The 144,179-nt window shown below is 40.4% G+C and overlaps 2 protein-coding genes and 3 long non-coding RNA genes across 12 annotated transcripts; all 5 read right to left on the bottom strand.

Moving 5' to 3' along the window:
• Positions 1-33,501: 33,501 nt before the first annotated feature.
• On the bottom strand, positions 33,502-85,164 carry LOC131693050 (zinc finger BED domain-containing protein 6-like). 6 transcript variants are annotated; one of them, XR_009306140.1, is made up of 9 exons: positions 85,028-85,164; positions 83,042-84,762; positions 82,631-82,981; positions 82,177-82,562; positions 81,807-82,106; positions 80,314-81,047; positions 80,053-80,245; positions 66,632-80,002; positions 66,436-66,574 (listed from the first exon to the last, which is right to left on the bottom strand). XR_009306140.1 is itself a non-coding variant. In XM_058980531.1 (7 exons), the coding sequence occupies exons 4-7, from the start codon at positions 82,087-82,089 to the stop codon at positions 33,626-33,628; spliced, it is 1,224 nt and encodes a 407-aa protein (XP_058836514.1). In that variant the 5' UTR covers positions 82,090-82,106; positions 82,177-82,562; positions 82,631-84,762; positions 85,028-85,164; the 3' UTR covers positions 33,502-33,625. The 6 variants fall into 6 exon arrangements, 2 of the variants coding, with proteins under 2 accessions (XP_058836514.1, XP_058836513.1); XR_009306141.1 differs by having other exon boundaries at positions 82,631-83,873; positions 83,926-84,762; XR_009306142.1 differs by having other exon boundaries at positions 66,632-67,346; positions 82,631-84,762.
• LOC131693052 (microtubule-associated protein Jupiter) lies at positions 62,440-63,273 on the bottom strand. 3 transcript variants are annotated; one of them, XM_058980534.1, is made up of 2 exons: positions 63,119-63,273; positions 62,440-63,030 (listed from the first exon to the last, which is right to left on the bottom strand). In XM_058980534.1, the coding sequence occupies exon 2, from the start codon at positions 63,015-63,017 to the stop codon at positions 62,670-62,672; it is 348 nt and encodes a 115-aa protein (XP_058836517.1). In that variant the 5' UTR covers positions 63,018-63,030; positions 63,119-63,273; the 3' UTR covers positions 62,440-62,669. The 3 variants fall into 3 exon arrangements, with proteins under 3 accessions (XP_058836517.1, XP_058836518.1, XP_058836519.1); XM_058980535.1 differs by having other exon boundaries at positions 63,156-63,219; XM_058980536.1 differs by lacking the exon at positions 63,119-63,273 and adding an exon at positions 63,096-63,114.
• A 15,031-nt stretch (positions 85,165-100,195) lies between the features above and the next one.
• On the bottom strand, positions 100,196-101,224 carry LOC131693055 (uncharacterized). The gene is made up of 3 exons (XR_009306146.1): positions 100,897-101,224; positions 100,582-100,832; positions 100,196-100,528 (listed from the first exon to the last, which is right to left on the bottom strand). It is a non-coding gene; the product is annotated as an uncharacterized LOC131693055 (long non-coding RNA).
• Positions 101,225-101,228: 4 nt separating this feature from the next.
• LOC131693060 (uncharacterized) lies at positions 101,229-102,046 on the bottom strand. Its single transcript, XR_009306150.1, has 4 exons — positions 102,006-102,046; positions 101,631-101,953; positions 101,403-101,571; positions 101,229-101,252 (listed from the first exon to the last, which is right to left on the bottom strand). It is a non-coding gene; the product is annotated as an uncharacterized LOC131693060 (long non-coding RNA).
• A 9-nt stretch (positions 102,047-102,055) lies between these two features.
• On the bottom strand, positions 102,056-102,706 carry LOC131693058 (uncharacterized). Its single transcript, XR_009306148.1, has 3 exons — positions 102,634-102,706; positions 102,261-102,563; positions 102,056-102,170 (listed from the first exon to the last, which is right to left on the bottom strand). It is a non-coding gene; the product is annotated as an uncharacterized LOC131693058 (long non-coding RNA).
• Positions 102,707-144,179: the final 41,473 nt, after the last annotated feature.

The following is a 144,179-nucleotide window of genomic DNA, read 5'->3' as shown; positions in this document are numbered from 1 at the left end:
TGAGGCTCTTAACGCCAACCGTGACTGGGGCACTTTTACACGGCCTTCGTTGCCAACCAGCTCCCTGTCAAGGACGACGTCTCTGTACAGCCAGCATCGCTGCCATGAAAGGCAAAACATTGATTTTGAACCGAATGATTAGAAGCTGTATTTAGTTACAAAATGTCGATTAAATTAAATTATTAAATCATCCCACAAGATGCAAAACGTCGTGTGGAATGCTTGAATATCGAGCATAGTGCCGAACATAATTCTTTGTTTGGGGCTTTATAGCTATAACGCCCCATATATGTCGGTCGCTGTCAAACTCCATATGATGGTATAGGGTTGCCAGGAGGCTGTTGCCAACTGCTTGCGGGGAGCCTTTCCTCCGGTGAACTTACGAGCGGTTTGTTTGGTACAGGCCATGTAGCGAAAAATGCTGATCTGCTACTTCTCTGATGCTGGTAGTAGGACGACGGTCAAACGCTCGTTTGCGTGCCTTCATTCATAAAAGTTCAACAATATTTTCAAAGAATGTTGCAAATTGTCAACTTGATAATTCCAAAAATACTCCAAATAAACTATGAATGTGTTAAAGTCGACAAAATCGCATAGAAATTGCTTATTCCAGAGCAGAATTTACCGGTCTAAAGTGTATTCTACTTCACTCCGGTTATGTCTCTGACATTACCCACTCATCTTTTTTTTACCTAATGATCTAAAAAGTACGCTTTCATTACCAACAATCACCGTAGTGTTATGTTTTTGCCAAACTTATTGCGCATCACTCATACATGGCGTTAAAAGAAAGCTTTACATTTTTCACATTTTAAAACGGTTTTGTCGGTTTAATTAGCTGTAGTATTTCACTTCCCCGGCTAAGTCCCCAGAATACTAAAGCACCAGCTATCATAGCTGGAAAATGTCATGGTTATGACCAGTCATCTGGAGACTGGTCGCATGTTTGCTCGTGACATGCACAAGTTGCGGATACTTGCGACATGTGACACAAGCGCGTGTACTATGACACGATACATTTTCCCCGTGACATGTCAAAAAATTTGTACATGTTTCAAAACAAAACTGGTTTGTCAAGCGACTGTACATTTACTGAACTGTGACATGTATGTTCGTTTGCGAACGGTCGCGACAATAGAAAAACAGGTTTGCTTGTTATGTGACATGTCGACAAAGAACCGGTATTGAAAATGGGTGAAATATTGAATACCGTACTTTGGCGGATAATTGGAAATATAGAAAATGAGATAATTGTATTTCTTTCAACATTTCACAAATAAATATTGTTTGTTATTGCGAGTTGGGAGGTGTTGAAATTCAATAGTTTTAGACATTTTAGATAGTTTTAGACATTTTAAACGCACATTAGGAAGTAAATACGTCAAAATCGAAAAATGTCAACTTTTCACAGATAAACATTGTTTGTTATTGCGAGTTACGAGGTGTTGAAAATCAATAGTTTTAGACATTTTAAACGCACATTGGGAAGTAAATGCGTCGAAATCGAAAATTTTTCAACATTTCGCAAATAAACATTGTTTGTTATTACTAGTTACGAGGTGTTGAAAATCAATAGTTTCGGACATTTTAAATAGTGGTATGCGACGCGCCGCGAATATCAGTTAAAAATCGGGGCGCGCCGGGCCGGCCTGCTTACTATTTTTACCTGCAACCGTCGGCACGGCCCGGCGCGGCGGCGCTGGGCACACCTCTAATTTTAAACGCATTTTTAAATTTCCATTTTGTCGAAATTACTTTCCGTTGTGCATTTCAAATGTTCAAAACTTTTGATTTTCAAGACCTAATAACTCGAAAAAACAAGCAACATTCATCTGTAAAAAGTAAAAAGTGAATTTTGCGATTTTGACGCATTTACTTCCCCATGTGCGTTTAAAATGTTCAAAGCTAGTGATTTTCATATCCTAGTACAGTGGGATTCCGTTTTTGGCAACGATTTAATTTTTGCAGTTGTTAAAACCGGAACCGTGCCAAAAAATGAACCTTATTTTTAAAGTTTAGATTTTCAATTTACGACTTCAAAAATGTTTCAAGGATTTTTAATCATATGTGAAATGGAATTAGATGAAAGGAAAAAAAGATGGGTGGGTAATGTCAGAGACATAACCGGAGTGAAGTAGAATACACTTTAGACCGGTAAATTCTCCTCTAGAATAAGCAATTTCTATGCGATTTTGTCGACTTTAGCAAAATTCTTTGAAAATATTGTTGAACTTTTATGAATGAAGGCACGAAAACGAGCGTTTGACCGTCGTCCTACTACCAGCATCAGAGAAGTAGCAGATCAGCATTTTTCGCTACATGCCCTGTACCAAACAAACCGCTCGTAAGTCCACCGGAGGAAAGGCTCCCCGCAAGCAGTTGGCAACGAAGGCCGTGTAAAAGTGCCCCAGTCATCGCTACCGAACAGAAACTGTCGCCCTGCGAAAAATTTACAGCTATCAGAAATCGAGCGAGCCTAAATTGTGACCCAAAATAAACCACAAACCAACAAGTTCTTTTCAGGACCAGCCAATTATAAAGTACTATTATTATAAATGAAATTTTCCATTGCCTTACAACCTCCCTCCCCCTTTGCACCCGGCTTGAATTACTATCTATCTTGATGATGCTGTGCGGCGGGGGCACTAGTTTTTATTATAGTGGAAAATTTAGGTTTGCGCGTTTTTCCCAAAAGTTTTTTAGCTGTGCTGTTTTCAAGGAAGTTGTAGTTGAATTCAAAATAAAATAGTTTATTTCTATAGTCAGAGATGGACCTTCCAACGAAAACTAGTCTGGCTCGCTTGGAATCGAATTGTACGGACCAACCACTGCTTTCACAAAATCTGTTATTTTCAGTAATTTTACATTCTACACAACTAGTCACAACTATTTCCAATCAGCGCAAAAATCGAAGGTTTTCATTCAGTACAACAGCAGATTTTCACTTTTAGAAAAACAGGCAACATTCTGGCCGAAAATTTTGAAACGGTGCACCTATATCGAAACGTTAGAAAACGTTCGATTTTTGTAAATTGAATCATTACACTAACCTGTCTACAAATCACACAAATAACTTTTTTATTTTGTGCCATTCTACTTGAAAGCGACGATATTGTTCACAAGTGGCTCACTTACCATCCAACGCTCTTGGCAAGCCACTTTCTGATACTTGTAATAACAAAACTTCAATTCGATTCTTTGTCGATAAATTGATGGCCCTGAAAAGGGCCATTTGTTTGGGCAGTTTTCGGAATTTACTTGGAGCTGGTGTATATGGTAACAGTTTTGGTGCCATCTGAGACGGCGTTCTTGACCAACTCTTCTGACAGCAGCAAACGGACGGCAGGTTGAATTTTGCGGGAGATGCTGCAAACGAACTGCTGCATGCCGATGCTGGAAACGAACTGAGCGTGAGCAACAGCATGCTGAGTTTTTATACCTGACTACAGCACAATGTAAGCTCGTCCTTTTTTGTGTTGTCCTCAATATGTTCTTCGAAGCTCCACCCCTTCGTTGGTCGACCACATATTTTTGATAAAGAACAAAATTGAAATTGTGTTTCCAATACGGAGATTATCGAACACTCAGGGTAAAGAGAGTAATGTAATACGGCACCTTGGTAAAATGTTTGAGAATTGAAACCTTTTTTGAATGCGCCTCCTAGTAAAAATGTTTTCCACTTCACTTCAGTTTGTTTCTGACCATATTTGCAATTTGCGTACTGAAACAAATCGTAGGGTTTGACCCAAATTGCTCTCCAGGGAGAAACAGTCCATGAAACAGAAAATGCAAACTTATTCTTTGAAATGAGTTTGGTGGCCCTGAACAGGACCTTTTTTATAATGATACAAGTGAGTTCTACCTTTTCAACTTCCAAATCCATACAATGTGCGTCCCTGCCGCTTCAGAGTATAGACGACATTCATTGAGATTTTGCACTTGGCGTGTTCAGTATAGGTCACGGCATCTCGGATGACATTTTCCTGCACACCATCAGCATTCGTAGATTAAATCGGAAATGCATTTTACACCACCACGATGAGCCAGACGCCGAATGGTGGATTAGGTGATTCCCTGGATTTTATCACGAAGAACCTTGCGATGACGCTTGGTAGGGAACGCAAACATGATACCGCTCATTGTACCGTCTGGACGAGCATGTTGCTCGTGTGGTAAGCGAGCACCCACTGATACAAAACAAGCTCACGTGACCTGTATATATAACATTCTCGTATGTAATGAAACGCTTACATGCTCCTTTTTGACGGCTCTGCGTGGGATATGCTGGTAAATTGCGCATTTTCCTCGCTGTTTCCGAAGGATTTTCTAAAAATCCTTGTTTTGGTTTATTTAATATATAATTCCGAAATTAAATACGAAATACGTGCACAAATTTCCGATCAGATAGTGCAAAAATATTGCGATTTCGTCCAGTAGAATGGAAGATATTCGCATTTCAAACCTAGGAAAATTTCTCAACTGAAATTTTTGAAACGGGACCCCATATTGAAACGTTAGAAATATTCTACTTCAAAATAAGAAAATTCAATTTTATTCATATGTTTATCAAATTCAGTCTTCGCAAAGAGATCACCTTCCATACAAAAGTCGGTCAAAACCTCAAAAGGGATCCGAATTTGATGAAAACTTCACATTGGTGTAATTTCACGTCGCTGAATTCATATTTGGTGTTAATTTATTATTTCTTTTCACCAGAAAATTTTAGCACCTAGGGAGGTTTGCAAATTCAACATTTACGAATATAAAGTGCACTATATCTGAAAATTCATTTTCAAAGAACTTGGTTTAGTGAATTTTCAGCAGAATACACTGTTTTCAATTGTTGATAATGCTAAGAGATATTTATAAATTATATTGCGAACCCGGGGTAATCAAACACTACCATGCGTCTCCTTCAGACACATCATGAAAAATCACCATTTCGGGGCAGAAAGTACAGCCACTTGAATATTATAATTTTAATTTAATGCACGATTTATTATTAGTTCTGAGTGCGAAAAGACCTTATAGCGACTAAATCGAATGCTAAATATAAGTCCAGTAAATAACCTTACTAATGAAATCAGTTCGACCCTAATCGTAATCTTAACTAAAAAGATATATTCTTTTAAATAACAAAGGTTGGAACACATTTTTTCAGAATTGATCATCTATTTCACCTTTGAAGTTCTGTAAAATATCTATCTTTTGTCCTCAAGACATAATATTTTGAAAAGACTATTCAACTAGAGGTGTGCGCCACGCCGCCGATTTCAGGTAAAGGTCGGCGGCGCGCCAGCGTCAAGCCAATGTGCTTACTATTTTTTCATGCAATCGTCGGCGCGGCGCGGCGTGGCGCACACCTCTATATTCAACCCGTTTACAAACAGAGAAAAAGGTTAAATCAGGAAAAATCCAAAATAAAATTTTGAGGTTTTGTAAGGCTAGGCGACATTGTGCATCGTTCAGTAGAATTCTCACAACCTTCGCGCACTTCTCTAGTACAATATTCGTCATTACGAAGGTATAACATATAATTTAATTCGGATCGCTTTTCTTCGGCTCACTGGACGTCAAAACACATACAATTCACTGCATGGTAGTGTCGATTTCGCTCCTGGGGCTGTGATCTCTTCTTTATGAGATAATATAAGCAACCCGATTTTTCAAGAGCCACCCTACCTCAAATTTTAAAAAAAAATAACCTGTTTTAATCCACCTAGCGGTGCAATTGTGCCTTTCTCAATCATGAACACGTGAATGTTTGCGTTGTTTATATTCATTCAAAGCTTTCAAATGAATATATTACATTTTATTATTATACATGACATGACAAATATACAAGAAAAAAATCACTATTCGAGTTCTAAAATTTTGTAAAAGAAAAAACAGCTACATTAATATTAAATTGAAAAAAGGTGCGAAATCGGCAGTCCCAAAAAGTCGATTTTCATAAAAAAAAATTTTTTCGAGATAACATAAAATCTCGACGTTTCATGCATTTTAAAAATGTTTGGCATCAAAAACACGAATTTGATTTCTGAAATTTCATGGGGCTCCCCCTTTGAAAAAAAAGAGTTCCGGCTTTTATGGGAATTTCATATGTGACCGGATGGATTAGTCTATATTTTCGGACGCATCTAAGCGATCCGTACGAAATTTTATAGACATCTGTGGGGATACTATAGCTATCATTTGGGACTAAGTTTGTGAAAATCGGCCCAACCATTTCCGGGAAACTGACGTGAGTACGTCAATTTTGAACCGCTTTTCCCGGGCACTTCCGGAACCGTCTATGGTGGTCAATGTAGTCAACGAAAGTTTGGTTGGCCGTCGGTGACCTAGAACAGCAAATTTAAGTTGTTTGAGAGACATTTTAGCGAAATTTTTACCTTTTTTGCTTTCATCGGAGTATCGGTTTGAATCGCAATTTGCTATGTGATCGCACGCCACAACCTGTAACTCCGGAACCGGAAGTCAGATCGGGATGAAATAAAATAACCATTTACGAAGGCGAACATTTGAGACTATGTTTGGTTGAATCGGTCTAGCCATCACCGAGAAACCGATGTGACTGTTATTCTGAATTTGGATACTTCCGCCGGGGCTTCCAGAACCGATGATGGTGGCCAATGCACAGTGGTCCGAATCCAGAATTTAGGATGACAAAAACATTTGTGACTAAACTACATGCTCTAGAGATTTCATGTCTTCGGAACAAATAATCTATGTCAATTGAGGCATCTTTTGAGGTGGGTGACATTAGGGTGGTCCTTATTGTTTGTACGATCTGAAAATTATTTTCGAAATTAGAAGAGATAGAACAATAAAATGTTCCGCAAAATTGTAGTACAACCTTTTTCAAGCAACTTTGCTGAGGACGTCATATTTGTAACTTTAATGGTTTTAGTTTTACAGCTATTAAAATGTTGTGTGATAGGGTATCCCTAACAAAATCAGTTTTTTCGTTATAACTTTTTAAATAATTTTTTTCCGTCAATAGCGTCTTCACAAAACTTTTAGAGCTTATTGAGACGAATATTACTTATATAGACATATTTGAGATAGCTCATTTAGTTCAAAAGTTATGTGCATTTTTAGCAAAAAAACACAACCTTTTCAAATGTTGATATCTTAAAATGGAGCAAGTGAAATTGATCTCTTCTTTTTGCATTGATAGTATATTTTATGAAAAAATCTCAGAGGTCATTTTTGTTTAACTCATTTTATTTTAGTTTGAATATTGAGAATATTATTACTATTTGTAGCATTAAAAGTAAAACGGTCAGTGTAACCTAGCAACTATTTTGAAAATAAGATCAGATAGATAAACAAAATCTCAAATAAAACTGCCCAAGTTTGGCAAAGGGCCCACTGAGTTGTTATTTCTAATGTAGCCGTGTATCAATCCATCCGAACAGCGGCGAACGTAGTGTGATGTTTGGCTAGCCATCCTAGTCACACATATTTTAATTTACAGTATCAACTTTGTTAGCTATTTTCGGAAAATTTATGAATAAGAGAAACGAAAGATGTTAAAATCGAGAAACAGATAGGTATTCTAAAGTTAATCATTCGTAAACTTAGAACGGAAAGCTAGAGCTAGGCAGGATCATATGGGCATGATCGAAAGGAAATGTTAAGAATCGGTGGTCAATGACGACGTTTTGAGAAGGAAACACCAAAGTGGCGTGTTGGAAAGACGACAAATCGTTAAAGAAAAGATCGAGCCTTCGAATTAATGAGCCATTACCTAGTGGAGGCAATTCCAATGATGGCAACGCGACAAGAAAAGTTTTTGATGAATGGAGTTTGTGAGATCACGGGTTTGAATGCAGATTTATTGGAACGATTAGGTATCATTCTCGCCGTTATCAATAGCAAAGCAAAAATAAACTCCCAAGTTTTTGCAGGCTATTTCGAAGCAACGAGAATGATTTACGATCACGAGTACGGTTGGTTCCTCTATCTCCAACCCTTCATAAACTTTTGGTACTTGGTTCGTCTATCGTCAAGCATGCTTTTCTTCCTGTTGGTAGCGTAAGTATGTTCCATGTTGATGTCCGAATCTTTTTCAAAAACGAAAATATCAAAAAACCAACACAATACTCTTGTTCAACATTAATTTTTACGTAAGAAACGACTCACTTAATGTTTTTTACGTTGATTAAATGTAATGTACTGAGGACGAAAGACGATTCGTTTCCGCAGAACAACACGCAAAAACATAAACGACATCGTAACTAATACAGCTGCTTCACGGCAACAGCCGAAATGATAGTCGTCAACGATGCTCTCTACCGTGCATCTAATTCACACAACACGAGCTACCTCTGCAATAACATTGCAAAGATACTGCCTATACTTATTGTACACCCGTACCTGTTTGACCCCATTCTACTCTATGTATTTCTATGGATTTCTCGAAACTTGCGGATAGACTTATTCCTCGTTTCTAAAGCCTTTTCACTGAGGCATTAGAAACGAGGAATAAGTCTATCGGCAAGTTTCGAGAAAACCATTCAAGAAAATTTAGCAGCGTTGCCAATATTAACCCTCAAAAAGGCAACCGGGTCTCAGAGGCCCGGCACGTTACAATTTTTTAGTTACAAAAAAATGTGTATGTAGTATAAGCTTGGGATTGGAAATTTTTATAAGTAGCTTTGAAATCTATAACAAAAATAAAGAATTGTGAAATTTTCATCTATGGAGTAATGGGCAGCAATGTTTGAATTTTTTACTTGCACAAAAAGGCAAGCCGGGCCTGGCAGGCCCGGTGTGCATGCAATATTTATTAGGAATACCACGGGTTTTATACATTAATATTTATATGAAAAAAAACATTTTGATGAGTTCATCTTCATATTAGCAGGGATTTTTTTCATGTTTTGATTGATTTTATCTTTTTACCTTTTCTTATAAGAAAAAAATCTTGAAAGTTTGAGCGAATTCTATACATTTCTTGTAAAAATAGCATACGACAATGACGTGTGTCATATTTTTTTGGGTAAATACTTTTATTTCACCCACTGTGGTCTACTTGACAATTATTTGGATGCAACATAACCTAACTCTGTCGTTATTGTCTATTTTTTGTCTATTCTCTGTGTTATAGTTGTCGTAATTATTCAAATTGTAGGATCTAAAAGCAACAAAATATTTAAACGGCTATAAGATGATATGCCCATGTTTTCAATCGTCTCAAAGAATCTGAAATAATGGAAGAAATTCGAGCAAATTCAACAGCAGACGATTCCGAAACTGATTTGCAAAGCGAGGAAGAAGATGTGAATGATATTGCTTCCGACAATGAATCTGATGCAGACTCGGAAGAGAAATCTGAATATGTACTCCGGTTATGCATCAAAAGAAATTAATAGCAACCCAGAAGCATTTATTGGTCGTGTTCAAACGAAATAGAGCTCAGAACCAATCGACAGTCAACGTGATCTTCCGAGTACTCACCTTTTGGAAAAAATTTGATCTTTTTGCATCCATCGCCTTATACGCTGAAATCGGGATTTGCTTATTGTTTGTACTCATCATCCTGTAATTCCGGAACCGGAAGTCGGATCAATTAGTAATTCAACAGCAGCCAATGGGAATGCTGTACCTTTCATTTGAAACCAAGTTTGTAAAAATCGGTAAAGAATTCGCTGAGAAATAGGTATGACATTATCTTAGGAACATGGTAAGTTCCCCCAAGGCATCAAGAACCGCCATAGCTGGCCAATGTGGTCGAAGTGCCTTCGGTGGGTCATTAATGATCTAGACATGCAAAGCCAAGTAATGTTGCACATATTTTAATATATATTGCATCATTTGGACATAATGGTAGTATCAGTTTCTATGGAAATTTGCTGTGTGATTGTACTCTTCAACACGTAACTCCAGAACCGAAAGTCGGATCAATAATAAAATTAATAGCGATCGATGGGAAGGCTGTACCTTTCATTTGAGACAAAATTTGTACAGATCGGTGCAGCCACCTCTGAGAAAAATCGGTGAGATTGTTTGCCACATACATACATCCATACATACAAACACACATACACACACATACAGATATTTTACGATCTCGACGAACTGAGTCGAATGGTATAAGAGATTTGGCCCTGCGGGTCTCGGTTAAAAAGTCGAAATTTCGACCGATTGCATAACCTTTCTATATGAGAACGGCAAAAAGGAGCTTGAATTTAGACGGGCCTGAGAGGCCCGGCTTGCCCTTTAATGTTAGGATTTTAGCTTGCCGTCACAAGGGTTAAAGATGTATTAAAAAAATTGCTGCTTACTTCGGACCCTATGATCTATGATCAAATAATGTTCCAGATTTCTAGATCTTCCGGATGCTACACGGATCTTGATTACTCGTGACAAATTAACAGCATACATGGGCCTTTCGCCGCACTTAAGCAGAGTGCTGGGAAGGTTTTCCGATTCCCAAATGGATTCTACCAAGGCTGTGACTAAAATAATAATTCAGCGGACTCTTCGCCACATTATGACGTAGTGCTGGAAAGGTTTACCGCAGCGCAGGCGGAACGATATACTTCGGAAACAACTCAGTGGGCCCTTCGCCACACGAGAAGTTTTATTTGAGATGTTGTTTATCTATCTGATCTTATTTTCAAAATAGTTGCTAGGTTACACTAACCGTTTTACTTTTAATGCTACAAATAGTAGTAATATTCTCAATATTCAAACTAAAATAAAATGAGTTAAACAAAAATGACCTCTGAGATTTTTTCATAAAATATACTATCAATTGTGATCTTTCGAATGCAAAAAAAAGAGATCAATTTTACTTGCTCCATTTTAAGATATCAACATTTGAAAAGGTTGTGTTTTTTTGCTAAAAATGCTCATAACTTTTGAACTAAATGAGCTATCTCAAATATGTCTATATAAATAATATTCGTCTCAATAAGCTCTAAAAGTTTTGTGAAGACGCTATTGACGGAAAAAAATATTTAAAAAGTTATAACGAAAAAACTGATTTTGTTAGGGATACCCTATCACACAACATTTTAATAGCTGTAAAATTAAAACCATTAAAGTTACAAATATGACGTCCTCAGCAAAGTTGCTTGAAAAAGGTTGTACTACAATTTTGCGGAACACTTCATTGTTCTATCTCTTCTAATTTCGAAAATAATTTTCAGATCGTACAAACAATAAGGACCACCCTAATAGCACCCATCTCAAAATATGCCCCAATTGACACAGATTATTTGTTCCGAAGACATGAAATCTCTAGAACCAGTAGTTTAGTCACAAATGTTTTTGTCATCCTAAATTCTGGATTCGGACCACTGTGCAATGTGGCCAAAAAGACTTTGAATGGATGTTAGTGACCTAATACTACAAATCGAAGCAGTTGTGGTCATGTTTTGGAAAAATTTTCACCTTTATACATTCATTGCAGAATTTATTAAAATCGACATTTTCTGCGTGATCGTGCTCACCACCCTGTAATTCCGGAACCGGAAGTCGGATCCATCAGAAATTCAATAGCAGCCTATGGGAACGTTGTGTCTTTCATTTGAGACTAAGTTTGTCAAAATCGGTTCAGCCAGCTCTGAGAAAAATGAGTGACATTTTTGGTCACATGCACACACACAGAAGTTTGTCAAAATCGGTTCAGCCAGCTCTGAGAAAAATGAGTGACATTTTTGGTCACATGCACATACACACATACACACATACACACATACATACACACGCTCAGACATTTGCCGAACTCGACGAACTGAATCGAATGGTATATGCCACTCGGCCCTCCGGGCCTCCGTTAAAAAGTCAGTTTTCAGAGCAATTGCAATACCTTTCTATTGAGAAAGGCAAAAATTTTACCTTTTTACATTCATCGCAGAATTCGTTAGAATCGAGATTTGCTGCGTGATCGTACGTATCACCCTGTAATTCAGGAACCAGAACTCGGATCCACACAAAATTCAACAGCAGCTGATGGACCTTCCATTTAAAATCAAGTTTGTCAAAATCGGTTCAGAAAATTCCGAGAAACCGATGTGGACAAATCAACAAATTTTGTTTTGTAACCATACTCTTCAACTCGTAATCCGGAAAAAGATGTCGGTTGAAAATGAAATTCAATAGCAACCTATGAGAATAGTATACCTTTCATTTGAATCTTAGTTTGTAAAAATCGGTTCAACCATCTCCGAAAAATCGATGTGGACATTTTGTTAACAAATCCGCACATACACACACATACATACATACATACATACATACATACATACATACATACATACATACATACATACATACATACATACATACATACATACATACATACATACATACATACATACATACATACCCAACCGGAGTGCCAACCGGCACATCAGGATCGACGCCAGTAACATCTTGATTATGGTATACTGGCCATGGCGAACGGCAACGGACAGGACACGGATGACGAAAAGGATGGCGACTTAGGGCTAACAGGCGTGCTGTTCTACTCCCTCAGTAAGGAAGGATGACACCGACTTGAAATGGCGAGTGGGCTAACAGCATGGCTGCCTCCGTTCCAACAAAACCCTGGCAGGTCTCCGGGTACGTTCGAATCTCGCCATCATTTGGTTGGTGGTACTAGGTTCGGTTGAAGCATTCCCGATTTACGCCGATCCGGCTCTGAACACTACTCCCCATGAGAGATGGTGTCAACCCTTGCATGACCTCACTGCTGCTTTTCGGCAGCATAGATAATCATGGGATCACGAGAGGCGACTATGTGCAGCGAGTGGAGATAGCGGCCCGGAGTTGGGACCCAATAAAATAAAATGGAGAAACAACAAGCAACCGATATAAATGGAGCAGGCACGGCAAATCCGTTTGCCAGAGGTGGGTTGGTGAGGTCACCACCACCAATAGTAGCTGAAGTCACCCAGCAAGAGCAGGAGGAGGGGAAGCCGAAGCAACAGCAACAGCAGCAACAAAAACAGCCGGAGCAGAGCGGAAGGAGCTACACCCCACAAACGCCAAAGGTAGTGGTAGCGAGGCACTTGGTGGAGGAGCTCCACAAGTTCGTGGACATGAGAAACAATGTCCACAAAGACATTAAGGAGATGGTCATCAAAATCCGGAAGGCGCTACTGTCTGCCGTGAAAGAGTACGATACGGCAACGCAGAGGGCAGATTCAGCTGAGCGAGCATCCGCGTCGGCTAAGGCTACTATCCTCCTAGCCCCTCCGAAACAGGGTAAGGAGAGGCAGATTGGAGTGGAGAACACGCCAGTTCCCATAACTCCAAAGAGGACAAGATCCTCACCAGGAGAAGAAAGACCAGGCGGGTCAAAGAGGCAGACGCTCGAGGATGCTGTTGCTGCCGAAGAAAAGGACGCCACCTTACAGGGTGAAAGCTGGAGCACCGTTGTAGGTCGGAAGGAGAAAAGCGGGAAACAGCAAAAAAAGAAGGAGGAGCGAAAAGGGGAGCAGAAGAGGAAATCAGAACCCTCGGCTCGTCAGAAGGCGCCTAAGGGAGAAGCCGTGCTCGTCAAAGCAAATGACGAGACTACGTACGCAGCACTGCTCAAAAAGGTCAGAGAGGACCCGGAGCTGAAAGATTTGGGGGAAAACGTGTTAAGAGTCAGGCGTACCCAAAAAAATGAGATGCTCCTCGAGCTTAAGAAGAATACTACGACTAGTAGCTCTGCCTTGCAGGAGACTATAACTAAATCAATGGGCGGAAAGGCAGAAGTTAAAGCCTTAAGCCCGGAGATGGTAATCGTGTGCAAAGACCTCGACGAAATAACGACGGAAGACGAGCTGAGAGGTGCTATGAAGCAGCAGTGCAAACTGGGCGAGGTGCACATGACGATCCGGTTAAGGAAGGGATACGGAGGAACGCAGATAGCGATGATACGTTTACCGGTAACCGCTGCAGACAAGGCACTGGAGGTAGGTAAGGTTACAGTTGGATGGTCGAGATGCCTACTGAGAGCCGCCCCACGAGTAAACAAACAAGCAGAGAAATGCTTCAAATGTTTAGGCTTTGGACATTTAGCAGGGGCTTGCAAAGGCCCGGACAGATCCGGGATGTGCTGGAAATGCGGAGAGACGGGCCATCTTGCGAGAGACTGCACGCAGAGGCCGAAGTGCTTGCTTTGCACCCCAGCGGAAGGGAACGACCATCAGACGGGTGGCTTTAAATGCCCAGCGTACAAGAAGGCGACTGCAGGCCAACGGTGATGGAGATGACCCAGATAAACCTGAATCACTGTGATACCGCACAGCAACTGTTGTGGCAGTCTACGACAGAAACTATGTGCGATGTCGCTTTGATCGCAGAGCCTTATCAAGTCCCCCCTAATAACGGTAACTGGGTGGCGGATAGATCAGGAACCGCAGCGATACAAGTAATGGGAAGATTCCCTATCCAAGAAGTGGTAGAACGTTCCTATGAGGGTTTCGTGATAGCCAAAATCAACGGCATCTTCGTATGTAGCTGTTACGCTCCCCCAAGGTGGACAGTAGAGCAGTTCAGCCTAATGCTGGAGCAGTTAACCGAGCAGTTGATCGATCGGAAGCCGGTAGTCATTGGTGGTGACTTCAACGCCTGGGCTGTGGAATGGGGCAGTAGAGTAACCAACACAAGAGGGTGTATCCTGCAGGAAGCTCTAGCGAAGTTAGACGTACGATTGTGCAATGAAGGCTCTGTTAGTACATTTCGGAGAGACGGGAGGGAGTCCATCATAGACGTCACATTCTGTAGTCCCTCATTGACGGCGAACATGAATTGGAGAGTATGCGAAACGTATACGCATAGTGACCACCAGGAGATTCGCTACCGTATCGGCCAACGGAACCCCGCGGCAGTACAGAGAAGGGTGACCGGCGAACGAAAGTGGAAGATGAAAGCCTTCAACAAAGACCTCTTTGTTGAGGCACTTCGGCCGAACGGCGGGACCGAGAACGTGGATGCGGCTGACCTAACAAGAAGGATTGTGGCGGCTTGTGACGCCACAATGCCGCGAAAACTGGAACCACGCAACAAACGGCGTCCAGCTTACTGGTGGAACGAGACGCTTAGTACGTTACGCGCTGCTTGTCTCAGAGCCAGAAGGCGGGCCCAAAGAGCAAGGTCGGAACCAGATAGAGAAGAGCATAAGGCATCGTTTCGGGAAGCTAGGGCCGCTCTAAAACGGGAGATCAGACTTAGCAAGTCAGAGTGCCACAAGGAGCTATGCCGAGAAGTAGACGCCAATCCCTGGGGTGACGCATACCGAGTCGTGATGGCGAAAATGAAGGGTCCAACGACGCCAGTCGAAATGTGTCCGAGCAAGCTGAAGATAATCGTCGAGGGTCTTTTCCCGAAGCACGATCCAACTATATGGCCACCGTCACCGCACGGCGAGGAAGAAGGAACAAACATGGATCGGCAAGTGACTAACGACGAGCTAGTAGAAGCATCGAAGCGCCTAAAACCAAAGAAAGCCCCTGGTCCGGATGGAATACCAAACGTGGTACTGAAAGCTGCGATCCTGGCATATCCGGACATGTTCAGGATAGTGATGCAGAAGTGCCTAAATGAAGGCAACTTCCCCGAAATGTGGAAGGTCCAGAAGCTGGTGTTGCTGCCGAAGCCAGGGAAGCCACCTGGCGACCCGACCTCGTACAGACCCATATGCCTGCTGGATACACTCGGAAAACTCCTGGAAAGGACCATTCTTAACAGGTTGACGAAATTCACGGAAGGTGAGCGCGGACTGTCCAAGATGCAGTTTGGTTTCCGCAAAGGAGCATCGACAGTGGATGCAATTCGGATAGTGCTCGAGAGTGCCGAGAAGTCATCTAAACAGAAGCGAAGAGGAGATCGATACTGCGCTGTGGTCACGATAGATGTGAAGAACGCGTTCAACAGTGCCAGCTGGGAAGCCATCGCTGCAGCGCTGCATAGAATGAGGGTTCCCGACTATCTGTGCCAGATCCTGAAGAGCTACTTTCAGAGCAGAGTGCTACTGTACGAGACGAGCGAAGGACAGAAGTCATTGCGTGTCACAGCGGGCGTTCCTCAGGGCTCCATTCTCGGTCCAACCCTTTGGAACGGGATGTACGATGGGGTGTTAACGCTGCAGCTGCCTAGGAAAGTGAAAATCGTAGGTTTCGCGGACGACGTGTCACTAACGGTGATGGGTGAGACACTTGAAGAAGTGGAGGTGTCGGTGACGGAGACAATAGACGCGATCGAGAGCTGGATGAACGGGGTTAAGCTGCAAATAGCTCGCCACAAGACGGAGGTGTTGTTGGTCAGTAACTGCAGATCGGTCCAACGGATGCAGATCGACGTCGGAGGGCACGTGATTGCATCGAAACGTGCATTGAAGCAATTGGGAGTTATAATCGACGACCGGTTGAGCTTCAACAACCACGTTGATTACGCCTGTGGAAAGTCGGCGAAGGCAACGAACGCAATAGCGAGAATCATGCCAAACGTCGGCGGTCCGAGAAGCAGCACGAGACGTCTGCTATCTACTGTTTCGTCATCGATACTCCGATATGGGGTTCCTGCCTGGAGTGCTGCGCTGAAAACCAAGCGGAACCGTGAAAAGCTAAACAGGACATTCCGACTGATGGCCGTACGAGTCGCGAGTGCCTACAGAACAATATCGTCGGAGGCAGTATGCGTTATCGCCGGGATGATCCCCATCTGCATTACCCTGGCGGAGGACGTGGAATGCTATCAGCGGAGAAATGCACGTAACGCTAGGAGACAGGTTCGAGCGGACTCGTTGGCTAAATGGCAACAGGAGTGGGACAACGCGGAGAAAGGAAGGTGGACCCACCGACTCATCCCAAATGTATCGGCCTGGGTACATAGGAAGCATGGAGAGGTGAACTTCCATTTGACGCAGTTTTTGTCCGGGCACGGATGCTTCCGGAAGTACTTGCATCGGTTTGGACATGCTTCGTCACCCCTTTGCCCGGGTTGTGCGACCGTGCAGGAGACACCGGAACACGTGGTCTTCGAATGCCCTAGATTCGAAGAAGTTCGTAGGGGTATACCTGGTATGACAGCGGACAATATCGTCGAAGAGATGTGCCGTGACGAACATACCTGGGACGCTGTCAACAGAGTGGTCTCGAGCATACTCTCCGAGTTGCAGAGGAAGTGGCGTAGAGACCAACAAGAAACCGCAAATCGGGTTTCGAGAGAAATTCCGCCGCCGGGGAACTCTCCAACTGTGTAGACTAGGTCCACCGCCGGGGACCAGTTGAGTAGTGCGTGATGTAGCACCGAGTTGGGTCGTCGGGGCGCCTGGGAACCGGACGTCAAGCTTCACCGGAATCGCTGAACCGACCTCGACATCCTTCCGGGTAGCTCGTGAGTAGGCTATATCCACCGCCGGGGATTGGACCGAGTAGACCGCGTCGCAGAGCTAGCAGTGGGTCGTTGGGGCGCCGGTGAACCGGAAGTTACGCTCCAACCGGAATCGCCGGATAGACCTCAGCACCTACTGTATGGCCCGTTGAGTAGGCTAGATCCACCGCCGGGGACTAGATCGAGTAGATCGGGCGAAACGGAACGAGAGGAAGCCAAAGAGCTCATGAAATTGTGGTGCTAAAACAAAAGAAGAATCGGTACCGGGGGAGCCTCCTTCGCCGGGGAACTCTCCGTCGGCGTAAGCTAGATCCACCGCCGGGGACTAGACTGAGTAGACCGCGACGAAATACCACCAGTCGCAGATCGTCGGGGCATCAGCGAACCGGACGCTCTGCTCCACCGGAATCGCCGAACTGACCTCGACATCTGGTTGGTTGGCTCGGTTTCGGGAGAACTTCTCTCGCCGGGGAATTCTCCGTCGGAGTAGGCTAGGTCCATCGTCGGGGACTAGACCGAGTAGTTCGCGAACAAGTCTGGTGCTCAAAGAGCAAACGGCGTTGAATGGTGCGAGAAGGGAGTTGCGGTGCTAACCGGCACAAGCGAGCCGCAGGGCTCAGTGAATTAGACAGTCAGAAGTTTGCCGCTCAGACTGTACTCGTAGGGGAGGAGTACTAAGCCTCGACTCACAGCCAGCTTTCCGACTGCCATGCAGAGCTTGCCAGTCTGTGTGGATGGTAGAGAATTGGTGGTGTGTAGAGGAGTGGGGCTGTAACCCTACGGAAGAAACGAACTAGGAAGTAGTTGAATTAGAGTGCGTGCTATGCACATAAAAACCCCTCCCCGAAGTAATGCCGTAAGGTAGTGCCGGGGAGGAATCAGGTTCTGGGCAAGAGCAGTGGTTTTTAGCGGGTCGGGTGATGGCAGCCCAAACCCGTTCCCTGACAATGGGGTTTTTGTACATTTTTCCTCACTCAGGGTTTTTCTGAAAATTTTTTTACTGCTCTCAAAAAAAAAAAAAAAAAAAACATACATACATACATACATACATACATACATACATACATACATACATACATACATACATACATACATACATACATACATACATACCAGATAAACCTGAATCACTGTGATACCGCACAGCAACTGTTGTGGCAGTCTACGACAGAAACTATGTGCGATGTCGCTTTGATCGCAGAGCCTTATCAAGTCCCCCCTAATAACGGTAACTGGGTGGCGGATAGATCAGGAACCGCAGCGATACAAGTAATGGGAAGATTCCCTATCCAAGAAGTGGTAGAACGTTCCTATGAGGGTTTCGTGATAGCCAAAATCAACGGCATCTTCGTATGTAGCTGTTACGCTCCCCCAAGGTGGACAGTAGAGCAGTTCAGCCTAATGCTGGAGCAGTTAACCGAGCAGTTGATCGATCGGAAGCCGGTAGTCATTGGTGGTGACTTCAACGTGTTATGTGCATCCCTAGCTAAGTACCAACCGATCGACCGACCCAAGTTAAATATCCAAAATATGCTAAGAAAGCAATTGCAACCATATGTTGACAATTGCCACACAACACGATTTTACTCTATTCCTATGACCCACTCGCGACGAGCGGTAAAGGTTTCATATTGCACTACCTACAACTCAACTGACCTACTGGCTAGAACATGTGCGCTCCAGCGGTCTCGCTGACCCAAAGCGTAGGGCTAGAATAAGAATGTAAACACAGAATGTAAATAGGAAAACAGTATAAAAACACTTGCGCTGCGACAAATAAACGATCAGTTGATCAGTTAACTTTAGGCAATCGGAACCTTGAATATTCGGTCCATACTGGTGATTACTTTCGTAACCCACCATAGTATGGATACCGAATTATACCAACGGTATCACAGCCTTCTCCACCCACAAAGCTAACCTGCTACATGGCAGACCGTGACAGGTTAGCTCGCGTCGCGTCGTAGAAAAACCAGTAGTGTGACGAAATGGGAAAAACTTATTCAAAGACCGTAGAACACAAGGGTGATCCACAGGTCAATATTATCAACACATTAGAAGAACAGAGACAGAGAATCATGATAATCATGAGGTGAAACTCTGGATACTAATCGCATTAGTATCATTACTACTATTATTCACGCTTCACCGAGAATATACCCGATGTCTGAAGCGTCACGCTATAGTAGCAGCCAAGTCATTGGCCAAACTCGAGGAAGTTTAGAGCGACGAATTTCAAAAAAGAGACGATGCAGTGTTAGGGAACAGTGGTCCGCAGGGACAAAAAATTAAAAAAAAAAATTCAAAAATCCACCAGCGAGGGAATTTATTTCACGAAGCAGCCATTCAGAAAGGTCTCGATGGACAAATTCTAGGATTCTGCCAATTGAGGACACCAGCCAAATGAAGTTATGTGATCGCCAGCGGGTACAGGAGTGCCTAGACTCGACATACAGCAAGGAACAAACAACCTCACACACACACCTCAGCAGCAGCAGCATAAAGGTAAATGGATGCAGAAGTAATAATAGAAAATAGTATACACGAGCTTATTAAATTAAAAAATAATTTTGAAAAGACTCCATATCGAAAATACAAAAGGCATACGCTTAATAAAAAAACTATTACAACTACAGATTAATTATAAAAACATAACTGACCTACTAGTAGAGTATGAGTCAGAAATTGAGGTAACAAGATTTGAAATTAATATAAAAATTAGCAGGCAGCTCTACAATGAAATAAGCCAAATTATACAATCAAAATTGAGAAATATTAAAGATAACTTTAAATTCAAAGCAGCAGTGAACTGTGTAATATTTTGTGTAAGGTTAAGAAAACGTTATAAAATGACAAGTATTTTAGAAATTATAAAAGTGATTACATCCCTTGTACCGCCTTACGACGGGAAAGGCGACAAATTAGAAAGTATAATTGCTGCACTTAACGCGTGTAAACCCCTTATCACGGAGGCAAATAAACTAGCAGCAATACAAACAATACTTTCGAAACTCGAAGGTAAAGCCCGAGCAGCAGTATCAGATAACGCAAATAGCTTAGACGACATTATAATAAAATTAAAAGAAAAATGCGGAACGAAAATCGAACCAAACACAATAATAGCAAAACTAAACGCAATTAAGCAGCGTGATAGTTTCGAAAAATTTACGGAAGGGATCGAAAAACTTACGCTAGAATTGGAACGCGCCTATATTAACGAAAACGTTCCTTTAGAAACCGCGTCAAAATTAGCCACAAGTGCGGGAATAAAAGCGCTTACAAGTGGTACTAAGCATGAAGACACAAAATTACTGCTAAAGGCAGGACAATTTGACACATTGTCCAAAGCCGTAGAAAAGGCAGCTGAAAATGAAGCCGAAAAGGGTTCACAGAACACAGCTAACGTTTTCCAATATAATAGAAGAAACGATAACAGACCACAAAGAGGACATAATTCTTTTCATAGGAACAATGTCCAAAATACTAATAACAATCGATATTTCAATCGGGAGAATGACAATCGAAATGACAATCGAAATCGAAATGACAATCGAAATTACAACCGTGGACAAAATCGTAATTATTACAGGAACCATGGTCAAAGAAATAATAATTTTTACCAAAATAATTTTAGACCTCAAAGCTACAACAGGAACCGAGGACCTAACGTTTATTACTTGACTCCGGAAAACCAACTGGTCCCTCAACAGGAACCAGTTGGGGGACAAGAAAATTTTCAATACCAAACTGCTCGACAAACCGACAGACAACTACAGCAACACCAATATCAAATAGCAAATATTCAGCATACACAGCAATAAAACATGTTTTCAACATAAGTACTGCCCTATCAAATTTTATAACTTTAGATTCCCAAAATTTTAGCAATGAATGTACATTCCTCATTGACTCAGGAGCAGAAATATCTGTTCTGAAACCTTCAAAATTAAAAAGCACAGAAAAAATCAACAATGATCAAAAATGCTCTATTACAGGCATACATCAACAAGCAATAGATACACTAGGATGTATAGAAAACCCTTTAAATTTAACTACGGATTGTATAGTATCCCATCAGTTTCATATAATTCCAGAAAACTTACCAATACCTACCGACGGAATATTAGGTCGTGATTTCTTAACCAAATTTCATTGCATAATAGACTACGATACATGGACTCTATCAAGTTTTATTAACTCACATCAAATTGAAATTCCTATACAAGACACTATAAATGAAGAGATTTTAATACCACCACGTTGTGAAGTATACAGACAAATTACAATACAAAACTCACACCAAGACTATGTAATACTATCAAAAGAAATTCAACCAGGAGTTTTTTGTGCAAATTCAATTCTCAACACTAGTAATCCTATGATTAAACTCATTAACACTACAAATCATACCGTTAAAATTCGTAGAGATTTCACAGATTTCATTCAACCCTTAGAAAACTATAATATTTTTACGCTTAATCAAGCAGCTCAAACTAACAGAAAAGAAAAATGTATATCAGAACTTAAGTTAGACAATACTCCCACTTTCGCAAAAGAAAAACTTAAAGACTTATGCGCAAAATACAACGATATATTCACTTTGGAAAATGACACCTTAACGCACAACAATTTCTACAAACAAAAGATTAACTTAAATGACCAAACACCCGTATACATAAAAATTATAGAATACCAGAAGTACACAGAACGGAAATTGACAAACATGTTAAGAAAATGTTAGACAATAACATAATACAACCTTCAACATCCCCTTACAATTCCCCAGTATTATTAGTTCCCAAGAAATCTACGAATAACGACAAAAAATGGCGTCTTGTAGTAGATTTCAGACAATTAAACAAAAAAGTAGTTGCAGATAAATTCCCACTACCACGAATTGATGACATACTAGATCAATTAGGCAGAGCTAAATATTTCTCTACGCTCGACTTAATGTCAGGATTTCATCAAATCGAGATAGAAGAAAATTCAAAACATTTTACAGCCTTTTCAACAAATTCAGGACATTTCGAATTCAATAGATTACCATTCGGTCTTAATATCTCACCGAATAGTTTCCAACGCATGATGACGATAGCCCTTAGTGGACTACCGCCAGAAAGCGCATTTTTATATATCGACGACATAATCGTCATTGGTTGTTCCATTAAACACCATTTGAGTAATTTAGAAAAAGTTTTCCAAAATCTAAGACAGTACAACTTAAAATTAAATCCAGCTAAATGTAATTTCTTTTGTGCAGACGTAACTTTCTTAGGACATCATATCTCAGACCAAGGAATACAACCCGACAAGACCAAATACTCAGCAATTTTAAATTATCCTCAACCCCAAAATGCTGATGACGTTAGACGTTTCGTCGCATTTTGCAATTACTATAGAAGATTCATACCATATTTTCGGAAAAAACCGCCCCACTAAACGCCTTACTAATAAAAAATGCTAAGTTTATTTGGACAAATGAATGCATAAATTGTTTCGAAACTCTAAAAAATGAACTTTTATGCCCAAAAATTTTACAATTTCCAGACTTTAAAAAACCATTTATTCTCAGTACAGACGCTTCAAAAATAGCTTGTGGTGCTGTACTCGAACAAGAACATAACGGAATCAGACTACCCATCGCTTACGCAAGCAAAAAATTTACAAAAGGCGAAAGTAACAAATCCACAATAGAACAAGAACTTACTGCAATTCATTGGGCAATACTACATTTTAAACCTTATCTTTACGGATGAAAATTTACCGTCAAAACTGACCATAATCCACTAGTACATTTATTTTCCATGAAAGACCCATCGTCAAAACTGACACGAATGAGACTTGATTTGGAGGAATTTAATTTTGATATCGAACATGTGAAAGGAAAAGACAACGTCGGCGCCGATGCTCTTTCACGTGTGGAAATCAATTCTGAAGACCTTAAAAACATGTCAATCTTGCCAATACAGACAAGATCAAAAACCCGAATTACGACACAAAATCCAGTTAGTGAATCCGTAGAAAATAAGATTGATCAGCTTAAAGCCTACGATTCAATTAACAACATGGACGCTTTTAACTTACCAAAAATCGTTTTTGAACCAATACCTGAACACCTGAATATAACAATCAAAACTAAAAACCTGAAAGGAATTCTTGCTCTAGCGCAATTATTTCAAAATAAAGGAAAAATATATATTGAAGAATGCATTCAAATGATAAATAATATGTCCAATACAATGAAAATGAAGAAAATTGCGATCAGTAAGCTAGATCCAATATTTGATTACGTTTCCCGGGAACAATTTAAAAAAGCATGTAACGAAATACTAGGTGATGTCATAATTATACTGTACACACCAGCAAAAATAATAAAGAACGAAGATGAAATCAATAATTTGATTAAAGAGAACCACGATACCCCTTCGGGATGACACGTAGGTATTAACAAATTACTACAGAAATTAAGACGAAATTATTACTGGACTAATATGAAAGACAGTATCTCTTAATATGTGAAACAATGTATATCATGTAGACAAAATAAACATAAAAATAAGACAAAAGAAGTTTTTGAAAAAACTACAACACCAAACAAACCATTTGAACTTATATCAATCGACACTGTAGGTCCACTAACAAGATCTACTAAAGGAAACCGTTACGCATTGACAATCCAATGTGATTTGTCTAAATATATTATAACCGTACCAATAGCAGATAAACAAGCCATTACTTTAGCCAGAGCATTAGTCGAAAACCTAATATTAATTTACGGATGCCCAAAAACAATAAAAGTGTTTCAACAAATTTGCATAATATTATCAATAAATCAAAAATTTTCCACAGCTTACCATCCAGAAACCATAGGAGCCCTCGAACGAAGTCATCGTTGTTTAAATGAATACCTTAGACAATTCATAAACGAACAACATGATGACTGGGATTCTTGGCTACCATTCTTTACTTTCTTTTACAACACAACACCGCATTCAGAAACAATGTTTACTCCATTCGAACTAATTTTTGGAACTCAAGCAAATTATCCAACAAATTTAAAAGAAAAAACAACTGTTGATCCAATTTACAATTATGAAACATATTATAAGGAATTAAAATATAAATTACAAATAGCAGCCCAGAAAGCAAAAATTTTGTTAGACAAATCTAAAAATAAAACAATAGTGAATCAAGCCACAAAATCAAACCCAATCAATGTTAAAATAGGAGACACAATATGGTTAAAAAGAGAAAACCGTAGAAAACTAGATCCAGTATATTCAGGACCTTTCATCATTATTAGCATACAACAACCAAACGTAACAATCAAACATCAATTATCAAACGAAACGCAAATTGTACATAAAAATAGAATAATTAAGTAATACAGAAAACAGAGACACCTGGAGGAGCCAAACAAATTTAAAATGATTACATTTCACTTTCACTTCATTACATCATTTTTCCAAAAAAGGGAAGGTGTTATGTGCATCCCTAGCTAAGCACCAACCGATCGACCGACCCAAGTTAAATATCCAAAATATGCTAAGAAAGCAATTGCAACCATATGTTGACAATTGCCACACAACACGATTTTACTCTATTCCTATGACCCACTCGCGACGAGCGGTAAAGGTTTCATATTGCACTACCTACAACTCAACTGACCTACTGGCTAGAACATGTGCGCTCCAGCGGTCTCGCTGACCCAAAGCGTAGGGCTAGAATAAGAATGTAAACACAGAATGTAAATAGGAAAACAGTATAAAAACACTTGCGCTGCGACAAATAAACGATCAGTTGATCAGTTAACTTTAGGCAATCGGAACCTTGAATATTCGGTCCATACTGGTGATTACTTTCGTAACCCACCATAGTATGGATACCGAATTATACCAACGGTATCACAGCCTTCTCCACTCACAAAGCTAACCTGCTACAAACGCCTGCGCTGTGGAATGGGGCAGTAGAGTAACCAACACAAGAGGGTGTATCCTGCAGGAAGCTCTAGCGAAGTTAGACGTACGATTGTGCAATGAAGGCTCTGTTAGTACATTTTGGAGAGACGGGAGGGAGTCCATCATAGACGTCACATTCTGTAGTCCCTCATTGACGGCGAACATGGATTGGAGAGTATGCGAAACGTATACGCATAGTGACCACCAGGAGATTCGCTACCGTATCGGCCAACGGAACCCCGCGGCAGTACAGAGAAGGGTGACCGGCGAACGAAAGTGGAAGACGAAAGCCTTCAACAAAGACCTCTTTGTTGAGGCACTTCGGCCGAACGGCGGGATCGAGAACGTGGATGCGGCTGACCTAACAAGAAGGATTGTGGCAGCTTGTGACGCCACAATGCCGCGAAAACTGGAACCACGCAACAAACGGCGTCCAGCTTACTGGTGGAACGAGACGCTTAGTACGTTACGCGCTGCTTGTCTCAGAGCCAGAAGGCGGGCCCAAAGAGCAAGGTCGGAACCAGATAGAGCATAAGGCATCGTTTCGGGAAGCTAGGGCCGCTCTAAAACGGGAGATCAGACTTAGCAAGTCAGAGTGCCACAAGGAGCTATGCCGAGAAGTAGACGCCAATCCCTGGGGTGACGCATACCGAGTCGTGATGGCGAAAATGAAGGGTCCGACGACGCCAGCCGAAATGTGTCCGAGCAAGCTGAAGATAATCGTCGAGGGTCTTTTCCCGAAGCACGATCCAACTATATGGCCACCGTCACCGTACGGCGAGGAAGAAGGAACAAACATGGATCGGCAAGTGACTAACGACGAGCTAGTAGAAGCATCGAAGCGCCTAAAACCAAAGAAAGCCCCTGGTCCGGATGGAATACCAAACGTGGTACTGAAAGCTGCGATCCTGGCATATCCGGACATGTTCAGGATAGTGATGCAGAAGTGCCTAAATGAAGGCAACTTCCCCGAAATGTGGAAGGTCCAGAAGCTGGTGTTGCTGCCGAAGCCAGGGAAGCCACCTGGCGACCCGACCTCGTACAGACCCATATGCCTGCTGGATACACTCGGAAAACTCCTGGAAAGGATCATTCTTAACAGGTTGACGAAATTTACGGAAGGTGAGCGCGGACTGTCCAAGATGCAGTTTGGTTTCCGCAAAGGAGCATCGACAGTGGATGCAATTCGGATAGTGCTCGAGAGTGCCAAGAAGTCTAGATGGAAGGAAGCGAAGAGGAGATCGATACTGCGCTGTGGTCACGATAGATGTGAAGAACGCGTTCAACAGTGCCAGCTGGGAAGCCATCGCTGCAGCGCTGCATAGAATGAGGGTTCCCGACTATCTGTGCCAGATCCTGAAGAGCTACTTTGAGAGCAGAGTGCTACTGTACGAGACGAGCGAAGGACAGAAGTCATTGCGTGTCACAGCGGGCGTTCCTCAGGGATCCATTCTCGGTCCAACCCTTTGGAACGGGATGTACGATGGGGTGTTAACGCTGCAGCTACCTAGGAAAGTGAAAATCGTAGGTTTCGCGGACGACGTGTCACTAACGGTGATGGGTGAGACACTTGAAGAAGTGGAGGTGTCGGTGACGGAGACAATAGACGCGATCGAGAGCTGGATGAACGGGGTCAAGCTGCAAATAGCTCACCACAAGACGGAGGTGTTGTTGGTCAGTAACTGCAGATCGGTCCAACGGATGCAGATCGACGTCGGAGGGCACGTGATTGCATCGAAACGTGCATTGAAGCAATTGGGAGTTATAATCGACGACCGGTTGAGCTTCAACAACCACGTTGATTACGCCTGTGAAAAGTCGGCGAAGGCAACGAACGCAATAGCGAGAATCATGCCAAACGTCGGCGGTCCGAGAAGCAGCACGAGACGTCTGCTATCTACTGTTTCGTCATCGATACTCCGATATGGGGTTCCTGCCTGGAGTGCTGCGCTGAAAACCAAGCGGAACCGTGTAAAGCTAAACAGGACATTCCGATTGATGGCCGTACGAGTCGCGAGTGCCTACAGAACAATATCGTCGGAGGCAGTATGCGTTATCGCCGGGATGATCCCAATCTGCATTACCCTGGCGGAGGACGTGGAATGCTATCAGCGGAGAAATGCACGTAACGCTAGGAGACAGGTTCGAGCGGACTCGTTGGCTAAATGGCAACAGGAGTGGGACAACGCGGAGAAAGGAAGGTGGACCCACCGACTCATCCCAAATGTATCGGCCTGGGTACATAGGAAGCATGGAGAGGTGAACTTCCATTTGACGCAGTTTTTGTCCGGGCACGGATGCTTCCGGAAGTACTTGCATCGGTTTGGACATGCTTCGTCATCCCTTTGCCCGGGTTGTGCGACCGTGCAGGAGACACCGGAACACGTGGTCTTCGAATGCCCTAGATTCGAAGAAGTTCGTAGGGGTATACCTGGCATGACAGCGGACAATATCGTCGAAGAGATGTGCCGTGACGAACATACCTGGGACGCTGTCAACAGAGTGGTCTCGAGCATACTCTCCGAGTTGCAGAGGAAGTGGCGTAGAGACCAACAAGAAACCGCAAATCGGGTTTCGAGAGAAATTCCGCCGCCGGGGAACTCTCCAACTGTGTAGACTAGGTCCACCGCCGGGGACCAGTTGAGTAGTGCGTGATGTAGCACCGAGTTGGGTCGTCGGGGCGCCTGAGAACCGGACGTCAAGCTTCGCCGGAATCGCTGAACCGACCTCGACATCCTTCCGGGTAGCTCGTGAGTAGGCTATATCCACCGCCGGGGATTGGACCGAGTAGACCGCGTCGCAGAGCTAGCAGTGAGTCGTTGGGGCGCCGGTGAACCGGAAGTTACGCTCCAACCGGAATCGCCGGATAGACCTCAGCACCTACTGTATGGCCCGTTGAGTAGGCTAGATCCACCGCCGGGGACTAGATCGAGTAGATCGGGCGAAACGGAACGAGAGGAAGCCAAAGAGCTCATGAAATTGTGGTGCTAAAACAAAAGAAGAATCGGTACCGGGGGAGCCTCCTTCGCCGGGGAACTCTCCGTCGGCGTAAGCTAGATCCACCGCCGGGGACTAGACTGAGTAGACCGCGACGAAATACCACCAGTCGCAGGTCGTCGGGGCATCAGCGAACCGGACGCTCTGCTCCACCGGAATCGCCGAACTGACCTCGACATCTGGTTGGTTGGCTCGGTTTCGGGAGAACTTCTCTCGCCGGGGAATTCTCCGTCGGAGTAGGCTAGGTCCATCGTCGGGGACTAGACCGAGTAGTTCGCGAACAAGTCTGGTGCTCAAAGAGTAAACGGCGTTGAATGGTGCGAGAAGGGAGTTGCGGTGCTAACCGGCACAAGCGAGCCGCAGGGCTCGGTGAAATAGACAGTCAGAAGTTTGCCGCTCAGACTGTACTCGTAGGGGAGGAGTACTAAGCCTCGACTCACAGCCAGCTTTCCGACTGCCATGCAGAGCTTGCCAGTCTGTGTGGATGGTAGAGAATTGGTGGTGTGTAGAGGAGTGGGGCTGTCACCCTACGGAAGAAACGAACTAGTAAGTAGTTGAATTAGAGTGCGTGCTATGCACATAAAAACCCCTCCCCGAAGTAATGCCGTAAGGTAGTGCCGGGGAGGAATCAGGTTCTGGGCAAGAGCAGTGGTTTTTAGCGGGTCGGGTGATGGCAGCCCAAACCCGTTCCCTGACAATGGGGTTTTTGTACATTTTTCCTCACTCAGGGTTTTTCTGAAAATTTTTTTACTGCTCTCAAAAAAAAAACATACATACATACATACATACATACATACATACACACATACATACACACAGATATTTTGCGATCTCGGCGAACTGAGTCGAATGTTATATGAGACTCGGCCCTCCGGTCCTCGGTTAGAAAGTCGGTTTTTGGAGCAATTGCATAACCTTTCTATATGAGAAAGGCAAAAGAATAATATTTAATTAGCTTAATCAGCATGAGTTCAATGTTATCTTCATGTGATTATATTTTGAAATGTTGGTGGAATGGGTTTGAAAGTGGAGGGAATGGGGGGTTAGTAGAGTGGGAGTGGGGGATGCGTCAGAAATCCTTCATCTTATTTCGGTATACGGGGTGGATGAAGGAAATGCGGGCGTGAGGGTGGTCCAAGGGGAGGGGAGTGATGAAGGAGGGAGGTGTAAGGGCAAGGCGAGGGGGGGGGGGGGGTGGGAGAGGCAGTGACACAATACTCAACTGCATATTTTGCCTTTCATTTGAGACTTGGTTTGAGAATTTCGGTTCAGTCATCACCGAAGAACCGATGTGACTTTAATTGTGGAATATGCCCGGAATTCCGGACTTCCGGAATCGTCGATAGTGGACAATATATTCAAAGAATGTTTGATTGACAATCAGTGATCTAGATCTGCGATTAGAAGTAATTTGGTGACCATTTCAATAGTTTTTAGCCTCTGAGGTATTACGATTGTGCCGATTTATATGGGAAATTCCAGTGTATCCTTACTAACACCCCTGTAACTCCGGAAGCAAGAGTCAGAACCGAATGAAATTCAGCAGCAGTCAATGGCATTACTGTATCTTTCATTTGAAATCAAGTTTGTAAAAATCGGTAGAGAATTCGTTGGGGAATGGGTGTGATATTAGCTTAGGAACTTGGCGGGTTCCCCGGGGGCGTCATGAACCGTCATAGGTGGCCAATGTGGTCAAAGCTGCTTTGATTGATCATTAGTGATCCAAACCCGCAAACTAGAGTAATGTTACATCAATTTTAATATGTTTTACATCATTTGAACATCATGGTGGTACCAGTTTATATGGGAATTTGCTGTGTGACCGCCCTCTTCAACCCGTAACTCCGGAACCGGAATTCGGATCAACTAAAAATTCAATAGCAGCTTATGGGAGCGTTATACCTTTCAGATGAAACTAAGTTTGCGAAAATCGGTTCAGCCATCTCTGAGAAAATTGTGTGAGGTTAAATGACACACACACATATACACACACATACATACACACACACAGACATTTGCCGAACTCGACGAACTGAATCGAATGGTATATGTCACTCGGCCCTCCGGGCCTCCGTTAAAAAGTCGGTTTTCAGAGCAATTGCAATACCTTTCTATTGAGAAAGGCAAAAAGGTGCGAAATCGGCAAAGTCCCAAAAAGTCGATTTTTAGAAAAAAAATTTTTTTCGAGATAACATAAAATCTCGACGTTTCATGCATTTTAAAGATGTTTGGCATCAAAATTACGAATTCGATTTCTGAAATTTCATGAGGTCCCCCCTTCGAAAAAAAAATTGAGTTCCAGCTTATATGGGAATTTCATATGTGACCGGACGATTTAGTCTATATTTCCGGACCCATATAAGCGATCCGTGCGAAATTTTATTGACATCTATGGGGATATTATAGCTATCATTTGGGACTAAGTTTGTGAAAATCGGCCCAACCATTTCCGGGAAACTGATGTGAGTTCGTAAATTTTGAAAGATGGCCGCTTTTCCCGGGCACTTCCGGAACCGTCTATGGTGGTCAATGTAGTCAACGAAAGTTTGGTTGGCCGTCGGTGACCTAGAACAGCAAATTTAAGTTGTTTGAGAGACATTTTAGCGAAATTTTTACCTTTTTTGCTTTCATCGTAGTATCGGTTTGAATCACAATTTGCTATGTGATCGCACGCCACAACCTGTAACTCCGGAACCGGAAGTCGGATCGGGATGAAATTAAATAGCCATTTACGGGGACGCAATACCTTTCATTTGAGGCCAAGCTTAGTCGAATCGGTCTAGCCATCTCCGAGAAACCGATGTGACTGTTATTCTGAATTTAGATACTTCCGCCGGGGCTTCCGGAACCGATGATTGTGGCCAATGTGGCCAAATAGACTTTGAATGGATGTTAGTGACCTAATACTACAAATCGAAGCAGTTGTGGTCATATTTTGGAAAAAAATTCACCTTTATACATTCATTGCAGAATTTATTAAAATCGACATTTTCTGCGTGTTCGTACTCATCACCCTGTAATTCCGGAACCGGAAGTCGGATCCATTAGAAATTCAATAGCAGCCTATGGGAACGTTGCACCTTTCATTTGAGACTAAGTTTGTCAAAATCGGTTCAGCCAGCTCTGAGAAAAATGAGTGACATTTTTGGTCACATACACACACACATACGCACATACACACACATACATACATACACACATAGATACACACACAGACATTTGCCGAACTCGACGAACTGAATCGAATGGTATATGTCACTCGGCCCTCCGGGCCTCCGTTAAAAGGTCGCTTTTCAGAGCAATTGCAATACCTTTCTATTGAGAAAGGCAAAAAGGTGCGAAATCGGCAAAGTCCCAAAAAGTCGATTTTTAGAAAAAAAATTTTTTCGAGATAACATAAAATCTCGACGTTTCATGCATTTTAAAGATGTTTGGCATCAAAAATACGAATTCGATTTCTGAAATTTCATGAGGTCCCCCCTTTGAAAAAAAAAAATTTGAGTTCCGGCTTATATGGGAATTTCATATGTGACCGGACGATTTAGTCTATATTTCCGGACCCATATAAGCGATCCGTGCGAAATTTTATTGACATCTATGGGGATATTATAGCAATCATTTGGGACTAAGTTTGTGAAAATCGGCCCAACCATTTTCGGGAAACTGATGTGAGTTCGTAAATTTTGAAAGATGGCCGCTTTTCCCGGGAACTTCCGGAACCGTCTATGGTGGTCAATGTAGTCAACGAAAGTTTGGTTGGCCGTCGGTGACCTAGAACAGCAAATTTAAGTTGTTTGAGAGACATTTTAGCGAAATTTTTACCTTTTTTGCTTTTATCGGAGTATCGGTTTGAATCACAATTTGCTATGTGATCGCACGCCACAACCTGTAACTCCGGAACCGGAAGTCGGATCGGGATGAAATTAAATAGCCATTTACAGGGACGCAATATCTTTCATTTGAGGCCAAGCTTAGTCGAATCGGTCTAGCCATCTCCGAGAAACCGATGTGACTGTTATTCTGAATTTAGATACTTCCGCCGGGGCTTCCGGAACCGATGATGGTGGCCAATGTGGCCAAATAGACTTTGAATGGATGTTAGTGACCTAATACTACAAATCGAAGCAGTTGTGGTCATATTTTGGAAAAAAATTCACCTTTATACATTCATTGCAGAATTTATTAAAATCGACATTTTCTGCGTGTTCGTACTCATCACCCTGTAATTCCGGAACCGGAAGTCGGATCCGTTAGAAATTCAATAGCAGCCTATGGGAACGTTGCACCTTTCATTTGAGACTAAGTTTGTCAAAATCGGTTCAGCCATCTCTGAGAAAAATGAGTGACATTTTTGGTCACATACACACACATACGCACATACACACACATACATACATACACACATAGATACACACACAGACATTTGCCGAACTCGACGAACTGAATCGAATGGTATATGTCACTCGGCCCGCCGGGCCTCCGTTAAAAAGTCGGTTTTCAGAGCAATTGCAATACCTGTCTATTGAGAAAGGCAAAACGCTTTTAATCCACCTAACAGTGTGATGAGACATTTCTTATAACTCTTATCACTCTTCGGATATTATATCGTTTGAGAACATTTAGAACTTGATGCTTCGCGATGTTTTTGATAACACATACTACATGGGATAGTGGCAGGATTCAGAGAATCGCTCAAATCAGCACAGGACAACATCAGTGCTAGAAATCTCAAACCAAATCAATGGGAAAGCGAAAAATGGCCCTTAAAATAGACATACAAACGAATTATTGCTAATGCTCTGTTAATCTAAATTCCTCAATCAATGCATTGTGGTGGGAAAACTGAATTTTCCTAAAGGGGTTTTATATTGTATTGAGCCAAAAAAATCGATTTTTTTTAATCGATTTGAAGTTTATACTTTACTCAAATTTCCAACGCGACTGAGAACTAAGAAATCAACGCTTTTTCTTGAAAAGGGCGATACTAGCAGTGATACCATTCAAAGAAAATCAACAGTGAATATTTCCAGAGTTGGTTTTATTTCCTATTTAAGAACTATTGTGTTTTTTACATCCTAGATTGCATGATTCAGTGATCGAAACCCAAAATTTCATAAAGTATTTGAAATTATTAAATTAAAATTTGTTTTTGCTATTGAAATTGACAAAATGATAGTATCGCCCCTTTGGCGATTGTTTACTTTTTCGGTCCCACCTATCAGCATTGCAGTATCGCCCGTTTTTTTACAATAACTACCGTTTTACACCACCGATTTCGTCCGGGTTTTTTCAATAGCGATCATTGTTACTATTTACAGCTGGTATCAGCTTGATAATCCTAAAAAATACGAAAAAAACGTGTTTAATCCACCTAACAGTGTGATGAGACATTTCTTATAACTCTTATCACTCTTCGGATATTATATCGTTTGAGAGCATTTATAACTTGATGCTTCGCGATGTTTTTGATAACACATACTACATGGGATAGTGGCAGGACTCAGAGAATCGCTCAAATCAGCATAGGACAACATCAGTGCTAGAAATCTCAAACCAAATCAATGGGAAAGCGAAAAAATGGCCCTTAAAAAAATAGACATACCAACGAATTATTGTTAATGCTCTGTTAATAAAATATCTATATTGTGGTGGGAAAACTGAATTTTCCTAAAGGGGTTATATATTGTACTGAAACAAAAAAAAAACATTTTTTTTTTGAATCGATTTGAAGTTTATATTTTACTCAAATTTCCAACGCGACTGAGAACTAAGAAATCGACGCTTTTTCTTGAAAAGGGCGATACTAGCAGTGATACCATTCAAAGAAAATCAACAGTGTATATTTCCAGACTTGGTTTTATTTTCTATTTAAGAACTAGTGTATTTTTTTGCATCCTAGATTGCATGATTCAGTGATCGAAACCCAAAACTTTATAAAGTATTTGAAATTATTAAATTAAAATTTGTTTTTGCTATTGAAATTGACAAAATGATAGTATCGCCCCTTTGGCGATTGTTTACTTTTTCGGTCCCATCTATCAGCATTGAAGTATCGCCCTTACGTTTTTTTACAATAACTACCGTTTTACACCACCGATTTCGTCCGGCTTTTTTCAATAGAGATCATTGTTACTATTTACAGCTGGTATCAGTTTGATAATCCTAAAAAATACGAAAATAACAGTTTCGCCTCTAAACTGCTAGCAAAAAAAGTATCGCCCTGTTTGTTTGCATGGAGCGTGAAGGGCGAAACTTTAAATAAACAAACAAAAATACAGTTTCGCCTGTTATACTTTTTGCTGTAGTTTAAGAAAGCAGTATCGTAGAATCCAAATTTTTAGATTAATTTGTTGCGTTTCAAAGCCCTCATTCGCATGTAAGAAAAAAGCCCTATGTTTACATTTGTAAGTATCGCCCTTTTCACAAAAAAGCGTTGAAATGAAATCGCAGCTCCTGATATCACGCTATCTCTGAAGTACATGCGTGCATAGTTTCAAATTTTACTTCGACATCGACTTTTTCTAAAGGTGACTTCCCAGTAGTATTCTTGATTTGAATTATTATCGCTAATCCTAATGCAAAAGAACAAATAAAAACCTCACGAAAACGAACCGTTTGGGAAAATCATCATCATTACTGGAATTTTCATTTTCACGAAACTTTTCGATAACCTTCCGTCACTTGCGTTAATGCACTGGGTGCACAGTAGGGTGACAGGAAAAAAATGGCCCCTATCGGCCCACCTCTGCGTCGATTCCTAGTCCCACCAGGAGTACTTGCACCAAATTTGAAGCAAATCGGACAAGTCTAACTACCGGACCAACGGGCCTGAAGTTTGTATGGGAATTTTCAATAATTTACATGGAGAAAACCCATCAGCACGCATTTTCGCCGCTAGGTGGCACTGTATGCATCGTATTATCACTGTAAGTGAAAATAAGAAGGATAATTGAATTGTCTACAACTTAGTCGAAGACTGCAAGTAAATCCGACTTTGTTAAAAGAAGTTATTAAACTTTTAACGAAGTGATGTCTGAGTCAGTTTTGCATGGGGCCTAATAGCGCATGGTTGTGTATCAGTACTCGATTCACACGAACTAAACATTTTTGTGAAATAATTGTTAGGTTTAGCTCAATGGTATGTTCAGAAGAATTATAGTAAATATTACGCATGACTTTAATTAGAAAATTTTAGTTCCACCTGTTACCGCATGGAGGGCGCCAACACTAACTTTTCAACGGAGAGAGATAGAAATTTGGTGTCTTCTACAAAGTTATAGAACAGGCATTTTTCAGTATTTCTTCTGAACATCTTGATACTCTATCTCTCTTCTATGAAAAGTTAGTAGTGGCGCCCTCTATGCGGTCACAGATGGAACTAAAATTTTCTAACCAAAACATAACCCGTATTATTTACTATAATTCTTGTAAACATACTATTCGGCTAAATCTATCAGGCACGTTGGCAGGGTTGCCAAAATTAAATCTGTATTTTTTACCTAAAAAATCTTTTCATCTGTATTTACTCTTCGAAAAATCTGTGTCAATATCTGTAGCGAATCCGTTGAGTCGTTCAACCTTTTGCTGGATTATCTATCGAAGATATTAATTCCTGTTGTTTAAGTCAGTCAAGCAAGGACCTGTTTATATTTTCGTAAAAAAAACACTACAAATCGTTCTGATACTTTACATTCAGAAACTTGAACTTTATCGATGTACACAATGGAAAAATAATCTTCTTCATTAAATGACATTTGTTGATATATAATGTTACTTAATGTATGTTGACCAATGGAGCAGTCGTATTTTGAAACAAAAAATTGAGAATTAACAATGTCACAGAACTTTAAAATTAACGTTTCTGGAAGTAGACTTCAGCCAGGCGTTTGCTGAGTGCTAACCTGAGAGTATTCAAACCTTTAGATTTCAGACTCAGCGACCATTCTCAAAAGTGAAGATATATTTTAATATAGAGGGCTAAAGCTGAAAGAGACAGAGAGGAAGTATTGCGGACACTGAAAAAAAATATTTCTATACATAGTTTTTGTAATATCATTTCTCATAAATCTGTATATCTGTAGATACATGCAAAAATCTGTATATCTGTACATACAGATTCTTGATCTGAAAATAGCCAAAAAATCTGTAGAAACGCAGATTATTCTGTATTTTTGGTAACCCTGCACGTTGGTCCGGTAGTTAGACTTATCCGATTTGCTTCAAATTTGGTACAAGTACTCCTGGTGGGACTAGGAATCGACTCAGGGGTGGGCCGGAGTTTCATCATTTTTTTGGGCAGTCTAGTGCACAGTGCTCTAAAAATCTAGCGAAATCGTCTTAGGGCACCAGCGGGTCTGTAAAGAATACTAAAAATTAATTTCTATTCCATAATTTTCAGTTCAGCAATTCGAGAGATCGTGCTCACCGCAAGCCATGAAAAATAGACTACGTTGTGAAGCGATGGTCACTATTTATTAAAAAATCACGGTTGAATAAAAAATAAAACTATTAAAAAAATTCAAATAGTTTATAATTTTCACAAACTTATTAGGAAAAATTGTTTAAAAAGCTTTCGTAATATTGCGTAGGAAAAAAGCTGAAAATTTGAAAATAAATCTGAGGATTATGATTGATTACAGAACTCTGGAATTTTCTATTGGAATGTTTTCAGGCAGGAATTTGATATTGATGCTATTAGACAACTGTGAAATCAAGATCAATAGATCAGTTACATATCAGGACCCCATTCCGACAATTTATCAAAAGTCCTCATGATGTTTACAACACCAGGTTAGCAATCTACGGATCAGATAATTGTTGTTGTAATATTGAATTAAATCAGTCAGCATCAATAAATTTTCAACTCCAATCCAATTTTTTTTTGGTGTGGTGGGGGGGCTGTATGGTGTTAAACCCCAAAACCTTCTCTTGGCTACGCCGTTGCTTGGAGTTATTTATTTCGCTTTTCATTTTCCGAAAGGTTTCAGATCGATCCGATGGTCATAAGTTAGAAAAATTGCAGTCAGAAGGTTCGCACAAATGAACATTTTTGCACTGATAAGTTATCAAGTTCCTTCCAGACAACTTGGAAATGTTCGGTGATTATTTCTAGCGGTTGTAGATAGAAAAATGAAATACAAAATTCGATTTATCGAAATAATGTTTGGCTTATTTCAATGGATTATTACTATATTGAACAATAAATAGGCGACGAAGAGTAATCCACAAACAACAAGCCATAACTTTTAAAGTATTCAAAATAGATATTTGAAGTCTTTAGTAAAGTTATTCGCAAAAGTAATAGCTACAAATTTGCTGAAGGCATCATTTCGATATAATCACTTCCAAGAAAATTTGTGAAAATATCTCACTCATAGGGGGATTAATTAGCAAAAGCACAATACCGAAAGAAAGGGCATATTATCTCCATTAAATTCACTGAAGATACAATTGACCTAAAATAAGCCGTTTTGGCGTTAATAATAGATTACATGTTTTTGGTCATATTTCTGGCAATGGGAAATGATAGAAATCTTTCGTCCGCATTTAATGTTAAATATCTCTTTTGATAATAGTCCGATTTCAACAATCTATAGCTTGTTCGAAAGGTATTCGTTAAAGCTGTCTAAAAACATATAAATTGGTAATCTGTATTGTCAATTCCGGCAGATAATTTAAAAAAACTGCAAAAAACGCCATTTTTACGCATTCAAACATTCATATCTTAAAAACTAAACATCAGAATCAAAAACAAATTAATAGCGTTCATACTGTTTTTTAGTTCTTTCATTTAAAATTGGTTTGGATAAGATCGGTTCAGCCATTGCTGAGAAACACGAATGAGAATTTGTCCGTTACATACACACACACACACAGAGACACACACACACAGACATTGTCTCAAATCGTCGAGCTGAGTCGATTGGTATATAAGACTCGGCCCTCCGGGCCTCGGAAAAAATCTTGAAAGTTTGAGCGAATTCTATACATTTCTTTTATAAGAAATGTAAAACAGCTTCGCCTCTAAACTGCTAGCAAAAAAAGTATCGCCCTGTTTGTTTGCATGGAGCGTGGAGGGTGAAACTTTAAATAAACAAACAAAAATACAGTTTCGCCCGTTGTATTTTTTGCTGTAGTTTAAGAAAGCAATATCGTAGAATCCAAATTTTTAGGTTAATTTGTTGCGTTTTAAAGCCCTCATTCGCATGTATGAAAAAAGGCTTATGTTTACATTTGTAAGTATCGCCCTTTTTACAAAAAAGCGTTGAAATGAAATCGCAGCTCCTGATAACACGCTATCTCTGAAGTGCATGCGTGCATAGTTCCAAATTTTACTTCGACATCGACTTTTTCTAAAGGTGACTTCCCAGTAGTATCCTTGATTTGAATTATTATCGCTAATCCTAATGCAAAAGAACAAATAAAAACCTCTCGAAAACGAACCGTTTGGGAAAATCATGATCATTACTGGAATTTTCATTTTCACGAAGCTTTTCGATAACCTTCCGTCATTTCCGTTAATGCACTGGGTGCACAGTGCTCTGAAAATCTAGCGAAATCGCTATCGCTAGATCGACCAGCGGGTCTAATTTAGAGCTATCTGCGCGGCGAGTTAAATCTGTAAAGGAATACTAAAAATTAATTTCTATTCCATAATTTTCAGTTCAGCGATTCGAGAGATCGTGCTCACCGCAAGCCAAGAAAAATAGACTACGTTGTGAAGCTATGGTCACTATTAGTTTATAATTTTCACAAACTTATTAGGGAAAATTGTTTAATAAGCTTTCGTAATATTGTGTAGCAAAAAGCTGAAAATTTCAGTATTTTCTCTATCTGCAACATATAAACCCTTAAGTATACCAATTAATTGGTATACGAATTGGAATAGGTTCGCCAAATTTTGGAAGAATTCTATAAAATAACCCCTTGAAAGGTACCTAAAAATTGTTGTAGTTCGATGCAATAAAAAATCCCCAAAAATGAAATGTACCTATTAATGTGAAACACAGTGAATACTACATACAATAAAGACCCATTTTTATCAATCTCATGGTGTATTTTAGGCTGACAAAATGGGGACATTGACTAAATCGGGCATTTTTTTTTCTTTATAATAAACTGAAGCTGTTAAAATATTCTTCCCGTCCCTTGATGTAGTCTGATAACTATTTCTGATTATGATGAACTTTTTATTTTTGCATATTTCCATCTTCATGATAAGGAAAACATGCTCAAGAAAGGATTTACTCGAATTCAGTCTTGATCGTCTGCTAGAGCCCATCAAACATATGTTCATATTTGGCTGATAAAATCGGGGTTTCAATGTATTATAATAGATATTCAGCATTCGAAGAAGTTTCTTTTGAACGAGTGTAGAACGACTTTATTTCTACTTACTTGAAGTCAGCGGCGTAGCCAGAAGTTCGGTTTGGTGGGGGTTTGGTGAAAATCGATCTTACTGTCCTAACGGCATAATTCCGAAACCGTAATTTTTGAAGTTGTAAAATTATGCAGAATTAATTTTTCAGAAAATAGTAACAGAGTTCGTGTCTTTAGCGAACTTGTTGAGACTTTATTGTAGTAATGAATATTAACCAGAGAAAATTCACCATAAATACTTCTTGGACGATATACCATCAAAATTATTTTATTAAATGATGCGCTGTTTAACGTTTGTAAAACTCATTGAAGATACTAAATCTCCGAAATTGGCGGTTTCAAAATGATGCTATCTTGACCTTAAATTACTGTTTTTAAACATTTGACCTATACATATAATTGGTCATACAACAAAAATCAAATGCTCATCAAAATCGATCAGAACTTGCTAGAGTCGAATAGAAATCGTCATTTTTCATAAATTTCTCTCTACATTCGGAAAGTGTTATCCTCGTTATTAATCATATTACGTTTTCGTCTCAACTCGACGCATTCCCAAAATAAAAACCTGTTTTAATCCACCTAGTGGTACAATTGTGCTTTTCTCATTTGTCCAGACTACGATTCCATGGCTGGTTATGTTCAATACAATGGTGGAAATGAATATTACATGTTCAGTACGATTTGCACATACATACAACGGATCGACAGCCACGATCTTGAGATACTATGTGATACTGAAACATCGCTTGAAACCAGCGGCGGATGGAGAAAGATCCGGGATGTCCAGGTCCTGCCGAAAATTTTGAACTTGTGAAGAAATTTTAAACTAGTTTTAATTTTAAAGTAGCAACCCCTCATGCATACTCCCTCCGGGCCGGTATGATTGACGATTTTTAGAGTGGGGTTGTATGGTGTTAAACCCCAAAACCTTCTCTTGGCTACGCCGTTGCTTGGAGTTATTTATTTCGCTTTTCATTTTCCGATATGTTTCAGATCGATCCGATTGTCATAAGTTGGAAAAATTGCAGTCAGAAGGATCGCGCAAATGAACATTTTTGCACTGATAAGTTATCAAGTTCCTTTCAGATAACTTGGAAGTGTTCGGTGATTATTTCTAGCGGTTGTAGATAGAAAATGAAATACAAAATTCGATTTATCGACATAATGTTTGGCTTATTTCAATGGATTATTACTATATTGAACAATATAACAAACAACAAGCCATAACTTTTAAAGTATTCAAAATAGATATTTGAAATCTTCAGTAAAGTTATTCGCAAAACTAAGAGATACAAATTTGCTGAAGACATCATTGCGATATAATCACTTCCAAGCAAATTTGTGAAAATATCTCACTTATAGGGGGATTAATCAGAAAAAGCATAATACCAAAAGAAAGGGCATATTGCCTCCATCAAATTCTCCGAAGATACTATTGACCTAAAATAAGCCGTATTGGCATTAATAATAGATTACATGTTTTTGGTCAAATTTCTGGCAATGGGAAATGATAAAAATCTTTCGTCCGCATTTAATGTTAAATACCTCTTTTGATAATAGTCCGATTTCAACAATCTATAGATTGGTCGAAAGGTATTCGTTAAAGCTGTCTAAAAACATATAAATCGTTAATCTATATTGTCAATTAAAAAAAACTGCAAAAAACGCCATTTTTACGCATTCAAACATTCATATCTTGGAAACTAAACATCAGAATCAAAAACAAATTGATAGCGTTCTTACTGTTTTTTAGTTCTTTCGTTTAAAATTGGTTTGGATAAGATCGGTTCAGCCATTGCTGAGAAACACGAATGAGAATTTGTCCGTTACACACACACACAGACATTGTCCCAAATCGTCGAGCTGAGTCGATTGGTATATAAGACTCGGCCCTCTGGGCCTCGGAAAAAATCTTGAAAGTTTGAGCGAATTCTATACATTTCTTTTATAAGAAATGTAAAAATCATAACAATTTAACCATTATAGATAGTCTTGTTTATTCAGCAAACTTGCTTTAATTTATTTGTGTTATATTGTAGGGCATTGCGCAGGTAAACTTCACAGATCTAAACAGTCGATACTTTGAACACCCTAACCACCCTAATTCCAATTATTTGAAAAAATCGCCAAAAAAAAAATAACAAATTTGCCAAAGACATCGTACACTATTTGGGAGCTATCAGTTTTTGTATTCCTAAATACGGACTTTCGATATGTACTGCAAATTTAGTGCCAAGTTTTGTAGTGACGTTGTATTATGCCGTGTAGCGCATTCATCTGCATTCGACTATAAAAATTGATTCCGTCTAACACTAGTTACACTGCTATCAGTTGTATTATACATAAACAATACATTTCTATACTTATTGTTATCATTAAATACGACACATATAGTGTAACATACAGTTAACCTTTAAATGCATAACGCTTTTTTAAAACAACATTGCGAAAAACATCGCAAAATTATCACAGTAAAGTATTGAAACTATGAGACAATTTTAACAAAATTTGAAAAAAAAAATGATTTGGGCTTTTGAGGATTAATATGACTCCCATGTTTGGAAATAAAGCCAAATGTAATGTCAATTGATACAAAAAATATCTATTGCACATTTTTAAAAGATTTATTATGTACAACAAGAATGTTGACAAAAACGGAACCCATTTGTTGCCGAAATCGGAGTGTACCAAAATGGGAGCATGCCAAAAACGGAACGTGCCAAAAACGGAATCTTACTGTAACTCGAAAAACAAAAAAAAAATTAGCGAAAAGTTGAAAAATTTTCCGTTTTGACGCATTTACTTACTAATGTGTGTCTAAAAAGTCCAAAACTATCGTTTTTCAACTTCACGTAACTAGCAATAACAAATAAAAATTTTGTGTGAAAGTTGATTTTTTTTCCATTATGACGCATTTACTTTCAAGTGTGCGTTTAAAATGTCTAAAACTATTGATTTTCAACTCCTCGTAACTCGCAATAACAAACAATATTTATCTGTGAAAACTTGAAAATTTTTCGATTTTGACGCATTTACTTCCCAGTGTGCGTTTAAAATGTCTAAAACTATTGATGTTCAAATTCTCGTAATTCGCCATAACAAACAATATTTATCTGTGAAAAGGTGAAATTTTTTCGATTTTGACGCATTTACTTCCCAGTGTGCGTTTAAAATGTCTAAAACCATTGATTTTCAACTCCTCGTAACTCGCAATAACAAACAATATTTATCTGTGAAGAGATGAAAATTTTTCAATTTTGACGCATTTACTTCCCAGTGTGCGTTTAAAATATCTAAAACTATTGATTTTCAAATCCTCGTAACTGGCAATAACAAACAATATTTGTCTGTGAAAAGTTGAAAATTTTTCAATTTTGACGCATTTACTTCCCAGTGTGCGTTTAAAATGTCTAAAACTATTGATTTTCAACACCTCTTAACTTGCAATAAGAAACAATAATTGTCTGTGAAAAGTTAAAAAATTTTCGATTTTGACGCATTTACTTCCTAGTGTGCGTTTAAAATGTCTAAAACTATTGATTTTCAAATCCTCGTAACTCGCAATAACAAAAAATATTTGTCCGCGAAAACTTGAAAATTTTTCGATTTTGACGCATTTACTTCCCAGTGTGCGATTAAATTGTCTAAAACCATTGATTTTCAACTCCTCGTAACTCGCAATAACAAACAATATTTGTCTGTGAAAAGTTGAAATTTTTTCAATTTTGACGCATTTATTTCTCAGTGTGCGTTTAAAATGTTTAAAACTATTGATTTTCAAATGCTCGTAACTCGTAATAACAAACAATATTTATCTGTGAAAAGTTGAAAATTTTTCGATTTTGACGCATTTACTTCCCAGTGTGCGTTTAAAATGTCTAAAACTATTGATTTTCAAATCCTCGTAACTCGCCATAACAAACAATATTTATCTGTGAAAAGATGAAAATTTTTCGATTTTGACGCATTTACTTCCCAGTGTGCGTTTAAAATGTCTAAAACTATTGATTTTCAACTCCTCGTAACTCGCAATAACAAACAATATTTATCTGTGAAGAGATGAAAATTTTTCAATTTTAACGCATTTACTTCCCCTTGTGCATTTAAAATGTCTAAAACTATTGATTTTCAAATCCTCGTAACTAGCAATAACAAACAATATTTGTCTGTGAAAAGTTGAAAATTTTTCAATTTTGACGCATTTACTCCCCAGTGTGCGTTTAAAATGTCTAAAATTATTAATTTTCAACACCTCTTAACTGGCAATAAGAAACAATATTTGTCTGTAAGAAGTTGAAAATTTTGACGCATTTACTACCTAGTGTGCGTTTAAAATGTCCAAAACTATTGATTTTCAAATCCTCGTAACTCGCAATAACAAAAAAATTAAAGGGTTGTGTACAGGACACGACCACGGTGACATTAAAAATGTAGCTTTTTTCAAGAGCGTGCAAATGAATTTTATCTATCACACATATCGACTCACGTTCTTGTTCACTCGCCTGTTTACATATGTTACAATTTGCTATATACCCTCCCCATCAAAACATAATTTATTGAAGGTCTTTTAACGGTAATCTATTAATTAATCAAATATCTCACTAGGTGATTGGTATTATTTGGCTGATCCATCTAGTAAAAATAGGCCGGTCTGTCCAGAAAATATATTCAAAAGAAAAGTTCCATATTGAGAGCTGTGATGAGGAAGCCCACGCCCGCCAACGGAAATATACAGATTCTCCATGAAATATGAAATTTCATTTTCCATTTAATTTAATTCCATTTAATTCCTATTGATTTTCAAATCCTCGTAACTGGCAATAACAAACAATATTTGTCTGTGAAAAGTTGAAAATTTTTCAATTTTGACGCATTTACTTCCCAGTGTGCGTTTAAAATGTCTAAAACTATTGATTTTCAACACCTCTTAACTTGCAATAAGAAACAATAATTGTCTGTGAAAAGTTAAAAAATTTTCGATTTTGACGCATTTACTTCCTAGTGTGCGTTTAAAATGTCTAAAACTATTGATTTTCAAATCCTCGTAACTCGCAATAACAAAAAATATTTGTCCGCGAAAACTTGAAAATTTTTCGATTTTGACGCATTTACTTCCCAGTGTGCGATTAAATTGTCTAAAACCATTGATTTTCAACTCCTCGTAACTCGCAATAACAAACAATATTTGTCTGTGAAAAGTTGAAAATTTTTCAATTTTGACGCATTTATTTCTCAGTGTGCGTTTAAAATGTTTAAAACTATTGATTTTCAAATGCTCGTAACTCGTAATAACAAACAATATTTATCTGTGAAAAGTTGAAAATTTTTCGATTTTGACGCATTTACTTCCCAGTGTGCGTTTAAAATGTCTAAAACTATTGATTTTCAAATCCTCGTAACTCGCCATAACAAACAATATTTATCTGTGAAAAGATGAAAATTTTTCGATTTTGACGCATTTACTTCCCAGTGTGCGTTTAAAATGTCTAAAACTATTGATTTTCAACTCCTCGTAACTCGCAATAACAAACAATATTTATCTGTGAAGAGATGAAAATTTTTCAATTTTAACGCATTTACTTCCCCTTGTGCATTTAAAATGTCTAAAACTATTGATTTTCAAATCCTCGTAACTAGCAATAACAAACAATATTTGTCTGTGAAAAGTTGAAAATTTTTCAATTTTGACGCATTTACTCCCCAGTGTGCGTTTAAAATGTCTAAAATTATTAATTTTCAACACCTCTTAACTGGCAATAAGAAACAATATTTGTCTGTAAGAAGTTGAAAATTTTGACGCATTTACTACCTAGTGTGCGTTTAAAATGTCCAAAACTATTGATTTTCAAATCCTCGTAACTCGCAATAACAAAAAAATTAAAGGGTTGTGTACAGGACACGACCACGGTGACATTAAAAATGTAGCTTTTTTCAAGAGCGTGCAAATGAATTTTATCTATCACACATATCGACTCACGTTCTTGTTCACTCGCCTGTTTACATATGTTACAATTTGCTATATACCCTCCCCATCAAAACATAATTTATTGAAGGTCTTTTAACGGTAATCTATTAATTAATCAAATATCTCACTAGGTGATTGGTATTATTTGGCTGATCCATCTAGTAAAAATAGGCCGGTCTGTCCAGAAAATATATTCAAAAGAAAAGTTCCATATTGAGAGCTGTGATGAGGAAGCCCACGCCCGCCAACGGAAATATACAGATTCTCCATGAAATATGAAATTTCATTTTCCATTTAAATTTTCAATAATGTACTAATGAACTTAAGTAAACAATCTTAAGTTTAAGTATTTCTTGATCGATTAGTGGTGGAAAAAATGAAATTATTTGATAAATTACATTGTTATGCAACGTTCGCACTACCAGTTAAAACGGGTTTTTATGCTATCTTGGTGACATTTTTCTTGTTGCTAATTATTATAACGTGTTATAACTCTGTTCAGTAAACATTGTATTATTATACTACGTTCACACTACGAGTTAAAACGTGTTTTAACGCTATCTTGATGACATTTTTCTTGTTGCTAATTATTATAACATGTTTTAACTCTGTAGTGTTAACATGGTATTAGACCAATTCTGCAGCGTTTTATGTTATATAGGTGTTTTATGTGGTAATAGGATTGACATAATTATATCTTCAGTACAGCGGTTTGTTTCATAATTTAAAACAGATTTATTTTAAAATTTAAATTAGTATACCCAACCGTTCTATTTGTTGTATACTTTAAAACGCAATTAGAACTGTGTTTTAAATACATAGGGTAGATATTCTGACTGGATAAACTGAGAAAACAATTTTAAGTCCAGTAACGCTCTAGACATGGCTTGAATTTGAATCGAAAAAGAACACCCGCTTCAACTGCTGCTGGGACGGTAAGTTCTGTTTTAAAATTTTCCGTTGTGTGCAGTACGAAACAAAAGTGTTTGAAATTAGAAAACAAAAAGTTCTGCTGGGAATGTGATTGTTTCCGATGCAATTACACTCAGGTTTTTTTACGCAGGGGATATAGGCCGTGTAAATGAAAACCGCGTAAATTAAAAAAACGCATAAATGAAAACCGCGTAAATTTCAAAATCCGCGTAAAAAAACCTGAGTGTACTCTCCTATATAAAATACTACGCTGCTGAACAGTGCAATAACTACAGAAGCACGTTGTCAGATGCCTTACTGATAAAAAACATATAACCGAAATATGAAACATGAAAACCAATAGGCTCTTTACCCTACGCAGCTACAAAGCGCCGTAAACATGGATTAACAAGTTACAACGCACACGCATGCATAAAAATAAATATATTTTTTTCAAACGCAACACTCTTAAGCAGCACACACCGTATTGAATTAAATCCAAACCACCCCGCCCACCCACTTTGCAAATTCTGTGACACCGTGCTGGTACCCGAAAAATCCGCACACGGCCACCGCTGCCGAAAATGCATAGCGTCTACCGCTTATTGTAGTGCCCAGACGCTGCAGCCATGATGTTACCCGTTCGACATAAGAACAAAAACTGATTCAAACGGGTACGCGTCACCTCTATTTATAAACTAACCGTACATGGTTTAGTCACTTAGGTGCGAGTGTGTGCAAATTCCAACGATACCGAAAATCAATAGCGCTTATTGCATCGCCCGGAGACGATGTTGCTCGTATGGGACAAGCGCAACAACTGATTTAAACGGACATGCGTTGCTTCTATTAATGACTTTTCGTGTTTCATTGAGCAACTAAGCTGCCCTCTCTTGACGGCTGTGTCTGAGAAATCTGCCTCACGAATGGTAATTTTCCCGTTTTTCGTGAACTTTTTCATTTTACCAATTTCCAAAAGTCTACTTTTATTGGGGAGATATTAAATTATTACCAATATTTAAGTTAGGTGTTTCTGAATCGGTTGGTGTATGAATGATTAAAATCCATCTAGTAATATCGGAGTTGTAAGCGTGCAAACCTTACATAGTTTCGTTACATGGGAGATAGTTTAGATTTTAGAATGACACCTAGCCCCAGATAGTGGAGTAAGACATTTTTAATGTCAAAATATTTGTCCGCGAAAACTTGAAAATTTTTCGATTTTGACGCATTTACTTCCCAGTGTGCGTTTAAAATGTCTAAAACCATTGATTTTCAACTCCTCGTAACTCGCAATAACAAACAATATTTGTCTGTGAAAAGTTGAAATTTTCCAATTTTGGCGCATTTACTTCCCAGTGTGCGGTTAAAATATCTAAAACTATTGATTTTCAAATCCTCGTAACTCGCAATAACAAACAATATTTATCTGTGGAAAGATGAAAATTTTTCGATTTTGACGCATTTACTTCCCAGTGTGCGTTTAAAATCTCTAAAACTATTGATTTTCAACTCCTCATAACTAGCAATAACAAACAATATTTGTTTGTGAAAAGTTGAATTTTTTCAATTTTGACGCATTTACTTCCCAGTGTGCGTTTAAAATTTAAAACTATTGATTTTCAACACCTCTTAACTGGCAATAAGAAACAATATTTGTCTGTGAAAAGTTGAAAATTTTTCGATTTTGACGCATTTACTGCCTAGTGTGCGTTTAAAATGTCTAAAACTATTGATTTTCAAATCCTCGTAACTGCCAATAACGAAAAATATTTGTCTGTGAAAACTTGAAAATTTTTCGATTTTGGCGCATTTACTTCCCAGTGTGCGTTTAAAATGTCTAAAACTATTGAGTTTCAACTCCTCGTAACTCGCAATAACAAACAATATTTATCTGTTTTCGATTTTGGCGCATTTACTTCCCAGTGTGCGTTTAAAATGTCTAAAACTATTGAGTTTCAACTCCTCGTAACTCGCAATAACAAACAATATTTATCTGTGAAGAGATGATTTTTTTTTCAATTTTGACGCATTTACTTCTTAGTGTGCATTTAAAATGTTTAAAACCATTGATTTTCAAATCCTCGTAACTTGCAATAACAAAAAAATATTTGTCTGTGAAAAGTTGAAAATTTTTCAATTTTGACGTATTGACTTCCCAGTGTGCGTTTAAAATTTAAAACTATTGATTTTCAACACCTCTTAACTGGCAATAAGAAACAATATTTGTCTGTGAAAAGTTGAAAATTTTTCAATTTTGACGCATTTACTTCCCAGTGTGCGTTTAAAATGTCTAAAACTATTAATTTTCAACTCCTAGTAACTCGCAATGACAAAAAATATTTGTCTGTGAAAAGTTGAAAATTTTTCGATTTTGATGCATTTACTTCTCAGTGTGCGTTTAAAATGTCTAAAACTATTGATTTTCAACTCCTAGTAACTAGCAACATTTATTATCAAAAAGTTGAAAAAAGTTCAAAATAATTGAATTTATATAGCGTCTACCATTTCGTTTATCTGCCACTGCACGGTACTTAAACGATCAAGAATAAGAATCAGGTCAAACTAGCAAACCATAACAAAATGTTCATCTTTGTACAGGTTCGTAAACTTTGTGACTGGTATCGCCTTACGCGCGACAGGTAAATTATCCTCATGACCAGTCCCAAGACCGATGACGCATTTAAATTCCATGACATGTCACGAGACCAACCATCGAGGCTTGGAAGCTAACCTGTTTGAGGCATGAGACATTTTCAGCAGAGCGTGAATGTACGGGTGGCTTGACATGTCGCGAAAAATGTACACAGGTTCCAACTATGCCAGCTATTCTCGCTGTGGTAGATAAATCGAATGAGCATTGCTCTCCTTCACAACTAACAGGAAAAGAAGGGCAAAGGATGCAGGGCGGCGAAATCACATAGGTAGCACTACGTGGTTACTAGAGGTCCCAACATTCGTAACCCAACTTTGTACCGGGAAACAAGTGCTTTTTGTTCTCTCCGGTGTGGTTTAGTTTTTTCGGTGGTACGAAGGTGCTTGCTGTGGCAGAGGCTGCAGTAAAGCATTACTAATAAACAGTCCCGCGAGTGATAATTGTTACCTGCGATATCAGTTAAAGTAGTGCAGTGAAGTGCGTTACTAAACATTTTTCTTGCCTGAAAGACGGCTTTGTTTAGACGAGCTATATCAGCTCTACTGTGTGAAGGTCACGCGGGTGACTGATAAAACAAACGAAGGATCAATTCACCTACCAGCTCGTCAGGAACCAACTGGTGAAGTGTTTCGTTTTTTACTTTTCTTATCGATTTTTTTCTTTTTATTGCTTTTGATTTTTTATTTTGATTTAAGTTAAACAGTGCGGTCGAGCGTATTGCTCCCGCAACAAAATGGAACAAACAGAAGGATCACCCTCCGAAGAGGAATATTATGAAGAAGAAGAACGTATATCTGATACTGAGACAGATAATGTTATGGTCGATCCACTTCCCCCACTTTCCCCCAATGTCTCACAGCCCCCCCGAGTCAAGGTTTACCAGGATGGATCCGCTGGTCCTTGGGTGGTATACTTTTGGCCCAAAAATAAACCGTTAAACAGCATAACTGTTGCACGGGAGCTGACAAAACGTTACTCGGCCGTAACCGAGATTAAAAAGATTCAGTCAGATAAACTGCGCGTAGTCGTTACTGACTTGAAACAGGCCAATGATATCGTTAGCAATAGCCTCTTTACGCTGGAGTATCGCGTCTACATCCCTTCTCGTGATGTGGAGATCGACGGTGTGGTAAGTGATGCGGGTCTAACTGTCGATGATCTGATGAATGATGGGGCTGGCCGCTTTAAGGACCCTAACCTTCAATCAGTTAAGATTTTGGAGTGCAAGCAATTGCACTCAAAGTCCATCGAAGATGGTAATTACTATCCATCAGACTCGTTTCGCGTAACCTTCGCCGGATCTGCACTTCCGAGCTACGTTGAAGTGGGAGGAGCTCGTCTACCTGTATGCCTGTTTGTACCGCGGGTCATGAATTGTTCCAATTGCAAGCAGCTAGGTCACACGGCCACCTACTGTAGCAACAAGCAACGGTGCGGTAAATGTGGGGAACGCCATGCGGATGATACTTGCAGTAGCCCCGCTGAGAAGTGTGTTTACTGTGGGGAGAATCCGCATGCACTTTTGACATGCCCAACGTACAAACTTCGCGCGGATAAACTGAAGCGATCCGCCAAAGATCGCTCCAGACGCTCTTACGCAGAAATGCTTAAAAGAGCTGTTCCACTTATCTCCGAAAACCCATTCGCTCTCTTGCCAACTGACGATAACGCCTCTAACGACCCTTGCGAGGGGCATTCTTTAGCTCCGCTTGGAAACTCTAGGAAAAGACCTAATCAAAACTCACCTGAACTTCCTCGTAAGGGTCCTAGGTTGTCCCAAACAAGGGTACAAAATAAAAATAATTCATCAACTGGAAGTGCTGGTACAAATCCGAAGATAATACCTCCTGGTTTTGGGAAATTGAGATACAACCAGGAGTTCCCAGCACTCCCCGGGGCACCAAAAATCCCAAGTGCTCCAATTTTACAGTCAGAAACTCAACCTAAAACGGGATTCCTTAAATTTTCTGACATTGTGGACTGGATATTCACAGCTTTCAACATTACCGATCCTATGAAAAGCTTGCTGGTTGCTATTCTACCAACAGTAAGAACATTTTTAAAACAGTTGACTGAACAATGGCCCCTCCTTACAGCGATCGTATCCTTCGATGGCTAACTTATTAGACGGAATCAGGGATCTGATCACTGTTTTACAGTGGAACTGCAGAAGTATTATCCCCAAAATTGATTCATTAAAACACTTGCTAAATTACAATCATTGTGATGCATTTTCCCTATGTGAAACATGGCTAACTTCTAATATAAACCTCAATTTCCACGATTTTAACATTATCCGCTTGGATCGAGAAGACTCATATGGGGGGGTACTTTTAGGGATCAAAAAGTGCTACTCCTTCAATCGAATCAACCTCCCTTCGACGCCAGGCATTGAAGTTGTCGCTTGTCAAACAACAATCAAAGGCAAAGATCTTTGCATTGCTTCTATTTACATTCCTCCTAGGGCCATGATGGGATATCGAAGATTCTCCAACGTGATTGAACACCTTCCCTCGCCCCACCTGCTTCTTGGAGACTTTAACTCTCACGGTACGGGGTGGGGCTGTCTATACGACGATAATCGATCTTCGACAATTCAAGACCTTTGTGACAACTTCAATATGACAATTCTGAACACAGGGGAAATGACACGAATTCCTAGACCACCTGCGCAAGCAAGTGCACTGGACATATCTTTATGCTCGACATCACTACGGTTAGATTGCAAGTGGAAGGTAATATCTGATCCCCACGATAGTGACCACTTACCAATTGTAATTGCAATCACCACTGGTTCAAGACCATCGACACCAATCAATGTTCCCTATAACCTCACACGAAACATTGATTGGAAGAGCTACGCTGCTGAGATATCCAAAACTATCGATTCAACACAGATACTTCCCCCGGAGGAAGAATATAAGTTTTTGTCCAACTCGATTCTCGATAGCGCGATTCAAACTCAGACGAAACGAGTACCCGACGTGAACACCCAAAAACGTTCTCCCAACCCGTGGCGGGACAAAGAGTGCTCAGACGTGTACGCGGAGAAAGCTGCCGCGTATAAAACCTTCCGGAACGACAGTTTAGTTGCTAGTTATCGAGTATACGCGATATTAGAAAAGCGAATGAAAAATTTAATGAAAGCTAAGAAACGCAGTTACTGGCGCCGGTTTGTCGACGGGTTAACAAGAGAAACATCGATGAGCACTTTTTGGGGCACGGCCCGACGTATGCGAAACCGAAACAGTACTAACGAGAGCGTGGAATATTCAAACCGTTGGATATTCGATTTCGCCAAGAAGGTTTGTCCGGATTCCGCCCCGGCACAGAAAATCTACCGCGCCGCGTCGCCTTACAATACCGCGAACGAAACACCGTTTACGATGGTGGAGTTCTCACTTGCTCTCTTATCATGTAACAATAAAGCCCCGGGGCCAGATAGAATTAAATTCAACTTATTGAAGAATCTGCCAGACTCTGCCAAAAGACGCTTGTTGAATTTATTTAATAGGTTTCTTGAGGGTAACATTGTCCCACATGACTGGAGACAGGTGAGGGTCATCGCCATCCAAAAACCAGGAAAACCAGCCTCCGACCACAATTCGTATCGTCCGATTGCAATGCTGTCCTGTATCCGGAAGTTGTTCGAGAAAATGATCCGGTTTCGGCTCGACAATTGGGTCGAAACAAATGGCTTACTGTCAGATACACAATTTGGCTTCCGCAAAGGCAAAGGGACGAACGATTGCCTTGCGTTGCTCTCAACAGAAATTCAAATGGCATATGCTAACAAAGAGCAGATGGCATCAGTATTCTTGGATATTAAGGGGGCTTTCGATTCAGTTTCGATCAACATTCTTTATGAGAAGTTGCACCAGCATGGTCTTTCGCCAATTTTAAATAACTTTTTGCTAAACCTGTTGTCTGAAAAACAAATGCATTTCTCGCATGGCGATTTATCGACATCACGATTTAGCTACATGGGCCTTCCCCAGGGCTCATGTCTAAGCCCTCTCCTCTACAATTTTTACGTGAATGACATTGACGAATGTCTTGTCAATACCTGCACGCTAAGGCAGCTTGCAGATGACGGTGTGGTCTCTATTACAGGTCCTAAAGCCGTCGACTTGCAAGGACCACTGCAAGATACCTTGGACAATTTGTCTGCATGGGCTCTCCAACTGGGTATCGAGTTCTCCACGGAGAAAACTGAGCTAGTCGTATTTTCTAGAAAGCGTGAACCAGCGCAACTACAGCTTCAATTAATGGATCAAACTATTGCTCAGGCTTCAACATTCAAATATCTCGGGGTATGGTTCGACTCTAAAGGTACCTGGGGATGTCACATTAGGTATCTGAAACAGAAGTGCCAACAAAGGATCAACTTTTTCCGTACAATAACTGGAACATGGTGGGGTGCCCATCCAGGAGACCTAATCAGGTTGTACCAAACAACGATATTATCAGTGTTGGAGTACGGATGTTTCTGCTTTCGCTCCGCTGCGAACATACACTTCATCAAACTGGAGCGAATCCAGTATCGTTGCTTGCGTATTGCCTTGGGTTGCATGCACTCGACCCATACGATGAGTCTCGAAGTGCTGGCGGGCGTTCTTCCGCTGAAAAATCGATTCTGGGACCTCTCATATCGATTGCTCATTCGATGCGATATTCTGAACCCATTGCAATCAAATTGCGAAAGGCTTGTCGAGCTTAATTCTTGTCCTTGTCTTCATGTCCTTGTACTTCGATTACATGGCACAGAACATCAATTCATCTACATATAACGTCAACCGTGCTCATCTCTTAGATACTTCTGATCCAACTGTATTTTTCGATACATCCATGAAGGAAGAGATTTATGGAATTTCGGATCATATTCGCCCACAAGTGGTCCCAAATATTTTCTATAACAAATACCATCAAGTCGACTGCGCCAAAATGTTCTACACTGACGGATCAATTCTCGACGGGTCCACAGGCTTCGGTATCTTCAACGAAAATCTTGCTGCCTCATTCAAACTCAATGATCCTGCTTCAATTTACTTCGCAGAATTAGCTGCCATTCAGTATACTCTCGGGATCATTGACACCCTGCCCTCAGACCATTACTTCATCGTTTCGGATAGTCTCAGCTCCATTGAGGCCATCCGTGCGGCGAAGCCTGGAAAGCACTCACCGTATTTCCTGGGGAAAATACGGGAATATCTGAGTGCTTTATCTGAAAAATCTTACCAGATTACCTTGGTTTGGGTCCCGTCACATTGTTCTATTGCGGGCAATGAGAAGGCGGACTCTTTAGCCAAGGTGGGCGCATTAGAAGGCGACACTTACGAAAGACCAATTTGCTTCAACGAATTTTTCAGTATCTCTCGTCAGAGAACGCTCGATAGTTGGCAAACCTCATGGAGCAATGGGCATCTGGGACGGTGGCTACATTCCATTATCCCGAAGGTATCAACGAATGCTTGGTTTAAGGGGTTGGATGTGAACCGGGACTTTATTCGTACGATGTCAAGGATCATGTCCAACCATTACTCGTTTGACGGGCATCTCCGTCGTATAGGGCTTGCTGAAAATAATCATTGTGTTTGTGAGAACGGCTATCACGACATCGAGCATGTTGTTTGGCTGTGCGCAGAGTACTGTGTTGCCAGGTCCCAACTAATAGATTCCCTTCGGGCCCGAGGTAGATCACCCTATGTGCCAGTCCGGGACGTCCTGGCAAGCCGTGACCACCCCTATATTTTTCTTATCTATATCTTTTTGAAAACCATTGATGTCCAAGTTTAATACATTTTACCCTCTCTCATTCACAGTAGAATCTCACCAACCTATCCCTGTTCTACAATATGGCATTGCTTCACGAGTCTTCGGTGCACACTCTTCTTGATAACCGTCTATCCAGAACATCATGACATACCGCACATGCAGATGATATAGAGTGCCAATAATTATCCGAAATATCGACCCTCCCCTCGCCCCTGTGATTACAGGCTGGAAACTACAACACTACAACAAAGTGTGCATATCCGCCACAATGATCAATCAGCAAACGACGATGTCAATTACACAATATGTATCCCACTTCCTACCTTTTTCCTTTACTTACATAAGAAGGGAGCAAGCCGCCCCTAAATACGGCTTTCCCTTCCCCCACTAACATGTGACATGTAATATGAAAAAAAAAATGAATTATCGGCCTCGTTAAGCTACAGCATTTGGGCCTAAATAAACGTATTTTAAGATAAGATAGAGGTCCCAACAAAGGGACAAAACTCACGTCCCTAGCCAACAGTTAACCCATTCATGCCCATGTTGTTTGTGGACAACATCGTTTTTAACCAGCTATAACTTTTGATTGAGGCAAGATTTGCTCACAAAAACAAGTAAGGCAAATAAATGTGACAATTGTCTTTCATTTGAGTACTAACAGTTACAAGGATCAGCTCTAGAACTGAAGTTATTGCAGTTAGTCTGATTGCATTCCATAGGAGCAGTGCTGCCAGGGACAGTTTACGTTGACGACGGAAAATGAATTTTTCATATATCTTCGTTTTGTTGCAATATTATTGAAAACTGACAAAAGTTATCAATTTAGAGTGCCTTTGGCTACGTTTTCCACATAAGTGGACTATTGTAAATATTCTAGGAGAATTGTATTGAGCATTGGAAGGTAAAATTTGAGCAGCTTCTAGCACTGCGTGGGAAGCACCTATCTTTATGAAAAAATGGCTTTTCGTGTTTCTTGACCCCACCGTTTCAAGGAAAAATAGTTTTAAAACCATACATGCACTAGAAAAAAGTTGGGCATGAAAGGATTTAGGGTCGCTGCAGGAGTAGCAACACACAGGAAAAATTCGTTTGATGTTGACCTAGCCAGTTGAAACAAATCCGCCATATCTTGGTGCAGCTATCGATAAGCACCACCAACAGTGAAGTGATTTGGTAAAATCGCAGCAAAAAAACTTTTTACACCATCTTGAGCGACGTAATGGGATGCACAATTTCAATTGTAGCATATAGCGAAAAATTACTTTCCTTAATTTGTAGTAAATTTGATTTGTTTTCCATTTTCATTGGTTTGCGAACAAAATCCGCAATGTTTGGTGAAATCCTCTTCGCCGCCTTGAAACGAAGGGTTAGTCGGACAAAATAAATCTGAACCAGAGCACACAGAGACTTTTTAAATATTGTGCAAAGACTAATTTCAAAAAAGTTAAAATTATGCTTCTTCCCACCAAACCCGGAGAAATTGATAGAAAACCCGGAGGCCCGGAGATCGCTCCCGAAAACCGGAGAATCCGGGTGAAACCCGGAGCTTCCCGTTATTTCTATACCATCCTCCACATCCCAAAATCATATCCGAAAACAAATTTGTCTCACAAGTCGTGTCTAATAAAAATGACTTTTTGTTTGATAATTATTACTTATAAAAACAACAGTTATGTTGTTGTCATCTTTTATTTCATCAGTGCTTTTGTGGTCGTTATCATAGCTAAGAACTAGAAAAACTCTAGAAAGAGAACTGCGGAGACTCCATTTTGGATCGATTGGATTCGCGTTTAGCTGTCAAAAAACGAATCCAATCGAACATTGCCTATCCTTATTAGAAAAACTCTAGAAAGAGAATTGCGAAGACTCCATTTTGGATCGATTGGATTCGCGTTTAGCTGTCAAAAAACGAATCCAATCGAACATTGCCTATCCTTATAACATTGGACGTGTTGCCATACAATGCCGGGGCATACGTTGCCAAAAATGCTGTTTTTCTCTCCGCAGTTCTCTTACTAGAGTTTTTCTAATCCTTATAACATTGGACGTGTTGCATACAATGTCGGGGCATACGTTGCCAAAAATGCTGGTTTTCTCTCTGCAGTTCTCTTACTAGAGTTTTTCTACTAAGAACATTATAATGTAGAAAAACTCTAGTAAGAGAACTGCGGAGAGAAAAACAGCATTTTTGGCAACGTATGCCCGGCATTGTATGGCAACACGTCTAATGTTATAAGGATAGGCAATGTTCGATTGGATTCGTTTTTTGACAGCTAAACGCGAATCCAATCGATCCAAAATGGAGTCTCCGCAGTTCTCTTTCTAGAGTTTTTCTAGTCGTTATCATAGCTAAGAACTAGAAAAACTCTAGAAAGAGAGCTGCGGAGACTCCATTTTGGATCGATTGGATTCGCGTTTAGCTGTCAGAAAACGAATCCAATCGAACATTGCCTATCCTTATAACATTGGACAATGCCGGGGCATACGTTGCCAAAAATGCTGTTTTTCTCTCCGCAGTTTTCTTACTAGAGTTTTTCTACTAAGAACAATATAATGTAAAAAAACTCTAGTAAGAGAACTGCGGAGAGAAAAACAGCATTTTTGGCAACGTATGCCCCGGCATTGTATGGCAACACGTCCAATGTTATGAGGATAGGCAATGTTCGATTGGATTCGTTTTTTGACATCCAATCGATCCAAAATGGAGTCTCCGCAGTTCTCTTTCTAGAGTTTTTCTAATATAATGGAGGAGGACCTTTAACACATTCCCTCTGGTACCTTTAACACATTCCCTCTGGTACCTTTAACACATTCCCTCTGGTACAAATAGGGTAAAAAAGGTATTTTGGCCCACTTTAGGACATAGTTTTTAAAATAAGACAATAATAAGACATAAAGACTGCAAAGGTTGGTAAATATACTCATACACAACATCGGCTTACATCTGACCATCAATATAGATCCCTTAAAAACATATAATTTACTAAGAAATCAATAAAAGTTGTATTTTTTCTATTTCCGCCACCCAAATTTCATTTTGACCCGTGGCGGAAATATATTTTGGCCATGGGAACAATTTTGCAAACATATTGTCGCCCACTTCGTGTATACTCGCAGTAATTTAATATTGGTGTAGTAAACTACCGTCACAGAAATAAAGAATAGAGAATTATCAAATTCTATTTTTATTCCAGCTTTCTCTTTTGATTCATCCATGTTATTCCTATTAATGTGACTGAATCTCTGAATAATGACTCGCCATCTCAATCATTTACCATGTATCTGTCAAGTCATTCCAATCGCATAACATACCATGGGGCCATTGGCACGTCTCGTTCTCGATTGGAATGACACTGTTAGGTAAATGGTAAACAAACAATTGAAATGACAAGTCGTCATACTAGAGATTCAACGTCTTTATTTCTATGGACCATTGCAAGATGACGTCAACTGAATAAAAATACTCGTGTCTAATATGTACATATGGTTATTTTTCTCGTAGAAGGCTATTTGCACAAATTTAGTTGATTTCTAAATCTTACGTCAGTTTCAACTACTGATCTACTATAGAAAATGTCAGGGTGAACATCCATCTCGAGCTATTGATTTGAGTAAGATCGAATGGATTATTCAAAATTACTGCCTTTTGTGACAGCTTATACCGCTAGTTTGGAATATACTGGTACGGCAGTGTTTCAACGGAATTTCATTCAATTGTTTACGGAAGTATTTTATACATATTTTCTCGAATATGGAAGTCTATTATATGCAACAACAGTATTTATTCAAATGAGCTGAATAATGCCGCGAGCAGCAACAAACACGAGATCAACAACGATCGGGCCCAGTACCACTAAACAAACAGCCATTACCAAGAGTGAAGTAACAATGATACCACCAAATGCCTCCAAACTAACAACCAACACCATCAATAAGCTTCAGTCTATTCTCAACCACCAAAGGCATCAGTCACAATACCAGTGTGCTCTCTGCTGCTACCCAAGCCAGCGCAAGCAGATGCTTTTTTCTTGTGTGCTTTGTCTGAAGAACAAAGGGAACCGTTACTATTATTCAATCAAGATGACTGAGTCTCGACAACAAAATGTGATTCTTCGGGCCAATACGGTGGCCATTGACTTCCGGTCTTTCCGCATAAGACCGAGTATTGGTGATGTGGAACATTTGCTGAAGGATAAAATGCAGCTTCGGTTTTCAGACGTCAGTTTCATTCAGTTGGAGCACGTCAGACACGCGGTGCTGATAACGTTCAACAAATTCGCCCAGGCAAAAAAATCATTTGGCAAAACAACTTGAAACACGTTCTGGATTGTGCGGTGTCACAAAAATCAAGATGCCTGTGTATATGGATAACGGAAACGTGGAAGTTAAATCACATGATTTGGCACCACGTACTTGCAAAGTGGCCATTAAAAGATTCATGTCGTATTTCGGAGAAGTGGAATCAATCACGGAGGATATGTGGAGGAACTACTTTCCAGGTATTTCAAATGGTGTTTTTGTGGTGAGAATGCGGGTAGACCAACCCATTCCCTCTTACCTTACCCTGCAGTACACAACAGAAGGGGTGATACCATTATACAGCAAACTCTATGTACATATCAAGGACAAACTAACACGTGCCAATTCTGTGAACAAACGGCACATTACGGACAACCCTGCCCAGAAACCGCTAAGAAAAGCTCATCTACAGAAAGAAATACCAACACTCAGTCTCCAATATCATTCCATGAGCCACAAACGGTTGCCAAATTTGTGGCTGCTTTTCAAGCAATAATGACAACTGCGAAAGCCGCTTCAAGTACCACAAACTCAACAGTTAATTCCAGCAACGAGGAAGCTACTAGCAATGGCGGAGGGTTCACGGTCGTAACCCGAAAGGGAAAGAAGTTAGGAACAACACCTGATCGCGAACATCAAGGCAGTAACCCCGATGATGACCCGGACAAGTACGAAGACGACAAAGATACAAATGACCCCCTTGATATAGTTGACGTGAATGCAAGGATTTCTCCGACACGAAAACGGATTTTCGCGCGCAATGGCAAGTCGCGCGTACGGCATCGATCTTAGCATTAATTGTTTGTTATTTTTATTGTTTACATCATGTAAATATATAAAAGTCCCACGGCTCCGTGAAGCTAACGCCATGACCCGTGCCAAATAAACGAATTAAAAAAAACACCATCAATAAAGAATCAAATGCCGATGGAAACGGATTTACAAAAGCGAGTTATATGTTCAAGAAGCAAATAAAAACATGCGACTGTTAGCATCATGAATGCAGTACCGAAGACGACATGGACGTGAGCAAAAACGCGTGACAAGACGGAACGAATAATCTCCATAATCCGGGCGACAACACAGAATGTTTCACAGCCAAGGAAGAGAATCTCAACACGCAGCGTCGAGCTTTGGCAACAAGACCCGATAGGCAGGCATTTAGAAAGTTACTTTTAATTTTTACATGGTATAAAAATCGAAAAAGTCCCACGACTCATTTGTGCTAACACATCGAGCCGTGTCAAATAAACAAGAAGGAAAAATATGCGAAACAACAAGCTTTGCCGCCTACATTCTTCATTGAGTAGCAATAACGTCAAGAAACGGATGAAAAGGTAAATTGCAGAAGATATGGCAGAAATGTGTTTTATCCCTATTTCGTCAATTAGTTATGATTACAGTAACATGATTTGTTCAACAAAAAATGACGTATTTTAATAACAATATGTTTTGAAAGTAGTTCGCAACATTGCTACTTCCTCCAGTTTTTCCATCATTCCTGTATAGAGGTTGATGAGTTTCCACAATTTTGCGATTTATAATGGTAATATGTATCTGCAACAATAATGTTGGTATAAAATAACTGTAATAAGAGTTTTTCAAGAAAACTGCGACTAGATTTTCAAAATTTTATGTAAACTCGTTTTATAGACATAAAAAAGTGATTGGGTGGGCCAAAATATGTGAGGTGGCCAAAATACCTCTGTTACCCTATTAATATAAAAAATCGCCGCGCAGCAGCCCGGTCAAACCATTCGGAATTCCGAATGGAGTGAGCATGGATTCCAAATCAAATGCAACCACCGATTCTGAGTCGGAGTCGGTTGTTGCATTTGATTTGGAATCCATAATGACTCCATTCAGAAATCCGAACCGGTTCCGGAAGGAGTTTAACTGGGAGATAGTTCCATTCTGGGATTTTCGATTGATTGACACCGGTGTAGTGGATTGCACTGGTTTTGCACTTTATAGGGACCATTCATAAATTACGTAACGCTTTTAGGGGGGGAGGGGGTACAACAAGTTGTGACATGTTGTGACATAGTGGGGAGGGGGAGTTAGCTAGATCGTTACGTAACATGTTTTCACCGAAGAAAAATTTTTTTTCTGGGAATTTGTTACGTAGTAGGGGAGGGGGGGGATGGAGAAATTTGTGACAATTTGTTACATGGGGGGAGGGGGGAGTCAATTTTAGGCAATTTTTGCGTTACGTAATTTATGAATAGTCCCATAGCAGAAGTGTCAATGGAACATACCCAGTTTTCTGCACTTCTGCTAGAAAGTGCAAAAACGGTGCAGTTTCAGTGCACTCCACTACACCGGTGTCAATCAATCGAAAACCCCATTAGTCTCACCAATCTCAAAAATATTTCATATACCATACCAGTCACTAAAAAAAACTACTTAAATTCATCTCAATTGGTTAACAAAATTATAGAAACTAATACTTCATTACAAATTTGTAACAGATTTACAATATTTTTGTAGAGCTTCCACTGTTAAAATGTAAACAATAAAATCAACCATTAAAATTAAAATTAGTTGCATCGTTTTTCTAAGGGACCGTTCATAAACCACGTAGACCGAAATTTGGGAATTTTTAACCCCCCCCCCCCCCCCCTCTCCCCTAGCAGACTTACCAACCCCCCCCCCCCCCTCCTCCCCCTTATGAGCCTACGTGGTTTATGAACGGCCCCTAATTCCAAGTCTCCTCATTGAAGTAGAGTTACTATTGGGATTTTCGATTGATTGACACCGGTGTAGTGTATTGCACTGGTTTTGCGCTTTCTGGCAGAAGTGTCAATGGACCATACCCAGTTTTTTGCACTTCTGCTAGAAAGTGCAAAAACGGTGCCGTTTCAGTGCACTCCACTACACCGGTGTCAATCAATCGAAACCCCATATGAATATAGTAACTATACATTGAAGTCACTTTCCATATTCACTTCAGTGACATCTCTCACTTTAAGTGAGGTAACTCGAAAATTTCCAATCATCTTTAGTCACGTGAGATTTGTGTCACCTCACCGAAAGTGACCGTCAGAATAACCCCAAACATCACATCAGGCCCGGAGATCACCCCCGAAAACTGATCTCGGGGGCCAACCCGGCAAAAAGTTAACAACCCTAAATAATAAGAGAAATTCAGTGTTTTTTTTTTATATTTCCATAAATGTATTCACCGAGATCAATTCAGTAATATCCAGCAATAAGAACGTGATTCGTGGCCAACAAGATAGACCACTAATTGAAACATCAGAATAACTCGATATTCTTTGGTTATTAGTCGTATAGGTACTGGAAACAATGCGGTAAAGCCTTTAGATGTACGTAAAGCTTACAAATAGTTCTTGCGTTGGCCACATTCCCGCATTTACCAGAGCCCAGAAGAGAAGCCACCTGGCGGAACACGTCCGCGTCCTCCCGTTTGTGAAGAATCTTGAGTTGACTGGAAAGATAGATTTTTGTTCGCCTGAGATGAAAAATGTGCCGCTCCTATTTCGGGATCATTCTGAATTTGTTCGACTTTTAGATTTGGATCGATCGTACCCATAACGCCGTTCATATTTGACGAGTTCTGTTGGTTGTATTTTGGGCGCGGAGGATTTGCTTTGACCTCGGGGGATCCAAATATATCCGAATGTCCACCACCAGGGGGCTTTAGTACACGACTCGAAGTTTTTTCATCGGTGATTCCTATGTTAAACTCGGTGGAACTCATTACTTTGGGAAACCTAACAGAGGGAAATATTAAGAGTAACATTGAAATAAAGATATTAGTTGTCTTCGTTTCGTTTACTTTTAAACATATTAAGTTCTTACTTGAACAGCGAAAAAACTTTAGAAAAAAAAACCGCACCTTAACAAAGCAGAGAGAACACACAGTATGATCTAAGTCAAGACCAGGGTTGCCACTATTTTTCAAAGAATATCTGGCAGTTCAAATAAAAATGTCGGGCCCATATTATTGGCTCGAATCAAAACTCGTCGAAATGTCAATTGACGATAGGTTCATCCGGAGTGTTCATTTGTGTTTACCTTTTGCTAGCGTTGCCAATTTTATTTTGTGTCCAGCACCCAATGTGGCTACGCCACATCGCTTTTGCGCGTGCTGTCCGACTTCGCTACCGCTCAGTCGGACTTAAACTAGGGATAGCCCCTATGTTTGAGTAAGCCGGGCAAACGAGTGGATCACAGGTTCGCTTGCTTCCGACGGCGGGTCGGTGGCCACCTCGCCCGGGCCTCGGTTATGCGGCTAAGCCGCATCGAAATGGTACCCCTTAAACATTCTAACTTGAATCGGTTGTGTCACAGGAGCCGGAATACGAATTAGATCCAGCCAGCATTTCGGCTGAGTTAAACTGGGAAGTTTAGTAAAATTTAATCTGGAAATAATTTTTTTTTGGCAACGCTCCAGTACCCCGTTGATTTCACCACCTGGGCGCCAGGTTGACGATATGAAATGAACTTTGTTTACTTTCGACAAGTTTTGATTCGAGCCAACAACATCCAGCCAAAAATGTCTGGAAAAATCTGTCACTTGACAGCGACCTCAAAGTCATCGAAATTTGGTTTACATTTTGGTCTTCATAGAATAGATTTCCAAAAAATGTGTGTAACAATATCTATAATATAAAAATCTGGTAAAATGAGAGGTTTATCTTTTTGATAGAAGCTCAAAAGAACTCTAGCTGTGCCAGATATATCTGGCATAATGGCATTCCCTCTGGGGTGTAACGTAGAATTCAGAATATCTGGAAAAATCTGGCAAAATTTAAAAAATCTAGCAAAATGTCTGGCTTGAACAAATGTCTGTTCAGTTAGGAAAAATCTGGAAGATTCCAGATAAATCTGGAACATTGGCAACGCTGGTCAAGACGGCTACAGGTGCGCACATTTTTTTCTGTGTGTGAGTGCGGTTGTCATTAGGTTTGTTCCAGTACACGGAAGTCACTCCGGAGTAAACAGGAGCAAAAAATCTTTGCTCCTTTTTACTCCGGTTTGCTACCAGAAGAAGAAAAAAGAGAAGAAGAGAGTGCAGGAACGATTTTCTCCGGAGTACTTCCAGTTTCTCCTGGTACTGGAACAGACCTATTTTTCTTTGATGAAGCCGAAAAAACAAGAGGATATGAAGGAGAAACAGCCTCCTGGCAACCCTATAGAGTTCTATGCAAATGATTTCACTCACACTACTTGGGGGTTTGTTTTCCTCCAGCTGTCATATGTAAAACTGTCAGTCAATTTAAACGTTTGAAATCGCTGGCCAAAAGTATTTATGATAGTGTTTAAATGCTCTGTATCACGTTGAAACTTATTTCGGAGACGTACAATACCGGCTGGTATGAATCTACAATGTAAATAATCTGACCGAAAAGTTATTTTCGATTTGTTTTCCTCCACCTATCAGAAATTACGACAGGTGGAGGAAAACAAATCGTTGAACACACTAATACAGTTACATATTGTCAAGTACTCTATTCCATCATGTGGAGTTTGACAGCGACCAACATATATGGGGCGTTATAGCTATAAAGCCCCAAACAAAGAATTATGCTCGGCTCTATACATGATATTCAAGAATTCCACACGATGTTTTGCATCTTGTGGGATGATTTAATTAGGGTGACCATACGTCCTGGTTTTCCAGGACATGTCCTGGTTTTTCAATGACTGTCCTGGTGTCCTGGGAAGTCGAGAAAAACGCTTGATATGTCCTGGTTTTTGCCCTATAAGCCTAAAATATTGTTCTTTATTGAGTCTTCACTTTATTTCCTCTGGTTCAGATCGCAGTCTTTTTTAATCTCTCAACTTTCTTCTCTTACGTGGAAATTGAAAAGGAAAAAAGCAAGCCGTTCGTATGTACATAGCATGTTAATGACCTGCAGTCCGTTTACAGGGAAACTTGACAGCCGAACAAATCGAAATGATTCCAGTTGTGAAGCAAACTCTAGCCGCTATCAATGGCGATGAAACAATAATTACCAGAGCTTCTTCCTGGCTTAATTCGTCTTTCAATCCGGCACCCGAAGAATTTTTTTCGATATCTTTGAGAAGACAAATCGAAGTTTGACTTTGCTTCTGCTTGAGTTTTTTCCAGTGGCATTTTTTCGTCTTACTGAAAATACGCGAACATTTTTCTAATCCATGAAAAGGGAAATGACGGAATATCAATAACTATCGTGGAATAACTTCATTAAGGGCCGATTTTTTCACCCTGGCTTCATGCTTAAGCCAGGTTTAAACGCACTGGTGAACCTGGTTTAAAAGTTAAGCGAGGGTGAAGAAATCGGCCCTAAGTGCTCTCTCTCTCTAGCTGGTGATTGAGGACCCAATTCAGGCTCAATGGAAACAGTACCTAATCCACGATTAATATGGCTTCACGCCTGGGCGCTGAACGGCGACTAACCTGCCGAGTTTAGCATCTGACATAACAGGGAGTATAGAAGGTCGCGCTCAATATGATATTATTTACACCAACCGATCCGCTGTTTTTCATATAACAAGTGATAAAATGGGGAAATTTGTAATCAACGGTAGTTTTTGCAGCTGTTTCGATCCTAAAGTTCAGGTCGAGATATAATGATTGTCACTGGAGATTGCCAGGTACTTATTTTTAAATAAGGAATATTTTTTTTAGCTGTAGAGCCTTGGTTTTCACTGCGACCATTTAAAGGAATATTGTTGTATAAAACAGGAACAGCGTAGGGAGCTACTTGGGACCGTTTACGTTTCTGACTTACTTCATTGACGTGTGTTTAGTGCTAATTACTCCTCGCCTGTCCTGCACAGATGATTTCGGTTCATCCGCTAAATTCATTGCCGATTTTCCCAACAACATCATGTAGCCTTCGCTGATGGCTACACGCAGAAAAATGTATTGTAGATACAACAATATTCTGGTTCAATTTCAACAATAATTATTATTATCTCAGAGCTAATAATATTCCATATTTGATTCAATCCGCAGTATTGTTGTTTCTACAATATATTCCGGTTTTGACAATTCTAGATTTTAATCGTGTTATCAGTTGAATTAACAATATTATTGTTGAAACGATTGACCGTGTTATTGATCCAATGATACAAAGACGATTAGTTCAATAATATACTTTTCTTGAAACAACTAATAACACAGTCACTATTGATATATTTGTATATTTTTATAAATAGTAAAATAAAAAATCTTTTTTAGTTTTCACTTTGGGTTGCCATCGATGTACTTTCAGCATGCTATATTTTGAATTGCCAATGATGTACTTTCATCATGTTGCGTTTGTTCTGAAAGTTTCAAAGATAATGTTCAATATTGTTAATTATTTTAACATTGACACTTACCAGAGAGTATAGCCGGTGTCCGGCTCTGCAATTGTTTTGTATATGCTGGCAAATGGTTTGCATAATTGGACTGCAAAGTTTTTTTCAATGAAAATTTACAATTGACAATTAAAATGGGCCTTTGCTATATGGTAGTTCACTGACAGATGAAAAATACACGCTTATTTACTACTATACAATATTAATAGAAAAGAAAATTTGGTTGGAATAAAAATAATATTGTTGATTCAATAATAAAATAATGAATATTCAACAATCAATAAGTTTCGAATGGGCTGCCGATTGAAATCAAAAATGCGTTTTGTTGGTTTAACCATCCGAAATTTCGCTGCGTGTATGAAACAAAAACTGTGTCTGTGCAAATCTGAAGAAAAAAGAAAAATTCTCATGAAAGACTTTTTGGCTAAGCTGTGCCTGCCTGACCCCAGAAATGTTTTACTGCCGTAGCTCTGCCTGCCAGTACCTAGAACTTTTTAGCTGTCGAAAATCTAGGGAGAAGGCACAATCGATTAAGAGGGCATGGATGGAGGTAGTTCCCTTTGAACTGTCCTGGTTTTTTACTCGCTTGATATGGTCACCCTAATTTAATACCATATTATTCAGAAAATCAACATTTAATAACTAATTACAGCTTTTAATCATTCGATTCAAAATTATTGTTTTGATTTCCATGGCAGTGATGCCGGCTGTACAGAGACGTCGTCCTTGACAGGAGCTGGAAGAAAAGCACAAACAAATGATGTAGTGGGCCTTTCTGTTGCCATGTTTTCTTTCGGTTCGGTCATAGTTAATTTAATCGGTTTTTTTGAAGTAAAAAGTGTCCCTAAGTGTTCTAATAGGTAGATCTGAGGTGAAGCTCGGCCTTTTCTCACTTTTCATCGTGCACCAAAGAATCAGGATGCTCGTTAGTTCACTTCAAGGGCCTCGGCCGCCATGCTTAATTTTGCAAGTATTAAACTAATACACTCAAAAGTGTCAAATGTTCCCATCTTTCTCCCATCTTGGATCTAAGTGTAAACTAGAAAAACCAGTCTCCTGGCAACCCTATACCATCATATGGAGTTTGACAGCGACCGACATATATGGGGCGTTATAGCTATAAAGCCCCAAACAAAGAATTATGTTCGGCACTATGCTCGATATTCAAGCATTCCACACGACGTTTTGCATCTTGTGGGATGATTTAATATCATATCATTCAGAATATCGACATTTTGTAACTAAATACAGCTTCTAATCATTCGGTTTAAAATCAATGTTTTGCCTTTCATGGCAGTGATGCTGACTGTACAGAGACGTCGTCCTTGACAGAGGGCTGAGAAAAACTCTAGTAAGAGAACTGCGGAGAGAAAAACAGCATTTTTGGCAACGTATGCCCCGGCATTCTATGGCAACACGTCCAATGTTATAAGGTTATAAGGAATGTTCGATTGGATTCGTTTTTTGACAGCTAAACGCGAATCCAATCGATCCAAAATGGAGTCTCCGCAGTTCTCTTTCTAGAGTTTTTCTAGTTTTGAGTTTTGCGTCGCTTTCGCACTTACCCAGTTAAACTAGAGCACTCTAGTTAGAGTGTGGCCAAGAGGCCATGACGTATCCAAACAAACATGAAATTTGACGTATTTCTATTGTGTTTACGTCAAATTCCATGTTCGTTTGGATACGTCATGGCCTCTTGGCCACACTCTAACCCGGTCAAACCATTCGGAATTTGATTCGGAATCCTGAATGGAGTCATCATGGATTTCAAATCAAATGCAACAACCGATTCTGAGTCGGAATCGGTTGGTGCATTTGATTTGGAATCCATAATGACCCCACTGAGACGTCCAAAAAATTGTTTCAAAATCGTTCAACACGGGTCCAACGATGGACGTTCGTTGAACGGTTATTTGGACGTTGTCCAAATTGGTCCAATGAACGTCCTTCATTGGGCGATTTTGAAACCAACCGTTCTTAGAGGGACTCCATTCAAAAATCCGAACCAGTTCTGGAATGAGTTTAACTGGGAACTAGAGTGCTCTAACCCAGTTAAACTCATTCCGGAACCGGTTCGGATTTCTGAATGGAGTCATTATGGATTCCAAATGAAATGCAACAACCGATTCCGACTCAGAATCGGTTGTTGCATTTGATTTGGAATCCATAATGACTCCATTCAGGATTCCGAATCAAATTCCGAATGGTTTGACCGGGAAGTTAAACTCATTTCGGAACCGGTTCGGATTTCTGAATGGAGTCATTATGGATTCCAAATCAAATGCAACAACCGATTCCGACTCAGAATCGGTTGTTGCATGTGATTTGGAATCCATACTGACTCCATTCAGGATTCCGAATCAAATTCCGAATGGTTTGACCTAGAAAAACTCTAGTAAGAGAACTGCGGAGAGATAAACAGCATTTTTGGGAACGTATGCCCCGGCGTTGTATGTCAACACGTCAAATGTTATTAGGATAGGCAATGTTCGATTGGATTCGTTTTTTGACAGCTAAACGCGAATCCAATCGATCCAAAATGGAGTCTCCGCAGTTCTCTTTCTAGAGTTTTTCTAGTTTGACCGGGTATTAGTGTTGTCAAAAACAAAGAGAGAGATTCGACTCAGTCGAGGCCTTCCATGGAATAAGGTACTTTTGAGTTGTTTGAGGTATACTCAAAATTAAGCAGATTCAGCTTAAATTTAGGCATTTATAATTCAAGGCCTGTCAATGAGTTGTGGTTTTTGCCGTGGTTAAAGGAAAACTACCTTCAACACGGTTTACCTAATTTAACCTTAGGGACCATCCATAAATGACGTAGCATTATATGGGGGAGGGAAGAATTTTGTAGGGGGTCATGTCATGCTACGTAGCTTTTTTAAAGGGGAATAGGGATTGACCTGATGTCACAACAATCTTACCCATCTAACTAACATCGTTTTTGATTTTTTTTTTAAATTTTTTACGAGGTTAACGCAAATAATCGGTTAATGTCTAAAATAATCGAAAAATCAATAATCGATTACAAGCTTTCGGTATAATCGCTATCAATTAATCGAGAGCATAATTAATGAAAGGTGGCATTGAAAATGAAAGTCGCGGAGCAAAAAAATATGACCAGACTTCTCCAAATTTTTCAAAATGTGTCGAGCGTATCGAGCGACCTTTTTTTATTGGTTGACAAACTACACTAAAAAAAAGTAAACGTTATGCCTATTGATTTTACACATAGATTTTTGCAATTAACGGAGGCATATAGACACTATTTACTGGAACATAAACCTAATGTATTTACAAGAAATATTAATCTTACATTTACATTTCATAACTATTAGGCACATAAAACCCCATTCTATAACAATATGCATATATAACTTTTGTGTGTGCATACATAGTTTATACAGTTGACACATAGAAGGTATGTGTGCGCGTGATAACAATAGCATTTCTTCATATGAATTTTAAGCGGTTTGAAGCAAATAGATTTGGATTTTTTTCAGTGTAGGATTTACTAATGCTGTGAACTAGAAAAACTCTAGTAAGAGAACTGCGGAGAGAAAAACAGCATTTTTGGGAACGTATGCCCCGGCATTGTATGGCAACACGTCCAATGTTATAAGGATAGGCAATGTTCGATTGCGAATCCAATCGATCCAAAATGGAGTCTCCACAGTTCTCTTTCTAGAGTTTTTCTACTGTGAACCATTTGGTGAAATTTTTAACTTTTAGTTAAAATCTGACACTTCGAAAATTATTTGCAAAATAACCCTACTCTGGAACATGGTTAAAATTGACAGAGCGATAGTTAAATTTGACAGCTCGATGGTTAAAATTTTGCCCATGATGCAGAATAAAAAGGTGGAAACATTTTCTGTACCTATTTTCTATTATAACCATTTTCTGTTGTCAATATTTTTCAATACAAAATTAAGGGATAAAGATTGAAACGATAACGTGTTGTGTTAAGATTTGTTTGGATATTTCATGATGTGGATGTTTACTTTTCGAATGTTCACCCCTCTACCAACTTGTGGTCATCGCAGCTGTCAATTCTAAATAACTCTCCATATGTCAACTTTTGAAATGGTTCGCTCTCTCGGCTAATTTTTTCCATTCAATTGAGATATCTGACGTTTAAATTACTCACACTGAGATTTCGCATTTTTATACTACCGCCCTCCCCTTAAGCCCAGAAGCGGTTTGTTTTCCTCCCGATTCGCCGTGTAAACGATTTGTTTTCCTCCCAATTCAAACGTCAAAACGGCACAATACTAACGCAGCTGGATAAGTCTATAGAAAATAACTTTCGAACTGTTAAATTTTAACTAAAGGTTAAAATAAATCGCCAAATGGTTCACAGCCTAAGTAATCGATTATTGATTTTAATCGATTATCTTGGTCGATTAATCGAATGAATCAAGCTCTCAAAAATGGGCCCATATTATTGGCTCGAATCAAAACTCGTCGAAATGTCAATTGACGATAGGTTCATCCGGAGTGTTCATTTGTGTTTACATTTTACTAGCGTTGCCAATTTTATTTTGTGTCCAGCACCCAATGTGGCTACGCCACATCGCTTTTGTGCGTGCTGTCCGACTTCGCTACCGCTCAGTCGGACTTAAACTAGGGATAGCCCCTATGTTTGAGTAAGCCGGGCAAACGAGTGGGTCACAGGTTCGCTTGCTTCCGACGGCGGGTCGGTGGCCACCTCGCCCTCTAGGCCTCGGTTATGCGGCTAAGCCGCATCGAAATGGTACCCCTTAAACATTCTAACTTGAATCGGTTGTGTCACCCGAGCCGGAATACGAATTAGAACCAGCCAGCATTTCGGCTGAGTTAAACTGGGAAGTTTAGTACAATTTGATCTGGAAATAAAATTTTTCTGGCAACGCTCCAGCACTCCGTTGATTTCACCACCTGGGCGCCAGGTTGACGATATGAAATGAACTTTGTTTACTTTCGACAAGTTTTGATTCGAGCCAACAACATCCAGCCCTCAAAAATGCTCGAGTACTTTTTAAAATGGACGAAAGTCGCAAAATGTAAACAAAGCGATTTCAAATATCCCAAAAATCCTACCAATTTAAGATAAATATGATATTGTATTATTTAAAGTGCTTTAAGTTATTTTTACAAAATGACGAAACTTCCTAATTCACACTTTTTACAACTTTGGTGGATACACCATATTGAAAACGAAGCGACGCATCTGTCAATTTGACGAGCTGTACGGAAAGCGCACATACGCGTTCATGAAAGCGACGTAAGTTACTGGAATAACGGTTTTGAATCCAGTCGACATACGTCACTAAAATTTCGCGTGCGCTTTTGTTTTGCTTTCTCAGTTCTGTGTTCGTAAGAGTATAATATAACGCGGACTTTCGATGCAGTTGCTTTCTCGAAGTATCCTCGAGAACAGGTGACACGGTCACCCTGCAGTCGTGAACATCGTGAAATATCAGCACTTTGTTCATAAGCTGACCTACTGTTCGCGAATCGTGCCGGAAAATTAAGTGGATATCGCCGGACTGAAACACAAGATTAACTTGTACGAGAAAGAGACGGGTGGGATCCAACCCAATATTACGGAAACCGATTTGAGTTCGCCGAGGAATATATAATAGGTGAGCAAACTACTGCCGAGAATTTATTTTATCGATGATTTGAAAGTTTTTGTACGTGATCGGAACAGGTTAGTTGGCCGTAAAAATTTCGGATTCGTTGAAAAAGCGATTTTAAAGGCCTTGCATGGCCCTCCAAAAGAGGAACACAAACATTCCAACGCAATCGAAGAACACATGAGACATTCCATCTTGAAGGATAAGTTGTAATACTGAGCCCGGAAGTAAATGATATTGAGCGCCGTCAGCTACTCCGGTTTCCTCCACAGCGGTGTTTAAGTTTCAAAGTATTGTACAAACCGAACGACGTAACCGTTTTCAAATTGTAGAAACAGTCTAATCCGACTGACGTATTATATAACATACGTATCAAAAAGACGAATCTAACAGTGTATGATACAGGTAAGAAATCAAAATGGCGTATCATGAGTTTTTGTCAATTTCAACATAATACATGCAACAAAAGGTTAAAACGATTACGTCACATAAAATTGTGTGAAAATGAATTGTGAGTGTGAAATCGATGTTGGAATTTTATCAGTAGTTTTTAAATAGGACACAAATTTCCGCATGAAAGTAATGTTTTCCGTTTCTCTCGGTTTCTACCAAAAGTCACATATGTCAATTTGAAAAAGTAATCAAGAATTGCTCATTCAATCAAATTCAATAGTTGTAACCTAGGTTGTAACGCTCAAAGAAACAGTCTAATCTGGCTTGACGTATCTAACATCATAAATTTCAAGACGGCGATTATGACGGTGTATGTCACAGTCAAGAAATCGAAAAGACGCATCAAATTTTTTCTCAGTTTTAACATGATACACGCATCAAACGTGTAGAAATGTTACGTTACATAAAAATGTGGGGAAAACAGTGTTATATATAAAAGCGATGATGGAATTTCTCCAGTATTTTTGAAATGGGATTCAAAATTACCGCTAGAAACTTCAAACCCGTTTCTCTCGGTTTCTACTAGAAAAACTCTAGTAAAAGAACTGCGGAAAGAAAAACAGCATTTTTGGCAACGTATGCCCCGGCATTGTATGGCAACACGTCCAATGTTATAAGGATAGGAAATGCTCGATTGGATTCGTTTTTTGACATCTAAACGCGAATCCAATCGATCCAAAATGGAGTCTCCGCAGTTCTCTTTCTAAAGTTTTTCTAGTTTCTACCAAATGTTACATACGTCTATTTGAAAAAGTACTTGAGATTCGATTAACGTATAATCGATTATTTGCAAAAATCAGACATCACTAGATCTAAGACAAAAGACGAGACAACTCAAGATGGAGAGAAAGGTTGGAACATTTGACACTTTTGAGTGTATTAGTATTATACTTGCAAAATTAAGCATGGCGGCCGGGCCCTTGAAGTCAATATCAACATCCGAACGAGCATCCTGATGTTTTGGCGCACGATGAAAAGTGGGAAAAGGCCGAGCTTCATTTCGGATCTATCGATTAGAACACTCACAGAGAACAGACGTCCATCTTCAGCATTCAACTTGTGTAAAATCTCTAACGGTTTCGAAGGTAGTTGGGATATCCAAACCAGGTGCGCTACTGTTGTCATGTGTTTTTGTGGCTGAGTTCGACAGAATTGACAGCGGTTATTCCTCTACCCAAACTAGTCCGGAACCGATTCGGACTTCCAGCATGAATTCCAGCTCAAATGCATCAACCGATAGAGTCGGAATCGGTTGTTTTCTTTGAGCAAGATTCCATACTGAATCCATTTAGGATTTCGAACCGGTACTGGAATGGATTTGACGGATAGTTGGGATAGGTTGGTGTGGCGGCGCTAGTGTTTATCGTATATTAATTCAAATGTTTACACACGTTTTTTAAACATTTTTGTTCGATCATGGATGTCTGTTCTCTGTGGAACACTTATGGACACTTTTTGCCTCGAAAAAAACCGATTGAATTAACTATGACCGAACCGAAACAAAACTTATGGCAACAAAAGGGCCCGCTACGTCGAGGCAACGTAAACTGTTTGTGCTTTTCTTCTTCATATCCTCTTGTTTTTTCGGCTTCATCAAAGAAAAATGACAACCGCACTCTCGCACATGAATAAATGTGCACACCTGCATCCGCTACGTTTCAAATGTTTAAGGTCTGTTCACATGAACTGTTTAAAATTTGGGATCAAAACAAGTAATTAGTAACAATATATGAGAATTCACGCTTTCTCTTGCATCGCTTCTTCTCCACAAAATCCGAACGTTTTTATAACCTGAGTACCAATTAAGCACATCAAAATGAAGTTTGTTTGCATTCGAAAAGTTTCAGGGCGAGTTAACAACATTGGCTTGTAGCAATGTGAACGTTGCTTAAAGCGCATTCGCTGTCGCTTTTGACAACTAGCCGAGCCAGAAAGCCAGCTTATGTTGGCTTCACTCATTTTTCAAAGAAACGTCAAAACATTCACCCTCTTGTTTCAGACTGAATGCGGAATGAAATCTTACTCGAATGCTCGATTTTACTAGAGCTCGATCTGTTCGAATGACCCGATTGGCAGTGACGTTTTACTTGGCGTTTCATTTTCGCCCGTGTTGAGATTGGGTGAGTGCGGAATTTTGCAGTGCGCGCCATTTTGTTGTTTTGACTACACGGTTAAATAAAACAACCTGCAGAAAAGTTCTTTTAACTTACTTTTGAGTTGTGCGTCGCTTTCGCACTTATTAGTGTTGTCAAAAACAAAACGAGAGGTTCGACTCAGTCGAGACCTTCCGTGGGGGAAGTTACATTTGAGTTGTTTGGGGTGAACTCAAAATTAGGTAAATTCAACTTAAATTTGAGTATAAAAAACCTATCAATGAGTTGTAATTTTTGCCGTGGTTAAATGGAAACTACCTTCAACACGGTTTACCTAATTTTAAGTTCCCCCACGATACCACGAGATTGAGTCAAAGGAACTCAATTTTAGGTAGTTTTTTGTTTCCGTGTATAACATTAATGCATGCGACCAAAGAGAATAGGGAAAGAGTCGAAGAGTGAAAATCAGTCAAAACGGCAACACTCCCTTTATGATGATTTCAACACTAGAATTTTGGCAACCGCTTCCACAGGCAGCACTTTAAATGACTCCTACAAGAGGGTGAATGTTTTGACGTTTCTTTGAAAAATGAGTGAAGCCAACATAAGCTGGCTTTCTGGCTCGGTTAGTTGTCAAAAATGACAGCGAACGCGCTTTAAGCAACGTTCATATCGCTACGAGCCAATGTTGTTAACGCGACCTGAAACTTATCGAATGCAAACAAACTACATTTCGACGTGCTTAACTGGTACTCAGGTGATAAAAGCGTTCGGATTTTGTGGAGAAGAAGCGATGCAAGAGAAAGCGTGATTTCTCATATATTGTTATTAATTACTTGTTTTGAATCCAACTTTTAAACAGTGTTATACAGTTCATGTGAACAGACCTTGAACATTTGAAACGTAGCTAGCGCTACTGGCACTTGGTGGCAGCTTCAGGCAACAATCAGTTTTCACGGGGCTGGACTCCTATTATATTTTGAAAACAAACCGTATGTCGATCGTTGGATTTGTTTATCAAACGATGCGCATTTCGAAACAAAGAGATGAAATAATTCTAAAGCTTGTTTTTACTCATACATATACTCTAGAATGCACCTCACAATCACGATTGAACCAAATTCTGACGAAAATTGAAATTTCTTTTTAAATACATGTACAATACTTATCTCCTCCAACTTAGGCATGAGTAATGTTTATTTACATTGCACGATTGATCTGCTTAATAAGGTATTTTTGGCTTCACACTATTCGTCTCTTTCCCTATTCTCTTTGCATGCGACATGCAACCAGCGATGCCAGATAGGGATGTCCGATTTTTTAAATTAATCGATTAATCAATCGATTAATTTTTCTGCGGTGATCGATTAGCTCGATTAATCGTTCCAAATTAATCGATTATTCGATTATCTAGATGATTAAATTAATAAATATTGGATGCAAAGCGCGTGTTTTTAAAGAACTGTATTTGAATCCCAATGTATAAGGAAATTCGAAAAAGTTCTGAAAAGAGTAATACAGGTCGGACTCGATTATCCGGGGATTTGAAAAAAATCTCACCCCGGATAATCGAATCACCCGGATAATCGAATCAAACTTTTTTTGCGTTATTTCATGAATTTAAGCTTCATTCGTGGAAAAATTGGAAATAAAATGACCAGGGCAAATTTTCTAATTATGGTAAATGTACCTATTTTGGCCCTAGTCGATTTTCAGACTTTCAGGGTGTGATTTGCATTTTCAGTTGGTTTTCATTTATTATTCATATTGGTAACGAGTTTACGATATGTATCAGTTGTTTATAGCTATTTGTACAAGAATACTAAGATAAACTTTTTAATAAGGTGTGTCTTTTGCAATACAAGTCAAACTCGATTACCCAGGGCTTAGAATTTCCGAAGTAACTGATTCGATTACTCGAATACCAGAAAAAATAAAGTTAGTAAGTAAACTGGGGGTCGTCTGTTTTTTGGCTCCAGTTTAATTTACGTGGAGTGTCACATAGCACAGCTAACATATCTAGTCATTCTAATTAGAAGAGTGCGTGTTGCGCACCCACAAAGAGGTCTTTGTCCTTGTCCTTGTAGCATCATTTAGTTGACCAATACTGGATTGTCAGGTAATAACTACGCGTGTAGTCTTCGCAAACTGTCCCACTCATACTTGTCACTAGCGAAGGACTACCAGGTTCCCGGGCGCCTCAGCGAGAAGTATTGCTGGCGCCCTCTTTACATAGCCTATCATCCATCTTTGCTTGAGCTACCCTAGAATTGAAATCACCTCCAGTGACGTTTCTTGACCAACTTTTTTCTACCGCATATAGGGTCCCAAAACTATTTTTCATTAAAACTGTTGGCGTCAAGAAACACGAAAAACCTGATTTAAGAAAGATAGGTGCTTCTTTTGCAGCTGCTCAATATTTACCTTCCGATCTAGTGCAATTGCATAAAAAAGGTAATTGAGGGCAATCTAAATTAGAAAGTTTTAGCAGTTTTCAATAATATTCCCAGGCTAAGAAAATATTCCAAAATTTCATTTCACCATTAACAGAAACTATGCCTGGCAGCACTGCTTCAGCGGAACCAAATCAGATTAATTGTAATAACTTCTGTTCTAATGCTAATATTTATTACTTTTAGTGCTCAAATGAAAGATCTTAGTCGCAGTTATTAGCCTTACTTGACATTGTGTGAACCAAAAGTTATAGTCATGGTTGTTCATCAACCAGAAGGGCACGAACGGGTTAAAGATTCTATTGGAATTCTGAGCAGAAATCACTTATTGAAGGGGATAATGGGAGAAGAGCAAGTCCACTGGAACTCAAAGCAGGATATTCATCAGAACATTACACCGGATTCCAATGATAATAGGACCATGATTCTGTCAGTATCTGGAATAAAGCATAATCTTCAGCGGAATTATATCTTGAGAAAGATTCCACTAGACATTTAAGAAGCTTTTCTCTAGAACCCTGCATCAAAATTTAGAGAAAAAACCGTAGAAATACGAATAAATATTGAATCGAAGTTCTGAAATAGATTCCATTGGGATGCTAAGAAAACTTCGATCAGAATCTTGAAAAGTATCCCAAACAGAATCCTGAGAAGCATGTCATCATTATCCCAAGAGATAGCCAGAAACCGACCGAGCAATGTAGGTATAATGACGTTTTATGTGGCCTACAGTAACCGATGTATTACGAGAAAAATGTACTTTTAGTGTAAAATTAAAAGTTGCATATTTGGCAATATTGGCATTAAAAACTTTTATTTTTTTTGGAATCCCTAAACAAATCTTAAAAAAAATATCTCGCTGATTGATTCTAGTGCAAACAGTACCAGAGATATAATCCGAAGAAAAACATTTTTTTAAACAATTTGTTGAAATTAACCGTTATGTGTCAAAAACACCTATAACAGGCCAACGAGGATACCAGGGTACCCACAAATTAAAATGCTCATAACTATGGCTTCCTTTAACCGATTTTGACACTTTTAGATGTTTTAGATTCAGGAACTCGTCCACTTTTGGATTCTGTAACATTGAATCCAATAAATGCATCTGGTTCTTGGTAATCCGGATTTTCCAGTACTAGGGTATGATTTGTAAATTTAAATAATGCCCTAGCAAAATGAGTATCAAAACTCTTTAAATTGTCTCGGAAGTCTGTTATTTATTGTTGCGGGATCCTATGGTAGTTTGAAAAATGGAATTGGAATGGAATGGCCATTCACGGCCCTACGGGAGCCTGCTCCGGAATGTCTATTTCGGGGTGAAATCACCAAATGGTTCCAATACCACGAGGTACAGCCTATTGATGCTATGCCAAGAATTCTGATACCCATATTGCTAGTATTCCATTGAAATTCACAAATAGTATCCAAGCACTGGAACATGCTTCCGGAAATCCGGATTCCCGGGAACCGGTTGGAATAACCCGATTCATTTTTACCAAGTCTAAAAGTGGATGAGTTCTTGAATCCAAAACACCCAAAAGCATCAAAATCAGTTGAAAATTACCTTAGTTATTGGCATTTCAGTTTTGGGGGTACCCGGGTATCCACGTCGGCCTGTGACATAGTAAAAAATTCAGGATCCCCTCCTCACTCCCTTCTTACTATATCAAAAACATTATTATCCCAAAAGCTTGGCTTAGTGAAGTTCTAAGATGTCACACAGTTTCAATTTGCAGCTACGGATAAGACATCGAAATTTCATTATTTGTAACCTAAGAAGGTATCCGCGTCGGACACATAACGGTTAAAAGTATTCCCACGGACTGAGGGGCTGTTTAAACGACACAACAATTTAGGTTATTATATATTATCTCTAAATGAACAGTTTCTTCAAAACTGGTTCCAATCCATGATGGTCGATTCCAAGTTTTGTTTTTTGGTCACTTTGCGCGGAATAACCCATATATAAGCTATTTTTGAGGTAGGTTAAAATTTGAGAGGAGGTTAACCCTAGACCCCCCAATTGCCCGAAAAAAACGTTCTATTGACTGCAATGATCGAATTAGCACTATATTAAGACATTATAGTTGAAATTTGATTTTTTCAAAACACCCGGATAATCGAATCATTTTCCCCGGATAATCGAATCACGGATAATCGAATCCCCGGATAATCGAATCCCCGGATAATCGAGTCCGACCTGTATAGTTATTAGAACAAAATATTCGTTTTTATAATAAAATAATTAGTTGATTTCTCATTTCAGAACTTTTTCGAATTTCATTATTCATTTCGCGCAGCTAGCGTACAATCTAATAATTGTACATAAAGTCATATTGGTTTAGGTAAACCACATTGTATCATCTACTGAATTTAAGAAAAGAATTTTGTCCAAATTTGGTCCTGACAATCGATTTCTCGTTTTGGTCAATACTTGACCAGCTTTCAAAAAAAAACCTTCAGAGGGAACTGAGGTCGCTGAAACACAGAAGTACTTAACCTCTACTTTGTATAGATTCGGGAATTGTGCTCGCATATCTTTCCAAATCAGCATCGGGTCACTGGTTCTCGGCACTAACGGAGTATTAAGGTACTGTCGTAATTCCACCGGAATCCCGCCAGCACTATCCGGAATATGTGCACGATTCACTTCCGTTACTAATGAATCGTGTATTGACCATAGGTCGTCCAATGATTCATTTCGTGCGGGATTTTTTTCAACATCACTGGATATTGAAGCCGCTTCGTTTGCCAAATCCTTAATTTGCTCCGCTAAAAAAACATGAAAGAATGAGGCCTAAAATATGAAAAATTGCACCTACCAACAAAGAAAACGGCAGACGATGCGGATAGCGCGCTTTCGAAATGGATTTTTTTGAATCTTGGGTCAAGGAGTGTAGCGGTTGCCAGTATCCTTACTTTTTCGATATCCTTGAAATATTTCGAAATAAAATGTAATATTCTTTGTTTCAATGAGAAGGCTTCCCTTGATTCCAGTTCCATGATACCGTAACTCTGAAATTATTCAAAACGCAATTCAATATGTAAGATAATCATAATCTGATGTGAATCTTAATACTTACGATTTTGAGTAATCGTACTAGCGGAATTATCTTGCTGCAGGTAACATACTTTTCAGCGGACATCTCAGTTGTTACTTTTTCAAGTGGCTTAAGGGTTTTGCACACTTCTTTAAGAACAGACAATTCATCGGAAGTCAACATTGGGGGGCTTTTAGGAATTATGAGCAATACTCTCGACACGTATCCAGCTATCAGTAAGAACCGTTCAATCATAGCCATGATTGAGTTCCAACGGGTTTTGACGTCCAGAATGAGCATAAGACATTGACATTCTTTCTTGCCATCTATCACTTGTAGCTTTCGCAATTCCCTCATTGCAGTTTCACTTTTCTTGAAAAATTTAATTATTCGCTTCATTTTTTTTATAAAAATAATCATGTTTTCTTCAGGAGAATTATGTTTAGCATCGTCGATATCTGATTCGTCAACATCTTCATCATCTGAATCAATAACTGGGTCCAGACATGCTCCATACGCTTCGTTATACAAGGGTACAGATTTGCTTGCAATCAAATTCAATGTATGCGCAAAGCAAGGAAGGTGACGTTTTTCACCGAATTGAAGTTTCACGGCGTTCACTATGTTCGCACCGTTATCAGTTACAACGCATGATACATTATCAAGCTCGATGTCCCAATCATTACAGCAATCCAAAAGTAAGTCGGCTATGTATGCACCGGTTTTCGATTGATCGCACTTGATAACTCCCAACAGACAAGACATAAGCTGGAAGTCTAAATGAAACATTAAAGTATTACGATGTGTTTTTCAACATAGCATTGATTGTCTTCATAGAGAAAAGATTTTAAAATTTTAAGTTTTATTTGAAAGGGTCAAATTATATATTCGCGCTTTCGTCCAATGTAAGTTTTCATTAATCTATGATTTTTACATGAAAGAATCTTAAAATGTACAATAATAATAATAATAATTTTCGGTTTTCTTCGAACATGTTAACACATTTTCAAGATATTTTGTGAATATTCAATTTTACGGTATTCAATTGACCATTCATAAATAACATAACGCAAAAATTGCCCAAAATTGACTTCCTCCTCACCCCATGTAACAAATTGTCACAAATTTCTCTATCCCTCCCCCCCCTATTACATAACAAATTCTTAACCCTGCGGAGGCCGCGTGAATGAAACACTAAACGAGCAGTTGCTGGTGCTCTAAGACGATTTCGCTGAATTTTCAGAGCGGCGTGAACTCGGCGCACAAGCGGCGGAAGGTTTAAAAAAGTTTTTCTTCAGTGTAAACATGTTACATAACGATCTAGCTTACTCCCTCTCCCCCATGTGTCACAACATGCCACAATTTGTCGTACCAACTCCCCCTCCCCCTAAAAACGTTACGTAATTTATGAATGAATGACTAAGTCGCATTACATGCATACTCGATCCTGTCAGCTAACCAACCAATAAAGTTGTTTATAAACAACTCGGGGATTTCAGGCTTCTTACACGGAACAATAATGGAAGATTACTCACCATGAATGAAATGTCCTGTTATTCCCAAGTAGCTTTTAACGTTCATCATCTGGGTCCATACATCTGTTAAACAAATGCTACCCGTTGAACGGAGGCGGTTTCTGACGGCTTCTTTCAAAGTTTCGTATTTATTATGTATCAGCTTGGTAAACTGGGTCTCATGGGGGCAGTTGTACAAAGGACACACAGTTTTTATAAAACGTCGAAATCCAGGTTTGTCCACTGCATTCAGTGACAGATTATCCTTGGTGATATAATATATTAACGCATTCGTTACCTGCATTCCTCTCGGGCCATCAGCTGAAAGAAATTGTGAACCAGTGAACAAGGTTTAACTTAGTTGTAAATATTTCTTTGTGGAGATTTTTACCAGCAAACGCTAACGGACGGCTATAGCTTCCACTATGGATGGCTGTAGCTGTTGTTTGCGAATGATAGCAGCCTTTTGACAATCGCTTCTTTCAATTTCCGAGTCAGAATCAGTACCAGATGCTATTGCACCATCTTTGCCACCCTCGTCATCGACATTTGTAGCAGTAGTTGCATCTGGATGCGCTAATCTTGCGTGTAGACTGAGACTCTAATGTTTGTTTTTTAGATGGTTCAACATATTTGTTGTATTCCGGCAGTAACTGATCGACAAATTGCATAGTTTACAGCGCACTTTATTGTCCTCAATTTTATCGAAATACGCCCATGCTGGGCTTATTTTCGATTTACTAGCTGACGGTGGCACCACTTCTTGTGCCCAATAGCCTAAAATTTCGAAGAAAAATTTGTAATAAAAAATACGAGCATATTGTGTCAATACAGAAATTGCCTACCTCTTATAAAAATCTTATTTTATTTATCATGAATCGGCGATCTCGACTTGGATCAGCCATAGGGCGAGTAAAAAACCAGGACAGTTCAAAGGGAACTACCTACACCCATCACCTCTTAATCGATTGTGCCTGCTCCCTAGATTTTAGACAGGTAAAAAGTTCCAGGTTCTGGCAGGCAGAGCTACTGCAGTAGTACATTTCTGGGGTCGGGCAGGCATAGCTCAGCCAAAAAGTCTCATGAGAATTCGATCTCCGAGCTCTTTTCTCATATGAATTTAGCGGATGAAACGAAATCATCTGTGCATGACAGGCGAGGAGTTATCAGCACTTAACACACGTCATTGAAGTAAGCTAGAAACGTAAACGGTCCCAAGTAACTCCCTACGCTATTCCTGATTTAAAAATAAGTACCTGGCAATCTCCAATGACAATCATTATATCTCGATTTGAAATTAAGGATCGAAACATCTGCAAAAACTACCGTTGATTACACATTTCTCCATTTTATCATTTATTATAAGAAAAAACAGCGGATCGGCTGGTGTAAATAATATCAGTTTGAGCGCGACCTTCCATACTCCCTGTTATGTATGATGCTAAATTCAGCAGGTTAGTCGCCGTTCAGCGTCCAGGCGTGAAGCCATGTTAATCGTGGTTTAGGTACTGTTTCCATTGACCCTGAATTGGTTCCTCAATCACCAGTTAGAGAGTGAGCACTTGGGAACGATTTGTTCACCCTCGCTTAACTTTTAAACCATGTTCACCAGTGCGTTTTAAAAGCCGCGGGTCTTTTAATTTTTTACAATAAGTAAAAATAAAAAAATAAAATGCTAAGAATGTCGGTCTTTCAGATCTTGTTGACGCAGTTTGCTGCTGCGTGTTGAGATCTTTTTCCTTGGCGGTGAAGCCGCTTGGGGGTCATTCAGTCTGCCTTCTCTCGCGTTATCGTTCCCGTCCATGTCATCATCGGTACAGCTTTCTTGCTGTTCACGATCATAGGTTCTTATTTGTTTCTTGTTCTTGCGGCTCGCTGTTGTAAATCCGTCTTCATCGGTATTTTCTTCTTTATTGGCGATGTTAGTTGTTGGTTTGGGAGCGGTTGTCGTGGTCGTTGTACATGCATTATTGGTTAATTGGATCGTTGTTTTTGGTTTATCTGAAGGTGTCGGTAGCTGCTTGTTAGAGTTGGCTGTAGTAGATGAGTTTTGACTAGTTGCTTCGGCGCATGTTTTTCTGTAGTGGGCTGTATGGTTACAGAATTAGCATATTGGGGTCTACCATGGATATGCGATTACCGTTGTTTGCTTATAGGTTACGCCGTCCCTCGGTGATTTGCATTCGATAGTCATGTAAGAAGGTATTGGTTTAGTCACTCGCATCCTCATAATACGAACGGCGTTTGGAATGCCGGTGAAAAAAATTCTCCAGGTGTCATTCGTAATAGATTCTACTTCTCCATATTGCGACATGATTTGTTTGATGTCATCTTTCTTAGTGCGCGGGGACAAATGATGGATACGCACGTCCACCATGCCGTTTTCCATATGCACGGGGATCTTTATTCTGGTGTTATTAAATTTGACCTCGTGTTGCATGTTGTTCTTTGCAATTAAGTTTTCGGCCTGTGCTAAGCTTCTAAACGTGATCGAAACACAGTTTTAAACGTGATGCAGCTGAATGTACGCAACTTCAGCGAGATTAAGCTCCATTTTCACTTTTACTAATTGCTCCACTTCCTGAACTGTGGGTCTAACATGAGTTTTATTAAAGTTGATCGAAATCGTGTTATCCCGTAGCACGGGCACTTTTGTTTCATTTGGCAAACTCATTTCACTCCGCAACAATACAATATTGTTTGTGCACTGATACGATATGGACTGATTGTGCGATAGGCACCAATCGGCTGTAGGTAGATTTGACTGTTTCACTTGTGCAAACTGTTTCATCGCCATTGATAGCTACCAGTTTGGTCCACAACTGGAATCATTTCGATTTGTTCGACTGTCAAGTTTCCTTGTAAACGGACTACAGGTCATTAATATGCTATGTACATACGAACGGCTTGATCTTTTCCTTTTCAATTTCCACGTAAGAGAAGAAAGTTGTGAGAATTAAAAAACTGCGATCTGAACCTGAGGAAATAAAGCGAAGACTCAATAAAGAAAAATATTTTAGGCTTACAGGGCAAAAAACCAGGACAAATCAAGCGTTTTCCTCGACTTCCCAGGACACCAGGACAGTCATTGAAAAACCAGGACATGTCCTGGGAAACCAGGACGTATGGTCACCCTAATCAGCCAGCAATGAATACTCTACACGCACAATTAAAAACAGCCTCGAAGAAAAACGCATCCAACGAAAGCGGCGATTGTAGCCAAAATATTCACTGATACACACCTTATGATAAGCAACACTTTCAAAACAGACCCGATTCCAAGGATCGTATTGAATCCGGATTGTTTTAATAAATTACTAGCCGCAGAAAAAATTATAGACGATTGCATCATTTCGATGCGTTTTTGTTTTTAACGAAGCTTTGCACGAAACAACAGTAAAGTAACTTCAATTAAAGTCGGGACCAGAGATGATGCTTATATAGAGATGCGCGAAGACTGAACCCAAAAATTTCAATCAAACCAAAAAAACGGTTCCAATCGAACAATGTAAACAAATATGGTGGCGTTTGAAAGTAACGCGGAGGAGTATTGAGATTGTAATAAAAAAAACATGAATTTAATTATGTTTACATACAAACAACAAGGCTTAATGCACATGCATATTATATAACTTTTATGGTGCAAATAAAATACGAGTAATTTTTAATAGATTGGAAATCACAAAGCCATTGATCGACTGTCTCGTCCTAGAGGCAGATCACTCTGCGAAGTAGTTACAATCTCTTTTTAGCACTTTTACCGATGTCTTCCGTTTTAATTCCACTATGATAATCATATCATAGTAGAATTAAAACGGAAGACATCGGTAAATGTTTTTAATATAACATCCCACTAAGTCGCTCAAAAACAGTGCTTTTGTTAAAGTGTCTTTTTAGCAGAAAAAATAATTTAGTAAACCGTGCAGCCAAATATACTTTTTCTATCCACGTGTCTTTATATTAGAACATTATCTTCGGTTCGGACAAGCTAAATTTGACACGTACAAATGATTCTGAACAGAAACTTGGAAAGTATTGTCTGATTTTTGGTGCCATGAGAAAAGTAAGGTTTTATTTTCAAACATTGAAAAAAAATTGTAACGTTTTACTGGGGTTAAAGCGGAAATGTTTTAAATTAAGTATTACATCAGACTTTTTATCGGCTGATTTTTAGTTTATTTCATCTGGCTTATCTCGATGGGATGGTCGCAACTTGACGTTTGATAAAATCATCGATACAGCCCCAGGGGCAGATCACTCTTGAAATGTATATCAAATTTGCATCAATTTAGAAAAATGCATTTCATTTCCATTTTTGCATCAGCTTCATGCTCCCCGCACAAAAGTCTGTTCAACAAACGTCCTACGCTGATCCACTTTGTTCGACATTTTGTTGAATGTAGGGCTAGTTTTTTGTAGGTTTATGATGTCTTACACGTAATGCAAAATACATTGCACGCAACGCAAAATACATAATACATTTCTATTTTAATGGAAAGAAATGCATTTAATTTCGCTGATTTTTGAACATGCATCTTATCTGCCTTTAGATGCAGCCTAACATGAAACTTAAGGTCAACGGGAAGAATGAACTGATAAAACGGGCAAGCGGTGAAAACAAATAACTCGTTGAACCTAGAAAAACTCTAGAAATAGAACTGCGGGGACTCCATTTTGTATCAATTGGATTCGGGTTTAGCTGTCAAAAAACGAATCCAATCGAACATTGCCTATCCTTATAACGTTGGACGTGTTGCCATACAATACCGAGGCCTACGTTGCCAGAAATGCTGTTTGCCTCTCCGCAGTTCTCTTTCTAGAATTTTTCTAGTTAAACCTATTTGAGAATTGGCGAATAAACGTTGCACGAAATATCTAATTACCTGGCACGCTCCTTATGATTGGTTAGTATCCACATAACAGTTTTATTTTGGTGCTTAAAATCTCTAGTATTAGTTATTCGTAGAAATGAGTTTACGGGCTGATAAATTACTTCCTTTTTGCTAGACTAATTACTAAACCATAACCAGCTATTGTCTGTGTCCTCCTTATAAACTTAGTGTAGTTATAGGAGATGGAAAAATAAATAGATACGGCTAGAAAATTAAGATCAATTGGTGTATGTAATTTTATTATTTGTGTAGTGACAAGATTCAAAAAAGCTTTTAGAAGGCGCAAAGCATTTCTTGTTTTTTTTGTTCAAGCAATAAATGTACTATTAATGAACTTTTCATATATGGTCGGTGTTAAGTCAGACCGGACTAAGTCGCAAAACATAAAAAAATGAGATAATGATAGCAATGGATAAAGAATTTCGTCAGCTACATTCGACTCTTGCCAGGTTTGAAATATGTAACAATAAACAAGAATTACGGCAAAAATTAATTTCCAACCATAATGTAAAGGATGCTGCGATTCAAACTTTAAACTCGTGTTTCTCGAAATCAATATTTTGTCACTTAGTCCGGTCTGACTTAACACCGACCATATGTATATATATATATATGTGCTGGCAACTAAATACAACCTCTGTAGGTTAAATTAATCTCGTTTCCTTATTCATCTGTTTTTCGAATGATCATAATTCGACTAGAGTGACATTGAACGTAAAGCTGAATCGCTGAATAAAAAATCGCCATCTCAATCGATTGTTTACTATTTATCTGCCAGTGTTACTCTAATCTAGCACGGGACCTGTCATAAGCACTCCAGCCGAGGAAAATCTCTTCGAATCCGTCTCGAACGAGGGCCATTGACAGATTTTGTGCTTGATACGAATGACACTGGGAGATAAATCGTAAACAAATAATAGAAATGGCGAGTCTTCGTACCAGAGGGACTTAGCGTCTTCAATTGAACGAAAAACGATAGTGCGTCATCTGTCAAAGTCAAAGTATTGAACGAACCAAAGAGAATAGGGAAAGAGACGAATAGTGTGAAGCCAAAAATACCTTATTGAGCAGACCAATCGTGCAATGTAAATAAACATTACTCATGCCTGAGTTGGAGGAGATAAGTATTGTAAATCTATCAAAAAAGAAATTTGAATTTTCGTCAGAATTTAGTGCAATCGTGATTGGAAGGTGCATTCTAGAGTCTATGTATGAGTAAAAACAAGCTTTAGAATTATTTCATCTCTTTGTTTCAAAATGCACATCGTTTGATAAACAAATCCAACGATCGACAAAAGGTTTGTTTTCAAAATATAATAGGAGTCATTTAAAGTGCTGCCTTTGGAAACGGTTGCCAAATACTAGTGTTGAAATCATCGTAAAGGAAGTGTTGCCGTTTTGACTGATTTTCACTCTGCGTCTCTTTCACTATTCTCTTTGGAACGAACAAAAAATATTGTTTAAGCTCACGTTTAAAAACCCAGTGGGTAGATTACACGCTCAAGTGAAATTACACAAATAATATTTTTTGATAATCGCGATAATAATCGAAGCATATTAATCGATTACTTCGATTATCTAACAGAAGCTAATCGATTAAAAATTATTCGATTACTTGAACTGATATTCGATTAATCGAATGACAGTCGGACATCCCTAATGCCAGATTCTCGCGACATTAGGTTTGTTCCAGTATATTGTCGCGCTTATAATAAAATCTCACATTGCGGGCGTCTGAAAGGCGCATCAAATATAGCCGCAGTTGCTCCGCAAGCAGATTTTAGTGGAGCTTTATTTTTCTGCTAGCTGTGTGCTTCTCGAAAGCTTCAAGGAAAAAGCTATATATAAATTTATATAGGCGGCTGTCACGCGCCTATCTCAATTGAGCTTTCATATAATCGCATATCGAGCGATTATCCTGCAAGGCACAATACGGAAGTCACTCCGGAGTAAACAGGAGCAAAAAATCTTTGCTCCTTTTTACTCCGGTTTGCTACCAGAAGAAGAAAAAAGAGAAGAAGAGAGTACAGGAACGATTTTCTCCGGAGTACTTCCAGTTTCTCCTGGTACTGGAACAGACCTATTAAATCCGTAGATTTGCTCTGCACTCAACAAAGAAACAAAAGTATTCCAAATTAGGTTTTACACCGTTTACACCAACCGACATAACCCCACAAAATGATGAACTTCGTTTGACAATTCTCAGTGGTTTGTTTACATAGGAGTTACGTGAGTTCGAATGTGACAGATGAGCTTCACTTCATTCAGCAAGAGTTCATTCGTGTCGTCATCTTGCAGAACTCAATTAGGTTCTTTACGGACACAGTTAACCTCACTTTTCTTGACAGTTCACTTGTACTGTATACATGGACTTTTTTATCTTAAAATACGTTTATTTAGGCCCAAATGCTGTAGCTTAACGAGGCCGATAATTCATTTTTTTTTATATTACATGTCACATGTTAGTGGGGGAAGGGAAAGCCGTATTTAGGGGCGGCTTGCTCCCCTCTTATGTAAGTAAAGGACAAAGGTAGGAAGTGGGATACATATTGTGTAATTGACATCGTCGTTTGCTGATTGATCATTGTGGCGGATATGCACACTTTGTTGTAGTGTTGTAGTTTCCAGCCTGTAATCGCAGGGGCGAGGGGAGGGTCGATATTTCGGATAATTATTGGCACTCTATATCATCTGCATGTGCGGTATGTCATGATGTTCTGGATAGACGGTTATCAAGAAGAGTGTGCACCGAAGACTCGTGAAGCAATGCCATATTGTAGATACAGGGATAGGTTGGTGAGATTCTACTGTGAATGAGAGAGGGTAAAATGTATTAAACTTGGACATCAATGGTTTTCAAAAAGATATAGATAAGAAAAATATAGGGGTGGTCACGGCTTGCCAGGACGTCCCGGACTGGCACATAGGGTGATCTACCTCGGGCCCGAAGGGAATCTATTAGTTGGGACCTGGCAACACAGTACTCTGCGCACAGCCAAACAACATGCTCGATGTCGTGATAGCCGTTCTCACAAACACAATGATTATTTTCAGCAAGCCCTATACGACGGAGATGCGCGTCAAACGAGTAATGGTTGGACATGATCCTTGACATCGTACGAATAAAGTCCCGGTTCACATCCAACCCCTTAAACCAAGCATTCGTTGATACCTTCGGGATAATGGAATGTAGCCACCGTCCCAGATGCCCATTGCTCCATGAGGTTTGCCAACTATCGAGCGTCCTCTGACGAGAGATACTGAAAAATTCGTTGAAGCAAATTGGTCTTTCGTAAGTGTCGCCTTCTAATGCGCCCACCTTGGCTAAAGAGTCCGCCTTCTCATTGCCCGCAATAGAACAATGTGACGGGACCCAAACCAAGGTAATCTGGTAAGATTTTTCAGATAAAGCACTCAGATATTCCCGTATTTTCCCCAGGAAATACGGTGAGTGCTTTCCAGGCTTCGCCGCACGGATGGCCTCAATGGAGCTGAGACTATCCGAAACGATGAAGTAATGGTCTGAGGGCAGGGTGTCAATGATCCCGAGAGTATACTGAATGGCAGCTAATTCTGCGACGTAAATTGAAGCAGGATCATTGAGTTTGAATGAGGCAGCAAGATTTTCGTTGAAGATACCGAAGCCTGTGGACCCGTCGAGAATTGATCCGTCAGTGTAGAACATTTTGGCGCAGTCGACTTGATGGTATTTGTTATAGAAAATATTTGGGACCACTTGTGGGCGAATATGATCCGGAATTCCACAAATCTCTTCCTTCATGGATGTATCGAAAAATACAGTTGGATCAGAAGTATCTAAGAGATGAGCACGGTTGACGTTATATGTAGATGAATTGATGTTCTGTGCCATGTAATCGAAGTACAAGGACATGAATCGGGTCTGAGAATTAAGCTCGACAAGCCTTTCGCAATTTGCAATCACCAATGGGTTCAGAATATCGCATCGAATGAGCAATCGATATGAGAGGTCCCAGAATCGATTTTTCAGCGGAAGAACGCCCGCCAGCACTTCGAGACTCATCGTATGGGTCGAGTGCATGCAACCCAAGGCAATACGCAAGCAACGATACTGGATTCGCTCCAGTTTGATGAAGTGTATGTTCGCAGCGGAGCGAAAGCAGAAACATCCGTACTCCAACACTGATAATATCGTTGTTTGGTACAACCTGATTAGGTCTCCTGGATGGGCACCCCACCATGTTCCAGTTATTGTACGGAAAAAGTTGATCCTTTGTTGGCACTTCTGTTTCAGATACCTAATGTGACATCCCCAGGTACCTTTAGAGTCGAACCATACCCCGAGATATTTGAATGTTGAAGCCTGAGCAATAGTTTGATCCATTAATTGAAGCTGTAGTTGCGCTGGTTCACGCTTTCTAGAAAATACGACTAGCTCAGTTTTCTCCGTGGAGAACTCGATACCCAGTTGGAGAGCCCATGCAGACAAATTGTCCAAGGTATCTTGCAGTGGTCCTTGCAAGTCGACGGCTTTAGGACCTGTAATAGAGACCACACCGTCATCTGCAAGCTGCCTTAGCGTGCAGGAATTGACAAGACATTCGTCAATGTCATTCACGTAAAAATTGTAGAGGAGAGGGCTTAGACATGAGCCCTGGGGAAGGCCCATGTAGCTAAATCGTGATGTCGATAAATCGCCATGCGAGAAATGCATTTGTTTTTCAGACAACAGGTTTAGCAAAAAGTTATTTAAAATTGGCGAAAGACCATGCTGGTGCAACTTCTCATAAAGAATGTTGATCGAAACTGAATCGAAAGCCCCCTTAATATCCAAGAATACTGATGCCATCTGCTCTTTGTTAGCATATGCCATTTGAATTTCTGTTGAGAGCAACGCAAGGCAATCGTTCGTCCCTTTGCCTTTGCGGAAGCCAAATTGTGTATCTGACAGTAAGCCATTTGTTTCGACCCAATTGTCGAGCCGAAACAGGATCATTTTCTCGAACAACTTCCGGATACAGGACAGCATTGCGATCGGACGATACGAATTGTGGTCGGAGGCTGGTTTTCCTGGTTTTTGGATGGCGATGACCCTCACCTGTCTCCAGTCATGTGGGACAATGTTACCCTCAAGAAACCTATTAAATAAATTCAACAAGCGTCTTTTGGCAGAGTCTGGCAGATTCTTCAATAAGTTGAATTTAATTCTATCTGGCCCCGGGGCTTTATTGTTACATGATAAGAGAGCAAGTGAGAACTCCACCATCGTAAACGGTGTTTCGTTCGCGGTATTGTAAGGCGACGCGGCGCGGTAGATTTTCTGTGCCGGGGCGGAATCCGGACAAACCTTCTTGGCGAAATCGAATATCCAACGGTTTGAATATTCCACGCTCTCGTTAGTACTGTTTCGGTTTCGCATACGTCGGGCCGTGCCCCAAAGAGTGCTCATCGATGTTTCTCTTGTTAACCCGTCGACAAACCGGCGCCAGTAACTGCGTTTCTTAGCTTTCATTAAATTTTTCATTCGCTTTTCTAATATCGCGTACACTCGATAACTAGCAACTAACCCGTCGTTCCGGAAAGTTTTATACGCGGCAGCTTTCTCCGCGTACACGTCTGAGCACTCTTTGTCCCACCACGGGTTGGGAGAACGTTTTTGGGTGTTCACGTCGGGTACTCGTTTCGTCTGAGTTTGAATCGCGCTATCGAGAATCGAGTTGGACAAAAACTTATATTCTTCCTCCGGGGGAAGTATCTGTGTTGAATCGATAGTTTTGGATATCTCAGCAGCGTAGCTCTTCCAATCAATGTTTCGTGTGAGGTCATAGGGAACATTGATTGGTGTCGATGGTCTTGAACCAGTGGTGATTGCAATTACAATTGGTAAGTGGTCACTACCGTGGGGATCAGATATTACCTTCCACTTGCAATCTAACCGTAGTGATGTCGAGCATAAAGATATGTCCAGTGCACTTGCTTGCGCAGGTGGTCTAGGAATTCGTGTCATTTCCCCTGTGTTCAGAATTGTCATATTGAAGTTGTCACAAAGGTCTTGAATTGTCGAAGATCGATTATCGTCGTATAGACAGCCCCACCCCGTACCGTGAGAGTTAAAGTCTCCAAGAAGCAGGCGGGGCGAGGGAAGGTGTTCAATCACGTTGGAGAATCTTCGATATCCCATCATGGCCCTAGGAGGAATGTAAATAGAAGCAATGCAAAGATCTTTGCCTTTGATTGTTGTTTGACAAGCGACAACTTCAATGCCTGGCGTCGAAGGGAGGTTGATTCGATTGAAGGAGTAGCACTTTTTGATCCCTAAAAGTACCCCCCCATATGAGTCTTCTCGATCCAAGCGGATAATGTTAAAATCGTGGAAGTTGAGGTTTATATTAGAAGTTAGCCATGTTTCACATAGGGAAAATGCATCACAATGATTGTAATTTAGCAAGTGTTTTAATGAATCAATTTTGGGGATAATACTTCTGCAGTTCCACTGTAAAACAGTGATCAGATCCCTGATTCCGTCTAATAAGTTAGCCATCGAAGGATACGATCGCTGTAAGGAGGGGCCATTGTTCAGTCAACTGTTTTAAAAATGTTCTTACTGTTGGTAGAATAGCAACCAGCAAGCTTTTCATAGGATCGGTAATGTTGAAAGCTGTGAATATCCAGTCCACAATGTCAGAAAATTTAAGGAATCCCGTTTTAGGTTGAGTTTCTGACTGTAAAATTGGAGCACTTGGGATTTTTGGTGCCCCGGGGAGTGCTGGGAACTCCTGGTTGTATCTCAATTTCCCAAAACCAGGAGGTATTATCTTCGGATTTGTACCAGCCCTTCCAGTTGATGAATTATTTTTATTTTGTACCCTTGTTTGGGACAACCTAGGACCCTTACGAGGAAGTTCAGGTGAGTTTTGATTAGGTCTTTTCCTAGAGTTTCCAAGCGGAGCCAAAGAATGCCCCTCGCAAGGGTCGTTAGAGGCGTTATCGTCAGTTGGCAAGAGAGCGAATGGGTTTTCGGAGATAAGTGGAACAGCTCTTTTAAGCATTTCTGCGTAAGAGCGTCTGGAGCGATCTTTGGCGGATCGCTTCAGTTTATCCGCGCGAAGTTTGTACGTTGGGCATGTCAAAAGTGCATGCGGATTCTCCCCACAGTAAACACACTTCTCAGCAGGGCTACTGCAAGTATCATCCGCATGGCGTTCCCCACATTTACCGCACCGTTGCTTGTTGCTACAGTAGGTGGCCGTGTGACCTAGCTGCTTGCAATTGGAACAATTCATGACCCGCGGTACAAACAGGCGTACAGGTAGACGAGCTCCTCCCACTTCAACGTAGCTCGGAAGTGCAGATCCGGCGAAGGTTACGCGAAACGAGTCTGATGGATAGTAATTACCATCTTCGATGGACTTTGAGTGCAATTGCTTGCACTCCAAAATCTTAACTGATTGAAGGTTAGGGTCCTTAAAGCGGCCAGCCCCATCATTCATCAGATCATCGACAGTTAGACCCGCATCACTTACCACACCGTCGATCTCCACATCACGAGAAGGGATGTAGACGCGATACTCCAGCGTAAAGAGGCTATTTCTAACGATATCATTGGCCTGTTTCAAGTCAGTAACGACTACGCGCAGTTTGTCTGACTGAACCTTTTTAATCTCGGTTACGGCCGAGTAACGTTTTGTCAGCTCCCGTGCAACAGTTATGCTGTTTAACGGTTTATTTTTGGGCCGAAAGTATACCACCCAAGGACCAGCGGATCCATCCTGGTAAACCTTGACTCGGGGGGGCTGTGAGACATTGGGGGAAAGTGGGGGAAGTGGATCGACCATAACATTATCTGTCTCAGTATCAGATATACGTTCTTCTTCTTCATAATATTCCTCTTCGGAGGGTGATCCTTCTGTTTGTTCCATTTTGTTGCGGGAGCAACACGCTCGACCGCACTGTTTAACTTAAATCAAAATAAAAAATCAAAAGCAATAAAAAGAAAAAAATCGATAAGAAAAGTAAAAAAACGAAACACTTCACCAGTTGGTTCCTGACGAGCTGGTAGGTGAATTGATCCTTCGTTTGTTTTATTCGTCACCCGCGTGACCTTCACACATTAGAGCTGATATAGCTCGTCTAAACAAAGCCGTCTTTCAGGCAAGAAAAATGTTTAGTAACGCACTTCACTGCACTACTTTAACTGATATCGCAGGTAACAATTATCACTCGCGGGACTGTTTATTAGTAATGCTTTACTGCAGCCTCTGCCACAGCAAGCACCTTCGTACCACCGAAAAAACTAAACCACACCGGAGAGAACAAAAAGCACTTGTTTCCCGGTACAAAGTTGGGTTACGAATGATACATGGACTTTTTTGTAAACGACTAGATTCGCTCGAAGCAATTCGCAAAGATTTTTTCTAAGTCCATGTAAACAGTACAAGCGAACCGTCAAAAATGAATACTTGAATTAATTTGTGACCAGCGTAAAGTATTCAATAGTGTTTTTCACCCCATTTAGCGATTGTGTGCCAAAACTCAATTCCAAGTTAAAGTTATATTAATTAATGAATTGATATTTAGTACTCTACAAATGCTTCTTACTAGTAGGCAGCATTTTCAATAACAACAGCAGTAAAAAGCATTTTTAAAATAGCAATCCAACCGACTTAGTTAAGACGCACTGTTTAGGCCTATTTGTAACCTAAAAATTAGCAATGCTGAAAAATTTCACAATGGATGAAAAGTATTTTTTTAGTTCTTGGGGCATGCGATACAAATGATTTCTGTACAATTCAATCCACATTGTCCTTGTAAAGCTTCAAATTTTATATGACAATATCTATAGAATTGTTCAGTCTAGTCGAGGGTTCCAACGTCGCTGATGTTGTTCGTTCAGGAACCATTCTTGATAGTTCTACAGTAAGAATAAAAGCTTTCAAAATATTTTTATGCCAGTAATTGTGAGATATCGTGATATTAGTTTCGTTCCTTTGCACAACAAATTCGTATCGCACCTTCGAGCGTTATATGGAACAACAAATTTGAAATCCCATCGCTTGGTTTCAACCGATATAACGTGAGATATCTCTCTGGTTATTCTTTTTTAACTATCGTTATCTGCCCTTTTCGTTTCGTTTCACTTAATCGTACGCTGCCTGGAAATTCACAATCGGATGGTGAGTCCGCTTGTCGTATTTTCGAAATTTGTCCAAGATATATCGCAGAGTAAACGTCTGGTCCGTCGTAAATCGTCTGTTTTGGTATTCACCGTCAATCGATTCAGCCAACGGGCGCGGTCTTTTAAACAGAACAGGTTATTCATAGGCGATATTGAGGATTGTTATGCGATATTAAGGATCATGCAGTGGATTGCTTCGTACTTCTTGTCACTCCCGACTTTTAGATGTTCGAACAGGATTTTGTTATTGCCATCTGGCGACTTATTCTTAATAGTCATTGGTGATTGTGCTATCCCTATTTTTTGTTATATTGTTCGTTTATATAACGCTATTAAATGCGGAGCCATTGCCTTTTATATATTTACAACAAATAAAGTTAAAGATTTTTTCAATAGGCTAGTATTAATTCCCTCGCGCGCAATTAACTATTGCGCGCGGAGCTTTTTTACGTTGTGGGGGGCATTTGTAGCAATTCCTGACGGTCATTCAGTCTGCTTCTTTGGTCGTCACTTCGTCCATGCTAACAACGCAGCAGTTGCCTTGAATTAAACGGTCGGTTGGCTTTGTATGCTTCTTCGATTTGCTGACTACGGTCGTGAAACCTTCCGAAATGTCCCACATCAAAGTGCACCACGGAAAAAACGCTGTAAAAAATTACTAAGTTTGTCCGATTCTTGTCAAACTTTCAGACAATGCAATATAACCCATTAGTAAGTTTTTGGCATATTTATTTTATTCAACTACAACACCACAACCTTACGCTCGCACATTACGCTTAACTCCCCTCATTAGTTTCTGTACAACATCTAGCTGCAGGAAACTACGGAAACCCATTTGTTCTTCATGTCTTCCTCAGTTTTGACCTCTTTGGGATGCTTCCGTAATGCCTGCTGTATTTTTCGATGGGCCTTAGTTCTGGTTCATTTCCTTGGGTACAAAAGTAGCCCCGTTGGCTTCGTACCATTTCAGGACAACATTTGAACAGTGGCTCGAAGCTAGATCCGGTCAGAAGATCGTAGGACCCTCGGGTTGTTTTAACAGAGGAAACAGACGCTTCTGAAGACACTCCTTGAGATAGATCTCCCCGTTTACAGTCACGGTAGTCAGGAAAGGCGTACTCCGTTTGCCACAAAAGCAAATCGCTTGACAAATCATGTATTTATTGGCAAACTTTGAAAGTTTCTGCTTCTTTACTTCCTCCGGAACATCAAATTTGTGCTGGGTGGTGAAGAATAGTTGCCCCGGAAGCTACAGAATGTCCACCTTGACGCAAGTCTTATCATCCATGATGAGATAATAAGGCTTCGTCAGCATCTAGGTGTACAGTTTTCGCGTCCAAGACTTTCCCACCAGCGATGTCAGATCTACGGAAATCTCCGTAGATCTACGGATTTGGAGGTTTTACGGAAATGCAATTTTTTCTACGGAAATCTACGGATTTATCTCAGTGTACTTTTGAAGACGGTTGCCAAAGATCGACAGTTATTTTTTCTATTGGAAAATCATCTTAATAAAATGGAGAATCCGCAAAACCACGTTGTGCGATAATAAATACCAGCGATCGAAAATTCAACTCGAGAATATAGACCCTGCTTTATAAAACGCCTTCCAAAAGTTATACCGCATTTCGGCGATAATGAGTCGGGGAAATTATAAGTAGTTCAAATCAATAAATCCAGTCATTCGTAACCCAACTTTGTACCGGGAAACAAGTGCTTTTTGTTCTCTCCGGTGTGGTTTAGTTTTTTCGGTGGTACGAAGGTGCTTGCTGTGGCAGAGGCTGCAGTAAAGCATTACTAATAAACAGTCCCGCGAGTGATAATTGTTACCTGCGATATCAGTTAAAGTAGTGCAGTGAAGTGCATTACTAAACAGTTTTCTTGCCTGAAAGACGGCTTTGTTTAGACGAGCTATATCAGCTCTACTGTGTGAAGGTCACGCGGGTGACGGATAAAACAAACGAAGGATCAATTCACCTACCAGCTCGTCAGGAACCAACTGGTGAAGTGTTTCGTTTTTTTACTTTTCTTATCGATTTTTTTTATTATTGTTTTTGATTTTTTATTTTGATTTAAATTAAATAGTGCGGTCGAGCGTGTTGCTCCCGCAACAAAATGGAACAAACAGAAGGATCACCCTCCGAAGACGAATATTATGGGGAAGAAGAACGTATATCTGATACTGAAACAGATAATGTTATGGTCGATCCACATCCCCCACTTTCCCCCAATGTCTCACAGCCCCCCGAGTCTAGGTTTACCAGGATGGATCCGCTGGTCCTTGGGTGGTATACTTTCGGCCCAAAAATAAACCGTTAAACAGCATAACTGTTGCACGGGAGCTGACAAAACGTTACTCGGCCGTAACCGAGATTAAAAACGTTCAGTCAGATAAACTGCGCGTAGTCGTTACTGACTTGAAACAGGCCAATGATATCGTTAGCAATAGCCTCTTTACGCTGGAGTATCGCGTCTACATCCCTTCTCGTGATGTGGAGATCGACGGTGTGGTAAGTGATGCGGGTCTAACTATCGATGATCTGATGAATGATGGGGCTGGCCGCTTTAAGGACCCTAACCTTCAATCAGTTAAGATTTTGGAGTGCAAGCAATTGCACTCAAAGTCCATCGAAGATGGTAATAGACCTTTCTCGTCAGACCTAACACCTGTTTTTCTTATTTTTAATCGAAAGATTACACAATTATAAGAACATTTCCGTAAAAATGAGATTTTTAGGAGCTATCATGATTTTTTAATGATTTTTTAAAATTTGAAATATGCAAGAATGTTGAATATTTTTTTCACCTCAGCAAGAATGGTGGGACTTAAAATGTGCGTTTGGGCAGCACTGTTTTGAATATTTTCACTTAAGTTCTTGGCAACGCGGTAAATGAAGTGGTGAATCGCAGTACAAAATTCATTAGCAATGTAAACAAACTAAAATGAACCTCTCGCTGTAGAACATTGGATGCATTGGATGAAAATGTTTAACCTCACTTTTTTGACATTTCGCAGAGCTTGTTTACATAGGCTGAGATTTTTTTTTATTCGACCACAGTATGAGAAACTTGATTTGGTTTACTTTTAAATGCGAATATCTTGTATTAACAAGCTCGCTAGGCTTTCATTTTTATTTGACGCCATTAGGCAATGTTCCATTAAATTTGGCATTTAGATTTTTCTTGTCCACGATTCGTTGAAGAAAGCGATTTTATTTGTTGCGATCAATTTAACTTGTTTTGTTTTTTTGCTGAATTACAACATTAGCCACAAAACATTTTGATGATCTCTGGTAATTGGTAATCTCTAGTAATCCTTGAAATTATATACATCGCAATATAGGTCCGCACCAGTTGCAGCCGCTCCACCTCGCCGGAATCGCGTTAGCCGATGGTCCAGTCTGCGTCACACTCGGCTGTCGCTGCACCAATGGTAGCTCCCAACCAGGCCTTTGGATTAATTGCTCAAATCGCAGCTACTGCTGGTAGTGTAGCGATCGGCTTCGTCGGTAACACCGTTGGACATGCCCTCATCGGAATGTTCAGCGGTTCCGATTCACAAGAGGCAGCCTCGCTAGGACAGGCTGCCCCGGTATCGGGCGAGGCAAACACTCCGGCAGGACCATGCTCGTGGGAGATCAAGTAAATATCTTGTACCCAAGGCCAGGTCGAGTGTGATTCGGAACAATTACCAAGTATAGAAGTCCATATATATAGCGTTCACGTGATACATTTTCCTTAAAGTTGATTAAATAAAAATAGTATAAATGTTGGCCAAATCCTGCAGCACTATAGGATCACAGATAGAGCATTAACACTAACTCACTGTGCTTCGGTGTTTTTTTGCAAACGAACTATCAGGTCTATGTTTTTATTTAGTAAATATTTTAATAAATATTAGTTCATTAGGAGTATGACTTATTTTGATGGCGCAGTGAAGGGGTGCTTAAAGTGCGAGTCGTTTCTTTAAAATCGATCACTTGAAAGTAGTATAAATAATTATAAATGCGACAACAATAAACTCATAACCTTTTTAATGGTTATTTAGCCATAGGTAACGAGGAAATCGGTATGTTTTATTCATGTACAACAAAAAATACTCAGCAATAATGTAACTTATTATTAATTGTTACGTAGTATAAATGATTATAAAATGCGATAACATAAGCTCATAACCTTTCTAATGGTTAATTATCCATACTGCCGTGATACGCATAACTGTCCCATCTGCATAGGAAACCCAAATGGGACTGTTATGCGGATCACGGCAGCATAGGTAACGAGGCAATCGGTATGTTTTATTCATGTACAACAAAAATTACTCAGCAACAATTTAATTTATTATTAATTGTTACGCGTGATTTTGTCTCCAGTGATTGGCCAAAATTGGTCGCTTTTAAAATCTGGTGCTCTAAGCATAACTGTCCCATGTTAATAGCGAATCCCATAACACATGGAACAGTATAGCGACCATACAGCTGCAACAGCGAATTTAGCATTGACATCAATATAACCAGGTTGGTTGCAAGCAGAAAGAACAATACTAGCTGGGCTGCTAGCTGTTTGTGCTACTAATAACACTTGCAGTCTGTCAAATTAACATGATTCTATGATCTAGCTTCAATGACGATGGAATATAGCCGAATCCAAAGCCTAACCCATCAGCGCATTTGATCATGTAATGGATATTATAAACTCTGAAAGAAATACATTTTATTGTTGTCTGTTTTTGAGGTTAGAACTTTTATACTATTGTGAGAATGGTCCTCAGCAACTATCCTTCCAAATCAAAAACTCGTGCTAGCAATGGCTTCGTTCAGAAGCGTCAGCATCACAAGCGATGAATATGCATGACTGGCGGTCATGGTGTTGAGCGGCTGACCCTGAAATCTATCCCAAAACCGTATTCGTTCGTTCAGTCCGAGCGATATTGCGTAACTCGGGGAACAGGCAAGTGCGACGTCATGTCGTCATGGGCTTCAATTTTGTACATACAGGCACCTATAAATAACCAATCAATTTAATTATGTAGATTTAGGCCATACCGTAAATTTGGCTGACATACCCCGTATCAAGTCCCACACACATAGCACACCATCCTGGCAACCAGATGCGCCCATCTCGGCCTGCCACTGGTCTATGAAAATACATGTGGTAGGACCGCAATGGCCGTTTAGGGTGAACTGCAATAGGTGGCTATCAAGCCGGAACACGTTAACAGTGTGGCCCTGGCTGCCAGTAATGACTGTACCGCCCGCCACTTCCAAACATGTCACCGGTGACCCTGCTGGTGAAACTCCAGGATACATCGAAGCTCCTCCTCGGATGCGTGATGTTGAGCTGGCAACGCTGTGGACGGATTTAAGCCGGCGGGTTGCTGAAATAAACTAATGCTTCCTGCCGAACCGCTGCGTACGTGGGCTAAAAAGAAAAAGAATTAAGGCACTTGATGACATACTCATTACAGACTGAAAATTAAATGACTTAGAATATACAGTATTTTAAAAGAACAAGTAAAATCTGTCTGCGCCCTAGGTGAGCTTAAAAAATTGCTTGAAACATAGAACTTACTTCGCCCATATGCAGACGTAAATCCCCAATCGATCTGAAAACTTTACGTGTACGTTTCCAGTCTCAGAAAATCGATTCGTTCACTCAACCGTGCGACTATCACTTTGTCACCGGCGAGGTTTATGTTAGTTACCCCATTGTTGTGGTTGTTTTCAGCTTCATATATATCCTGCAATGAAACGTCCGTCAATAGTTGTAATAAAAAACAAATGACTCCAAACAATTTACCTAAAAGTTACCAGTCGTTCCCTCCCAGAACTTTAAACGCCCATCTGCACACCCAATCTTTATTAGATCATCAAAAAAGTCCAGATACCAGATCGGCGAAGTCTGGTAACATTTCTTCCGCGCTGAACTTCCTCCTCCAGGTGGCTGAAAACATTCCCCAGCGCTCATCTGCTCTCGAGGTGGGCAGTTCCGGCATCAGGTGCAAAGCGTCGATAGTTTTAACCGAGTATAGCGTCGAAAAAGGATCGTTTCGCAGCACCTCCAGTTTTAATTCTTCTAGATCTTTGCGAATAATTTCAATTAGCAAACTTGCATCCGCCGCGCTAAAAGATTAATCGGGTAATTTTAAAGCTGACACTAAATATTTCGACTTACTTGCATGCCTCTGCATTTTACGTCGAGGAAGCTGTTTCTCCATATTCGCTTCAGCTCGTTTTTCTTCAGGAGCTATGGACTAGAAGGTTTTTCCGCATTCTCTTTCTCTGGACTGTCAGTCGCCGGTTCTGATTCCTTTTCCTTGGTCATACTCAGATCGCTAACCTATTTTTATTGAAAAGGAAAATTTAAATCCCATGGAACAATGATGGCTCCAAAAATAGTTTAGGTGGTTATGACAAAAAGAACACTTACGAGTGCAGAAATTCCCAGAACCTCCGCCTTTTTGACCCAGTTATCTGCATCGCTTGCCATCGCTTCGACCGGGTACAATGTATGGGAAAACGTCCTGAATCCGAACGGATACTGTCTTATCAGTGGTTTATGCCTGGCAAATCGCTGAATTTTGCTCAGAACGATCATGTGGAAAAAAACAATGCCTTTTTTGTCTGCTCACTTCGCTGCCATGAAACCGACGATGAGTCCTTTTTCCAAATGAGTCACACGGTTGGCCCGAGTGAATATGTGCGTGTAGAATACGCTTCCATTATGTTTGTTCTGTAAATCAACAAGGACATTTAGACATGAAAAAGAATGTTGCAGGGGGAAGCTTATGGTAAAAACTCACCGAACGAGAAAGTCCTTTCCAAGTATCTTGCTGTTGTGTTTAATGTTGACGGTAACGAAGTCGGAAGCGACTCTGACCTGAGATTTTTCTGTCCCCGAGCGCTATCAGCGGACACACTACGAATTTAACCGTCAAGTGGCTTTCACTTTTGCTGAGCTGGAAGCGGCCGCTCTGAATCTGTACAGCGACATCCTTTTGAACCACTTCGGATTCATGAACTATACACTATAATTATATTATACAATGGATTTTTTCATAACGTTTACTATTCCCTAAAATCACGAACCGATCCAATGGCTAATGATTGTGTAGAACTAGGGGAAAGTAATAAAAACATGAACGACAGCGAGCAGGATAAATTCGAGGATTTGAACAATCAGTTAAGTCAGCTGTTGCGGGGTAACACATAACGGGCGCGTTCATCCGAGGTGAGATATAATTTCAAACTGTAACTGTAACTGGTGCCCGACGTCGACAAAAATCAGTCGTTAGTTTTCTGAGATTTTTTCTGCAGAAAACTAAAATATTTAGAAGTGTCAAACAATCAAAAACAAATCTATCAGTGCAGCCAGTTTTAGCACAATTTCATCAAAGTATGCTGTCACTCTGACAGTGTACCTTTATGGGTGTACCTGGGTCATAAAATGTGTCCTCAAAAAATCGTCAGAGCATTCCGTATTAACATATTTGTATTTGGTAACCTGGCAGATTGCTGAATCAATTTCCGGATGATTTGATGTGGAAAGGTGAAGACATTTTCTAAAAAGGCCCATACGTAATAATATTGATCTTATTAAATCTTATTATATGAAAATCGTGATATTTTGGTAAGAAAAAAGAAATCGGTATTTTTAGTAACGTTATTGATATTGAAATTAAAAATCGGTTTAAATATCGATAAATCGGTATATTCTGCAACACTGTTTTGGGGTTCATCTACGTCAAAACAATGTTTTTGACAAATTGGAATGAACTCTTGGAGTTCATACCCAGTAAACGAAACGGCGAATAGCCAGATTAAAACAGATGCCGGCTAGCGGTAGGCTACTGGAACTATATTATAGGCTACCCGCCGTAACTTTATTTCATATTCCCCACGCGAAGTTCATCCAAATGGTGAAAAAGTATGGGGAATCGAGGTAAAATAGGACAGGGGAATACAGAGTAAAATGGGCAGCTCGAAGAATTTTTGATTTTTTCAATAGTTAGAGACACCAAATTAACGTGACAGTATTCAGAATTGATCCAGCGATGAAAACGGAAGCTGTTCTGCATATAAAATTTTTTGACGAGAAAGGTCTATTACTATCCATCAGACTCGTTTCGCGTAACCTTCGCCGGATCTGCACTTCCGAGCTACGTTGAAGTGGGAGGAGCTCGTCTACCTGTACGCCTGTTTGTACCGCGGGTCATGAATTGTTCCAATTGCAAGCAGCTAGGTCACACGGCCACCTACTGTAGCAACAAGCAACGGTGCGGTAAATGTGGGGAACGCCATGTGGATGATACTTGCAGTAGGCCCGCTGAGAAGTGTGTTTACTGTGGGGAGAATCCGCATGCACTTTTGACATGCCCAACGTACAAACTTCGCGCGGATAAACTAAAGCGATCCGCCAAAGATCGCTCCAGACGCTCTTACGCAGAAATGCTTAAAAGAGCTGTTCCACTTATCTCCGATAACCCATTCGCTCTCTTGCCAACTGACGATAGCGCCTCTAACGACCCTTGCGAGGGGCATTCTTTGGCTCCGCTTGGAAACTCTAGGAAAAGACCTAATCAAAACTCACCTGAACTTCCTCGTAAGGGTTCTAGGTTGTCCCAAACAAGGGTACAAAATAAAAATAATTCATCAACTGGCAGTGCTGGTACAAATCCGAAGATAATACCTCCTGGTTTTGGGAAATTGAGATACAACCAGGAGTTCCCAGCACTCCCCGGGGCATCAAAAATCCCAAGTGCTCCAATTTTACAGTCAGAAACTCAACCTAAAACGGGATTCCTTAAATTTTCTGACATTGTGGACTGGATATTCACAGCTTTCAACATTACCGATCCTATGAAAAGCTTGCTGGTTGCTATTCTACCAACAGTAAGAACATTTTTAAAACAGTTGACTGAACAATGGCCCCTCCTTACAGCGATCGTATCCTTCGATGGCTAGCTTATTAGACGGAATCAGGGATCTGATCACTGTTTTACAGTGGAACTGCAGAAGTATTATCCCCAAAATTGATTCATTAAAACACTTGCTAAATTACAATCATTGTGATGCATTTTCCCTATGTGAAACATGGCTAACTTCGAATATAAACCTCAACTTCCACGATTTTAACATTATCCGCTTGGATCGAGAAGACTCATATGGGGGGGTACTTTTAGGGATCAAAAAGTGCTACTCCTTCAATCGAATCAACCTCCCTTCGACGCCAGGCATTGAAGTTGTCGCTTGTCAAACAACAATCAAAGGCAAAGATCTTTGCATTGCTTCTATTTACATTCCTCCTAGGGCCATGATGGGATATCGAAGATTCTCCAACGTGATTGAACACCTTCCCTCGCCCCGCCTGCTTCTTGGAGACTTTAACTCTCACGGTACGGGGTGGGGCTGTCTATACGACGATAATCGATCTTCGACAATTCAAGACCTTTGTGACAACTTCAATATGACAATTCTGAACACAGGGGAAATGACACGAATTCCTAGACCACGTGCGCAAGCAAGTGCACTGGACATATCTTTCTGGTAGCTTTTGGCTACCTTTTGGTTTTTTCGAAGGTAAGGATTGCTCGTCCCTAAGGTAAGACTAAGAATGTTTTTTTATTAATTCCCAAGGCTTATTTTATATGCGCTGGCATGTTGCGCGACATGTTTGTATATTTTGGTTATTCTGAGTAAAGCCAATTGGAGAGAGACAGAGAGGCTACCTAGAATTGGTCGCTACTCGGGCAGAGGGTGTGTGCCCATAGATAGCACTGGACGTAGGGAAAAACGCTTGTAAAGCGAAAGGTTCTATCAATAAACAATTGAATATATTTTGCTTTAGCTGGGTGTTTCTCGGCGTTCACGACACATGCGAACCATATGGACGGTTTCGCTAAGGCGTGTACCGAGCCGAGGTAGTTAATTTGAATGAGCTAGAGATAGGTGATTAGATGTATTACACCACCCTCCTTTTGGAAGAATAATGTAACTAAGTGAAATTATTCGAAAAAAACTTGTAGCTTTTGCTTCTCTCCAGATAGCTTTTATATTTTGGATGTACATTTGTGGTATGTGGTTTTTTTTTATAATCTGATTATCCTGTTTTTATGAACAATTTGTTTTAAACCTGTGGTATCTTCTTGTATGGTAATATTTGGATGCTGAATTGAAATAACTGTGTACGGGCCTTGGTATACTTTATCTAACTTTCTTCTATTTTCGTTCTGCAACATTACCTTATCTAGAGGTTTTACATCAATTGGGTTACTTATTTTCTCTTGACTTAAGTTTCGTATTTGCTTTGTATTATCTAATATTGCTTTTGTTTTTTGTGCTGCTAAGTGTAGTTTGTATTTTAGTTCTGCGTGGTATTGGTCAAAATTGTATATGGGTTGTGTGTGAGTGTTTTCGGAATACATGAGATTTTGTGGGATGTTTGCCTGTTTACCAAATACTAATTCAAATGGTGTGTATTGGTGGCTTGTGTGAGGTGTCGTGTTATAACAGAACGCATAGTAAGGCAGCCAATCATCCCAGTCCGTTTGGGCGTGATTGATAAACTGTCTTGCGTATTCATTCAGACAACGGTGATTCCTCTCTAAACCTCCAATTGTTTCTGGATGGTATGCTGTAGAAAACTGATGGTTGAGATTTAACAATTTATTCATGTGTAAGAATACTTCATTTTTGTACTCTGTTCCCTGATCTGTTCTAATTAATTTGGGTGCGCCATATACAAGGATACAATTTTCGACAAGTGCCTTTGCTAGCGTATTTGCTTGTTTATCAGTAATCGCTTGGATTATTACATATTTTGACAGATCGCATTGTATTGTTATGGCATATCGGTTACCACTGTTTGATTTTGAAAATGGACCGATTGTGTCTACTGAGATACTATCTAGTGCTTTAGTAGGTGTAGGAGTATGTATGAGGTTTTCTTTAGTTTTGTAAGTATGTTTATTCTGTTTACATTTTAGGCAATTTTTACATATTCTCTTATGTGTATTTTCATTTTTGGCCAATAGTATTGGCAACGAAGTTTTTTATATAATCGATATGATCCAACATGACCGCCTATCGGTGTGTCATGGTTGGCTTTGATAATTGCTTTTTGTTTTTCAGGATTTTCTATTATTTGCTGGCGAGTATATAGAATTATTGATACATTCTTCAATATTTGTTGGCCTTTATCTTTAAATTCTTGAATATTCATATCCTTAAGAATCTCACTATTTAGCGCTAGAGCTAAAGTGGTAATTTTTTTATTGTTTGCCAGTAATTCCACATTTTGTAAAATGTGACCTAGGTTTTTTGATAGCTTGCTAGGGACTGTTAACGCTGGAGTCAATTCCCTCTTGTAGCTTTTATCCATGATTTGTATATGGATTTTGTTGTTTTCTTGTGTTAACATTAATTTTGGGAGGTTATATGCCTCTTCATTGTTTAGCGACTCGTAGATTTTGAGTTGATCGGGCTCAGCATCATTCGATATCGCGTCTATATTTGAATTTGTTTGTTTGCGAGTATTTGCTCTAGTTTGCACCACGTATAAATTTAATTGTTTTAATTTTTCAGAGTCGATATTTATTCTAGAAAGAGCATCAGCACCTACATTCATTTTACCTTGTACATATTGTACCGTAAAACTGAATTCCTCTAGGTCTAGTCTCATTCTAGTTAATTTAGATGATGGTTCTTTCATTGAAAAAAGATAGACCAACGGTCGATGATCAGTTTTAACAGTGAATTTTCGTCCGTATAAATATGGTCGGAAATAGTTAATAGCCCAATGTATGGCTGTTAACTCTTGTTCTACAGTAGATTTATTTGCTTCGCCTCTCGTGAAGGTTCTGCTGGCAAATGCTACTGGTAATTCAATATTGTCATATGTTTGTGCTAGGATAGCACCACATGCAATTTTGGAAGCATCTGTTATTAGAACAAATTCTTTGTTAAAATCAGGAAATTGTAAAATTGTTGGGGAAATTAGTTGATTTTTAAGCATATCAAATGCATTTTGGCATTCAATATTCCAAACGAAGGTAGTGTTTTTCCTTAATAATTTGTTCAAAGGGTTTGCTATCTGAGCAAAATTTTTTATAAAACGCCTGTAATAATTACAGAACGCGACGAATCGTCGTACGTCATCTGCATTTTTAGGTATAGGGTAGTTGCAGATCGTATCAAATTTGGATTTATCTGGCTGAATTCCTTTTTCAGAAATGTGGTGACCTAAATAAGTTACGTCAGCTCGAAAAAAATTACATTTGGATGGATTTAATTTTAAATTGTGGTTTCTTAATTTCTGAAAAACTTTTTCCAAGTTTGCAAGATGATGGTTGATTGAACAACCGATGACTATGATGTCGTCAATATAGAGAAATGCGCACTCGGGACCTAGTCCGCTAAGTGCGATTGACATCATGCGTTGAAAGCTATTCGGGCTAATATTGAGTCCGAATGGCAATCGTTTAAATTGAAAATGTCCGCGTTCCTGTAAGGAGAATGCGGTGAATTCTCTAGATTTTTTCTCGATTTCTATTTGGTGGAAACCGGACTGTAGATCTAGAGTAGAGAAATACTTTGCTCTGCCAAGTTGGTCAAGAATGTCGTCAATTCTTGGTAGAGGAAATTTGTCGGCTAGTAATTTTTTATTTAGTTGCCGAAAATCTACAACTAGTCTCCATTTCTTTTCTGTGCTAGTTGTTTTCTTTGGAACAAGCATAATGGGTGAATTATAATTAGAAACAGATGGTTCTATCACATCATTTTTGATTAAGTCGTCCACTTGACGGCACATTTCTTCACGCTGGCTATGCGCGTTTCTATAATTTTTTATATATACTGGTGATTTGTCACTCAGGTGTATTTTTTGTTTATAGAAATTGTTTGCAGATAGTGTGTCGTCCTTTAGGTGGAAGATATCGTTATACTTATTGCATAATTTAATAAGGCTATCTTTTGCAGATGCCGAAAATTTTTTTACATTGAGCTCCTCTTGGAGAGCATCATTTCGTTTAATATTCCGAGAATCAGTTTCGCTGATCGTCGCCAATTGAAAATTGGTTAAATGTTCATATTGTGGTAACAAATGTTTTATTAAAACGGGTTCGTTATTGGTATTTACAATCTTTATATAAGGAGATTCTTTATTTACAATTGCGTTGCTGCTAAATACTCCAGGAGCGATCTCTGAGGCAATTAACACAACGTCTCCTTCTGGATTAAAATTATTAATTATTCTATATGTTTCTGCTCTAGCTGGTAACCAGGTTGAGCCACCTAGATTATTGTGTATAGGTATATCTATATTTATGTTATGTACATGCATTGACAGCAACCATGCATCATAATTTATCGAGCATCGGTATGTTGCCAAAAAATCTCTTCCAATAATACCATCGGTTGGTATAGGAAAATCATCGTTAATTATATGCAGAGTACCCTCAATAGGTGTGTCTTGCATGTAAAAGATGCATTTGGTAATTCCATGGCTCTGCAGTTCACCAGGAATAATCCCTTTTAGTTTGTATTTGCGAGTTGTATCTATGCTTGTACCTGGCAAGATACATTCGCTTTTAATGAGTGATATGTCAGCTCCTGAGTCGACCAGGAAAGTGCACATCTTGCTCGAATTGTTCAATTTGAGCTTTATGAAATTCGAGGCAGCTACGTTTAATGTGTAGACTGCCCGTTTCCTAAAAAAAGATGGTTGGGCGGTGGTTGGATTCGGTCCGCTGTTGGTTGATCAGGTAGGCTGCTTGGTGCTGAGTCAGTGACATATATATATCGTCCCTGACCTTGCTTACTGCGGTAATTGTTATGCTGAGGAGTCGAATTATTTCTTCCTCGTCCTCTGTTATTGTTTTGGTAAAATTGCTGCGTGCCCCCGTTTGTGCTAAATCGGTTAGCTTGTGTATTATTAGGAGTATAGTGCTGCATGTTACCATATGTGTTATATCGGTTAGTTTGTGCATTGGGACGTCGCCTATCAAAATCTCTAACACGTGTATTGCCACGATAATTTCGTGTGTTGTCAACACGATCGTAGTGTTGACGGTGCCGGAAATGCATAATTTGTGCATTTGGTACGCTGTGGCTTTCGTGCTCCGAGTTCTCCAATACTTTTTGTGTGGCTATTTTTATTGAGGAAAAATTTCCTGCTTTAAGTATAGTACGTGTTTCATGGTTTTTTAAACCGTGAATTAGGGCATTAACTCCAGCTTTTGTAGCCATTGAAGCTGCTACATCACCTGGAATTTGCCTTTCTATATAAGTGTTTTGCAGTTGAAGTGTTAATTCTTCTACTTCATCACAAAATTTGTTGAGAGGTCCTCGCTGTTGTGAAAATTTCAATTTAGCGAGAACTTCATCTGGGGTTTTGATTGATGCACAGCGGGCTTTTACATCCGCTGTAAGTGCATCAATTGATACTAAGTTAATGGGTAGGCCAAGTCTTGCCTTACCCGTTAATCTAGTTCTAAGGAATTTTATTGCCATCGGCATATGTTCTGCCGATGTCATTTCTTTTAGTAACTGAGCCGAGTCGATAAATGCCTCCAACTCGTCAGCAGTTCCATCGTACTTTTGTACGATGGCTGTCGCAGTTTTAATATCAAAGTCAGGCATTTTTGGTTTACCTGCCGATAGCCGTCTGCAAAATATGGCTGTTTTAGCTAGAGTTTTTAAAGTAGTTTTCTTTAATATTGTTGTTGTATCCAAGATCTCTAATGATGCTTGGTACTTTGTTTTTAAATTTAGAAACTTATCGCATTCGATGTTCCATTCTTCGTGCGATATCCGATGTTTTAATTTATTTAATTTGCTTTTGTATTCATTATAGAGATCGGAAATTTCTTCCTTTTTCTCTAGAATACCTTGTAGGGTTCTAGCCCTGCCCTTGCTCTTATTTAAATTTAGCTGTATCCTGCAAAGGTGCGAGTCTATTTCTCGTAACCTTTGCATGAGCATGCAAAAACAAATGCGTATGTTAACTTGTCTATCTGTTAGTCTGTTTTATCTCTAATTTATGTGCATTCTAAATTTGGTCTATACTTGCAAGCGATTTCCTTGCCTTCTTAAATGCTTGGCGCTTGACGTATCTTGTGTACGTTTGATAAATTGTGAATATCAGTTGTATGGAACAAATGGTCAGTAATAACCAGTACTTCGTATCTTGGTTATCTTGCCAATTTGCGTGCTGTTCCAAGCTATTAATTATATTTATTTGCGGATCTCCGCTTACTGTCGGGGATTTACTTGTTCTAGACCCCATTTTTTTTTGAAATTTAATGTATTAGTATCTAATAATTAAAATTTAACATACAGTATATAATAATTTAATATCCATACATTCGGTGAACAGGTTGTGGTGAAACATTTTTGGGAGGAATTTGTTTTTGCAATCCCGACTATATCTCATGTCTTAAGAGCAATTTGGAAAATGGAAGGATCAAAATACATTATTTGGATTGTAATGTATCTTTAATAGATCTGCTTTGTAGTGTATCAATTTTGATAGACTATCTGATTTTGGTATAAATTACACTGAATAAGAACAAAAGCTAAAATAGAATCCTGACTTTATTTTCGTCGGATTATTGTACTATTCCTCAACAGAACAACATAGTGTAAATGTATTGTCAAATCAAAATAATTTTAACTAAAATCTTCCAAAATATGATTGTTTTCAAGATGACTTAAGTTTTGTTTAAAGGAAAAAAAATCGTTAAGGTATTTCCTTTTTCTAAGTTATTCGTTTTTTTTTTTAAAATGCGCATAAAATTTTCTGTCACTTTTCTGTTGACGTCAGGGCGATATTCTGAACCGTTTGAAAACTACACGAAATAAAAATATACAAATTATTCATTTTTGTTTGGTTTTTGACGTAAGTTCAACAATGCTGTTAAAATGAATCTTGATTTGCATCTTCTCCGGTGACATCTGTATTTCATGCATTGGAAAGAAAACAGCGTTTTCTGTTCATCGAACTCTTACCTCCGGATTCTGCTGCTGTTGCTAGTATCACCGTTACTCTCCGACAGTCATGCACCCAAACCGTCCGAGTAGGGAGAGGTACTGCTACGTGTCGAATTAATTTGTAACAACTCGTGGGCCTGTGGCGGGTGTGTAGGCATGTAGGCTGGTTCGGTCTGCCTGTGCGTTGCCCGGTTCTCGATCCGCCACCGGCGCAGCTGGTTTCAGTGACGACGGGGCCATCATCGGCGGCGGTGGTGGTGGCATAGTTACCAAACTGTTGCCGTACAGCTGCTTCACTTCCTCATGGTGTTATGCGGGTGTCTCCGTTTCCTTGGTTCTACGTGGCACTAGTTCTCTGTGTGGCACTAATTCTTCTTCGGTGTGGATGATTTCACACGTTTGTTTCATTGCCAAAAGCAAACTTGCATGCTTATCGATCACCAATCAGTAGTCTGAATTTGTTGCCACTGTCAAACACTTGAATGTCCTTATCCAGGTATAACCAGTTATTTCAAAACGTCACTTGTTCGGAATCGAACTTTTCTCGATTCATAGTTCAAAAAGAATGACATCAACAAACCGATCACGTTCAGGATCAACTTTAACTTCTCGTAAACATCCTTATAACGAACTTTTATCACTCCTGTTCAAAATTGATACATTCACATTTCCAAGTATATTATTCAGTTAGAGGCTATTTTTCTGTGGCACCCTTGCTCGATTTCATGCAACTGAGTTTTTCGTTTGTTGGTTTGCACCGTTTTCACTTTTTTCTTTTTCACGGTCGCCATCTGGTAGCTTTTGGCTACCTTTTGGTTTTTTCGAAGGTAAGGATTGCTCGTCCCTAAGGTAAGACTAAGAATGTTTTTTTATTAATTCCCAAGGCTTATTTTATATGCGCTGGCATGTTGCGCGACATGTTTGTATATTTTGGTTATTCTGAGTAAAGCCAATTGGAGAGAGACAGAGAGGCTACCTAGAATTGGTCGCTACTCGGGCAGAGGGTGTGTGCCCATAGATAGCACTGGACGTAGGGAAAAACGCTTGTAAAGCGAAAGGTTCTATCAATAAACAATTGAATATATTTTGCTTTAGCTGGGTGTTTCTCGGCGTTCACGACACATGCGAACCATATGGACGGTTTCGCTAAGGCGTGTACCGAGCCGAGGTAGTTAATTTGAATGAGCTAGAGATAGGTGATTAGATGTATTACATCTTTATTCTCGACATCACTACGGTTAGATTGCAAGTGGAAGGTAATATCTGATCCCCACGGTAGTGACCACTTACCAATTGTAATTGCAATCACCACTGGTTCAAGACCATCGACACCAATCAATGTTCCCTATGACCTCACACGAAACATTGATTGGAAGAGCTACGCTGCTGAGATATCCAAAACTATCGATTCAACACAGGTACTTCCCCCGGAGGAAGAATATAAGTTTTTGTCCAACTCGATTCTCGATAGCGCGATTCAAACTCAGACGAAACTAGTACCCGACGTGAACACCCAAAAACGTTCTCCCAACCCGTGGTGGGACAAAGAGTGCTCAGACGTGTACGCGGAGAAAGCTGCCGCGTATAAAACCTTCCGGAACGACGGGTTAGTTGCTAGTTATCGAGTGTACGTGATATTAGAAAAGCGAATGAAAAATTTAATGAAAGCTAAGAAACGCCGTTACTGGCGCCGGTTTGTCGACGGGTTAACAAGAGAAACATCGATGAGCACTCTTTGGGGCACGGCCCGACGTATGCGAAACCGAAACAGTACTAACGAGAGCGTGGAATATTCAAACCGTTGGATATTCGATTTCGCCAAGAAGGTTTGTCCGCCCCGGCACAGAAAATCTACCGCGCCGCGTCGCCTTACAATACCGCGAATGAAACACCGTTTACGATGGTGGAGTTCTCACTTGCTCTCTTATCATGTAACAATAAAGCCCCGGGGCCAGATAGAATCAAATTCAACTTATTGAAGAATCTGCCAGACTCTGCCAAAAGACGCTTGTTGAATTTATTTAATAGGTTTCTTGAGGGTAACATTGTCCCACATGACTGGAGACAGGTGAGGGTCATCGCCATCCAAAAACCAGGAAAACTCGCCTCCGACCACAATTCGTATCGTCCGATTGCAATGCTGTCCTGTATCCGGAAGTTATTCGAGAAAATGTTTCGGCTCGACAATTGGGTCGAAACAAATGGCTTACTGTCAGTTACACAATTTGGCTTCCGCAAAGGCAAAGGGACGAACGATTGCCTTGCGTTGCTCTCAACAGAAATTCAAATGGCATATGCTAACAAAGAGCAGATGGCATCAGTATTCTTGGATATTAAGGGGGCTTTCGATTCAGTTTCGATCAACATTCTTTATGAGAAGTTGCACCAGCATGGTCTTTCGCCAATTTTAAATAACTTTTTGCTAAACCTGTTGTCTGAAAAACAAATGCATTTCTCGCATGGCGATTTATCGACATCACGATTTAGCTACATGGGCCTTCCCCAGGGCTCATGTCTAAGCCCTCTCCTCTACAATTTTTACGTGAATGACATTGACGAATGTCTTGTCAATTCCTGCACGCTAAGGCAGCTTGCAGATGACGGTGTGGTCTCTATTACAGGTCCTAAAGCCGTCGACTTGCAAGGACCACTGCAAGATACCTTGGACAATTTGTCTGCTTGGGCTCTCCAGCTGGGTATCGAGTTCTCCACGGAGAAAACTGAGCTAGTCGTATTTTCTAGAAAGCGTGAACCAGCGCAACTACAGCTTCAATTAATGGATCAAACTACTGCTCAGGCTTCAACATTCAAATATCTCGGGGTATGATTCGACTCTAAAGGTACCTGGGGATGTCACATTAGGTATCTGAAACAGAAGTGCCAACAAAGGATCAACTTTTTCCGTACAATAACTGGAACATGGTGGGGTGCCCATCCAGGAGACCTAATCAGGTTGTACCAAACAACGATATTATCAGTGTTGGAGTACGGATGTTTCTGCTTTCGCTCCGCTGCGAACATACACTTCATCAAACTGGAGCGAATCCAGTATTGGTGCTTGCGTATTGCCTTGGGTTGCATGCACTCGACCCATACGATGAGTCTCGAAGTGCTGGCGGGCGGTCTTCCGCTGAAAAATCGATTTTGGGACCTCTCATATCGATTGCTCATTCGATGCGATATTCTGAACCCATTGGTGATTGCAAATTGCGAAAGGCTTGTCGAGCTTAATTCTCAGACCCGATTCATGTCCTTGTACTTCGATTACATGGCACAGAACATCAATTCATCTACGTATAACGTCAACCGTGCTCATCTCTTAGATACTACTGATCCAACTGTATTTTTCGATACATCCATGAAGGAAGAGATTTGTGGAATTCCGGATCATATTCGCCCACAACTGGTCCCAAATATTTTCTATAACAAATACCATCAAGTCGACTGCGCCAAAATGTTCTACACTGACGGATCAATTCTCGACGGGTCCACAGGCTTCGGTATCTTCAACGAAAATCTTGCTGCCTCATTCAAACTCAATGATCCTGCTTCAATTTACGTCGCAGAATTAGCTGCCATTCAGTATACTCTCGGGATGATTGACACCCTGCCCTCAGACCATTACTTCATCGTTTCGGATAGTCTCAGCTCCATTGAGGCCATCCGTGCGGCGAAGCCTGGAAAGCACTCACCGTATTTCCTGGGGAAAATACGGGAATATCTGAGTGCTTTATCTGAAAAATCTTACCAGATTACCTTGGTTTGGGTCCCGTCACATTGTTCTATTGCGGGCAATGAGAAGGCGGACTCTTTAGCGAAGGTGGGCGCATTAGAAGGCGACACTTACGAAAGACCAATTTGCTTCAACGAATTTTTCAGTATCTCTCGTCAGAGGACGCTCGATAGTTGGCAAACCTCATGGAGCAATGGGCATCTGGGACGGTGGCTACATTTCATTATCCCGAAGGTATCAACAAATGCTTGGTTTAAGGGGTTGGATGTGAACCGGGACTTTATTCGTACGATGTCAAGGATCATGTCCAACCATTACTCGTTTGACGCGCATCTCCGTCGTATAGGGCTTGCTGAAAGTAATCATTGTGTTTGTGAGAACGGCTATCACGACATCGAGCATGTTGTTTGGCTGTGCGCAGAGTACTGTGTTGCCAGGTCCCAACTAATAGATACCCTTCGGGCCCGAGGTAGATCACCCTATGTGCCAGTCCGGGACGTCCTGGCAAGCCGTGACCACCCCTATATTTTTCTTATCTATATCTTTTTGAAAACCATTGATGTCCAAGTTTAACACATTTTACCCTCTCTCATTCACAGTAGAATCTCACCAACCTATCCCTGTATCTACAATATGGCATTGCTTCACGAGTCTTCGGTGCATACTCTTCTTGATAACCGTCTATCCAGAACATCATGACATACCGCACATGCAGATGATATAGAGTGCCAATAATTATCCGAAATATCGACCCTCCCCTCGCCCCTGCGATTACAGGCTGGAAACTACAACACTACAACAAAGTGTGCATATCCGCCACAATGATCAATCAGCAAACGACGATGTCAATTACACAATATGTATCCCACTTCCTATCTTTTTCCTTTACTTACATAAGAGGGAAGCAAGCCGCCCCTAAATACGGCTTTCCCTTCCCCCACTAACATGTAACATGTAATACAAAAAAATGAATTATCGGCCTCGTTAAGCTACAGCATTTGGGCCTAAATAAACGTATTTTAAGGTAAAAAAAATAAATCCAGTAAAGTCGAATTGAATAGAATTTAATTTATTGTCTCATCTGCAAATGATAAATTGTTTATTTTATAGAAGTCAAGCAACGTTTTCTCCCCTCTGTTGATGAATCGATATCTTGGATCCAGATAACTGTTTTAATTCGTATATTTGATTCGTGCACGCAGCCTGACAGCGGATTTGTCGATCGATTCGCGCTGGTTCAGGCAAAAGCAAAAAGGACACTGAGTATCGTGACAGTTGTTTTTGGTAGTTGGAAATATTGGTTGACCAACCTCGGCGCGGCCCGATGTAAATATGAATATCTGTAGCACTTTTTAAGACGAAATGCTATTGAGAAGCACAACTGGAAATCCCGAATGGCAAAACGCGATCCAAAATCAGCTGGGTATTTCTCCGATTTCATTGATGTCAGGACCTTCTGAGAAACTTTTTTTACTTTATTTTTATTTACGTGACTTTAAAAGTATTTTTTCATTCGTCACGCCTTCTGAGAAACGAACGTCGCTTCTGACCATGTTCTGGTAGTGTGTGGGATTTGTACTTGACCAAACTAGAAGGCGAATGCTTACAGCGGTTATACGTAAAAAAAAGCGATATGGTCGTCCACATCGTACGAATGAGGGTATAACAAAAATGAGGAAAGCTTTGCCATGAATGACGCGTGAAAGCGATCAACAACACGATAAGGAAAAACTTTTATTACTAAAGACATTAGAGTTAGCTAAATCTTCCAGCAACCAACGTCACGTTAAAAGGGAATATGTGTATTGCCAGATATAACGTTAATCAACTTCAACATCATTCGTAACCCAACTTTGTACCGGGAAACAAGTGCTTTTTGTTCTCTCCGGTGTGGTTTAGTTTTTTCGGTAGTACGAAGGTGCTTGCTGTGGCAGTGGCTGCAGTAAAGCATTAGTAATAAACAGTCCCGCGAGTGATAATTATTACCTGCGATATCGGTGCAGTGAAGTTACTAAACAGTTTTCTTACCTGAAAGACGGCTTTGTTTAGACGAGCTATATCAGCTCTATTGTGTGAAGGTCACGCGGGTGACGGATAAAACAAACGAAGGATCAATTCACCTACCAGCTCGTCAGGAACCAACTGGTGAAGTGTTTTGTTTTTTACTTTTCTTATCGATTTTTTTTTCTTTTTATTGCTTTTGATTTTTTATTTTGATTTAAGTTAAACAGTGCGGTCGAGCGTGTTGCTCCCGCAACAAAATGGAACAAACAGAAGGATCACCCTCCGAAGACGAATATTATGGGGAAGAAGAACATATATCTGATACTGAGACAGATAATGTTATGGTCGATCCACTTCCCCCCAATGTCTCACAGCCCGCCCGAGTCAAGGTTTACCAGGATGGATCCGCTGGTCCTTGGGTGGTATACTTTTGGCCCAAAAATAAACCGTTAAACAGCATAACTGTTGCACGGGAGCTGACAAAACGTTACTCGGCCGTAACCGAGATTAAAAAGGTTCAGTCAGATAAACTGCGCGTAGTCGTTACTGACTTGAAACAGGCCAATGATATCGTTAGCAATAGCCTCTTTACGCTGGAGTATCGCGTCTACATCCCTTCTCGTGATGTGGAGATCGACGGTGTGGTAAGTGATGCGGGTCTAACTGTCGATGATCTGATGAATGATGGGGCTGGCCGCTTTAAGGACCCTAACCTTCAATCAGTTAAGATTTTGGAGTGCAAGCAATTGCACTCAAAGTCCATCGAAGATGGTAATTACTATCCATCAGACTCGTTTCGCGTAACCTTCGCCGGATCTGCACTTCCGAGCTACGTTGAAGTGGGAGGAGCTCGTCTACCTGTACGCCTGTTTGTACCGCGGGTCATGAATTGTTCCAATTGCAAGCAGCTAGGTCACACGGCCACCTACTGTAGCAACAAGCAACGGTGCGGTAAATGTGGGGAACGCCATGCGGATGATACTTGCAGTAGGCCCGCTGAGAAGTGTGTTTACTGTGGGGAGAATCCGCATGCACTTTTGACATGCCCAACGTACAAACTTCGCGCGGATAAACTGAAGCGATCCGCCAAAAATCGCTCCAGACGCTCTTACGCAGAAATGCTTAAAAGAGCTGTTCCACTTATCTCCGAAAACCCATTCGCTCTCTTGCCAACTGACGATAACGCCTCTAACGACCCTCGCGAGGGGCATTCTTTGGCTCCGCTTGGAAACTCTAGGAAAAGACCTAATCAAAACTCACCTGAACTTCCTCGTAAGGGTCCTAGGTTGTCCCAAACAAGGGTACAAAATTAAAATAATTCATCAACTGGAAGTGCTGGTACAAATCCGAAGATAATACCTCCTGGTTTTGGGAAATTGAGATACAACCAGGAGTTCCCAGCACTCCCCGGGGCACCAAAAATCCCAAGTGCTCCAATTTTACAGTCAGAAACTCACCCTAAAACGGGATTCCTTAAATTTTCTGACATTGTGGACTGGATATTCACAGCTTTCAACATTACCGATCCTATGAAAAGCTTGCTGGTTGCTATTCTACCAACAGTAAGAACATTTTTAAAACAGTTGACTGAACAATGGCCCCTCCTTACAGCGATCGTATCCTTCGATGGCTAACTTATTAGACGGAATCAGGGATCTGATCACTGTTTTACAGTGGAACTGCAGAAGTATTATCCCCAAAATCGATTCATTAAAACACTTGCTAAATTACAATCATTGTGATGCATTTTCCCTATGTGAAACATGGCTAACTTCTAATATAAACCTCAACTTCCACGATTTTAACATTATCCGCTTGGATCGAGAAGACTCATATGGGGGGGTACTTTTAGGGATCAAAAAGTGCTACTCCTTCAATCGAATCAACCTCCCTTCGACGCCAGGCATTGAAGTTGTCGCTTGTCAAACAACAATCAAAGGCAAAGATCTTTGCATTGCTTCTATTTACATTCCTCCTAGGGCCATGATGGGATATCGAAGATTCTCCAACGTGATTGAACACCTTCCCTCGCCCCGCCTGCTTCTTGGAGACTTTAACTCTCACGGTACGGGGTGGGGCTGTCTATACGACGATAATCGATCTTCGACAATTCAAGACCTTTGTGACAACTTCAATATGACAATTCTGAACACAGGGGAAATGACACGGATCCCTAGACCACCTGCGCAAGCAAGTGCACTGGACATATCTTTATGCTCGACATCACTACGGTTAGATTGCAAGTGGAAGGTAATATCTGATCCCCACGGTAGTGACCACTTACCAATTGTAATTGCAGTCACCACTGGTTCAAGACCATCAGCACCAATCAATGTTCCCTATGACCTCACACGAAACATTGATTGGAAGAGCTACGCTGCTGCGATATCCAAAACTATCGATTCAACACAGGTACTTCCCCCGGAGGAAGAATATAAGTTTTTGTCCAACTCGATTCTCGATAGCGCGATTCAAACTCAGACGAAACGAGTACCCGACGTGAACACCCAAAAACGTTCTCCCAACCCGTGGTGGGACAAAGAGTGCTCAAACGTGTACGCGGAGAAAGCTGCCGCGTATAAAACCTTCCGGAACGACGGGTTAGTTGCTAGTTATCGAGTGTACGCGATATTAGAAAAGCGAATGAAAACTTTAATGAAAGCTAAGAAACGCAGTTACTGGCGCCGGTTTGTCGACGGGTTAACAAGAGAAACATCGATGAGTACTCTTTGGGGCACGGCCCTACGTATGCGAAACCGAAACAGTACTAACGAGAGCGTGGAATATTCAAACCGTTGGATATTCGATTTCGCCAAGAAGGTTTGTCCGGATTCCGCCCCGGCACAGAAAATCTACCGCGCCGGGTCGCCTTACAATACCGCGAAAGAAACACCGTTTACGATGGTGGAGTTCTTACTTGCTCTCTTATCATGTAACAATAAAGCCCCGGGGCCAGATAGAATCAAATTCAACTTGTTGAAGAATCTGCCAGACTCTGCCAAAAGACGCTTGTTGAATTTATTTAATAGGTTTCTTGAGGGTAACATTGTCCCACATGACTGGAGACAGGTGAGGGTCATCGCCATCCAAAAACCAGGAAAACCAGCCTCCGACCACAATTCGTATCGTCCGATTGCAATGCTGTCCTGTATCCGGAAGTTATTCGAAAAAATGATCTTGTTTCGCCTCGATAATTGGGTCGAAACAAATGGCTTACTGTCAGATACACAATTTGGCTTCCGCAAAGGCAAAGGGACGAACGATTGCCTTGCGTTGCTCTCAACAGAAATTCAAATGGCATATGCTAACAAAGAGCAGATGGCATCAGTATTCTTGGATATTAAGGGGGCTTTCGATTCAGTTTCGATCAACATTCTTTATGAGAAGTTGCACCAGCATGGTCTTTCGCCAATTTTAAATAACTTTTTGCTAAACCTGTTGTCTGAAAAACAAATGCATTTCTCGCATGGCGATTTATCGACATCACGATTTAGCTACATGGGCCTTCCCCAGGGCTCATGTCTAAGCCCTCTCCTCTACAATTTTTACGTGAATGACATTGACGAATGTCTTGTCAATTCCTGCACGCTAAGGCAGCTTGCAGATGACGGTGTGGTCTCTATTACAGGTCCTAAAGCCGTCGACTTGCAAGGACCACTGCAAGATACCTTGGACAATTTGTCTGCTTGGGCTCTCCAGCTGGGTATCGAGTTCTCCACGGAGAAAACTGAGCTAGTCGTATTTTCTAGAAATCGTGAACCAGCGCAACTACAGCTTCAATTAATGGATCAAACTATTGCTCAGGCTTCAACATTCAAATATCTCGGGGTATGGTTCGACTCTAAAGGTACCTGGGGATGTCACATTAGGTATCTGAAACAGAAGTGCCAACAAAGGATCAACTTTTTCCGTACAATAACTGGAACATGGTGGGGTGCCCATCCAGGAGACCTAATCAGGCTGTACCAAACAACGATATTATCAGTGTTGGAGTACGGGTGTTTCTGCTTTCGCTCCGCTGCGAACATACATTTCATCAAACTGGAGCGAATCCAGTATCGTTGCTTGCGTATTGCCTTGGGTTGCATGCACTCGACCCATACGATGAGTCTCGAAGTGCTGGCGGGCGTTCTTCCTCTGAAAAATCGATTTTGGGACCTCTCATATCGATTACTCATTCGATGCGATATTCTGAACCCATTGGTGATTGCAAATTGCGAAAGGCTTGTCGAGCTTAATTCTCAGACCCGATTCATGTCCTTGTACTTCGATTACATGGCACAGAACATCAATTCATCTACGTATAACGTCAACCGTGCTCATCTCTTAGATACTTCTGATCACACTGTATTTTTCGATACATCCATGAAGGAAGAGATTTGTGGAATTCCGGATCATATTCGCCCACAAGTGGTCCCAAATATTTTCTATAACAAATACCATCAAGTCGACTGCGCCAAAATGTTCTACACTGACGGATCAATTCTCAACGGGTCCACAGGCTTCGGTATCTTCAACGAAAATCTTGCTGCCTCATTCAAACTCAATGATCCTGCTTCAATTTACGTCGCAGAATTAGCTGCCATTCAGTATACTCTCGGGATCATTGACACCCTGCCCTCAGACCATTACTTCATCGTTTCGGATAGTCTCAGCTCCATTGAAGCCATCCGTGCGGCGAAGCCTGGAAAGCACTCACCGTATTTCCTGGGGAAAATACGGGAATATCTGAGTGCTTTATCTGAAAAATCTTACCAGATTACCTTGGTTTGGGTCCCGTCACATTGTTCTATTGCGGGCAATGAGAAGGCGGACTCTTTAGCCAAGGTGGGCGCATTACAAGGCGACACTTACGAAAGACCAATTTGCTTCAACGAATTTTTCAGTATCTCTCGTCAGAGGACGCTCGATAGTTGGCAAACCTCATGGAGCAATGGGCATCTGGGACGGTGGCTACATTCCATTATCCCGAAGGTATCAACGAATGCTTGGTTTAAGGGGTTGGATGTGAACCGGGACTTTATTCGTACGATGTCAAGGATCATGTCCAACCATTACTCGTTTGACGCGCATCTCCGTCGTATAGGGCTTGCTGAAAGTAATCATTGTGTTTGTGAGAACGGCTACCACGACATCGAGCATGTTGTTTGGCTGTGCGCAGAGTACTGTGTTGCCAGGTCCCAACTAATAGATTCCCTTCGGGCCCGAGGTAGATCACCCTATGTGCCAGTCCGGGACGTCCTGGCAAGCCGTGACCACCCCTATATTTTTCTTATCTATATCTTTTTGAAAACCATTGATGTCCAAGTTTAATACATTTTCCCCTCTCTCATTCACAGTAGAATCTCACCAACCTATCCCTGTATCTACAATATGGCAGATAAAAAAAAAAACTTCAACATGTTCGAAATTTGGCTCTGGTGTGCATAGCGCGTGCCTCACTAAATTAATTTATCTACAGTAACAGCATGACACATCTTTATAAACAGGATTAAGTTAAGATTAAGGTCCCCGTCTACAAGGAAGGCAGTGCAATCGACGAAAGACTACATGATTTGTCTCCTGGTACACCTGACGGCGTTATCCATAGATTCATGTCGCAAGACGATGAAGTTGTCTCCGATAAAGACGTGTTCAGGAATTTGTTCCCCATTTCCTACGCTGTCCGGGTTGTGAGAATGCGGATAGAACACTCCATTCCTTTCTTCGTGACCCTGGAAAATGGAACCAACTTGCACATATAACCAACAAACTGTTACGTTTCAATTCTACGAACAACTATGGAAAACAGTGGTATAAAATCTTTTGTTGCCCATTTCTGCTGCATTAACCGCAACCAGGATTCAGTTTCAACGCCTTATTCATTCTTTAATCTGCATCTTGACTGAAGTTTAAAGCAGAGTCTAAAGTCTTCAGCTCGGAGGCAATATTAATGCATTCACCTACCAAAACATTCACATGTTATATATGAGCTCTGTGGAATTAAAAGCAGAAGGTGGCATCTGTTACATTTTCGAGAAAAAGTGAATTGTGTAATCTATGAAGTTGAATTTGAATCGAAAATAACTGAATGAACGCGCTGCTTCAAACGAACTAAGGACGAGGCAAACAACTGCAATATTCCCTCCAGCGCGGCGGGCATACATTGAATTTTGCCATAACCAAAAAAAAAATCTCGACTTCAACTCCGAAAGCTAAAACGTAAGCAATGGTCCAACCCGCAACGACAGCTAAACCAGATTCTTATATTGAACCATCAACGATTACATCCAGTGCTTTTATAGCAACAAATAGCACCGCCCAACAAGATGCAAATGATAGATAAATATTCATGAAATTGCATCATGAAAAAAACGCTTCACAAAACAACACATCGTTTGTTTCGATGTTTTCTCTTGAAAATGTGGGAAGAAGTAGTTCAGAAAGTATTTATTACACTGTGCTTTTATCGCTGTCAGAACGACGCTGAATTCCTCTGGATAAAGACTCGTCACATCAATCATTTGTTTACCATTTATCTGTCAGTGTCATTCCAATCGAGCACGAAACCTGTCAGTGTCATTCTAATCGAGCAGAAGACTTGTCAAATGTTGCAATCTGATTAATGAATTTTGGAAACTTGTGACAGTGAGTTAAAATATTTGGCATAAATTTCTGAATCGAATCTCTAAGGCAAGATAAAACATATAACTTTTATCATTACGGTGCCTACTAAAAGCTGGTTTAACCATTGCAGCTATCCGTTATGATGTAATTTTCTAGTAAACCACAGAACCGAACCCATTCCGCATGAAGGTTGTAGTTTACCTGGAAGCGAAAAAAACCAATATTTTTAAAACCGGCGGTAGTTTTATAGGTACAAAACTTCACAAAGCACTTCATGATGAAAAAATTATCGACGTTGCAACTCTTCGGTAACTGTAGTATACGAGTCAACAAAAGTTAACGCTGTGACAGTGGTGCTAGTTTGCAGAAAACCATTTTATTTAGTTGGGATAAGATGGCGAGGCTTTATTCAGTAATTCAGCGTCTTTAACTGTCAGTTTTTCGAAAATTGGAACGAAAAGCAACGTCGCGAATTTATTTTGCGACACTCATCGGGACATCGGAAAACAATTGGGAATTGTGCAATGAACCGTGAGTCGTATGATTAAAAGGTACTACTAAACTGTGAGCATCGAATGGAAGGAGAAATGCAGGTAGAATGGATGTTTTATTAGTGGTCAGGATCACAAGCGTGTAGTGAAAGAGTTTAAGCGTAATACAATGCCTCGGTCAGGGATGTGCCCAAAAAGTTGAATCTGTCCAAGTCTTTGGTTCAGAGAGCCAAAGACCGCGAGAGACAAAGTACAAAGTGTAGGAGGCTCCAAATCGTGACGAACGGAAAAATATGGTGGGAAACAGGGTTGACAACCTTCCAGATTTATCTGGATTCTTCCAGATTTCTAAGCGTCGTCCAGACATACAAGGTTTGTTCCAGTACGCGGAAGTCACTCCGGAGTAAACAGGAGCAAAAAATCTTTGCTCCTTTTTACTCCGGTTTGCTACCAGAAGAAGAAAAAAGAGAAGGAGAGAGTATAGGAACGATTTTCTCCGGAGTACTTCCAGTATCTCCTGGTACTGGAACAGACCTACAGATTTATGTTTTTCTGATCCAGATTTCAGAAAATTTGTCCAGATTTATCCAGACAATTTGAAAAATAACAAAATGAGATACAAGAATGCATCGTTGATTTTTAAACCACCTTTTCGAGCTACGATTTTGAAAACAAAACATTTTAGAATAGCAGGAAACACAAAATGGCAAAGTTTTTGTTCGCTAAAAGCGAATAAATTTTGTTGAGTTTGCATCAGTTGGAAATTTCAACAATCCAAGATGCTGAAAGCTCACAGCCTCGAATTCAATCCTCAAGCTTTTTCAAAAAATTAGGCCATCCAGACAATTCCAGACTTTTTCGAAAATTATTACAGTCTTCTTTGAAAAACACTTGGCATCCCTGCCATGTGATGACAGTTGCCCAAGTAACCAATAAGCATTATAACGTAGTCTAATATCTGCTTTAGATCCACATATAAAGCTGTCCTAAAAAGCCGTGAAGCCCTAAATACTTATTTAATGCTGATATTATGCTAGAAAAGGCGAAATATAGTGCTATTACTGTGCGGAGATTGACAGCTCGTTTCTGCAGTACTAATGCTATTATATAGCAAAAGCGTACAAATGTCAAATTTGAAAGCCTTATATCGGCATTACTAATGCTATTAAAAAGCTTCAGTTGGTTGCCATTGTCCGCCATGGTTTTAAAACCATTTCTTATGTTTCCTTTCGGTATGATGAGCAAAAAGGAAAAATTTGAAATAAAATATTCTGTTTAAAACCGTAATTGACTCTGTTCTAATGCATTGTAATGAATATCCTTAATGGGTTTTCGTTCTCACATGATATGAATGTTTACGAAAATTACCTTTAGTAAGTCTCGAACTGAGGTACCTTGCCTCGTCCTTCACGGTAAGTGCGCTGCGTTTGCTTCCTGGACTATATTGCATATGTTCGATTGAAATGAAATATGCCGAATATAATCTTCAAGAAGAGTTGCATAACAAATAAACCCACAGCATTACAATAGCATTATATCAGCTTTTTATATGCTCTATAATGGCATTAAATGCACTTGTAAAGCTTACATGCTTTAAATATCCTTGAAGCATGTACGCGTTATATCAGCTTTATATACGCATATAGAGCAAGCTATAATGCTATACGTCGGCTGTGCAGTTATGCATTATTAATGCTAATAAAGAGCTTTATTGCGTTGTTAATGCTGTAATGGAGTTTCAATGCAACATTAGTGCAAATGTATAGCCAATATAGTGCAATGGCTTAATGCTTATGGTTACTTGGGTGACTGTATGCGGCTACCCAGTAAAGTTCAGCCGGAATTCCGGCTGGTTCCAGTTAGCATTCCGGCTCCAGTGACAACCGATTCTAGTTAGAATCGGTTGTGTCACTGGAGCCGGAATACTAGCTGGAACCAGCCGGAATTCCGACTCATTTCCGGCTGAACTTTACTGCACTGATAAAATCGAGTACCCATTAATGCGTAGAAAACTACTCATTTTCAATAAAAGTGGAATAACCCATTAAATGGGTAAAGCGTTTGTACTAATAAATGAGAACAGGCGTTGTACGTCAACCTGGGTATGTTTCACCCATTATTTTTCGCAGAACTGTTACAACAAAATGCGTAAAAAATACTCATTCATGAAATTCGCCCCAGAATGAAAAATACTGTGAATAGAATTATTTCTGAATTAAAAAAAAAATATAAAATAACATTCATTTCACATTATTGTTTCCTTATAAAAGTATAGGAATCTAGATAGAAATCCTATTCTAAACCTACTTAACAAAATAAAACCGCCAACTGGATATATTTTTGATGACTGGATCTTTTGGCTGCTCTAAAAATGCCGAACTGGCGCATATTTTCAACATCCTCAGTAGTCTAAACAGACGTTGTTTTCGGAGCATTGCCGAAATGTTCCGTTTCCGCCACGGAATCCGATGCAGGGCGATAATTTGCAGGTTCCACTACGATCGTTAGTTTGCAGGTTAACTCGCTTGAAATAATGCTTAAGGATTTTTCACCCATTATCAAGATCAATATACCCATTGACATTACCTCATCGAGTAGTTGTGAAATGGATAAAAAGTACTCATTGTTAGAAACAAAAAAAATACCCATTTTTAACAGCTCGAATAACTTCCGAAAATGGGCAATCTGAATACATAAAATGGGTAAAGTTTTTTTACATCAAGACAACACCCAAAATGAAAAAAAAACTATATGCATTGGATGGTGTTTATGTCAAATAAAAACCCTGCGGGAAAACCGGCAAAACATGTATTAATTTTTTCTGACAGGGTATCATTTGTCGTGAAATTCGATATGTCAAATGCTTCTGATAGTGTCAAATCCAGACTGTCAACAAATTTCTTTATTTTAAATTTAAATTTTATTTTCACGTTTCCTGAGGTGTGATCACGAATATCATCTTTATCGATGTATGTAATAAAAAAAACTCATTTAATGACCCAATTATTTCAAGCAACCTGCTAACAAAGGATCGTAGTAGAACCTGCACATTATCGCCCTGCATTGGATTCTGTGGCAGAAACGGAACATTTCGGCAATGCTCCGAAAACAACGTCTGTTTAGACTACTGAGGATGTTGAAAATATGCGCCAGTTCGGCATTTTTAGAGCAGCCAAAAGATCCAGTCATCAAAAATATATCCAGTTGGCGTTTTTATTTTTTTAAGTAGTTTTAGAATAGTATTTCTATCTAGATTCCTATACTTTTATAAGGAAACAATAATGTGAAATGAATGTTATTTTATGTTTTTTTAATTCAGAAATAATTCTATATTGACAGTATTTTTCATTCTGGCGCGAATTTCATGAATGTGTATTTTTTACGCATTTTGTTGTAACAGTTCTGCGAAAAATAATGGGTGAAACATACCCAGGTTGACGTACAAGGTCTGTACTCATTTATGGGTACAAACCGAGGGTCTGCCCCAAAGGGAAGAAGAGCGTGTCCGGATAAGAATAAGAAGAGTGGCAGATTTGACAAGCGCTAAACCGATTCAAGGTAATCTGCATAAGGTGCATGCATGTGTGTACAATAATATTATTGGTGGCAAACGCCTTGAGAACCTCAAAAAGGCTGAAGGCACTAGTTTCTATATTCAAAACTAGGAGTGGGTAATGTCCGGGACATAACCGCGGTGTTGACGTAGGACTAAACTTGGGCATATCATATGACATTCATGGATAATTTGAACCAATGCACTTTTTGAATGAATGTTTACGGAAATTTCATGTCGAATGAGATTGCCACTGATTTTCTAGGACTTGCAAAAACCTTCGGGTTTGTAGATTAATTTGATAAACATTTGCTTATATGAATCACTGGTACATGTACAGAAGAATTGACAGGCGCAAACTCAATCCAAGTTATTAAATGGAACTTTCTAATTCAATTCTTTCTCCATTATGTTTTCATCCTAATAAGAACGGTTTGAAGATAAATATTTTTGGTGATACCAGACGAGAATCCTTTCTAACGATTCGAACCTTGCCCCCGAATTCGCTTCTGCTGCGTATATACATGAACCCCTTTCGCAGCTCACATCGAATGAGCATTGTATATCGCAATGCGATCTCTTTTATAAACTTCTTAGTGCAGATGGAAGTCCATCCTTTTGTGCGACAAATGGAAATATTTTCATCATTCTTTTTGGTGTGGCTTTCGCTTAGTAGTTTGTAGATTAATTCGATAAACATTGGTTTATATGTGTCACTGATAAAGTACAGCAGACTTGACAGACGCAAACTCAATGCAAGTTGTTAAATGGAACTTTCTAATTCAATTCTTTCTCCATTATGTTTTCATCCTAAAAAGAACGGTTTGCAGATAACTATTTTTGATGATACCAGACGAGAATCCTTGCTAACGATTCGAACCTTGCCCGAATTCGCTTCTGCTGCGTACATATACGAACATTCCACTTTCGCAGCTCACATCGAATGAGAATTGTATATCGCAATGCGATCTCTTTTATAAACTTCTTAGTGCAGATGGAAGACCATCCTTTTGTGCGACAAATCAAAATATTTTCATCATTCTTTTTGGTGTGGCTTTCGCTTAGTAGTTTGTAGATTAATTCGATAAACATTGGTTTATATGTGTCCCTGATAAAGTACAGCAGACTTGACAGGCGCAAACTCAATGCAAGTTGTTAAATGGAACTTTCTAATTCAATTCTTTCTCCATTATGTTTTCATCCTAAAAAGAACGGTTTGCAGATAACTATTTTGGTGATACCAGACGAGAATCCTTTCTAACGATTCGAACCTTGCCCGAACTCGCTTCTGCTGCGTACATACACGAACATAAACTTCTTAGTGCAGATGGAAGTCCATCCTTTTGTGCGACAAATGGAAATATTTTCATCATTCTTTTTGGTGTGGCTTTCGCTTAGTAGCAGGGTTGCCACATTCACTAATGTTCTTGAAAGATTTGCGAAAACCTACGGGTTTGTAGATTAATTCGATAAACATTGGTTTATATGTGTCACTGCTAAAGTACAGCAGACTTGACAGGCGCAAACTCAATCCAAGTTATTAAATGGAACTTTATAATTCAATTCTTTCTCCATTATGTTTTCATCCTAAAAAGAACGGTTTGCAGATAACTATTTTTGTTGATACCAGATGAGAATCCTTTCTAACGATTCGAACCTTGCCCGAATTCGCTTCTGCTGCGTACATACACGAACATTCCCCTTTCGCAGCTCACATCGAATGAGCATTGTATATCGCAATGCTATCTCTTTTATAAACTTCTTAGTGCAGATGGAAGTCCATCCTTTTGTGCGACAAATGGAAATATTTTCATCATTCTTTTTGGTGTGGCTGTCGCTTAGTAGCAGGGTTGCCACATTCACTAATGTTCTTGAAAGATTTGCGAAAACCTACGGGTTTGTAGATTAATTCGATAAACATTGGTTTATATGTGTCACTGCTAAAGTACAGCAGACTTGACAGGCGCAAACTCAATGCAAGTTGTTAAATGGAACTTTTTAATTCAATTCTTTCTCCATTATGTTTTCATCCTAAAAAGAACGGTTTGCAGATAACTGTTTTTGGTGATACCAGACGAGAATCCTTTCTAACGATTCGAACCTTGCCCGAATTCGCTTCTGCTGCGTATATACATGAACATTCCCCTTTCGCAGCTCACATCGAATGAGCATTGTATATCGCAATGCGATCTCTTTTATAAACTTCTTAATGCAGATGGAAGTCCATCCTTTTGTGCGACAAATGGAAATATTTTCATCATTCTTTTTGGTGTGGCTTTCGCTTTGTAGTTTGTAGATTAATTCGATAAACATTGGTTTATATGTGTCACTGATAAAGTACAGCAGACTTGACAGGCGCAAACTCAATGCAAGTTGTTAAATGGAACTTTCTAATTCAATTCTTTCTCCATTATGTTTTCATCCTAAAAAGAACGGTTTGCAGATAACTATTTTTGTTGATACCAGATGAGAATCCTTTCTAACGATTCGAACCTTGCCCGAATTCGCTTCTGCTGCGTACATACACGAACATTCCCCTTTCGCAGCTCACATCGAATGAGCATTGTATATCGCAATGCGATCTCTTTTATAAACTTCTTAGTGCAGATGGAAGTCCATCCTTTTGTGCGACAAATGGAAATATTTTCATCATTCTTTTTGGTGTGGCTTTCGCTTAGTAGCAGGGTTGCCACATTCACTAATGTTCTTGAAAGATTTGCGAGAACCTACGGGTTTGTAGATTATTTCGATAAACATTGGTTTATATGTATCACTGATAAAGTACAGCAGACTTGACAGACGCAAACTCAATGCAAGTTGTTAAATGGAACTTTCTAATCCAATTCTTTCTCCATTATGTTTTCATCCTAAGAAGAACGGTTTGCAGATAACTATTTTTGGTGATACCAGACAAGAATCTTTTCTAACGATTCGAACCTTGCCCGAATTCGCTTCTGCTGCGTACATACACGAACATTCCCCTTTCGCAGCTGACATCGAATGAGCATTGTATATCGCAATGCGATCTCTTTTATAAACTTCTTAGTGCAGATGGAAGTCCATCCTTTTGTGCGACAAATGGAAATATTTTCATCATTCTTTTTGGTGTGGCTTTCGCTTAGTAGTTTGTAGAATAATTCGATAAACATTGGTTTATATGTGTCCCTGATAAAGTACAGCAGACTTGACAGGCGCAAACTCAATGCAAGTTGTTAAATGGAACTTTCTAATTCAATTCTTTCTCCATTATGTTTTCATCCTAAAAAGAACGGTTTGCAGATAACTATTTTTGGTGATACCAGACGAGAATCCTTTCTAACGATTCGAACCTTGCCCGAATTCACTTCTGCTGCGTACATACACGAACATTTCGCTTTCGCAGCTCACATCGCAATGCGATCTCTTTTATAAACTTCTTAGTGCAGATGGAAGTCCATCCTTTTGTGCGACAAATGGAAATATTTTCATCATTCTTTTTGGTGTGGCTTTCGCTTAGTAGCAGGGTTGCCACATTCACTAATGCTCTTGAAAGATTTGCGAAAACCTACGGGTTTGTAGATTAATTCGATAAACATTGGTTTATATGTGTCACTGATAAAGTACAGCAGACTTGACAGGCGCAAACTCAATCCAACTTATTAAATGGAACTTTATAATTCAATTCTTTCTCCATTATGTTTTCATCCTAAAAAGAACGGTTTGCAGATAACTATTTTTGGTGATACCAGACGAGAATCCTTTCTAACGATTCGAACCTTGCCCGAATTCGCTTCTGCTGCGTACATACACGAACATTCCCCTTTCGCAGCTCACACCGAATGAGCATTGTATATCGCAATGCGATCTCTTTTATAAACTTCTTAGTGCAGATGGAAGTCCATCCTTTAGTGCGACAAATGGAAATATTTTCATCATTCTTTTTGGTGTAGCTTTCGCTTAGTAGCAGGGTTGCCACATTTACTAATGTTCTTGAAAGATTATCAAAAACGACCAATCAAAGCAGGCTAATTAATGCTTTTACAAAATCTATCAAAATTTACGGTAAAATCTACGGAATCTACTACACAATTGTTTTGATTATTTCCCAACGAATCGCGCAAAAATCTGTTTGTTCCGTACAACACAGCGCAAATAATTGACGTTGGAAAACAAATCGGCAACTTCAGCTGCCAAACACTTAGAAACGATCGAAGCATTTTTCCGTCAATGTCACTTTTCTGACTCAAATTTTTGTAGGTATTTTCTTGCTTCCGTCCAATTGGTCAGTTTATTAGTCTTATCGTATATTTTTCGAATATTATTATAGAAAATAACTAACCCGATAAGAGGGAAGTTATTTTCCAAAGCACGAAATGGAAATTTCAATTGTAATTCTTCTGAGAACGATTTTGTGGTCCTAATAAGAACCGTTTGTTGTGAATATTATTTCGCCGTTTCCCGCTCGGCATGATGATTATTCGCTTGGTATGGATAGCGCACAGATTGGTATCTTCTAACAAACTAACCAGGCAGTCCTCGCTGGCTTCTTAGAGGGTCATTACGGCCGAGCTCCGGAAGAGTAGATCGGTTTTGAAATGCTGTGCAATCTCACGACCAGGCACTGAAAGAGCAGCTTGTGAATTAGTAACTCTGTCCACTTCTGAGAGCGATGAATTTCACGCAGGGCGACGACAGTTCTTGGTTGGCAGCAATAAGGCAGTAGCTATGATTTGGTTGATAGTCCAAATGCAGCTTCTCGTTGAGCAGCACACGTACGTGTGTTCTGCTCTGTGGCTTAGACACGTCTGGCTTTAAGAAAAACTGTGACACCCATATTTATAGGTACTAGCATTAATGTTGATTCGCATTAAAAGTAGTTTTTGAACTTTTTAAACAAGTTTTACATAGCAAACAAGGTATCAATAGCAAGCGTTGAACGTTTTCCTTTCGATTTATGAAACAATATTAATAATTCCTTTAGTAGGAGAAAAGTTATTAAGGTTCAAAGTGTACGTAACGCATCCGTTTTGAAAATTTTGAAATGACACCCAGTATAGTAAAGAAAGACGTAAGTCCTACGTCAAAACATTGTTTTAATTAATTTCGATTTTAACAGCTTTTTTTCTGGAAGTAAAGCAGTATTTACGCAATATAGATGTTGCCAATTGTAAAACCAAAACTCTCGCTATACGTATGCCTATACCTTATCTGGTATCATCTTGGGTTTTCACGTCATTTGCAGTTTGACAAGACCAAAATTTGACAGTGCCGATAGTTTAAAGTCTGCATTTTGCAGCATAATTGATCAGCTTCCGGAGGCTCAAATGTTGGTTGGTTGCGGCAATAACTATTTTCCGCTCTAGCATTCATAACGCTGGGTATCCGTGAGAGACGCAAAAACGGTACATTTGGTACATAGCCACCACTGAAGCAGTGCCATCTCTTTTCAACCATCATTTCAACAATTGTTTTATTCATATAAACATGTATTTTTATTGAACACAGAACAACTTGGTAAATTTATTATTTCAACCCTCATATTATTTGATATTAAAAATTATTTTTCTGCGTGCTGGTACAAACGCTTTACCCATTTAATGGGTTATTCCACTTTTATTGAAAATGAGTAGTTTTCTACGCATTAGTTGAGCTAGGGCGAACTCGGTTTCGCTCGCGTTTTCTGGCAAATTTTGACAGGAACCGTGCAAAACCCTGGTATAACTCGTGTTACAGTAAAATGTGTAATTTAAATGTCAAAAGGGAGGAATAAGAGATTAGTGTGTACTGCAAGAGGTGGGCATTTGACAGCCCGCTTGAAAACAAAAGATCGCTGCACAATTTGCTTGAAAACAAATCCCCGGAAGAACGGGTGCCAAAATAAAAATGGGTAGTCGGATAAAAGAGGTTGACCGACTCCCGCCGAAAAAAAAAGTTAGTTGGAGTCGGTGGTGATTCTTCCCGCTGGAGACAGAAAAAAGAAAGAGCCCACGAGGGCGAGGACTGTAGAACCGGAACGCCTAAACCTTTAAACGTCATTTAAAAGCTGCCCAAGAGGCACTTTTCCCATCATCGGTCGCAGAATCAGGCGAGAAGAAATAAATTTCCCGTACGTCGCGCGTTGGTGAGTGCAGAGAGCTTTCGGCCCACGGGAGAGAAGGGGGACCTAATCCGCCATCTGGTCGGGACGATTTTCTCCAACCTCCATCTGTTCGGTGCTGCTAGTAGTGTCCACATTCGGCTTTGTGTCAGTTTTCCGTGAGCCGCTCGAGAGTTTTAGCCCCATTTGTGGCAGTGCTGGCATGCAAAAAAGGAGGAAAAGGAATAAAAGCACCAGCAGCAAAGAAAAGTGTCTAGCGAAAAGAAAAAAACGTGCCTTCTGGCTCAGGATAACCGGTTCCTGATTGTGGCGAGTAACAATGAGTACTTTTTATCCATTTCACATCTACTCGATGAGGTAATGTCAATGGGTATATTGATCTTGATAATGGGTGAAAAATCCTTAAGCATTATTTCAAGCGAGTTAACCTGCTAACAAAGGATCGTAGTAGAACCTGCACATTATCGCCCTGCATTGGATTCTGTGGCAGAAACGGAACATTTCGGCAATGCTCCGAAAACAACGTCTGTTTAGACTACTGAAGATGTTGAAAATATGCGCCAGTTCGGCATTTTTAGAGCAGCCAAAAGATCCAGTCATCAAAAATATATCCAGTTGGCGTTTTTATTTTTTTAAGTAGTTTTAGAATAGTATTTCTATCTAGATTCTTATACTTTTATAAGGAAACAATAATGTGAAATGAATGTTATTTTATGTTTTTTTAATTCAGAAATAATTCTATATTGACAGTATTCTTCATTCTGGCGCGAATTTCATGAATGTGTATTTTTTACGCATTTTGTTGTAATAGTTCTGCGAAAAATAATGGGTGAAACATACCCAGGTTGAAGTACAAGGTCTGTACTCATTTATGGGTACAAACCGAGGGTCTGCCCCAAAGGGAAGAAGAGCGTGTCCGGATAAGAATAAGAAGAGTGGCAGATTTGACAAGCGCTAAACCGATTCAAGATAATCTGCATAAGGTGCATGCATGTGTGTACAATAATATTATTGGTGGCAAACGCCTTGAGAACCTCAAAAAGGCTGAAGGCACTAGTTTCTATATTCAAAACATTGTTTTAATTAATTTCGATTTCAACAACTTTTTTTTCTGGAAGTAAAGCAGTATTTACGCAATATAGATGTTGCCAATTGTAAAACCAAAACCCTCGCTATACGTATGCCTATACCTTATCTGGTATCATCTTGGGTTTTCACGTCATTTGCAGTTTGACAAGACCAAAATTTGACAAGACCATAATTTGATGTTGGAACGATCTATCCCTGAGAATGGGTTATTCCACTTTTAGAAAATGAGTAGTTTTCTACGCATTAATGGGTACTTGATCTTATCAGTGTATCATGTTGGGTTAGTTGAGCTAGGGCGAACTCGGTTTCGCTCGCGTTTTCTGGCAAATTTTGACAGGAACCGTGCAAAACCCTGGCATAACTCGGACATAAACTGTGCAAAGATCCTGGCAATTCCTACCTGGTAGAATTTAGCACGAATCGAGCAAAACATCCGACAAAGATGTGGCAGGAAGCGTGCAGAGATCTTGGCCGTACATTTCTGACTGGATTCTGGATAAAAGTGAGCAGCATCGGTTGGTTTAACCGCTTCTGTCAGAAACGGTTGTTGTATTTGAGCGAATTCGCTGCCAGAATTCTCGCACAAATCGCGCAAAATGCTCGCAGAAATTCTGCCAGCATCAATTTCGCTTTGCTCAACAAGTCACCAAATTTTCTAGAAGAGACCGCTCTGTTAGATTTCTTTCAGTCTTGGTTTGGCAGCCCTGTCAGATTTCTGTACGTACCCTGTCGGGTTAGTTGAGCTAGGGCGAACTCGGTTTCCTGGCTGGATTCGGGATAAAAGTGAGCAGCATCGGTTGGTTTAACCGCTTCTGTCAGAAACGGTTGTTGCATTTGAGCGAATTCGTTGCCACGATTCTCGCACAAATCGCGCAAAATGCTCGCAGAAACTCTGCCAGAATCAATTTCGCTTTGCTCAAATGCAACAAACGGTTGAGTCGGAATCGGTAGTTGCCTTTGAGCTGGAACTCATAATGAATCCATTCAGAATTCCTAACCGATCCCGGAATGGGTTTGACTGGGCCATACTGCATCCATTCAAGATTCCGAAGCGGTTCCAGAATGATTTGACTGCGTAAAATTAATGCGTTTATAGCCTGTTTTTAGAGAAAGGCCAATAAGTCAATGGCAAGTATTTACTTTGTGAGGTTCATTTGTACTGATGTTATCTGTTGTCAGCGAGTAATGGTTTGTTCTAAATTTGTCACCATGACAGTTGGCCTTTGGTTCCTATTAAAGAATAGGTATATTTTATATACAATAAAATTGGTTTTGCTTCAATATTTGCTACGCATTGATTCAAATATTTGTTATGTTTAAAACAATAAAAGATATTATTTGATTTAACAAAAATGTTTTTTTGTTTTGAACATTTGACATGCATTGATCCAAATATTTTATTAGGTTTATTCAACAAAATGAGCTCATTGATTCAACAAAGTTGTTTGTTGTTTCGATTGTTGTTATGATAAAATCAATAAAAATTTTTGTTGGTTCAACTATTTTCCATGTTTGATCCAATAAATTCTTCAGAATTGAGTAGTTTATGTCGTTTCTGCTTATGTTATATGATGGGATGCGCTTTTCCATATTTTAAACATCTTGCGGCAATATACATGAAACTAGAGCTTCTTTATGACGACACATAGATGTCCGTATCATAAAATATCCTCATCTCAGTAAATTACATTCGTAATGAGATTTGGAATATGGGCTGATTTATGATGGAATTCCAACCGAAGGCAACAACCCATCCTGAATGAATCGGTTTTCGGATCGGTTGTTACATTTGCGCTTAAATTCTAAAAGAAAACATTCCGAATGCGATGAGCAGGGAATCTGCTGTCAAAACGAGTGAAACAGAGAGTTACAATGGCGCCCAACATAAAATCCCACATGTTTATTTGAGCCAATTAGTAGATTAGTGTAACATTAAAGATTTGTGGTAGTAATTAAGTTTATTTGGTTTGCGATCCATTAAGAAACTTTTAGGATGGACTTCACCCATCTAAATGACGAAGAGATCAACTACGAGTTGGCCTTACGTCACATGGTTAATCTAGGTTCTATGACTCATAGAGTCAAAGTTCAAAAGTTGAGGGCCGCTGTTCAAGATGACCGGACCCGAAACATTTTTCACAACAGTTCGGATCACGTTATGAGTCCAACTGTTAATATAGAATCCTGTCAGGTAGCCATTTGTGAGCTACAGAAAGCTGTCGGACCTGCTCTTCAGAGCACCGACAAGCAAAATTTAAGTCAATTACGGTCGCGACTCGTGCATTATAGGAACAGGTTGGCATGTCTCAAGCCGCCGGGTTTCCTAGCAGACGCGCACAGATCGCTCGACGCGCTTGTCAGAGTGTTAATCAGTGACGTGAACAGTGCTTTAACCAATCCAGTGAGTGTGGCAGGTTATGGAAGTGCAGGAGGGGCAGTGCCAAAAACCAATCGGCAGCTGCTAGCGGACGAGAAAAATCCAACGCAAGACGATAACGGCGCCAGGGCGACTGGACCGGACGCGTCGAGATAGCATAGCAGAAGAAGCAGTCAACATACAACGCTTCCGGCATCCAGCTCGTTACTATCCGCGAGCCGAGGGCAAGGTGCTCTCGAATTGGACTTCTCCGGCAGACGTTTCTATAGTGATCACGGACGGATTACGACAGAGTCACATTACACGCCGCCACCACTGGACATTCCACCGACTCCCAGGAGTTTTCACAATCACGAGCGGTGGGACAATTCGCGCTTAGCGGATCAGCAAGAAGAGGAGAGAGCCGGCTGGAATTCGATCGATAACCAACGCAGGTCGGGACGAAACGACCGAGCAGGAACAGCCAGCGGCACGAGAGGAAACAGGAACGTATGGGAAGAGTACGACCAGCTGCGCGATGATTTACTGCATCATCTACTGCGGCGAGACACCAGAACGGCGAGCTATCGGGGCGACGACAGGTGCACAACGAAAGCAGTACACAACTGGCCATTCAAGTTTCGGGGAGAGAAGGACACAACGTCGCTAAATATATTCTTGGACCGAGTTGAAACATTCGCTAGATCGGAAGGGATGAACGACGACACCTTATTGGCATCGATCAAACATCTGTTACAGGAAGATGATTTGGATTGGTAAGCACGAGCCATGGCGCAGCACACATTACTTTCCAGGGAGGCATTCAAACGGGAGATACGGAAGGAATTCCTACCCAGCGGATATGCACAGATTTTGCGCCTTGAGGCTTGCTTCCGATTCCAAGGACCCAACGAGGCATTTTCGAAATATTATAGGGATATCGCAGCATTATTTCGGTTTGTTACGCCACCGATGTGCGAGGAAGAGAAGTTTTTCATCGTAAAGAAAAACATGAATGCCGATTATGCAGCGATCGTGACCGCAGCCAGACCACACACTATACAGGAAATGGTGGAAATCTGCACCAGCTACGATGAAACGAGGATGCTTCTGAACAGGCAACGCAGGGTTCCAATTCCGCACAGTGCGCTTTTAGAGCCTAGTTTCGCAACACCCACTGTTGTACCAAGACCAGCACCGGCAATGCAGCATCAACCACGGTTCGGCAGGGTACACACAGTAGAGCTGGAGGAAAACTCGGCACGCGGATTGGTCGACGGGCAAAATTCCTCGCTCGATGAAGAAGGAGCACACTCGCAACATGATGACGGATACTGGCAGCTGAAGATAGACCAGCTCACGGAGCAAGTCAGCGCGCTGAAGATGCAGTTGACGACGAGGAACGCTAGACCAACGTTTACGTCAGCACATAATTTGGAGAAGGCGAACGTCGCACAGCAGCACAGACAATACGCGCCACAACTACTCACGCAGCAGACACAGCGTCAGTACAGCAACCAGCTACAGAGACAGCAACCTCCGCCTGCGCAGCACCACTCTCGGGAGTTGCAAGCTCCGCAGAACTCAGCACGAGGAGAGCAAGACAGAGCTGGGGAAACCAGAGCAGATCCGATAGACCAGAGACGTACGGGGATGATCTGCTGGAGCTGCGATGAGGAAGGACATCGTTTCATGGATTGTGCAAAGCCACAGGCAATTCTTTTCTGCTATCGTTGTGGACGAAAGGGATACTCTCTGCGCAGCTGCATCACGTGTCGGGCAGATGCGGGAAACGCTACCGCGGGGAATCTGCAATAGAGGGTAAGGAATCTCCGCAACCAATAGAAAACCCCTCCGATACCGCCGAACTAGGATTACTAAATACAATCATCATTAATCCCGGAGTAGACAATCGCCCACATGCAATCATTAGCATACTGGGCAAAGAAATGACAGCGCTGCTAGATAGCGGGGCGAACTGCTCACTGCTAGGTGGCAATAATATAAAGATCGTCGAACAGCTAGGTCTGCGCAAAGGAAACGTGATTGGAGGCATCAAAACAGCGGACGGCACGCAACACAAAATTTCACACTTCGTTCGAGTGCCGATAGTTTTTAACAACCGGAACGAGACCGTCTCACTGCTGTTGGTACCGACAATTCCGGATTGCCTGATCCTGGGCATGAACTTTTGGGACAAGTTCGGAGTCAAAGCAACATGCTGCAGTGTGGAAACTGAGCTGGAGGAGACGGAACTGAACGATGAGCCGATGAAAGTCCTGAGCGCAGCACAACACAGACAGCTTAAGGAAACGCTAGCGAAGTTCCCAACGGCGGAAGGAAGGCTGGGCAGGACAACATTATATGAGCACCGAATAGACGTCGGAGACGCACCACCACGCAAGCAGCGACACTATCCAATGTATGTGCTAGAAGAAGTGAACCGCGAGATCGACAGGATGCTCGCTCTGGATGTGATAGAAGAAGCGCTATTTTCTCCGTGGAACAACCCACTGGTAGCGGTTAAGAAGAAAACTGGGTAGTACCGGGTCTGTCTGGACGCCCGCCACTTAAACTCGGTGATGGTGAACGAAGGGTACCCTATTCCGCAAATCTCGTCGATCATCAACAATCTCGGCGGCTGTGAGTACATTTCGTCAATCGATCTCAAGGATGCGTTTTGGCAGTTACCGTTGCAGGAGGCATCTAGACCGTTGACAGCATTTACGGTTCCATCACGAGGACACTTCCAGTTCAAGGTAGTTCCCTTCGGACTTTGTACAGCGAGTCAAGCCCTCGCGTGACTAATGACACACTTGTTCGCAGACATGGAACCATACGTATTTCACTACCTGGACGACATCGTAATCTGCTCCAAAACGTTCGACGAACACATCAAGCTGTTGGAAGAAGTAGCGAGGCGTCTACGAAGAGCAAACTTGACGATATCGCCAGAGAAATCCAAGTTCTGTCGTCGAGAAATCAGATATCTGGGGTACATTTTGAATGAGAACGGATGGAAAGTCGATGAAGAAAAGATCGAGAGCATCGTGAAATTCCCAGCTCCAACGAATCGGAAGGAGGTGCAACGGTTTCTCGGCATGTGCAATTGGTACCGACGTTTTATAGCAGATTTCTCTCGACTGGCAGTACCAATAACGGAACTGACGAAGACAAAGAATAAGTTTCGATGGAGTACGCAAGCAGACGAAGCATTCCTAAAGCTCAAAGCAGCGTTGGTATCAGCCCCGGTGTTGGCAATGCCTGACTATACAATGCCATTTGCTATTGCCTGCGATGCCAGCGATGTTGCGATTGGAGCTGTACTGACGCAGGAGACTGACGGAGAAGAACACCCGATTTGCTACTTTTCGCAGAAGTTATCATCTTCGGAACGGAAGTATTCGGTAACGGAACGGGGATGTCTGGCGGTCATCCGCGCCATCGAGAAGTTCCGAGGGTACATAGAAGGAGTGAAGTTTACAGTTTTTTGCGACCATGCCGCACTCAGCTACCTGCGATCGATGAAGAATCCGACAGCCCTCATGAGCCGGTGGTTGTTACGTTTAAACGCATTCGACTTTGAGATCAAGTACCGGAAGGGAAGCATCAACGTAGTGCCGGACGCACTATCACGGATAGTGGCATCGGTGTCCTTCGACGGTGCGAACTCCACTGATTCGTGGTACATGCAGCTAAAGGATAAAGTGCAGAAGGAAGGCGATCGTTTCCCGGACTTCAGGTTAGCGAACAACGAGCTGTACAAGAACTGTTTAAGCAAGGACGAAGATGGAAATGCGATCCACTTGTGGAAAAAGGTGGTACCATTCGAAGAGCGACGCGGGTTAATAGGCAAGTTCCATGACTCACCCACAGCAGCACACTTGGGCTTCCACAGAACTCTTCAGAAACTTCAAGCCCATTTTCACTGGCCGAAGATGCGGGAGGAGGTAAGCAACTACGTCAAGAGCTGCCAAACCTGCAAGGCAAGTAAAGCACCAAACACAAGGATGATGCCACTTGAAGCCAGCCAAAATGCCCTGGGAGTTAATATCAATGGACTTCGTTGGTCCGTTCACACGCTCGAAGCAGGGAAACACAGTCATGCTAGTAGTCGTAGATTGGATCACGGAATACGTCGTCGCACATCCAATGAAAAACGCGGACGCTTCAAAGATGGTTCAGTTTCTGGAGCAGGAAGTCTTCTTGAAGTTTTCACGTCCCAGAATAGTTTTATCGGACAATGGAAAACAGTTCGAGTCGACGGTGTTCAAGTCCATGCTAGCTCGGCACAACATCGTGCATATGAAGACGGCTTACTACTGCCCAATGGTAAACAATGCAGAGCGGGTCAACAGAGTACTAATCACCTGCATTCGAGCATTGCTAGAAGGAGATCATCGAGAGTGGGATTCACAGCTTCCAGCAATCACGGCGGCCATCAACGGTGCGAAACATGATGCGACCGGAGTAAGTCCGCATTTCGCCAACTTTGGAAGGGACCTAATACTTCACACAGATCTCTACGTGCAACAAAGTCTCAACACCCCAGATGACGCCAAGGTAGCACAGGATATGCGACTGTCAACGATTCGGCGGGTACAGGAATTCGTACTGCGACGCATCAGGAACAATCACGAAAAGGCGAAGCAGAGATACAATCTTCGAACACGAACAGTAGCATTCAAACCGGGAGATTTGGTATGGCGTAGAACCTTCGGTCTGTCGTCGAAAGCAAACCACGTGAACCGCAAACTTGATCCCAAGTTCGTTCCAGCGATAGTCAAAGACGTCCTGGGCGTCAACCTGTACACTCTAGAAGACGTAGCCACGGGAAAGAGAGGCAGGTATCACGAAAGGACATTAAGGCGGATTAGAGAAAAGTTACTCAGCTATGTCGGCAGGCTCCAACCTGCTAACCACGAGCATCATGCTCCCAAAATACCGTTAGCCGATCGGGACAAAGCGTGCCCTGTCATGGTGTGGCGAGCAATAACTTTTCAAACTACCTCCCCATCATGGCACACCAGCCAGCGTCATTTGGATTCGAAGAGCTGTCTAGGAAGGCCCATGACAACTCGCAGTCGCAGCAAGGAGCTGTCGTGACGTGAGGGACGGGACAGGACTTCCATCAACGAGGACAGAAGCCTTCAGCAGGCAAGCCGTTAGCGAATCGGGAGAAAGCGCACATCGGAAGCAGAAGCCTTCAGCAGGCAAGCCGTTAGCGTATCGGGAGAAAACGCACGTCGAGAAGCAAAAGCCTTCAGCAGGCAAGCCGTTAGCGATTCGGGAGAAAACGTGTTTCGAGAAGCAGAAGCCTTCAGCAGGCAAGCCGTTAGCGTATCGGGAGAAAACGCACGTCGAGAAGCAAAAGCCTTCAGCAGGCAAGCCGTTAGCGATTCGGGAGAAAACGTGTTTCGAGCAGCAGAAGCCTTCAGCAGGCAAGCCGTTAGCGAATCGGGAGAAAACGCACGTCGAGAAGCAAAAGCCTTCAGCAGGCAAGCCGTTAGCGATTCGGGAGAAAACGTGTTTCGAGCAGCAGAAGCCTTCAGCAGGCAAGCCGTTAGCGAATCGGGAGAAAACGCACATCGGAAGCAGAAGCCTTCAGCAGGCAAGCCGTTAGCGATTCGAGAGAAAACGCATGTCAAGAAAGCAGAAGCCTAAAACAGGCGCGCCATTTCGGAACGAGAGAAATCGACCAGCGAGCACGCGAGCGCAACAGGAAGGAAAGCAGGCAACCGCAAACTAGAGACGGAACTTTCGGAGCGAGTCTCGGGAAAACCTTAAGCCGTTGCACAGGGGTGCAGGTCGACGAAGGCGGACCCCTCTGGACTCCGCAGACATAGCAAAAGTCAATCTCATAGGTAAGCTGCGTCATGGTGACACATCAAACCAAGTGATAGACCTCAGTCACTAGCGCAAGCGCGCGAGCATTTTTCGGAGCGAGCAAAACCATGCAGTGGATGGAGCAGAGCAAACAAGGACAAAAATTGAGCACAGCAGACCGTGGCGAAGCGGAATCACCAACGGACATACACCGTTCATAGCGGAGGATTCAAGTAGCACGAAGCCAAGCACCCAACCCTCCTCACAACCTGCCAACTCCAGCTGCTTACACAACGTTCCAGCGTTTGCCGTTCTCGATACGGGAGAAATCGAAGCACGAGAGTCCACAACACGCAAGCCTCAGCAGGCCAGCCGTTTGTCAGAGCGAGAGAAACTGATACAGTAAGAATCCAGACGCGGACGGAACATAGATTCGGATAAGTAAGTAAGCTATGAGCAACACCAGCTACAAGCACAGAACGAAGACGTGAAACGGAAGATAATTAATCCTGGATTGGTGTCGACAGCCTGTCAGATCCAGCACAGTCGCGATCCGTAAATCGGATCCATCAGACAGTTGTAGTGGGGGTCGGTATGAAATCAACCAAAAGAAACGCGATTCTGGGCG

The sequence above is a fragment of the Topomyia yanbarensis genome, chromosome 3 (genome assembly GCF_030247195.1).
Source record: "Topomyia yanbarensis strain Yona2022 chromosome 3, ASM3024719v1, whole genome shotgun sequence".
Classification (NCBI taxonomy): Eukaryota; Metazoa; Arthropoda; class Insecta; order Diptera; family Culicidae; genus Topomyia; species Topomyia yanbarensis.
Note: the sequence above shows the minus strand (reverse complement) of the source record. Positions and strands in the feature narration are given on the sequence as shown.

Excerpts from the sequence above, each read along its gene's own strand:
- LOC131693052 (XM_058980534.1), bottom strand. The coding sequence starts at position 63,017 with ATGAGTTCCACCGAGTTTAACATAGGAATCACCGATGAAAAAACTTCG.
- LOC131693050 (XM_058980530.1), bottom strand. The coding sequence starts at position 82,089 with ATGCAGGTAACGAATGCGTTAATATATTATATCACCAAGGATAATCTG. Across the intron at positions 81,048-81,806 it reads AACAGGACATTTCATTCATG|ACTTCCAGCTTATGTCTTGT; the intron begins GTGAGTAATCTT and ends TGTTTCATTTAG. Across the intron at positions 80,246-80,313 it reads TAGTACGATTACTCAAAATC|AGTTACGGTATCATGGAACT; the intron begins GTAAGTATTAAG and ends GAATAATTTCAG.